General features: G+C 45.6%; 2 protein-coding genes across 3 annotated transcripts in view; one reads left to right on the forward strand and one right to left on the reverse strand.

Annotated features, from left to right (window-relative positions):
• The first annotated feature begins 10772 nt into the window (after positions 1-10772).
• On the forward strand, positions 10773-102469 carry PHF1 (PHD finger protein 1). The gene is made up of 15 exons (XM_082263535.1): positions 10773-11050; positions 58632-58822; positions 64849-64930; positions 65047-65142; positions 71890-71990; positions 72078-72226; positions 72409-72504; positions 75167-75235; positions 76533-76656; positions 84127-84194; positions 88129-88269; positions 92327-92441; positions 94035-94132; positions 98105-98182; positions 101814-102469. The coding sequence occupies exons 2-15, from the start codon at positions 58649-58651 to the stop codon at positions 102055-102057; spliced, it is 1635 nt and encodes a 544-aa protein (XP_082119661.1). The 5' UTR covers positions 10773-11050; positions 58632-58648; the 3' UTR covers positions 102058-102469.
• Positions 102470-133824: 31355 nt separating this feature from the next.
• Positions 133825-144179, reverse strand: part of CUTA (cutA divalent cation tolerance homolog) — a 55347-nt gene continuing 44992 nt past the window's right edge. The window contains exons 6-7 of one of the 2 annotated variants that reach the window (XM_082263805.1): positions 139288-139337; positions 133825-134039 (exon numbers count right to left, since the gene is read on the reverse strand). In XM_082263805.1, the coding sequence (XP_082119931.1) occupies positions 133940-134039; positions 139288-139337 (150 nt within the window). In that variant the 3' untranslated portion in view covers positions 133825-133939. The remainder of the gene's footprint in view (positions 134040-139287; positions 139338-144179) is intronic. The other variant, XM_082263806.1, reaches the window with a different exon arrangement.

Genomic DNA, 144179 nt, shown 5'->3' on the forward strand with positions numbered 1-144179 from the left:
CACTCTTTACATCTAGAGGAAAACAGATTTAGTCTCCAAATACGGAAAGGTTTCTTCACCGTAAGAGCTGTGAAAATGTGGAATACACTTCCTCCAGAGGTGGTTCTGGCCAGCTTTAAAAAAGGTCTGGATTCTTTCCTGGGTGTACATAATATAACTGGGTACTAAATTTTTTTTTTTTAGGTAAAGTTGATCCAGGGAATATCCGATTGCCTCTCAGGGGATCAGGAAGGATTTTTTTTCCCCTGCTGTAGCAAATTGGATCATGCTTTGCTGGCGTTTATTTTCGCCTTCCTCTGGATCAACAGCGGGTATAGGATTGTGTATATGGGATTGTATGGTGGGGTTTTTTTTTTTTTTATGGTTGAACCGGATGGACTTGTGTCTTTTTTCAACCTGACTAACTATGTAACAATAACCTGTTGCCAACCGCCCCATGTACATTTACTGCGGGGCGGCGGCTCCTCTGCGCAGAATCGCGTACCTGTACATGATTTGGCACTTCCGGGTCTGGGGTGCACACGCGCGCCACCCCTGACCCTCTCATGCTGTGATTGGACACAGCAGGAGCCAATCAGCAGGTCCGGCGGACTCGATGTCCGCCGGTACCCGACTATAATTCGGGAGGGAGGCAGAACATCGGTCTGCATTTGTAAACAAGGCAGATCGCCTGTCTGTCAGAAGGGAAGGTAGTGATCTTGTGTTTCTGCTAAGCAGGAACACAGATCTCTGCCTTCCAATAGTACAAGCACCTCCCCCACAGTTAGTAACACTCCCTAGGCACACATTTAACCCTTTGGTTGCCCCTGATGTTAACCTTTTCCCTGCCAATGTTATTAGTACAGTGACATATTTTTAGCACTGATCACTGTAGTGTCACTGGTCCCCAGAAAAGTGTGACTTATTGTCCGATTTGTCCACCGCAATATCCCAGTCCCCTATAAGTCGCTGATCCCCGCCATAGTTAGTAAAAAAAATAAATAAACAAACATTCCACAAATATATCCCATCATTTGTAAACAACTTTTGCCCAAACCAATATCAATATACACTTAGCCCCCATTCACACTTGGGCGACGCTACTTCGCACCGCGACCTCCGAGGTCGCGGTGCGAGCAGCGCGCCGCGACCTCGGAGCGGCCGCCACGGACTTCGTAACATTGAAGTCTATGGCGGTCGCCTCCTGGTCGCCCCAAAGAAGCTCCGGACCCTTTTTCTGAGTCGGAGCGACTTGTGTCGCTCCTATCAGAACGGGTCCGCAGCTTCCCTATGGGAGGCGACCTGCGGCGACCTGTGAGGCGACCAGGTCGCCTCACAGGTCGCCCCAGTGTGAATGGGGGCTTATTGGTATTTTTTTTTATCAAAAACATGTTGCAGAATAGATTTCGGCCTAAATCGATGAAGAAATTCGATCTTTTACATTTTTTTTATTCAGTATATTTTATAGCAGAAAGCAAAAAATGTTTTTTTTTTTTTTCAAAATTGTTGGTCTTTTTTGTTTATATGGCAAAAAATAAAAACCGCAGAGGTGATCGAATACCACCAAAAGAAACCTCTATTTGTGGGAAAAAAGGATTTCAATTTTATTTGGGTACAATTCTCAGTTAAAGTAGCGCACTGCCGTATTGCAAAAAAAATGGCCTGGTCATTAAGGGGGTAAATATTCCCGAGATGAAGTGTCCAACTTGCCCATACAAAGGCAGGAAGCCGCATTTATTCAAGGGACTAACACCAAGGGGGTTATAAAAAAGCTGTATAGCCAATGTATATTAGTTGTTTAACCGCTTTACCACCGGAGGATTTTGCTGTCTTACGTCTGGGCCACTTTTTGCGATTCGGCACTGTGCGAATTTAACTGACAATTGCGCGGTCGTGCGACGCCGTACCCAAACGAAATTTACGTCCTTTTTTTCCCACAAACAGAGCTTTCTTTTGGTGGTATTTGATCACCTGTGCAATTTTTACTTTTTGCGCTATAAACAAAAAAAGAGCGTAAATTTTGAAAAAATAACAATATTTTTCAAATTTTTTTATATGAAATTCCCCCCAAAAAATGTAAAAATCAAAATTTTTTACAATTTTTGGCCAATTTGTTTTCTGCTACCTATGTTTGGTAAAAAAATCACAATAAGCGTATTTTGATTGGTTTGCGCAAAAGTTATTGCGTTTACTAACTAAGGGAAAGATTTTTGTCATTTTTGGTGTTTTTTTTTTTTTAACGAGTAATGGCGGCGATCTGCGATTTTTTTTGCGGGACTGCGACATTGCGGCGGACAGATCGGACCCTTGACTGACATTTTTGACACTTTTGGGGGTACCAGTGACATTACTGCAGTAATCAGTGCTATATATATGCACTGTTACTGTAAAAATTACACTGGCATGGAAGGGGTTAACTTTATTGGAGAGGGAGGGGTTAATGTATGCCTGGTGCTTACTGACGTATGTGGGGGGAGGTGACTGAGTGACACAGGGACAGATAGCATGTTCAGCTATGCTGAACCCTGCAATCTGTCACTGTTTGTCACTTAGGAGATCCGCCCGCTCTGTTTACACAAGTGGGCGGATCTCCAAACTCGATTCCCCGACGATCGGGGAAGAGCGGCGGCGATCACCGCTGCTCCTCCCCTGGCCCGACTCCCGCTGTGACTACATCGCTGGACGGAATCGAGCCACTTTGCCGCAGTACAGTCCCAGTGACTGGTCAGCAAGTGGTTAAGATAAGACTGCAGAATACACAGAGGAAGCACTGGATTTCTGGCAGGTTTTTTTTTGCACTTAAAGTGGTAGTATACTCATTTTTGTGACTTTTACCTACAGGTAAGCCTATAATAAGGCTTACCTGTAGGTATAATTAATATTTCCTAAACTTGCACGGTTTAGAAGATATTTGCCCTGCATGCAGCCGCTGATGCTAGAGGCGCATGCGCTCTGAAGGTCCGGCACAGGAGTGACGTCATCGCGGCTCCGGCCACTCACAGCGCCAGAGCCGCCGAACCCGGAAGAGATGCCGAGGGAGCATGTCAGCTCCCACAGCCGTGTCAGGGCTTCGTTTTAAGGTATTTCATAATGAGCTAGTATGCGATGCGGTAACATTGCGCAAACAAAATCGCGGGTCGCATGATGCCCAAAAAGGGTACAAGAGCTTCTTTTGGGGGTTCTGTCTGCGATGTTACCGTGATTCGGCAGGCGGAAATCGCGGCAACAGCGTTTGGGATACCATTGCAAATCAACGGCAACGCACAGGCGTCCCGCGATTTGCAATGATTTCCGGATCGCGGGCAGAATCGCAGTGATTCTGCCTGCGGTCCGCTACGCTAACGTGTGAACGTAGCCTTAGGCACACTGGTTCCTGGAATTAGTCCAGGTCTTTTAATAGTAATAGTAATTTCTGGGTTGAATGATGCGGACCCTCAGACTGAGGACCTCTAGCTGCAGAAAACAATACTGCAGGGGTGAAAATGCTGGATTGAAGGTGAATATTGCAGCAAAAGCTTTTTTTTTTTTTCTTTTAATGAGCATTTATTTTTTAGCTTTTTTTCCTAAAAATGTTATACTAGTAAAAAAAAAAAAAGAAATATGTGGCACAGTTCCAGCAGACCAGCCACATCTCCTTTCAGACATAAAAACCGTGTAGTAGAACTGTACGAGAGCCCCCGAGCCTATCTGCTGAGCGGCTGTAATTTTCTTCTTGGCAGTTAGCGTGTGCAGCTGGCTGCCCTGCTTGATAAATCCCTCCGGCTGGCGGTGTCCTTATTTTTCTGAATGGCCATGATCTCCAGTTTGTTAGACTGCGAGCCAAAGTCCCAGCGTTGCCACCGGCTCACATTCCAGGCTATTCAGAGGATGCAAATACTGGAAAGCATACGGACTTAGCGGGGGAATGTCCACTGCATAATCTGGACGATTGTAATGCCTGCATCATTGACCATATTAGGTATAAAGCCTAATATGGTATTGTACCCGGTGATGTAAGCACCGCAGGCCGAAATCCCGCAACACTTGCCAGCTGGAGGCCAGGAACGGAGAGCTTCTGTTCCTTGACTAATTACTGTTACATTGACTTAAAGTGAAATTACAGGCAAAAAAAAAAAAAAATGACACGCGATTCGGTCTATCGATAGTATTAACCACTTGAGCTCTTGAAGGTTTTACCCCCTTTATGATCAGGATATGTTCTGCTATTCAGCACTGCGCTACTTTAACTGGCAATTGCGCAATCATGCAACACTGTCACCCAAATGACATTTTTATCATTTTTTTTCACACAAATAGAGCTTTCTTTTGGTGTTTTTTTTTTTATGTTTTTGTGATATAAATGAAAAAATACTAAAAATTTGGAAACAAAACAAAACAATGTTTTCTAATTTCTGTCATAACACATTAGAGCTGCACGATTAATCGTATGAAAATCGCTATCTCGATTCACCCCCCCTGACGATCTAAACCTGACATATTCTCCATTCTTTGCATAGCTGAGGGAGCAGAGAAAACAGCTGTGGAAAACTCCCAGTAACTATAAACAAAATGATTACATTGTATCTTTCCTCCTGCAAACGCCTATCAGCACGAGTCTCCCAGTAACTATAAGGCTCCGTTCACATCTAGGCGTTTTGGGGCGTTTTTGGGGAGTTTTTCTGCTCTAGGATCAGCTCTCAAAACGCCCAACAAGACAAATCCTATTCATTTCAATGGCCCCTGTTCACATCTGAGCGTTTTGACGCTGTATACAAAACGCCCAACGCTCAAAAAAGTACATGAGCTTCTTTTTGGGCAGATTACAGGCGTTTTCCATTGATCTCTATTCAATCTAAAAACGCCTGCACAAAAATCGCGGTAAAAATCGCGGTAAAAAACGCCGCAAAAATCGCTGTAAAATCGCGGTAAAAAACGCGCGAAAAACGCTACGCTCAGGTGTGAATGTAGCCTAAACAAAATGATTACATTGTACCTTTCCTCCCGCAAACGCCTATCAGCAAAGTCTCCCAGTAACTATAAACAAAATGATTACATTGTACCTTTTCCTTCCCTCTGCCAGGGAGAAAGGAAGTTTAACCTCTTAAAGACTAGACCTTTCTCTGACACTTGTTGCTTGCAAGTTAAAATCATTTTTTGTTGCTAGAAAAGTACTTAGAACCCCCAAACATTTTATATATTTTTTTAGCAGAGACCCTACAGAATAAAATGGCGATTGTTGTAATATTTTATGTCACACTGTATTTGCGCAGCAGTCTTTCAAACGCAATTAATAAACTTTAATGAATAAAAAAAAAAACGTAACAGTAAAGTTATCCCAATTTTTTTTTGTTACACAGAGAATCGTGATCTTTATTCCAAGCTAAAAAATCGTGATTCTCATTTTGGCCAGAATCGTGCAGCTCTATAACACATCCAATAAAAAAAATTCTTAAGGGCTCTTTCACACGGGCGCTCCGTATGTCCGTATATCATCCTATTTTTTTGCGGATGAAAAACGGATATAATGGATGTCAATGGGATTTCGGATGTTATCGCTGACATCCGATTTTTCGTCCTTTCAGTTCTGTTCCGTTTTTTGGAAGGGAACAGAACCCTATTTTTCTTCCGTTTAAAAAACGGAAAGGATGCAAAATCGGATGTCAGCCGTGTCATCCGCTGACATCCGCAATCCCCATAGACTAACATTAAGTCCGTATATCATCCGCAAACGGATGGGATGATATGCGGACATACAGAGCGGATGACACAAATGTCATTCCGTGTCCGTGAAAAAAAAATAAAAAAATAAGTGCCGCAGCGGAATAAAAAAATCGGAGCGGCTGTGTGAAAGAGCCCTTATAAATCTAGGTTAAAATGTATTCTGCTTCATGCCTGTTGTAAAAAAACAAAAAAAATCAAAAAAAAAATCAATCGCAATAATGCCCCATGCACACAGGGCGTCAGAAAAAACGAGCTGCAAAGCTATTTCTGACGCCAGGAAAAAGCGGCGTCAAAAACGCTCATTTAGCAGCATTTTGCATTGGCGTCAATGCGGGTTTAGGCGCGTCGGCGCTTAGCAGCGTTTTTAAATAAACACAACCCTCTTCTATTTGTGACCAATCGCATTTTTCACTTTTCACATTTAAAAAAAAAAAAAAAAAAAGAATAAAGAAAGAATTACTTATCCTTTAACCACTTAAGCCCCGGAAGATTTTACCCCCTTCCTGACCAGGGCCTATTTTGCGATTCGGCACTGCGTGACTTTAACGGACAATTGCGCGGTCGTGCGACGCTGTACCCAAACGAATTTGACGTCCTTTTTTTCCCCACAAACAGAGCTTTCTTTTGGTGGTGTTTGATCACCTGTGCGATTTTTTTGATCACGCGCTATAAACAAAAAAAGAGCGACAATTTTGCAAAAATAACAATATTTTTCACATTTTTTTATGTGAAGTTCCCAAAAAAAATGTAAAAATCACAATTTTTTAACATTTTAGGCCAATTTTTTTTTTTACCATATGTTTGGTAAAAAAAATTTGCAAAAAGCGTATTTTGATTGGTTTGCGCAAAAGTTATTGCGTTTACTAACAAAGGGAAAGATTTTTGTCATTTTTGTTGTTTTTTTTTAACGCGTAATGGCGGCGATCTGCGATTTTTTTGCGGGACTGCGACATTGCGGCGGAACAGATCGGGCCCTTGACTGACATTTTTGAAACTTTTGGGGGTACCAGTGACATTACTACAGTAATCAGTGCTATACATATGCACTGTTACTGTAAAAATCACACTGGCAGTGAAGGGGTTAACTTTATTGGAGAGGGAGGGGTTAAGTGTGTCCCTAGGGGCGTGATTCTAACTGTGATTGGCTGTGGCTACATGTGTAAGAACAGTGATCAACAGTCCTACATAGTAGAACCGTTTGATCACCATTTTTACACAGGGAAGAATGACAGGCGGCTTTGTTTACATTAGCCGCCTGCCTTTCTTCCAGTTTAACGGAAGATCGCGTGTGCCCGGCGGACATCGGGTCCGCCGGGCACACGCGCGGGGGGGGGGGGGTCTGTGACCGCGCTTTGCCTGTGAGGGGCTGATCGGCGATGTAAATAGTCGTGCGGCGGTCAGCAAGTGGTTAAAGCAAACCTGTCATCATCTTTTTTTTGTAAGTAGGGGACAAGGTCTCCAATATATAATCTTTCCATGCACCCCTAAGATTCTGTTTTTTTTTTTCTTTTTTTAACGAAGGGCTCAACTTTCCTAACATCTAAACAGATCCTTTCCCCTAGAATTAAGTCCCACCCCCCTGATGCCTGGATCGCTATCTCATGCATACTTGCCAACTGTCCCGTTTTTGCCGGGACAGTCCCGGCAAATAGAAGTCTGTCCCGGGTAATTTACATTGTCCTGTAATCGGGCTGCCCGTAAAAAAAAAAAAATAGTTGCAGGCCGACATCGTAACGGCGCATGAGCCGTTCAGACGCCTGCCGGGCTTGGGAAAGCTTGTACAAGCTTGGATGGGTGGGCGCATGCTCAGTTACGTAATGACGCCATTTTTAAATCACAGGCACTTGTTCTCAGCAGCGTCTAGCCGGCGCCGGCCGCCAAAGCAGAGCAGAGAAGGACCATCACCCCTGGAGAGTGAAGACACATTCACAGACATGAAGGTAGGATGAAAGCAACAATCTTATGTGCAAAAATATCTGGTCACATGACGTAAATAAAGTGTCAGATGTGCTCAGGTGTGACCATACAAATAATGTAATATGCAAATATAAATAAAGTGTAAATAAGTACAATAAAACCTAATTATAGCAGATAGTATAATATGACACATGTGACACTTTAGAATTGCAGGGAATTGTGATGAGAATGTTAAACTTTAGGCAGAAGTAGTGCAGCTGAATGGGAGAATTATTCCAACTCTGCTACTTTGGCCTTAAGTTTAAAATTCCCTTTTCAATTTCCTGTAATTCTCTCTTTATTGAGTAGACCCTATAATCTGATGATAAGTAGGCGGAGATTAATTATAGGGGAGTGGGCGGAACTTCAGGGAAGTGGGTGTGGTATGTAATTGATAGCTGTGGAAATTTTTTTTCAGATGTTGATAACTATGTCTCACATTAGTGAGCGTTCATTGGTCAACTTGACAATCACTCTATGACTACTTGTATTCTTACATCTCTTTGTAAGCACATGAGGTTTTTATTTGCTATACTATGTTAATAGAAACCCTGCCATGTTGGGCGGAGATATTATTATATCCAGCCACTGGCCACCAATGATTAGGTTGGGGGCGGGGTTATTATATACAGCCACTGACCACCAACGATTAGGTAGGAGCAGGGATATTATTATATCTAGCCACCGATTGGGTGGGGCGGGGTTATTATTATATCCAGCCACTGACCACCAATGATTGGGTGGGGGCGGGGTTATTATTATATCCAGCCACTGACCACCAATGATTGGGTGGGGGCGGGGTTGTTATTGAATTCAGCCACTGAACACCAATGATTGGGTGGGGGGCGGGGTTATTATATCCAGCCACTGACCACCAATGATTGGGTGGGGGCAGGGTTATTATTATATCCAGCCACTGACCACCAATGATTGGGTGGGGGCGGGGTTGTTATTGAATTCAGCCACTGACCACCAATGATTGGGTGGGGGGCGGGGTTATTATTATATCCAGCCACTGACCACCAATGATTGGGGGGGCGCAGGGTTATTATTATATCCAGCCACTGACCACCAATGATTGGGGGGGGGGCGGGGTTATTATTATATCCAGCCACAGACCACCAATGATTGGGGGGGGGCGGGGTTATCATTATATCCAGCCACTGACCACCAATGATTGGGGGGGGCGCAGGGTTATTATTATATCCAGCCACTGACCAACAATGATTGGGGGGGGGCAGGGTTATTATTATATCCAGCCACTGACCACCAATGATTGGGGGGGGGCGGGGTTATCATTATATCCAGCCACTGACCACCAATGATTGGGGGGGCGCAGGGTTATTATTATATCCAGCCACTGACCACCAATGATTGGGGGGGGGGGCGGGGTTATTATTATATCCAGCCACTGACCACCAATGATTGGGGTGGGGTTATTATATCCAGCACCTGACCACCAATGATTGGGTGGGGGGGCGGGGTTATTATTTCCATCCACTGACCACCAATGATTGGGTGGGGGGCGGGGTTATTATTTCCATCCACTGACCACCAATGATTGGGTGGGGGGCAGGGTTATTATTATATTCAGCCACTGATTGGGTGGGGGGTGGAGTTCCTAATATATCAAGAAACTGACCATCAATGATTGGGGGACGGGGTTATTATTATATCCAGCCACTGACCATCAATGATTGGGGGGGCGGGGTTATTATTATATCCAGCCACTGACCATCAATGATTGGGTGGGGGGCAAGGTTATTATTTCCATCCACTGACCACCAATGATTGGGTGGGGGGGAAGGGTTATTATTATATCCAGCCACTGACCACCAATGATTGGGGGTGGGGTTATTATATCCAGCCACTGATCACCAATGATTGGGTGGGGGGCGGGGTTATTATTTCCATCCACTGACCACCAATGATTGGGTGGGGGGCGGGGTTATTATTATTTCCAGACACTGACCACCAATGATTGGGTGGGGGTGGGGTTATTATATTCAACCACCGACCACCAATTATTGGGTGGGGGCGGGGTTATTATTATATTCAACCACTGACCACCAATGATTGGGGGGGCGAGGTTATTATTTCCAGCAAACTGACCACCAATGATTGGGGGGGTGGGGTTATTATATCCCACCACTGATTGGGTGGGGTTGGGGTTATTATTATTATATTCAGCCACTGACCACCAATGATTGGGTGGGGGGCAGGGTTATTATTATATTCAGCCACTGATTGGGTGGGGGTTGGAGTTCCTAATATAGCCAGCCACTGACCATCAATGATTGGGGGTGGGGTTATTATATCCAGCCACTGACCACCAATGATTGGGTGGGGGGGCGGGGTTATTATTTCCATCCACTGACCACCAATGATTGGGTGGGGGCGGGGTTATTATTATATCCAGCCACTGACCACTAATGATTGGGGGCGGGGTTATTATATCCAGCCACTGACCACCCATCAAGGAAGCTTATTTTCCTCCCACACTGTAAAGCCACACCCACTTTATTGACCACGCCAGGTGGGTCAATATGCTGAGCTCCGCCTCTTTACATACTCTTCAATTCTTCCAGCCCCTCCTCCCTCAGCTGACTCCGCCCCCTCCCTGCATAACATTGAATTTTATAAACATTACCAGAAATAATTAACATATATAAGGAGGGAGGGTGTTAAAAATTATTCAAATTTGATAGTTAAGCCCCGCCCTGAACAATCCTGTCATGTGACCTCACCCTGAGTACCAATAAAAATAACATCTCTTCAGATTCGATTGGTGATTGGAGGAAAACCCTTCATTTTTTTTTTATAAGTACCCTCCCCATATAAAGCCACACAAAAAAAAAGATCAGAGACCTACAGCAGGCTGAAATCTGATAGGCCAGGCCGATTTCCCGCCCAGATCCCCGGCGGTCCAGTCCGGTCAGCTCTTCTCCTCACACGCGGCCGGCGGCTGTCATTGGCTGGCGCACGCCAGGGGCTATTTTTTTTCCCGCTCCCCAAAAGCGCCGCTCGCTGCTGATTGGCCGCCACGCCGAGAGCCGCAAGCCACGCCCACCAGGGCTGACAGAAAAGAGAGGGAAGGTGAAGGAAGAAAGAAAAGGAGGAGGGGGGATGATAAAAGTGGGCAACCAACGGGAATCTGCCTTCTCTCCTCCATCGGGCGGGTTCCGATTGGCTGGCTCCGGGGGTGGGTGTGGTGACGTCGCCGGGGTCGTTGTTGCCTAGCTCCTCCTGCCTTTAGGCTGCTGCGTCACTCGGGCCGAGGTGCGGCCCGAGGAGAAGAAGGAGGAGGAGGACGCGCTGCTGCCCGGACCCCCCCGGGAGTGTAGGAGGGGGGGAGAGGAAGATAACCGAGGAAGAAGAAGGAGGAGCCGGGGGAGGAATCTGAGGGGACCCCGGGGTGAGGGAAGCTCCGTCTGAGAGGAACAGCAGAGGCCAATTACCAGGACAGGCAGGAGAGTGAGAGAGGCCGCCCGATACTAATCACCTCACACCGCCACCACCGGAGACAGAGAGGACATCTCTGCACCGACACTAGGGGGCAGCACCACCACCACCAATCATCACCTTCCATATACCCATCACTGACCGGGGGGATCCACTGGATCACACGAGGGGGGAGGAGGGGTCAGCTATAGATCACACAGGGGGGAGCTGTCATTCTTCATCTCACTGCAGGAGGAGATCCCAGGAACAGGGTAACTACAGGGCCACACTAAATAGATCCCACATTGGGATCTGCTCCATTCCTTCTTTTTATCAGATCTAATTCTTTACTATAATTGGGCAGGGATCATTTTATTTAAAAACAAAATCAGGAGGGATCCACGGGTTTACACAGCTGGTCAAGAAGGGGTTAATACAAATGGGATCTATAGGGTGAGATATCCCACGTCTAGATCTGGTTTATCAGATGAAAGTGGATCTCTCACAAGATCTAGAGGGGGGGAATTAGAGGTCAGGAGGGATCCACAGGATCACACAGATGGTCAAGAAGGGGTTAATACAAATAGGATCTATAGGGTGAGAGATCCCACGTCTAGATCTGGTTTATCAGATGAAAGTGGATCTCTCACAAGATCTAGAGGGGGAAAATTAGAGGTCAGGCAGGATCCACAGGATCACACAGCTGGTCAAGAAGGGTTAATACAATAAGGATCTATAGGGTGAGAGATCTCACAGCTAGATCTGGTACAATTTTATCAGATGAAAGTGGATCTCTCACAAGATCTAGAGAAAAAAAATATTTTTAGAGGTCAGGAGGGATCAACAGGATCACACAGCTGGTCAAGAAGGGGTTAATACAATAGGGATCTATAGGGTGAGAGATCCCACATCTAGATCTGGTACCGTTTATCAGATGAAAGCGGATCTCTCACAAGATCTAGAGGGGAAAAAATCCTTTTAGAGTTCAGGAGGGATTCTCAGGATCATGCAGCTGGTCAGGAGGGGGTTAATACAATAAGGATCTATAGATTTCATAGGGTGAGAGATCCTGTGTCCAGGCTTGGTACAATTCTTCATTTTATCAGATCTAATTATTTACTATAATTGGGCAGGGATCAGTTGTATAAAAATCAGTAGAGGTCAGGAGGGATCCGAAGGATCACACAGTTGGTCAGAAAGGGGTTAATACAAATAGGATCTTTAAGGTGAGAGATCCCACATCTAGATCTGGTACAATTTTATCAGATGAAAGTGGATCTCTCACAAGATCTAGAGAAAAAAAATATTTTTAGAGGTCAGGAGGGATCCACAGGATCACACAGCTGGTTAGGAAGGGGTTAATACAATAAGGAGCTATAGACTTCATAGGGTGAGAGATCCCACGTCTAGATCTGGTTTATCAGATTAAAGTGGATCTCTCACAAGATCTAGAGGGGAAAAATAATTTTAGAGGTCAGGAGAGATCCACAGGGTCAGAAAGGGGTTAATACAATAAGGACCTATAGGGTGAGAGATTTCACAGCTAGATCTGGTACAATTTATTAGATGAACGTGGATCTCTCACAACATCTAGAGGAAAACAATCCTTTTAGAGGTCAGGAGGGATCCACAGGATCGCACAGCTGGTTCAGGAAGGGGTTAATCCATTAAGGATCTATAGACTTCATAGGATGAGAGATCCCACGACTAGATCTGGTACAATTTATCTGATGAAAGTGGATCTCTCAAGATCTAGAGAAAAAACTTCCTTTTAGAGGTGGGGAGGGATCCATGGGATCACATAGCTGGTCAGGAAGGTGTTAATACTATAAGGATCTATAGACTTCATAGGGTAAGAGATCCCATGTCTAGATCTGGCACAATTTTATCAGATGAAAGTGGATCTCTAACAAGATCTGGAGAAAAAAATCCTTTTAGAGGTCAGGAGGGATCCACAGGATCACACAGCTGGTCAGGAGGGGTTAATACATTGAGAAGCAATAGATTTCATAGGGTGAGAGATCCTGTGTCTAGATCTGGTACAATTTCATCCTTTTATCAGATCTGATTATTTACTAGAACAGGGCAGGGATAGTTTATATAAAAAAAAAATAGAGGTCACGAGGAATCCACAGGATCACACAGCTGGTTAGGAGAGGGTTAATACATTAAGGATCAATTGACTTTATAGGGCGAGAGACCTGAATTCTAGATCTGGTACAATTTATCAGATGAAAGTGGATCTCACAAGACCTACAGAGATCTGATCATTTACTAACAGGTTAGGGGTTTTATATATTTAAAAAGAAAAAAGTATGTTTTCTTTCAGAGGTCAGGAGGGATCCACAGGATCACACAGCTGGTCAGGAGGGGTTAATACATTAAGGAGCATCATATTTCATAGGGTGAGAGATCCTGTGGCTAGATCTATTACAATTTATCAGATGAAAGTGGATCTATCACAAGATCCAGAGATCTGTTCATTTTATATATATATTTATTTAAAATATGTGTCTTCTAGATGTCACGAGGGATCCACAGGATCACAGCTGGTCAGGAGGGGGTTAATACATTGGGTAGCAACAGATTTCATAGGATGAGAGCTCCCACGTCTAGACATGTTATGATTTATCATGAAAGCGGATCTCTCACAAGATCTAGAGAGATCTACACATTTACTAACAGGGAAGGGATCATTTTATATTTTTTCTTCTATAATTCAGGAGGGATCCACCGGATCACCCAGCTGGTCAGGAAGGGGTTAATGCATTAAGAAGCAATACATTTCATAGGGTGAGAGATCCTGTGGCTAGATCTGGTCTGATTTTATCATGAAAGCGGATCCCTCACAAGATCTAGAGAGATCTGATCACTTACTAACAGGACAGGGGTCATTAATATTCTAGAGGTCAGGAGGGATCCATAGAATCACCCAGCTGGTCAGGAAGGGGTTAATAAAAGGATCAAAAGATTTCATAGGGGGAGAGATCCCGCATCTAGATCTTGTACTATTAGATGAAAGCGGATCTGTTACAAGATTAGGGGATTGTAAAAGGATCATTTTTATATTAAATCAGTTTTTACTATTACAGGTCAGATGGGATCCTCTGGATCACAGGAGGAGGGGGTCATCAATAGATCTCACAGGGTGACAGGTGTAATTCTTCATTTCTCTAGAGGAGTGGATCTCTATCTGGGATCACAGGTCAGTAAAAAGGTAACTACAGGACAGATGAGCAAACTAAATAGACCCCACATGTGGATCTGGTACAATCCTTCCTTTTATCAGATCTAATTATTTACTAGAACAGGTCAGGGATCATTTACATTTTTTTTAAAAAATAGGGGTCTGAATGGATCTACAGGATCACACAGCTAGTCAGGAATTGGTAATACTCTAAGGCTCAATAGATTTCATAAGGCGAGATATCCCATGTCTAAATCTGTTACGATTTATCAGATGAAAGTGGATCTATCACAAGATCACACCCTTTACTAACAGGACAGGGATCATTTATATTTAAAAACAAATCATTTTTGTTTCTTTTAGAGGTCAGGAGGGATCCACAGGATCACACAGCTGGTTAATGCATTAAGGAGCAATAGATTACATAGGGTGAGAGATCCTGCATCTAGATCTTGTACTATTTATCAGATGAAAGCAGATCTATCACACGATTAAGGGCACCGGTCAGGGATCATTTATATTCACAAATCCGTTTTTACTGCTAGAGGTCAGAAGGGATGCACTGGATCACGGGGGGGGGGGGGAGGAATCTTGTGTTTTTTATTTGATCAGATCTAATCATTTACTAGAACAGGGCAGGGATCAATTAATTATTCTAAAAAAAATATACATTTTATTACTAGGGGTCAGGAGGGATCCACAGGTTCACCCAGCTGGTCGGGACAGGTTTATTGCAGTAATAAATATTTAATAGGATGAGAGATCCCACATCTGGTACAATTCTTCATTTTACTGGATCTATCTGGGATCAAATGTCAGGTCAAGAGAAGGTTAACTAGAGGACAGATGAATAATTTGACAGAATAAAAAGCTCCCGCACCAGATCTGGTACAGTTTTACATTTTACCAGATAAAAGTGGATCTATGATATGATCATGACAGCTAATCACTTTCTATCAGGACAGGGATCCTTTATCTAAAAAAATATATTATTACTAGAGGTCAACAGGGATCATCAGGAGGTTAAAACAAGAGGGGAATAGTATTCAATATATTTCTTTGGAGATAGATCCCACATCCAGATCTGGTATAATTCTTTGATTTACTAGATCCAAGTGGATTTATCTGGGGTCAGAAGAGGGGGTTGACAAGAGGACAAAAAAAGGGGTAAAATCAACCCAATATTTAGATCTGGTATAACTTTCATTTTACTGGATAAGTGGATCTATCACAGATCAAATCCTTTAACAGGAAGGGGATCATTAGCTTAAAAAAAATACTAGAAGTCGGGAGGCGATTAATGAAACTGCAGATTAGGGATCAATCTAATTCCCGAGTGTGATAGATCCAGATGTGATACAATTCTCCATTTTGCTAGGTGCGAGTGGATCAGTCTTTGGGATCACGTGACCAACTGAGAGAAGCATAAATAGAAGATGAAGAAAAGGCAGATTACATGTAACAAAATAATACTTGAATATTAACAATGGGGGCATGGATAGAACTTTGGGGGATGTTCTGATTATACTGGACAGGATCACTTTGCTGACCAACAGGGGTTAATTAATGATTGATTTTTACTAGATGAGTGGATGTATGTGGGATCACAGAACAGATCATTATGGGGTTAACTAGAGAAAACCGATTCACAACCAAGAAAATTTAAATCTAACAATAATAATTTACTGACGGGTAACTTCGGAATTATATCTAAAAATAATCCATTGTGCTATTTACAGGAGGGCTGATGGATCTCTCTGGCCAAGAGGGGGTTAATTAATACAAGAGCAGATTGATGATCAATAGTGTGATCGAGCTTACATCCAGATCTGAAATAATGCTTCATTTCACTCGATGCAAGTGGATCTATCAGGGATAGTCAGGAGAGGGTTAACTAGATGTTAGATGATTAGGCAAATTCGATCTTGCAGATTAAAATTTAATAATTTGCCGTCAAATTTTAAAAATCTATCGAAGTTCTGTTCGATGACAGTGGATCTCTCTCTGGGGTCACAGGTTTTGAGGGGGTCAACTGGATAGATGGATGACTAGATACAATAAATAGATCCACATTCAGATCTGGTATAATTCTTCCTTTTTACTAGATAAGTGGATCTCTGGGATCACATGACAGTCAATGGGGGTTAACTAGAGGGCAGATGGAGAACTGGGCAGATTAAATAGATCTCACGTTTAGATCTGGTGCAAATCTTTATTTTATCAGATGAAAATGGATCAATTGCAAATCGAATAATTTTATTATAACGGGGCAGGGATCATTTACATATGCAAAAAAAAAAAAAATTGTTTTTATTACTGGAGTTCAGGAGGGATTCAGTGGATCACAGGAGGGGGGAGATCAATAGATTTCACAGACTGACCTATGTCATTCTTCATTTCATCAGAGGAGTGGATCACAGGACCGGTCAATAATGGGGTAGAGGACAGATTTATAACCGGGCAAAATCAATAGATCCCACATTTTTAAATCTGGTACAATTATTGATTTTATCAAATGAAGGTGGGTCAGATCCAATCATTTACTATAACAGGACAGGGATATATATATATAATACTAGAGGCCAGGAGGGATCCACAGGATCACACAGCTGGTTAGGTGGGAGTTAATACAATAAGACTCAATAGATTTCATAGGGTGAGAGATCCCATTTGAAGATCAGGTGTCATTCTTCATTTCACTAGATGAGTGGATCACAGGACAGGTCAATAATGGGTTAATTAGTGGACAGATGGATAACAGGGCAAATTAAATAGATCCTGCATTTAGATCTGCTACAATTCTTCATCTTAACAGATGAAAGTGGATCAGGTCTAATCATTTACTGTAACAAGGCAGGGATCATTTTATATTTAATAAAATTCAGTTTTTTTAGTAGCGGTCAGGAGGGATCCACAGGATCACATAGCTGGTCAGGAGGGAGTTAATATATAACAGGACAGGGATCATTTATTTATATATATATAATTGTTTTTATTACTAGAGGCCAGGAGGGATCCGCAGGATCACACAGCTGGTTAGGTGGGAGTTAATACAATAAGATTCAATAGATTTTGCAGGATGGGAGATCCCACATCAAGATCAGGTGTCCTTTTTCATTTCACTAGATGAGTGGATTTTTATCCGAGCTCCCAGGTCACTAAAAGGTTAATTAGAGGACAGATGGATAACGGCAAATTAAATAGATCCCGCATTTAGATCTGGTACAGTTCTTTATCTTTTTAGATGACCTTGGATCAGGTCTAATCAGTTACTATAACAGGGCAGGCATCATTTATAATACTAGCGGTTGGGAGGGATCCACCGGATCACACAGCTTGGAGGGAGGGGAGTTAATACATTTAGGCTCCTTTCACACAGCAGTCCGTCAAACGGATTCCGTTTTTCTCAGCGGGGGATCGAGCCGCCAATCCCCCGCTGAGCAGCAGGAGGACAGCTGTGTCTCTGCGCTATGTGCGGAGAAACAGCTGTCAGTTCCCCATGCATCTCTATGGGGGAAATCGAATGGGAACGGACCCACTGTCCGTTCTCATCCAATCCGATCCGCTGGACGGATGGAAAATAGGTTTTCCATCCGTCCAGATTTGACGGATCGGGTCGGATGTCAGCGGACATGTCTCCGCTGACATCCGATCCCCCATAGAGATGTATGAGGGGACCGTTCAGATCCACCAAAAAAACAGGCGAATCTGAACGGTCCGCCTGTGTGAAAGGGGCCTAATACTCAATAGATTTCGAAGGGTGGTAGATCCCACACCAAGATCAGGTGTCATTCTTCATTTTACTAGATGAGTTGATTTTTTCTGAGATCACAGGACAGGTCCGTAAACTAGAGGACAGATGGATAACCGGGCAAATTAAATAGATCCCGCATTTAGATCTGGTACAGTTTTTAATTTTATCAGATGACAGTGGATCAGGTCTAATTATTTACTAAAAGGTCAGGCATAATTACTAGAGATCAGGAGGGATCCCGGTTATTTATCTGTAGAACTCCCAGCTCTACAGATGAAAGACTGGTCAAATTAAATAGATCCCACATTTAGATCTGGTACAGTTCTTTATCTTATCTGATGACCTTGCATCAGGTCTGATCAGTTACTATAACAGGGCAGGCATCATTTATAATACTAGCGGTTGGGAGGGATCCACCGGATCACACAGCTTGCAGGGAGGGGAGTTAATACATTAATACTCAATAGATTTCGAAGGGTGGTAGATCCCACACCAAGATCAGGTGTCATTCTTCATTTTACTAGATGAGTGGATCTTTATCAGAGATCACAGGACAGGTCAGTAAACTAGAGGACAGATGGATAACCGGGCAAATTAAATAGATCCCGCATTTAGATCTGGTACAGTTTTTAATTTTATCAGATGACAGTGGATCAGGTCTAATTATTTACTAAAAGGTCAGGAATAATTACTAGAGATCAGGAGGGATCCCAGTTATTTATCTGTAGAACTCCCAGCTCTTCAGATGAATAACTGGGCAAATTAAATAGATCCCACATTTAGATCTGGTACTGATATGGTACTTTTTATCAGATGAAAGTGAATTTGATCTAATCATTTACTAGAACAGGGACAGAACCATTTATACTAAAAAAAAAAAAAATCAGTTTTTCTAACTAGAGGTCAGAAGGAATAAAAAGGATCACAGCTGGTCAGGAGGGGTTCAATATATTTTGGAATAATCGTATTTAAGAGTTTACTGACAGAACATAAATGGAACTTTGGAATTCTAGCTCAAAAGAATCTGTTGTGATACTTCGGAGGAGCTGATGGATCACTCCGCTGGCCAAGATATAGAGCCCACGTCCAGATCCGGTACAGTTCTTTATTTTACCATGTTGGGAACCACACAACAGGTCAGTAGGGGGTTAATTGGAGGATAGATAGAACCCACATTGAGATCTGGCATAAATCTTCAAAGTGGTTCTATCTGGGGTCACCTAGAAGGCCAAGATGAGATTAACGGAGGAAACCCTCCGATGAACAATGACAATGCGTGAAATCATTTACCATAAGGCTGCATTCACATGTCAGCTTATAATCGCGGGCAGAACCGCCGCGGTTCCGCCCGCGATTCGGAGATTTATTGCAAATTTATTATTTATTTGCAATAGCCCCCCAAACGCCGAGCGATGTTGCCGCGATTTACGCCCGCCGAATCGCGGCAACATCGCGCAAACAAAATCGCGGGACGCAATACGCTCCAAAAAAGTACAAGAGCTTCTTTGGAGCGTATTGCGTCCCGCGATTTTGTTTGCGCGATGTTGCCGCGATTCGGCGGGCGTAAATCGCGGCAACATCGCTCGGCTTTTTGGGGGCTATTGCAAATCAACGGGCAACGCTAGGCGTCCCGCGATTTGCAATAAATCTCCGAATCGCGGGCGGAACCGCAGCGGTTCTGCCCGTGATTATAAGCTGACATGTGAATGCAGCCTAAATGGCTGGAATAATTGGCTCACAATCTTTATCCTACTACTGTGGGATCTCTCTGGGATCAAACCGGTGTCTAGGAGAGGATTTAATAGCAGGCCTGATGTGATTAGATCGATCACCCAATGTAATCCTTCATTATTAACTTTTTGAGTATTAACGGGTTTAAAATGACTGGAATAAGTACCTCAGTTTTGGCAGTTAACCACTTAAGCCCCGGAAGATTTTACCCCCTTCCTAACCAGGGCCTATTTTGCGATTCGACACTGCGTGATTTTAACGGACAATTGCGGGGTCGTGCGACGCTTTACCTAAACGAATTTGACGTCCTTTTTTTTTCCCACAAACAGAGCTTTCTTTTGGTGGTATTTGATCACCTGTGCGATTTTGTTTTTTTTTGTTTGCAGTAGTGCGACATTGCGGCGGACAGATCGGACCCTTGACTGACATTTTTGGGGTTACCAGTGACATTTCTACAGTAATCAGTGCTATACATATGCACTGTTACTGTAAAATGACACTGGCGGTGAAGGGGTTAACTTTTTTTTGAGAGGGAGGGGTTATGTGTGTCCCTAGGGGCGTGATTCTAACTGTGATTGGCTGTGGCTTGAGGTGTAGGAACAGTGATCAGCGGTCCTACATAGTAGAACCGTATGATCACCATTCCTACACAGGGGAGAATGACAGGCGGCTTTGTTTACATTAGCCGCCTGCCTTTCTCCCTCTCCACCGACGATCGCGAGTGACCGGCGGACGATCGGGTCCACCAGGCACACGCGCAGGGGGGTCCGTGACCGTGCGGGAGCCGGAGCGCGCCCCCGGCGGCGCGCTCTCGCTCCCTAGAGCCCTCACAGGCTAGCGACGTAGACCTACGTCGCTCTGCCTGTGAGGGGCTGACTGCCGCAGTAAATATACTGTGAGCAGTCGGCAGGCGGTTAAAAGATCTCTCTGGGATCACATAGTCAGAGGAGACATAATTAGGAAGCCAATTAATTGTAAAAAGAGAAAAAAAAATGAAAGCCAATATTTAAATGTTGATCGGGGGGTTGTAAGCAACCGTGGTGTAACTGAATTACATTATTTTAAACTAATAGAGCTCAGGGGAATCCCTCCCGGATTCTGCTCCCTGCCAGGGGGGGGGCTAATGAAGGAGCAATCTAGTCGTTTGCAAAGGGAATTCTTTTTTTTTAATCATTTTTTTTACTTCACTTAGGACAGGGCTCCTCTCTAGGATCATTCCGGTGGACGGGTGAGGGTAAACCAGGGAACAGATAATGAAGGAATTAATATATTCTGGAATAGTAGTATTTAATAATTTACTAACAGGACGTGTTAAATGTACTGTTTAAATTAATTCAGACCTTTATTTAAAGTGTACTTTTTAAATTCAGATTTATTTGATAACTCTCTCGTCTCACTGGATGATCCAAGAGAGATCGTCTAGTAAACTAGAGAACAGACAAATCATTATACAAATTAAATCATGTATTTATTACTAGTTTAACTGGACATGTTATACAACTATGACATTACAGAGCAGCTCTAGCCCCCCCCTCAAAAAAAAAAGTCAGCAGCCACAAATACTGTAACTGCTGATTTTTAATATTAGGGCACTTACCTGTCCAGGCATCCAGCGGTGTCCTCACCCGAGCCGATTCTTTAATCGGCTATCAGGTGCTGGCACCGTCATTCTGGCTAAGGAAAACCAGCAGTGAAGCCTTGCAAAGCGCGCCACGATTTGTGAATGGGCCGCAGCCTTCTGGGACCTGAGATGTGTTCCAGAAGGAGGGGCGCCAACTTTCGGTTAAAAAACGGGTATCCGCTCCCCTCTCCTCCCCAAAATGTGCCAGGGGAGGGGAAGGCAGACACCTCCGCTGACACCCGCTGCCATCCGCATCCGATCCTGTGCTGAAATCTGGACGGATGGAAACCCTATTTTTCCATCCGTTCAGTAATCGGAGCGGATCTGATGAGAGCGGACAACTGGTCCGCTCTCATCTGATCCCCCATAGAGGGCAGCGGGTGCTGAGACACCTCCCTCTCCGCTCTGCAAGCGGAGACGGAGCTGTCATCCGCCCGGCTCAGCGGGGATCGCGGATCGATCCCCACTGAGCAACACGGATCCGCCTGCGGAGGCGGACCGTGTGAAAGAGCCCTGAGGCTACTTTGTAATAACTGCAGAAATACCAGTTAAGTGTAACGGGGTGCCTGCCACCACCTAGACTTATCTCTATTATTCACATCTGACCAGTTTATTGTGCTCCAGGAAGATAAGGTCAGAAGCTCAGAGGCTGCTCACTGTTATCTCGGTTCCGTCAAGAGCAGAGTCACTGGAACTGCTATGCATGCCCCTCTCATCCTTTTGCCCATTCAGAGAAGCCTTTGTATTATGTGAATTCATTCACAAAATACACAAAGACTTCTGTGAATGGGCAGCAGAGGGGAGGGGCGGACACAGCCAAAGTGTATCCTCTGGGAATGCATAAGTAATATAGAGATAAGTTCCGGAGGTGACCTGCAGCTAATTGGACAAAAAGCACATCTTTATCCTAAAAAGAAAGTTTAGATTTATGCCCTCCTCTTCTGTTTCTGGCACTTTTTTTGAGGGGAGAGCAGGTATCTGGTTTGACAGGAACGTGCTCCCACTACAGGTTGGATCGCCGATGCTGACTTTTAATTTTGTTTTCTAAATACAGGGCGAATAACTGCTTTAACTCAGTGTGCCTGCACTTTCTGAAAACTCGCTAAATTCCTGAAATTCAGCTTTTAAACCCCTGGCAGTTCATTTTTTGCTGTGTGTACACCAGTGGGCAAGTTTCCCTTTACTTCCTATCTCAAAGATGCAACAGGAATTGGGAGGAAATCTTCCAACGTGGAGTGGGAATTCTTCTCTTATTTGTCATCAGAACAGTTGTCCTAATTGGAAGAATTCCCTTTACGTCATGCTGGGGGGGAACAGCTCTAAAATGTTGGATTTCAGCGCTGATTACAGAAGTACAAACTGTAAATCTCCTCAATGGAGACACAGATTAAAAACTTGACAAAGGGTCCAACCCTTAGGCTCCTTTCACGCGGTCCGCCTCGGTCGGCGGATTGCGTGCTGCTCAGCGAGGGATCGATACACTGATCCCCACTGAGCAGGAAGGTGACACCTCCCTCTCCGCTCTGTGTGCGGAGAGGGAGGTGTCAGAGCCCGCTGCTCTCTATGGGGAATCGGATGAGAGCGGACCACCTGTCCGCTCTCATCCGATTCCCTGGACGGATGGAAAATAGGGTTTCCATCCGTCCGGATTTCACGGACCGGATCGGATGCGGATGGCAGCGGGTGTCAGCGGACATGTCTGTCTCCGCTGACATCCGCCGCTCCATAGGGATGCATGGGGGATCCAATTAGATCTTTTAGGCGGATCTGATCGGACCGTTCGTGTGAAAGGACCCCTACTTCATCCACCATGTTAAAAAAAAAAAAAGGTTTTGCCTGAAGATAAACTTTAACTAGGGGTCAGTGTATTAATTTTACAAGAGACTCGCCTTTTATATTAAATACTTTAATAATATTAAAACCAGAGGGCAAGAAGATCTTTACAGAATATAGATTTAAAAATTCATCGACTATATTTTAATGTGATTTTGGAATAATTACTAAAACGTTATAACGTTGCTACTTGATCACAGGGAGAGTAGGAAGAAATAAGTTATATTAACTCTTTATTTTATTTCTTGTGACTAAAGAAAGACAGGCATAGAAAATATCATTATTATTAGCATCAAAATTAAGTTGATGTATTTTAATTTTCGGGCATTTAAAAAAATAAATAGGCTGTACCTAAAATAAGATGACCTATCCCCAGGGATGTTTGGTAGATGTGACCATTTATAAGGGGTATGGGTGGAGAAAGGTGAGCGTGTATACAGGGGGTACGAGCGAGAAAGGTGATCGTGTATACAGGTGGTACGGCTGATCATGTAAAGGAGGTACGGATGGGAAACCCTGATTATGTAAAGGAGGTACAGGTGGGAAACACTGATCATGTAAAGGAGGTATGGGTGGGAAACACTGATCATGTAAAGGAGGTACGGGTGGGAAACACTGATCATGTAAAGGAGGTACGGGTGGGAAACACTGATCATGTAAAGGAGGTACGGGTGGGAAACACTGATCATGTAAAGGAGGTACGGGGTGGGAAACACTGATCATGTAAAGGGGGTACAGGTGGGAAACACTGATCATGTAAAGGAGGCACGGGTGGGAAACACTGATCATGTAAAGGGGGTACAGGTGGGAAACACTGATCATGTAAAGGAGGCACGGGTGGGAAACACTGATCATGTAAAGGAGGTATGGGTGGGAAACACTGATTATGTAAAGGAGGTACGGGTGGGAGACACTGATCATGTAAAGGAGGCACGGGTGGGAAACACTGATCATGTAAAGGGGGTACAGGTGGGAAACACTGATCATGTAAAGGAGGCACGGGTGGGAAACACTGATCATGTAAAGGAGGTATGGGTGGGAAACACTGATTATGTAAAGGAGGTACGGGTGGGAAACACTGATTATGTAAAGGAGGTACGGGTGGGAAACACTGATTATGTAAAGGAGGTACGGATGGGAAACACTGATTATGTAAAGGAGGTACAGGTGGGAAACACTGATCATGTAAAGGAGGTACAGGTGGGAAACACTGATCATGTAAAGGAGGTACGGATGGGAAACACTGATCATGTAAAGGAGGTACGGATGGGAAATACTGATCATGCAAAGGAGGTACAGGTGGGAAACACTGATCATGTATAAAGGGGTACGGGTGAAGAACACTGATCTGGAAGGTTATAGGGAGGTGTTTGGAACATGTGGTATTTTTTTATTGACCCAAATTGAATGACAGAAAAAAAAAATGAAAGTGGAATTTCACCGCTTAGCCCTAACTACTTCTAAACCCTCCCCCCCCCCCCAACTCCTATTCCTTCTAACCCGTGTAAGAAAGATGTATATACTTACCTATTTTCAGCCTCGGTTTACACTCCTACGACCCCAAAGTCACCCGACTTTGCATTGTGATTTGCTTGCGACTCCAATTTGGCTTTCATGCGACTTTGATGTTTTGTGACTTTGGCCAATTATCAAATTATAACAATACAGAGTGCGATGCATTGAACTTGCAAATCCCTCTGAAGTTGCAGACAAAGAAATGACTTCCTTGCGACTTATGATTTTAGCATTTCAGTCCTTGGCACTCGTATCGCAAGGAAGACGCAGAAATGTAATGCAGGAACAATTTTTGTTTTGACTTGTCATGTGACTTTGTCGCAACAAATCGCAGCAGTGTGAATCAGGGCTCAGGGCACTCTGCTCTGGTCACATGATCCCCTGTGTCAGCCAGCGCGGCTGCAGAGGAAGGAGCAGCGACAACGGATGGGTCATTGAAGCCTATGGGTGACATCACTGCTCCAAGCTTTACCAGCCATTGTCGGAACGCTCTCTCTTCTCCCCTGCAGCTGCCGCTGGCTGACAGCATCACATAACTGAAAATAGGCAAGTATATATGCATTTCTTTTTATACAGGTTAGTTCCAATGGGGGGGGGGAGTTGGAACATTTTTAAGAGTAGTCGGTTTATACTGAAATTCCACTTTAAAAGGAGAAAGTAGTCTGATAACTGACACAAGAAGTAAGATTACTAATACCATGGAGGAAAGTCTAAAATGGAGAAAATGTTTATGGCCTCTGCTGTTCCTCTCTCTGATTTCACTGTGTCTTGTATTGTGCTGGAATCCGTAACATTTTATTAACAATGTATTCATCATATTGTGTATCCTTCACCGTGTACTTCTGTCAGATGGTCCTGATCTAATATTAAAGGTGCAATCCTTATACTGGATTCATTTTGCATCTGTTTAATTTTGCATCTTGTGCTTGAATTTAGTCATTCACATCTCTGCATTGATCAGCTGGCATTGTGGCGTCACGTGTCTGTTCTTCTTTATTGTGCACCTTGTGGCATGTTCATAATCTCAATAAACTGTTCTGAATGGATGTGTGCTCTGCTTTGTTTCTTTCTTTTTATTTTTTCCATAAATATTGGATTGCACCTTTAATACTCCAGTTGTATTATTGCTTCGTATAATCTCATTATTCCCTTTTTTTTTTTTCCTCTTCAATTACTGAACGCACATTACATTCTTGTGCGCATTTTTGTTTAGATGCAGCTTTTTTTTTTTTTTTTAATATCATTTTGGTAACATGGAAATCCTAACTGGCTATGATTGGTGACCTATGATAGGGCTGGACTGGTCCCAGGAGCTACGCTGTAGGGCCAAAAGCATGTGGCCAGCTGACCATCACACCCATGGGCATAAGGAATATGTTACCCCAACATTTTATGTTTCTGATATGTGGCTGTTGTACCATGTACTTATATGAGAGAGTATTCTGTTCTTTGTCTTGCTTCCTACAGTTGTGCTCATAAGTTTACACACCCTGGCAGAATTTATGATTTCTTGGCCACTTTTCAGAGAATATGAATAACAAAAACTTTTTTTTCACTCATGGTTATGCCTCGTACACACGCAACAATTGCCGACCGATCGTCCGACTTTTGTCCAGAGTTGTGTTTTGTTGGTTGGAATATGCCTAGACTGCACACGAATTTTCTCGGCCAACAAAAATCTACTTCAGAAGTGATGTCATGTGCTGGTTTACTTTCTGTGTGTTTTTTCTTCTCTGAGCATGCCCAGTCTTGCTCATCAGATTTTTGTCTGCCGAAATCTGTACTGACTGACGGAAAATCGGCCGTTGTGTTGACGGCCAACAAAAATTTTATAGCCTGCACACCAGATTTTTTTTTCGGCCGAAAAGTCGGAGTCGATTGTTGGAAGAATCATACTAACAAGTCGAATATCGGACGTTGGCCGAAAATTCCCCGCCAATAATCGATGCGTGTGTACGAGGCATAAGTGTTTGGCTGAAGCCATTTATTACCCTGTTTCCCTGAAAATAGGACAGTGTCTAAATTTTTGCTTCCAAAGATGCGCTGGGTCTTATTTTCTTATTTTTCCATGAAGAAGAATACGGTACACATTTATTGTTGAACAAAAAAAGGAAATTGATTACCTGTATACGGTACGGTAGTAGTTGTCATCACAAACCAGCAAATTACATCATCCTTTGTCATTTTGATCCCCCCCCCTTCTGATCCTCCTGTGTCATTTTGACCCCCCCCTTCCCCTTCTGATCCACCTGTGTCATTTTGATTCCCCCCCCCTTCTGATCCTCCTGTGTCATTTTGATTCCCCCCCCTTCTGATCCTCCTGTGTCATTTTGATTCCCCCCCCCTTCTGATCCTCCTGTGTCATTTTGATTCCCCCCCCCCCTTCTGATCCTCCTGTGTCATTTTGATCCCCCCCCCTTCTGATCCTCCTGTGTCATTTTGATTCCCCCCCCCCTTCTGATCCTCCTGTGTCATTTTGATTCCCCCCCCCTTCTGATCCTCCTGTGTCATTTTGATTCCCACCCCCCCCCTTCTGATCCTCCTGTGTCATTTTGATTCCCACCCCCCCTTCTGATCCTCCTGTGTCATTTTGATTCCCCCCCCCCCTTCTGATCCTCCTGTGTCATTTTCATTCCCCCCCCCTTCTGATCCTCCTGTGTCATTTTTATTCCCCCCCCCCCTTCTGATCCTCCTGTGTCATTTTGATTCCCCCCCCCCCTTCGGATCCTCCTGTGTCATTTTCATTCCCCCCCCCCCTTCGGATCCTCCTGTGTCATTTTCATTCCCCCCCCCCCTTCGGATCCTCCTGTGTCATTTTGATTCCCCCCCCCCCTTCTGATCCTCCTGTGTCATTTTCATTCCCCCCCCCTTCTGATCCTCCTGTGTCATTTTTATTCCCCCCCCCCTTCTGATCCTCCTGTGTCATTTTGATTCCCCCCCCCCTTCGGATCCTCCTGTGTCATTTTGATTCCCCCCCCCCTTCGGATCCTCCTGTGTCATTTTCATTCCCCCCCCCCCTTCGGATCCTCCTGTGTCATTTTCATTCCCCCCCCCCCTTCTGATCCTCCTGTGTCATTTTAATTTCCCCCCCCCTTCTGATCCTCCTGTGTCATTTTCATTCCCCCCCCCCTTCTGATCCTCCCGTGTCATTTTCATTCCCCCCCCCCCCTTCTGATCCTCCTGTGTCATTTTGATTCCCCCCCCCTTCTGATCCTCCTGTGTCATTTTGATTCCCCCCCCCTTCTGATCCTCCTGTGTCATTTTGATTCCCCCCCCCCTTCTGATCCTCCTGTGTCATTTTGATTCCCCCCCCCTTCTGATCCTCCTGTGTCATTTTGATTCCCCCCCCCCTTCTGATCCTCCTGTGTCATTTTCATTCCCCCCCCTTCTGATCCTCCTGTGTCATTTTGATTCCCCCCCCCTTCTGATCCTCCTGTGTCATTTTGATTCCCCCCCCCTTCTGATCCTCCTGTGTCATTTTGATTTCCCCCCCCCCTTCTGATCCTCCTGTGTCATTTTGATTCCCCCCCCCTTCTGATCCTCCTGTGTCATTTTGATTCCCCCCCCCTTCTGATCCTCCTGTGTCATTTTGATTCCCCCCCCCCTTCTGATCCTCCTGTGTCATTTTGATTCCCCCCCCCCCCCTTCTGATCCTCCTGTGTCATTTTCATTCCCCCCCCCCTTCTGATCCTCCTGTGTCATTTTCATTCCCCCCCCCCTTCTGATCCTCCTGTGTCATTTTGATTCCCCCCCCCTTCTGATCCTCCTGTGTCATTTTGATTTCCCCCCCCCCTTCTGATCCTCCTGTGTCATTTTGATTCCCCCCCCCCTTCTGATCCTCCTGTGTCATTTTGATCCCCCCTTCTGATCCTCCTGTGTCATTTTGATTGCCCCCCCCCTTCTGATCCTCTTGTGTCATTTTGATTGCCCCCTCTGATCCTCCTGTGTCATTTTAAGTGATCCCACTCCCCCCACCCCTGTGCCAGTGAACACCTTCACTAGACATCCACCCCACCCCTTTATCAGACATTTCCCCCCTACCTCAGTCACCCCTGTGTGTCCACACAATTCGGACTCCTGCCCCGCGTGACTTACTGTCTAATTGTGAGTCAGACTCCGTCAGGACAGAGTGAGCAGCACTTTGTCTGCTCCGGCTGCGCTGCGGCCAACAGTGAGCTGCGCGGCGGCGCCCGCCGCTACGGTCCAGTGTTAAGGTAGCTTTGGGGGGCCTAATTATCAGGGAGGTCTTATTTTTGGGGGGATGCCTTCTATTTCAGCGAGAGGCAAAACTGTAAGTAGGTCTTATTTTCGGGGGATGTCTTACTTTCAGGGAAACAGGGTATCAATCAACTGCGTTTACTCTTTTTAAATCTGAATGACAACAGAAACTACCCAAATGCCCTGATCAAAAGTTTACATACCCCAGTTCTTAATACCGTGTATTGCCCCCTTTAACATCAATGACAGCTTGAAGTCTTTTGTGGTATTTGTGGATGAGGCTCTCTATCTTCTCAGATGGTAAAGCTGCCCGTTCTTCCTGGCAAAACGTCTCCAGTTCCTGTAAACTCTTGTTCTGTCTTGCATGAACGGCACGTTTGAGATCTCCCCAGAGTGGCTCAATGATATTGGAGGTCAGGAGACTGAGATGGCCACTCCAGAACCTTCACTTTTTTTCTGCTGTAGCCAATAACGGGTGGACTTGGCCTTGTGTTTAGGATCATTGTCATGTTGGAATGTCCAAGTAAGCTCCCGGGCTGATGAGTGCAAATGTTCCTTCAGTATTTTTTGATAACATACTTCATTCATCTCACCATCAATTCTGACCAAATTTCCTGTGCCTGTTGTAGCTCACACATCCCCAAAAAATCAGCAATCCACCTCCGTGTTTCACAGTAGGAATGGTGTACCTTTCATCATAGGCCTCTCCAAATGTAGCATTTATGGTTGTGGCCAAAAAGCTAAATTTTGGTCTCCTCACCCCAATTAACTTTGTGCCAGAAGGTTTGAGGCTTGTCTCTGTGTTGTTTGGCGTATTGTAAGTGGGATACTTTGTGACATTCTGGTGACTCGACAATGCAGCCCATCTTTCTTCAAGTGCCTCCTTATTGTGCATCTTGAAACAGCCCCACCACATGTTTTCAGAGAGTCGTGTATTTCACCTGAAGTTATTTGTGGGTTTTTCTTTGCATCCCAAACTACCGTATTTTCCGGCGTATAAGACGACTTGGCGTATAAGACGACCCCCCTAATTATCAAGATAAAACATAGGTTTTGGGCTATACTCGCCGTATAAGACTACCCCCCTTCCGAAGCAAGGCAACACCATTGAAAAACAGATTTCTCATAGATCTCCAAGGTACCCCATGTACTGTAATACATGTAATCTCTCATAATATCTCCAAGGTAACCCTAAGTATTACCAGTAGATGTAATCTCAAGACGCTGGCTGTGCAGGAATCCTGTACCGGTATACCGTATGTACCGTAGCTTCGGCTACATACAGTATTACCGCGCTGAGCCAATCACAGTGAGCGATGTATTCTATTATTGAATGCAAAGCATGATCGGATTGGCAGAGTCAAAGAGGCGAGCTGATGTTACTCCGCCAATCCGAGCAGGCTTTGCATTCAATAATAGAATACATCGCTCACTGTGATTGGCTCAGCGCGGTACACTGTATGAAGCCGAAGCTACGGAACATACGGTATACCGGTACAGGATTCCCACACAGCCAGTGTCTTGAGAGATTATATCTACCGGTAATACTTCTACTTAGGTTACCTTGGAGATATTATACTCGGCGTATAAGATGACCCCCCATTTTTGGGGGATTTTATTGAGGTTCAAAAGTAGCCTTATACGCCAGAAAATACAGTATTTTCCTGGCAGTTGAGGCTGAAATTTTAGTTGGTCTCCCTGACGGTGGTTTGGTTTCAACAGAACCCCTCATTTTCCACTTCTTGATTAGAGTTTGAACTCTGCTGATTGGCATTCTCAATTCCTTGGATATCTTTTTATATCCCTTTCCTGTTTTATACAGTTCAACTACCTTTTCCCGCAGATCCTTCGACAATTCTTTTGCTTTCCCCATGACTCAGAATCCAGAAACGTCAGTGCAGCACTGGATGAAAGATGCAAGGGTCTGTCAGGAGTCCAGAAACTCATTGACCTTTTATACACACACACTAATTACAAGCAAACAGATCACAGGTGAGGATGGTTACCTTTAATAGCCATTCAAACCCCTTTGTGTCAACTTGTGTGCATGTTATCAGGCCAAAATCACCAGGGTGTGTAAACTTTTGATCAGGGTCATTTGGGTAGTTTCTGTTGTCATGATTTAAAAAGAATAAACACAGTTGATTGATAATAAATGGCTTTAGCCAAACACTAACCATGAGCCCCCGTTCACATAGGGGCGATCCGACTTCGGCTGGCGACCTCCGAGGTCGCGGTGTGAGCAGCGCGCCGCGACCTCGGAGCGACCGACACAGACTTCATAACATTGAAGTCTATGGCGGTCGCCTCCTGGTCGCCCCAAAGAAGCTCTGGACCCTTTTTCTAAGTCGGAGCGACTTGTGTCACTCCTATTAGAACGGGTCCGCAGCTTCCCTATGGAAGGCGACCAGGTCGCCTCTATGTGAACGGGGGCTGAGTGAAAGACAAGTTTGTGTTTCATTCATATTCTCAGAAAAATGGCAAAGAAATAATAAATTCTGCCAGGGTGTGTAAACTTATGATCACAACTGTATGTGTGAAATCCCTGGTGTTCCTACCAGTCCCTCTGCATTCCTATTAAAACTGACCAAACTAGGCATGAGCTCACACCCTGGCCCGCTTTATAGCTGTGCAGCGCTCTCCTCCAATGATCAGACTTGTTCTGACACCCCCATCGCGCAGTCTCACTGAGAAGATCAGTGTAATGCTGTATCTCTTCCCCCAGCTCTCTGAGCTCCCTATGCAGCTGAGAACACAGGGTATGAGATCAGTTGTATAAAAAAAAAAAAAAAAAAGGGGGGAAAAAAGTATTTGTTTTTTTATAGGTATGCACAAAGTTTTGCCTTTCGTTTCTATTTTAACCCCTGAGAGCCGTCAAGAAAAGGCAAGTATGTACACATTTCTTACACAGGTTAGTTATGGAGGGTGGGGGGGGGGGACATTTTTAAAAGGGGTTAGGTATAGGCTGGAATTCCACTTTAGGTATCCTGTTCTCTTTGCATTGCTTCCTATGTGTGAAATCCCTGGTATTCCTGGCAGTCCCTCTGCTTTCCTATTAAAAACTGATCACAGACTTGTCCTGATACCCCCTCATTGCACAGTCTTTCACTGAGAAGATCCATATAATGCTGTATTTCCTCCCCCAGCTCTCTCTGCTCCTTATGCAGCTGAGAACAGAGGGTATGAGATCACTTCTAAAAAATAACTTTTTATAGGTATACACAAAGTTTTTTTTCCTTTTATTTCTATTTTAAACCCTGGGAGTTGGCACCTCTCGGCCCTTTAAGGGGTTTAGGATGCCGGGAGGGTCTATGATCATGTGGCTGCTGTGATTGGCTGTCACGGTGATCACATGTTCAGAAAGCTTTCCGTTAGCCGCTGGGGATGTGCGCTCCCAGCACAGCTGTATTTGCACTAATGCACACAAATATGCGGCAGCTCAACGCCAAGGCCCATCTACCGAGAGGCTGCATATTTGCGCGCAGCTGGCGCCAATAGGCTAAACTGAATGGGTTGTTTTACAAGGTGAGGGTTTACATATACTTTGGAGTTGGGCCTTAATCTGTGGCTATAAGAGCCTCCACTTTCCTTGGAAGGCTTTCCAAAAGATTTTGAAGTGTGCCCATGAGAATTTTTTGCTTATTCAGCCAAAGAACATTTGTGAGGTCAGGTAGAGACGAGAATACTTGACATTTGGGCTCCGTGCAAGCCCCTGGTTCATGCATCTGAACTCAAAAATTTTGGAGGGGTGTCCACATACTTAAACTACATGATCCTAATGCCCCTTAAAGTGGTAGTATGCTCTGTTACACCACTTGTACCTACAGGTAAGCCTATAATAGGGCTTACCAGTAGGTACTGGGAATATCTCCTACCATTTAGGAGATATTCAGAGTCCATGCAGCCGATTACATTACTGGTGCATTACAGTGCCGGACCTTAAGAACCTGTGCCGTAAATGGCGGCTCCCCCGTGCATGCGTAAGAGTGACGTCATTGCGCCTCTGGCCACTCATGTAGCCGGAGGCCGCAAATCCTGAAGGAAGACTGGGGGAAGATGTCAGCCGTCTAAGCAGTAACATCACAGCGCTGGAGGGCTTCCTTCTAAGGTAAGTTTCTCTTGTTAGGGAACTGACCTTATTTTTTTTTTTTTTTTTTAGCATACGCTAGATATTGGTGATACAGGATACATATTCTTCATCTGGGAGACAATATTACAAATTACACATGCACATTTCTGGTAACTGGAAACATCTCTCAAATGGTCTATTGCGCCATGTCAATTTCTGAAAGGATTTTTTTTAAATTCTATTTGATAATAGGTATGGAACCTTCACCTTTATGAAAGACCTTTTGTCCAAGGGATTATCTACATATGTCTTTCATATTTATGTAGCCTTATGCTAACCATACACGGCACAAAATTGAAATCATGGGTGGCCAACACCTCCCAGCAAAGTCATACCAAGTGAAAATTGTTGGCCGAACAGCAGTTGCTTCCTATGAGATGCTGGTACTGTTCAGATGTTCAGACAGCTGTGGGTGGTGCACAGTCAAGTTCCTGCACCCAAACTCACTCATCGATGTTCTTATGGACCTTGCTTTGTGCACTGGTCCAAATCATTGGGTGGAGGGGGGATTATGGTGTGGGGTTGTTTTTCAGGGGTTGGGCTTTGCCCCCTTAGTTCCAGTGAAGTGAACTCTTAAGGCGTCAGCATACAAGACATTTTGGACAATTTCATGCTCCCAACTTTGTGGGAACAGTTTGGGGATGGCCCCCTCCTTTTCCAACATGACTGCGCACCAGTGCACAAAGCAAGGTCCATAAAGACACGGATGAGCAAGCCAGGCCAACATCAGTGCCTGACCTCACAAATGCGCTTCTGCAAGAACGGTCAAGCATTCCCATAGTCACACTCCTAAATCTTGTGGTCAGCCTTCCCAGAAGTAGGGTTGCCACCTCATCCTTATAATCCAGGACACAATAATTACACGGGTTCTGAGGCTGATATAATGCACCAAGTGAGTTTAATTACCACCTTAATCAGCAACAGAATGTGTGTAAAGGGGCTTTAACCAGGATACACAGTAATTACACAGGTTCTGTGGCTTATTAATGTGGTAATTAAACTCGCTTGGTGCCTTATGTGCATTATATCAGCCTCAGAACCTGTGTAATTAATGTGTATCCTGGTTAAGGCCCCTTTCACACTTATGCGACCTAAAAGTCGCGTCATTTTGCTGCTGCTATTTTACCTTGATTTTAACTGGACTTGAAGCAATGCATGTCTATGGACCTCAAAATGCATTAAAATCGGCCCAAAGTAGTGCAGGGACTACTTTGAAGTCTGTACTCATGGGAAATCATGGAGTATGACTTGTCATGCTACTTTGCAGTCCCAAGTCGCACAAGTGTGAAAGGGGCCTTTAAATGGATGAGGTGACATCCCTACCCAGAAGAGTTGAAGCTGGTATAGCTGCGAAGGGTGGGCCAACTCAATACTGAACCCTACAGACTAAAGCTGGCCATACACCATATCATTTTATTTTAATGTTTTCCTTTAGATCTACTAAAACCATATAATATGAATTCAAACCTAAACACTTTCAATATGTATGCAATTAGGCAGACACTTTCACTACATAGTTGAAGGTAAATCTAAAGAAAATCAAACAACAAAAGTTGTATAGTGTGTATCCAGCTTAGGACTGGGATGCCATTAAAGTTCATGTGCGTGTAAAGGCAGGTGTCCCAATACTTTTGACAATATAGTGTATGTACGTATCTCTCTGTGTGCTGGGAGGCCTGCCCCCAGCACAGAGACCGGGCTCTCGCCAACGATCGGGACCTGGGATTGTCAGTTTCAGGTCACCTGATCGCTGTGATAGCATCTGATGATCAGTCACTGTGAGCTTGTCCCTGTGTTTACTTCCTCTTCTGAATGAAGAGAAAGATACATTGTATCTTCCTCTTCTTGCAGCAACTGAATTGTAAATGAACAAAGTGTTTAAGAAATAAAAAAATCAAAATGTGCCAGGGTTAGTGTTAGGGTTGGGATCAAAGATCGTGGTCGGGGTCAAAGGTTACAGTCCATATATTTTTAGGTAGAAATAAAATAAAAAAAATTGAATTGGTATCCCTGTCCGTTAGTGTCGGACAATTTTTTCTGGGCTGTTCTACGGGTACAAACAACAACTAACATACACATATCTGTATGTGATATCGCTGCAATCACCAGGAGCAGGGGAATTTATGGGTTGTTCTTTGGTGATAAATGATGGTAATAGAAAGAGGCCCATGACATCAGAAGGCATCTGACTGCAAGTATGAAAGGGTTTTGGGACTGGTCTAGCATCATGGAGGAGCCTATGGGAGTGGAGGATTGTATAACTACTCTTCCACGTCCCAAGCATTTGCCCTTGCAGTGCAGACACCGCCCCATCCTAATGGAGGGTATTTGCTTTTCCTTTAGTGCAGCTTTAAAGTGATGGTAAAGTCTCGTTTTCTCTTTCATTCATTCACCAACACAGCGCCTGATTCTTCTTAATCAGTGGGTTATACTGCTACAGGAGTAGGACACTAGGCAGGTAAAAGCTTTACTAGGCCTATGGGCAGTCCCAGGGGGTATACATCCACTCTCAGCTATAGGCACTCAGTTTTTTCTGCCTAGTCAGGAGTAAGGATCTACTTCCTTGCTGGGATCTTTGGTCCTGGCAATTTTTTATATTGTAAATGGATTTTTTTTCCTCTTTTATTATTTTGTTCCTGAGAGAACTACAATCAAGTGCCGGACTGGGCGATGAGCTGGATAATATAGATCCTTAGGGTCCCCCCAGTCCGGCCAGTGAGCGTGTGCAGACCGCAACTCTGTGCCACGACATAGCCCCACTGGATGGGGGCTGGCCTGCATGTTAAATGTCTCGCGAGGACGCATATGAACTGGCTTCGGCCTGAGTCGCAGCGTTTCCTTCTGGCCGACAGCACCCACATTACGATGGAGCGATATCCTGTCCAGAGTGGTGCCCAGGGTTTTAGGGTGGACGTGGGCCCCTTCCTGGGATGGTCGGACCCCCCGGTTCCCTTCCCCCCCCCCAGCCCCTCTAAAATTTCGGTCACTGTGGGTCTTTCGGAACATATGTGAGGGGGCCCCTATGAGGATGGCTGAAGCCACTGCCTCCTGTTGGGGCATCCGACTTCCTCTCTGCTGCGCCTGGGTGGTCGGCTCTGCTGGGGCTTGTGTCCTAGTGGCCGGGCGCCCTTAAAAATTTAGGCCGCGGGCTACTAAGCCACGTGGCCGAATCGGGCGCCGCCGTTGGGGGGGGTGGCCCCAGTGCATGTAGCTGATGCCCCCACTCTTCCTTTGAGAATCTGATTATCTGTGCTATTGTGGCTGGGCCCCACAAAAATTTAGGCCGCAGCTTGCAGTCTGCTGGGCGATATGGTCAGCATGGCACCTCTCTTGGACCAGGTGGCACTGTGGGGGTGCTTCATTTTTAACAGTCTTGCTGCCATTAATGTGTGAGGCATCTGCCTTGTTTTAGCGAGGGTAACCTGCCTGCGCGTCCGCATCACGGCAGGCGGCCCCCTTTTAAGGGGCTATGTCCTATTATGTCCTCTATGGGGAGCTCAGAGGGCGATCCCCTTATTTTTTTCGGGGTCCAATAGGTGGTCCATATGTGGACACTTGGCCGGCTTCACCTTTGCGGGATCCTCAGTCGGCGGCCTCCCCTGATAGGTATGTTTTCGGGGTGAGCTCAGTATATAGCGACACTACTGGGTCTGTGTGTACTGGATCTGTGTGCACGCACCCTGTGTGCTCAGATAGTGAGGAGGATTCCTCTGCTCCTCTAGCCGCGCTTAAATAGGCGCTGGTGGATGCACTGTTTGTGTCGGTGCATGAAACTTTAAAAATGGAGGTTGCGGCTGATGCCACGTCGGAGGCACCAGCAGGCCCTCCAAAACCGCGAGGGTGTTCCTCTTTCCACTTACCTTGACAACATTGTCACAAACAGTGGGGTTGTCCAAAATGCAGTGGTTGCTAGGCATTTTTTGCTTGCGGTATCCTTATGAGAATTGACTGCGTAAAAGGTGGACGGTTCCACCTGTAGTGGACTCGCCGGTTCCAGGTCAATATGAGTTACCCTTATCTTGGTTGAGGAATCTTCTACCTTTACAGGTCCAGCTAATAAGAGGGCGAATGCTCTGGCCCACCATATGTGTGCTGTGGCTGGTTCGGCAATTAGGCCGGTAATTACTATTGTCCTGGTTTTGCAAACTCTGACCGAGTGGGCTAACCTTTTACGCCGGGACCTGGAGGAAGAATAGCTTCCCCCTGTCTTTGCGGAGCTGGCAGGCCGGTTGGTCCAGGGGCTACAGTTTGTCTCTGATGCCTCTTTGGATGCGGCTCCTTTGGTTTCTGGGATATCTGTATCAGCAGTGGTCCTTCTGCGTATTGTCTGGCTGAAATGCTGGTCTGCGGACTAGACTTCTAAGAAGGCCTTATCTGATCTCCCTCTTGTAGAGGGTCGCCTGTTTGAAGCTTCCTTGGATGACATTGTTAAGGGTCTCACGGAAGGGAAGAGTACTCTTATTCCACAGGCTACCAAGGGCAAGGAGCTCCGTCGTAGAAGTGGGCCATTCTCCTCGGTTCCTAAGTGGCCTCTTAGTTTCTCAGGATCTCAAGACAAGGGATCAAAAGTCAGGGCCTTTACCAGAGGTTCCAAGAGGACCTGGTCTGGCAAGCCACGAGCGGGCTCTTCCAGACCTGCGGACAAGGCTGCTTCTGCATGAAGGGGTGCCCTCACCCGTATCTGGGGTGGGGGGGATGTCTTCGCTGGTTTCCAGATCCATGGACCTCCCTGGTGCAGGACAAGTGGATCCACAAAGTTATTCAGTCAGGCTACGAGATCGAGTTCGGTCTTGTCCTCCGGAAAGGTTTTTTCCCTTCCAACCTGCATTTGTCCCCAGATCACTTATGGGGTCTCTTTGGGGCAGTGCAAGACTTGTTATTTCAAGGGGTGATTTTTCCGGTTCCGACTTCTGAACATTTTCAAGGGTTTTTTACTCAAACCTTTTTACAGTCCCCAGGAAGGAAGGCAAGGTATGTCCAATTCTGGACCTCAAGGCGCTAAGCTGCTTTGTGCGAATACAGAAGTTCCGCATGGAGTCCATTCACATGGTAGTGGCGTCTCTACATTAAGGGGGATTTCTTCTCGCTTCTTTGGACATCAAGGACGCCTACCTGCACATTCTAATATGTGCTGGTCTCCAGCGCTTCCTCCATTTTGCCGTGGACGAGGAGCATTATCAGTTTGTGGCGTTGATCTTTGATCTCACCTCCGCCGTGTGTTTACAGGAGTGTTGGCCCCGGTGCTGTCATTTTTTGAGTCAGCGGGGGATCGCGGTACTAGGGTACCTGGATGATCTTCATCTGCGAGCGGAGTCTCTGACTGCTCTGATGGACTACTGGAGATTGCTCTGCGAACTCTGAGGGAGTTCGGTGGGATCCTGAACATTTAGGAGTCTGCTTGGGTTCTGTGCACAAAAAATGGCCTATCTGGGTCTGACTCTGGACTTGGCCTCAGCCAGAGTGTTTCTTCCTCAGGATAAACTCCAGACATTGCAGAAGGTAATTCAGCTTCCGAGCTTGCATGCGCGTGCTTGGCCTGATGGTGTCCACCCTCGAGGTGGTCTGTTTGCACAGTTCCAACACAAGATCTCTGTTAAACTGGTCAAGGATCCACGGTCTCTAGAGGTGGCTTCGCTCTCTGGCACTTCGCCAGGGAAAATCCTTCTCCTCCTGTACTGGATGGTTGTCTCCATGGATGCCAGCCTGTCCGAGTGGGGAGGTGTCCTCAGCACAGACGTGCTCAGGGGGTCTGGACTCTTGGAGAGCCCGGACTGCCAATTAGTGTAATGGAACTCTGAGTGATCAGGCTTTGTCTGGCTCATTGGACAATCGTCTTCAGTGGTGTCTGGTACAAATTAATTCCGATGTGATCGTGGCCGTGTTCTATGTCAATCACCAAGGGGGTACAAGAAGTGTCCTGGCGGCTCGGTAAGTAGCCGGCATTCTGCGGTGGGCTGACTGATTAGTTCCGCCCTCTCAAACTTCTGCCACGACTCCTGTGCAAGATTAAGGCAGAAGCGGTTCCGGTCATTCTAGTGGCTCCAGACTGGTCTTGCCGGTCTTGGTATGCTGTTCTTGTATGGCTGGTCGCCGATGCCCCTTGGGGACTTCCTCTCAGGGAGGATCTACAATCTTCCATCCTGCTTTACAGTTGCTGGCTTTAACAGCTTGGCTGTTGAACGCCAGGTGCTGAAGGGTGGAGGTTTGTTTGAATCAGTGATTCCTACGCTGTTTAAAGCTTGGAAATCTGCCTCTAGGAAGATCTACCATTGTACGTGGAAGACATACATTGCATGGTGTGAGTCTCTTGGGATTCATCCTCGTTCCTTCTTGGTGGAACCTTCTTTCAATGGGTGGTTGAAGAAAAACTGACCTTGAGTACCATCAAGGACCAGGAATCGAGTTTTGGCAGTCTTTTTCCAACTACCTTTGGCCACACACTGATGCGTACCTTTTCTTCAGGGTGTCCGACATTTGGTTCCTTCAGTGCAGGCTCCGTTGCAGCCCTGGAATGTGGTGCTTTCAGCTCTACTGAAGCTTCTCTTTAAAAATATTCAGGAGGATTCCCTGCTTACGTTGTCCCAGAAGGTGGCCTTCTTGGTGGCTATCACCTCTGCATGCAGGGTGTCGGAACTGGCGGCGTCATCTTGTCGTTCACCTTATGGTGCTTCACAAGGATAAGGTGGTGCTTTGCCTTTGTCCGTCATTCCTTCCTAAGCTGGTCTCTGACTGTCATTTGAATGAAGACATTGTGTTGCCTTCCCTTTGTCCCAGGCCTAAACATCTGAAGGCAGTTGCTTTGCATATCTTGGATGTAGTCCGGGCAATTAGGGTGTACCTGGCAGCTACGAAGTCTTTAAGGAAGTCAGACTCTCTATGACGGACCTAACAAAGGGTTGTCCGCTTCTTCTGCGACCATTTCCAGATGGATCAGACAGACAGTGGTTCAGGCCTATTGCATCAGGGGTCAGGTTCCTCCTTTCCCTGTTTGGGCACACTCTCCTTGGCTTTCTGTCTTCAAGCGTCAATGACGCAGGTTTTGCAAGGCGGCAACCTAGTCGTTGGTGCACACTTTTACAAAGTTTTTTGTAAAGTGGTTGTGTTGGCATCCTAGGATGCTTCTTTCGGCCACAAGGTTTTGCTGGCTGCTGTTTAGGGGACCTGGTCCCCTTTAGGGTGTATAGTTTTTCAGGTGAGCTCCAGTTGTTTATGGTTGAGCTCTATGTTACCTGGTTGGCTATGGTTAGGCTTGGGAACCCCTGATGTTTAACACTGCTTTTGGACATCCCAATGGTTAAGAAGAATCAGGAGCTGTGTCCGTCAATGAACGAAAGAGAAAATAGGATTTTTGACTTGCCGTAAAATCCATTTCTCTGATGTTCATTGATGGACACAGCACCCACCCCTCTATGGAGTTGGCTTTCTTCTGACACTGCTTGTAACAAAACTGAGTGCCTATAGTTTAGAATGGGTGTATACTCCCTGGGACTACCCATAGACGTAGTCAAGCTTTTTCCTGCCTATTGTCCTACTACTGTAGGGGACAGTATATCCCAATGGTTAAGAAGAATCAGGAGCTGTGTCCGTCAATGAACATCAGAGAAATCACATTTTTTTTCTAATAAAGTAACAAACACGTTATACTTACCTCTTCTGTGTAGTGGGTTTGCGCAGAGAAGCCCTGTTCCTCCTCTTCTCAGGACCCTGGCTGGAGCTCCTGGCCCCTCCCTCTTGTTGAGTGTCCCCACAGCAAGCAGCTTGTTACGGGGGTACCCGAGCCGAGCTGCAGCTCCGTGTGTCCATTCAGACACGGAGCTGCTGTTCGGGCCTGCCCAACCCCCCTGATTGGCTGAGTTTGATTGACTCCTGCTGCTGCATCTCAACCTGCTGCATACAGAAGTCTTTTTATCCTATTGTATAGAATGCATTTAGATATAAAACCTTCTGACTTTACAACCCCTTTAAGCCATGACTGCAGTGTAGTAAGGCACTGGTGGGACTGATGTTTTCAGTCAAAGTAAATGAAGACCTTTTTTTCTTTTTTTTTTGCAAAATAAAGAGTTTATTAGAATCCTTATATTATACAATGCAGAGAAAACAGAAAAGTCACGACCATACAATTAAATATATAATGTGACACATAGCCATTAAGCAGGTTGGGTCACACTGGTTAAGGTCAAGCAGAATAACACTGTATTTTAGATCTAGTTTGCAGAAGTGTGGAGGAAGGACTCAGACTCTCAGTATCGGTGAGGAACTGAAAGTCACTTAGTGATTCAAAGGTTATAGACATGTCAGAGGAGAACGGGAAAGAGAAGATCCAAGGGTATTATACAGAAGGTAGGACCCTTTGGGACTTTTTGTGCAGCCCTTTTGGCCCCTGCAGACACTAATCTGTGTTTCCCTATTGCTTTGTTATAGCATTGATTTTCAACAGTCTCTTGTAATGTGTCTCCAATCTATGACTATCTCCTAAAGTCTCCTTTGCAGTCTCTGACCAATTCTTGTATCATGTCCACAGTCTCTGACCTTCTCTTGTATCATGTCTGCAGTCTCTGACCATCTCTTGCATCATGTCCGCAGTCTGTGACCAACTCTTGTATCATGTCCGCAGTCTGTGACCAACTCTTGTATCATGTCTGCAGTCTCTGACCATCTCTTGTATCATGTCTGCAGTCTCTGACCAATTCTTGTATCATGTCTTCAGTCTCTGACCATCTCTTTTATCATGTCTGAAGTATCTAACCATCTCTTGTATCATGTCCGCAGTCTCTGGCCTTCTCTTGTATCATGTCTGCAGTCTCTGACCGTCTCTTGTATCATGGCCGCAGTCTGTGACCAACTCTTGTATCATGTCCACAGTCTCTGACCTTCTCTTGTATCATGTCTGCAAACTCTAACTATCTCTTGTATCATGTCCACAGTCTCTGACCTTCTTTTATATCCTGTCTGCAGTCTCAGACCATCTCTTGTATCATGTCCACAGTCTCTGACCATCTCATGTATCATGTCCTCATTCTCTGACAATCTCTTGTATCATGTCTACAGTCTCTGACCAACTCTTTAGCATATCTGCAGTCTCTGACCATTTCTTGTATTCATGTCTGCAGTCTCTAACCATTTCTTGCATCATGCCCATAGTCTTTGGCTGTTACCTCTTGCACCCCCAACATCATGAAAGTTGACCACCACTGAGGTAGGAAGTAAGGGAAGACAGAGAAGTTAAGGCAGGAAGGAGGAGAAACCCAGCTTGGGAAACCACAGCATTACCCAAATGTAGATGTAATTAAGTGAACAATAATTCTTTAATTCAAGCAGTGCCCAAGGAAACTACCCAGACATTCCATGTAGCCACCACGTTGGCTGAGTATCTGTCATGAGGAGATTCAGTGAGTGCCTACATGTGTTGTATATGTGTAAACTCCCAAATCCACTCTGATATAGTCCAAGCTTGTTTAGATTTCCAGTGGTAAGGCATTACAGTCCTTGCTTCCTATATAATCAGCCAAGGAAGTCCCATTTTGGCTTCAGAAACAGACACTGGGATTAGTGAGAGAAATGCAATTTCAGGAGGCAGATATCAGAGAAGTCCACATTGTCCTAAACTAGAATGTTGTGCAACATGCTTATTACAGCAAGCAGAATTATTTTTTGTGGCCTTTCAAAACCCTTGGCTGATAAAATCTTCAAAGCATAGGTGTAATTTGGGAAGTCACATTTGGAAGCAGGTCCAATGCAGGTTTTGCTTTTTTTTTTTTTGCCTTTCAAGCCCCTCGGTTGCTTCGAGCTTCCTTCACCTGCTTTCCTGTAATTTATAGAGAAGAAGAGCAACTCAATGCAAAAAATGCTTAAAGCGGAACTTTACCCATAACATTTTGATAATGTTTTGTAACCACTTCCAGCCCAAGCCAATTCTGGCATTTCTCTCCTACATGTAATAATCATAATTATTTTGCTAGAAAAGTAATCATGATCGCCAAACGTTATATAAATTTCCTTTTTAGCAGAAACCCTAGAGAATACAATTGTGGGCGTTGCAATTTTTTATGTCACAGTGTATTTGCGCAGCAATTTTTCCAAAAATGTTTTGAAAAAAATACACTTTAATGAATTTTAATGCAAAAAACACAATATATAACCCATTTTTTTGGGTAAAATATAAAGGATGATGTTACGTTGAGTAAATAGATACTAAACATGTCATGCTTTGGAATTGTGCCAAACTAGAGTACTTAAAATTCTCAATAAGTGGTGCTTTAACATTTTTTACAGGCTACCAGTTTAGAGTTACCGAGGAAGTCTAGCACTAGAAATATTTCTCCCGCTTTAATGATCGTGGCGATACTTCACATGTGTGGTTTGAACGCCGTTTACATATGCGGGCGCAACCTACGTATGGGTTTGTTTCTGCTTGCAAGAACGAGGTGGATGGGGACGCTTTAAAAAAAAATATATATTTTTACACTTTCCCTTTAATTTTTTTTTTTATAATACTTTTATTCCTTTTACAAGGAATGTAAACATACTGAAATATCTTGAAATAAAAATAAGGTTTGATAGATCCTCCTTATTGAGAGATCTGAGGTCTATAAGACCCCACATCTCTGCTGGAAAGCATGAGATAAAAAAAAAAACTGATCCCAGGCTTTCCAGCAAAACAAAATGGCAGTGTTTACATCTGCCAGACTGAAGTGATGTCATATGATGGCCTCCCAGGATCATAGAGATGGCCAGGGACCATCTGGTCTACGGCCAGCTCTATGGTAAACCACCGCCGGATTGGATCTCCGACTCCCTGATTGCACAGGAGTGCCGGACAGGCGCCAATTTCCCCTCCCACTGCCTGTAACAGCAATCCAATAGCTAATCAGTTGCTAGGTTGGCTTTTACAACCCAGGAAATCGCGTCTGAAAAAAAAAGATATCTTGATGATGCCTGTAGCTGCAACCATCATCCGAATATCTTCACTTCAAGTCCAGGACGTCATATGGCGTCCACCTGAGGGAAAGTGGTTAACAAAAGTACATACATTTCACATTAATAATTATGCTACTAACAGTGTGTGCTGTAAATGTCCACCAGCATTGCTCCTGTTTCTTCTTGTTGGAGGCCGCCATTTTGTTGAAGCCCACAGCAGTCACTTCCCTGATGCAAACTCTCCCCCTCTCCTTGGTCTCAAAAACTGTATAATTTCCTACAGTTAAAATATGTACATTTCTAGCCTTGATTGTATGTCTGGGCTCAAATAGAGAGGAAGGCTGACAGAAGCTTTACAGTTCTAAAGTTTACAGGCTGTTGAGGAAAGGGGAGAATATCAGGGAGATAAGCTAAGACATTGTCCTTGTAAGCCTAAAGCATGGTACACACTATTAATTTTTTTCTTGGTTGAACGAAAGAAAAATTGTCAGCTCCGGTCGGAGCCTCTGTACTCACTATGCAAAGTAGATACAGAAATCTGCCCCGGTGAGCTACATAGTTACATAGTTAGGTTGAAAAAAGATACAAGTCCATCTGGCTCAACCAATAAAAAACAAAACAAAAAAAAACAGTAATGAAAACCCAACCATACAATCCCATATACACAATCCTATACCCGAGGAAGGCGAAAAAACCCCAGTAAAGCATGATCCAATTTGCTACAGCAGGGTAAAAAATTCCTTCCTGATCATAAGAGCTATTGTGTTCTTACAGGGGGACAGCCACCCGCCAGAACATTCCAATTCTGTAATTGGCTGAGAGCGCTGATCGGGAGTCGGTTGGCTGCTGGTTTTCCGACAGAAGCCGGCCAAGCGGCTTATACTTTAACCCTATGGTCGCCCCTGATGTTAAACTCTTCCCAGCCAGTGTCATTAGTACAGTGACAGTGCATATTTTTAGCTGATCACTATATTATGGCGCTTTTCCACTGCATGGTGCGGCTCGGTTTAGCGCTTTTCCACTGCATGGTACCGCATGGTACGTATATAACTTTTTGGTACAGCAGCGCTTTTCCACTACATGGTACGGCGTTGGTACGGCTCGCTTAAACAGTACCACCTTGGTTGGGGTTCCAAGTGGGCCGTACCGATACCATATCCCACAATCCTTTGCATGCAGCCTTGATTGTTTGTCACTACTAGCCAGTGATTGGTCAGAGAATTGTTGTAATCCCACCCACTTACTACTTTAGTGGAAAAGCAAACCTGAGCTGAGTAGAGCCTATACAGTGCTGAAAGGTGCTGACTCGTACCGCGCAGTGGAAAAGCAAACTGAGCCAAGCTTGGCCAAGCAGTGCCGAGTGGAGCCGAGCTGGTCCTCGCAGTGGAAAAGTGCCATTAGTGTCACTGGCGGTTCCAGGCAAAGTGTCAGTGTCAGAATGTCTGCCGCAATATTGCAGTCCTGCTATAAGCTATAAGATCGCCGCCTTTACTATAATAAAAAAATAAAAAGTCTATAAATACTGTATATCCCATAGTTTGTTGACGCTGTAACGTTCGCTGTAACCAAATCAATATACGCGTATTGGGATTTTTTTTACCAAAAACAGCAGAATACATTTTGGCCTAACGTCTTGAAGAAATTTGACTTTTTAAGAAATTTTTTGTGGCAAATTAACAAATAAATTAAAAATATTGTTTTCTTTTTTTTTTTTTTCAAAATTTTTTTTTTTCTTGTTTATAGCGTAAAAAATAAAACCCGCAGAAGTGATCAAATACCACAAAAAGCTCTATTTGTGACAAAAAAAATGACAATTTTTTTTTGGGTACAGTGTGGCACAACTGCGCAATTGTCAGTTAAAGTAACGTAGTGCAGTACTGCAAAAAATAGGCCTGGTCATGAAGAAGGGTACAGTGCCTTGCGAAAGTATTCGGCCCCCTTGAACTTTGCGACCTTTTGCCACATTTCAGGTTTCAAACATAAAGATATAAAACTGTAATTTTTGTGAAGAATCAACAACAAGTGGGACACAATCATGAAGTGGAACGAAATTTATTGGATATTTCAAACTTTGTTAACAAATAAAAAACTGAAAAATTGGGCGTGCAAAATTATTCAGCCCCTTTACTTTCAGTGCAGCAAACTCTCTCCAGAAGTTCAGTGAGGATCTCTGAATGATCCAATGTTGACCTAAATGACTAATGATGATAAATAGAATCCACCTGTGTGTAATCAAGTCTCCATATAAATGCACCTGCACTGTGATAGTCTCAGAGGTCCGTTTAAAGCGTAGAGAGCATCATGAAGAACAAGGAACACACCAGGCAGGTCCGAGATACTGTTGTGGAGAAGTTTAAAGCCGGATTTGGATACAAAAAGATTTCCCAAGCTTTAAACATCCCAAGGAGCACTGTGCAAGCGATAATATTGAAATGGAAGGAGTATCAGACCACTGCAAATCTACGAAGACCTGGCCGTCCCTCTAAACTTTCAGCTCATACAAGGAGAAGACTGATCTGAGATGCAGCCAAGAGGCCCATGATCACTCTGGATGAACTGCAGAGATCTACAGCTGAGGTAGGAGACTCTGTCCATAGGCCAACAAACAGTCCTATACTGCACAAATCTGGCCTTTATGGAAGAGTGGCAAGAAGAAAGCCATTTCTTAAAGATATACATAAAAAGTGTCGTTTAAAGTTTGCCACAAGCCACCTGGGAGACACACCAAACATGTGGAAGAAGGTGCTCTGCTCAGATGAAACCAAAATCAAACTTTTTGGCAACAATGCAAAACGTTATGTTTGGCGTTAAAGCAACACAGCTCATCACCCTGAACACACCATCCCCACTGTCAAACATGGTGGTGGCAGCATCATGGTTTGGGCCTGCTTTTCTTCAGCAGGGACAGAGAAGATGGTTAAAATTGATGGGAAGATGGATGGAGCCAAATGCAGGACCTTTCTGGAAGAAAACCTGATGGAGCCTGCAAAAGACCTGAGACTGGAAAGGAGATTTGTCTTCCAACAAGACAATGATCCAAAACATAAAGCAAAATCTACAATGGAATGGTTCACAAATAAACATATCCAGGTGTTAGAATGGCTAAGTCAAAGTCCAGACCTGAATCCAATCGAGAATCTGTGGAAAGAACTGAAAACTGCTGTTCACAAACGCTCTCCATCCAACCTCACTGAGCTCGAGCTGTTTTGCAAGGAGGAATGGGCAAAAATTTCAGTCTCTCGATGTGCAAAACTGATAGAGGCATACCCCAAGCGACTTACAGCTGTAATTGCAGCAAAAGGTGGTGCTACAAAGTATTAACTTAAAGCGGAGTTCCGGGCACAGGAGTCATTTTTTACTAAACATACCCCCGGGACAGTCAGGGCTAGCACATTCCACAATGGCTAGCCTCTGATCTGTCCCGGTTCGCACTTACCTTTTAGAAGAAATACTTACTTATAAAATTTCTTCCACAGCGTTTCCATCTCTCTTGTGGGCAGATGAAGCCGGCGCGGTCCTCTTCTGTGTCTTCTTCCGCGTCTTCTTGTCCCAGAATGCGCCTGCACCGGCCCCTCTCGTCACTTCCGGTGCGGCGCCGCATTCCTCCACAGCTTCTGGGCATGCCCAGAAGCTGTTTAGCAGGGGAATGCGGCGTCGCCCGGAAATGACGAGCGGGGCCGGTGCCGTCGCATTGATTCCTGGGAGCTGTGACGTTCAGCTCCCAGGAATCATAGCGAGACAGGAAGTGACGGGGTGAGCCGCGGCTCCGAGGGAGGAAGTACTCTGAGGTGAGTATCTTCGATCTTCAATTGCAAGGTAAGTAAACAAAAAAAAATAAAAATAACTATCCAATTCCTTTTCAGGTAAGGCATACCTAGCGGAGGGGCACAAAAAAAAAATATCGTTTTTGTGCCCGGAACTCCGCTTTAAGGGGGCTGAATAATTTTGCACGCCCAATTTTTCAGTTTTTTATTTGTTAAAAAAGTTTGAAATATCCAATCAATTTTGTTCCACTTCATGATTGTGTCCCACTTGTTGTTGATTCTTCACAAAAAATTACAGTTTTATATCTTTATGTTTGAAACCTGAAATGTGGCAAAAGGTCGAAAAGTTCAAGGGGGGCAGAATACTTTCGCAAGGCACTGTACAGTAACTCTTCCAGAGGCCGTGGTTAGGTTCCTCTTTCCACATACACCTCAAATCAATAATAATTGCCCAGAGAGTGCCAAACTTGCAACACAATTTACTTAAAGCCAGTCTGGACTGATCCCAGGAACCAGTGTGCATAAATAATAAAAAATGAAGTATAGTCATTCAACACGATCTGCCAGCATACTTGTCACGTTGATGGATCTATTTTACACTTGTCACATGCGGTTGATGGATCTGTTTTCTTTCTGTGCAAAATGAAACCGCGATCGGTAATTAAAAAGATCCGGGTCTAAAAGCTCCCAATTGACATCGACCGCAGTAACTACAAGGCCCCTGTGGTTCCGGTGAACTGATTATCTCGTTTTTATAATCCAGTAAATGGCTGTGCCGCGCCGGCTATTTTTAGTAACAAGAAATTAAGAGATCAATTTTCTCGTAACGCTGATCGCTTTTTTTGTAATTAATTGTTTTCAACGAGTGCGCTACACAAGGGATTTTTAATCACTGTGCAGTACAAAGATTTACTTCACTTGCTCAATAGAGCGTGATTAAAAACTCTCCAGGACAATCAATTCTACACCTTACTATTCGCTGGCGCTTTGGATCGAAAGTAAAGCTGCAGTCAGATCGCTTATAATTATGTTTTAAGGATATGTTAATAGGGGACATTTAACTACTTGACCTCTAGAAGATTTACCCCCCTTCATGGCTATTTTGTGCGATACGGCACTGCGTTCCTTTATCTGACAATTGCGTTTTTGTGCAACACTGTACTCAATTAAAATTGATGTCCTTTTTTCCCACAAATAGAGCTTTCTTTTGGTGGTATTTTATCACCTCTGTGTTTTTTATTTTTTGCGCTAAAAATAAAAATGGTCAACAGTGTTAAAAAAACAAAACAATATTTTTTAGTTTCTGCTATAAAACATCCAATAAAAATTTTTAAAGATCGAATTTCTTTATCAGTTTAGACCAATATGTATTCTGCTACATATTTTTGGTAAAAAAAAAATCCCAATACGCGTATTCTCATAGGTTGAACTGGATGGACTGATGTATTTTTTCAACCTCACTAACTATGTAACTATGTAACGTATATTGATTGGTTTGTGCTAAAGTTATAGCGCCTACAAACTCAACGACTTATAGCAGAACTCCAATATTGCGGCGGACTTACACTAACAGACATTTTTTACACTTTTCGGACCAATGCTGCATCTGTCTCCCACCGGCCGTAAAGGCCCGTACACACGATGCGAAGATCGGAAGTAAAATTTCGTCCGACGAACGATCTGCCGATTTTCGGATTGTTAGTATGGTGCTTTCGACAGCCGATTACAAATTTTTGGAAGACAAAAACTGGATGTGCAGACTATAAAATTTTTATCGTAGGTCAACACAACGTCTGATTTTTGTTTAATTAGTACAGTTTTCGTCCAAAAAAAAATCGTAAGAGCAAGACTAGGCATGCTCAGAGAGGAAAGAACACATACAAAACAATCCAACACATGACATCACTTCTGAAGTTGAATTCTGTCGTACGCGTCATAACCTTTTCACTTTCGATATGAGACTAGCATGCAACAAAAAGAGGACGAAAGATCGTTTGATAATCTGAATGTGTGTACGAGGCTTAAGACTGAGAACTGAGTGATCAAACACTGTTGATCGCTCAAAGACCACTGATCGCTCAGTATTCACTCAGTATTCCCAATGAGCAGAGAGCTGGTGACTGTCATTCACCGGCTCTCTGCTCTGCCCTTTCCATGCTCACTGGAGCTCTGGGCTGTGGAGGGGGCGGGAGGAGCTGGCTCAGGCTCTCAGTGGTTTGCTGAAAAGCTAAGCCAACTGCCGATCCAGGGATCTGAGTGGATTTTGACCATAAGGTCGTAATCGCCCACAGCACCACACACGCGATCGGCGTAGGGCTACGTCGGTTCGCGCAGGAGAGGCTGCCTGCCGCAGTAAATGTGCTGCGGGCGGTTTTAATGTGGTTAATAACTACATTTTAGTATAGGCCATGCTTTGCGAGCCGTGCTTTTGTTTTTCATAACGCCACTACGCATTTCTGGGCAAACCAATCAGGTTCTCGGTTTTCTGCGTTTCCAATGCATCTGCTGTGATGCTATGGAATCCATATACACTGTTACAGCCGAAGGGGCTTGCAGTGGGGGGTTGGGGGGGGGGGTTGGCAGTTTCTGGGGAGCTGGTAGGAGCAGCTACGCTGTCCCATCATTCTGCTTGAAATCACATTTAACTTCAGAGTGTTGTGAGAGCGGTAGGAAGCCGCGGCACATCAGGAGGTTGACAACCCCTGGCTTAGATCCAGCGTCAGGGTAATCAATCTGCTGCTGGTGAAACTAAACCAATGACACAGATGAGGGGTTTCTGGCTGACATCTTGTAGCACCTGCTTATAGGCAGCACTTCTGCTTTGAAAGGTTCAAAGCATCTGGCAGGTTCACATTAACAAAATTCTTAAAGTGGAAAAATCACTACCAGGTATGTTTTGTAGAGGAAACTGTATTCCCTATCTAGAATAAAAGATTATTTTTTGCACTGTGGATCATTTCATCCTCAAAGTTCACAGCAGAAGCACTGACACTATTCAATAAACCCATTCAGCAGCTCAGCTCCCCCCCCCCCCCAGAACCCCTTCTTTGTATTTACATTGAAGATCGGAAGGCTCCAAAGTCACAGCTGGTTGGGGGAGCTGAGCTGAAGTCTGGAAAACAATTACATTTGCTCAGTTAGTTCCATTACATGTTGTTCTGTCCTCGCTACATGTTTCCCTGCGATTAACTCGACATGCAGCTAAACCCTTATATTCTGCAATAAACCAGACTGAATGTAATCTTGAAGATTTATCAACCTTTTTAAGGCTCCTTTCACACTATCCGTCCGTCGGACGGATTCCGTTTTTCTCAGCGGGGGATCAAGCCGCCGATCCCCCGCTGAGCAGCAGGAGGACAGCTGTGTCTCCGCGCTGTGTGCGGAGACACAGCTGTCAGTTCCCCATGCATCTCTATGGGGGAAATCGGATGGGAACGGACCGTCGGTCCGTTCTCATCTGATCCCGTCCGATCCGATCCGCTGGACGGATGGAAAATAGGGTTTCCATCCGTCCAGATTTGACGGATCGGATCGGATGTCAGCGGACATGTCTCCGCTGACATCTGATCCCCCATAGAGATGCATGGGGCGTCCGTTCAGATCCGCCAAAAAAACGGACAGGCGGATCTGAACGGTCCACCTGTGTGAAAGGGGCCTTAGTTTTACTGCTACAGGGCCGCACCTCTGCGGCGGATCACGTATATACACTATATTGTCAAAGTATTGGGACACCTGCCTTTACACACACACATGAACTTTAATGGCATTCCAGTCTTATGCTGGCCATATACTATACGAAAAATCCGTCATTTGGACCGTTCTTTCATTTTTCGATCAGTTAATGGGCACGAATCGGAAATCGGTTGTGAGGTTTTTGAGCTGAAAAAAAAAAAGAAAAGTTTGGAAATTTCCTGCCGAACGACCGATAAATTGAAAGGTTAATGTGTTTCTCATCCAAACTATTTGCACCAGATATATGTGAAAAAACAATTTATTTATGTCCTTTGAAGGATTTATCGGTCATTACACGATAGCACGATCATTTGTTCTCACGGCCGAGTGTTTCGTTTTTCAAAAAAAGAGTTTGAACGATTTTTCAGGCAGTGTATGGCCTGCATTAGTCCGTAGGGTTAAATATTGAGTTGGCCCACCCTTCCCTTCTGACAACCGGGGACCTGCGGGAGCTGACTCTCACATCCACTTCTGAGGCCTTCTGCGGCTGGCCGCCATTTTCTCAGGGCCTATATTAATATTTATTGCTATGTTGCCAAACCTCGGTTGGATTGCCTTTGTACATCTCAGTTGTAAGGATTTAAAGAAGCCTGTGTCCTGTATTGTACGATCAGGAAAATAGCAGTGTTTCTGAAAGGTCCCCATACCGACTCCATGATACTCCATTGTCCAGTGATCCCCCATAGCTCCTTCCTCTGTTGTAGTTGCCCCGCAATACCTAGTCTCATCTGATGTCAGAAAAAAACAAAAAAGGGATACAAGGGGGCACCAGCTAAGTGCAGCATAACCAAATACTTTTTTTAATAAAAAGCCAAGTGCAGACTCACATAAAGCGATCATTCCACACATGTGAGGTATCGTCGTGAACGTCAGATCCTAGGCATTAATTCTAGCACTAGACCTCCACTGTATACATATCCAATAAAAAAATTTTAAAAATCCAATTTTTTCGTAAATGTAAGCCAATATGTGTTCTGCTGCATGTTTTTGGTAAACAAAATCACAATAATCGTATTTATTGGTTTGCACAAAGGTTATAGCGTCTACAAACGATGGGATTTTTTTAAATTTTTATTTTGTTACTAGTAATGGCGGTGATCAGCGACATATAGCGGGACTGCGATATTGCGGTGGACATTCTGACACTAACTGACACTTTTTACACGTTTTGGGGACCAGTGACACTAATACAATGATCAGTGCTAAAAATACGCACTGTCACTGTACTAATGACACTGGCTGGGAAAGGGTTAACATCAAAGGGCTATGAAAGGGTTAACTGTGTGCCTAGCCAGTGTTTTACTATACTGTGGGGGGTGCCTTTACTAGGGGAAGAGTTGGAATTTATTCCCTGCTTTGCAGAGACACAAATTCCTTCCCTCCTGTCAGAATGGTGATCTGCCTTGTTTACATAGGCAGATTGCAGTTCTGGCTCTCTGCCTAACGAGCGGTGGGTGCCAGAGGACATCAGGTCCAGTGCACCCACTGATCAGCTTCCGCTGTGTGTAACCACAGCGGAAGCAAGCTGCTGGCAGCGTACATGTGCCCCCCCTACCAGAAGTGTTGGATCATGTATATATACGTGTTCTGGAGCACAGGTGCCGGCCTTAGCAGTGAAACCGATATGGGGTGGACCTGAAGCGGGTAATTAAAAAAAATAATGAACTTTGTAAATGTGTGTAATCTGCCAACTGTACAAACTAGTAGCTATTCCTGCTGGCAAACAGGGCGCAACTTCACTGGAAGTTCATTTGTGCTTCTGGTATTTATGTAGTGGTCACGGAGTCACGTTTTTTATTGCTTTGAAAAATCTAGTCAATGACCATGGTAAAATAGTTGTCAACAAGCAGTAGCTCTTGGCTAGTCCAGATTTTCTTCTGGTTACCAGCAGTCAAAACCTGAATTCTTTTCTTTTTCCATGACTGATGACTAGAAACATTATGGGAAACCCTAAAGACTTTATTCACACCTGTGCGACTTGTCATGCAATTTTGGACATCAGAGTTGCAGACAAGTCGTACCCCGTGTTTTCCAATGGTAACCATTCATATAGGCAAAACTTAAACGTTTCAGAAACTTCAAAGTAGTTCATGCACTACTTTGGTCCAACTTTCATGCAACTTAAGACCATAAACTTTAATGTTAACCCTCAGAAGTTGCATGAAAGTCGTACCCGAATGTTATACAATGCAACTTCTGTGCAACAGTTTTCCATTATCACTCGTCTAAGCCAAATTTGTATTCAAGTTGCACCCATACAAAGTTGCATCAAAGTTGCACTCCAAAGTCAGTGCAACTTTGGAGTTGTACAAGTGTGAATAAAGCCTAAAAGATAAGTTCACCTTTTTGTTTTTCTAAAATCCAGTTCCCCTATGTACCAATATACCATTAACCACTTAAGCCCCGGAAGATTTGACCCCCATTCCGACCAGGGGGTATTTTGCGATTCAGCACTGCGTGACTTTAACGGACAATTGCGCGGTCGTGCGACGCTGTACCTAAACAAATTTGGCGTCCTTTTTTTCCCACAAACAGAGCTTTCTTTTGGTGGTATTTGATCACCTGTGCGATTTTTTGATCACGCGCTATAAACAAAAAAAGAGCGTCAATTTTGCAAAAATAGCAATATTTTTCACATTTTTTTATATGAAATTCCCCGAAAAAAAATGTAAAAATCAAAATTTTTTAACATTTTCGGCCAATTTGTTTTATGCTACATATGTTTGGTAAAAAAAATCGCAAAAAGCGTATTTTGATTGGTTTGCGAAAGATTTTTGTCATTTTTGTTGTTTTTTTTTTTAACGCGTAATGGCGGCGATCTGCGATTTTTTTTGCGGTACTGCGACATTGGGGCGGACAGATCGGACCCTTGACTGACATTTGTGACACTTTTGGGGTTACCAGTGACATTTCTACAGTAATCAGTGCTATACATATGCACTGTTACTGTAAAAATACACTGGTAGTGAAGGGGTTAACTTTATTTGGGAGGGAGGGGCTGTGTGTGTCCCTAGGGGCGTGCTTTCTACTGTGATTGGCTGTGGCTTGAGCTGTAAGGACACTGATCAACGGATCTACATACTAGATCCGTGTGATCAGTGTCTTTACAGCGAGGAGAATGACAGGTGGCTTGTTTACACAAGCTGCCTGACATTCTCCCTCTCCCCCCGCATCGGGTCCGCTGGTCACATGCGCGGGGGGGTCCGTGACCACGCGGGAGCGCTCCTCCGGGGGCGCGCGCTCGCTCCCTAGACCCTCACAAGCTAGTGACGTAGCCCTACGTCACTTTGCCTGTGAGGGGCTGACTGCCGACGTAGATCGGCGTTAGGCAGTCGGCAAGTGGTTAATGTACCTTGGTTATAGAAAAATAAAAGCTTTCTTTGTTTCTTCGAACAAGGCCTTACCTTAACCCCTGCTGTGTTCATATGAAACTTCCTAGTATGTAGATTTGGGACATGAAAGCCAGTAAGACACAGGAAGCAGTGTACCAGCTGATCTCATTAGCACACACACCCTGCACCCATCAACTTAGTTTGCGCGGCATCCTCTGCATCCCTCACGCGTGCATTTGCCTTGCTTGACGGTGTAAGCTGCCACAGCTTCTATGTTTGCACAGTATCACCAGTGTCCTTCCAGACGGGCCCAGGCCATATGCTAAACTCTCTAGGGCCGCATGCGAGCCAAGGGTTGGACACCCCTAAAATAGTATAAGGGCTTGCCTGATCAGATTCAGAGTGATTGCATAGATATGTGTGTCCTCCAACTCAATAGTTTTGGTAAATCTAAAGTAACTTGTCAGAGATTGTCCAAGGTAAGGCCTTGTTCTCAAAATCAAAGAAAGCTTTTATTCTTCAGCAAACAGAGTGTGAATGAATCGATAGGTGGGTCCTCCTATTCCAAAGCTTTGGTGAATCTAAAGTAAATTGTACAGAGATTGTCAGAGTTTATCGGAGATTATCAGTTTGTACAGTGTATGGCAGCCGTTAAACACCTAAAATAAATAGTCGCGCTTTCAGTGCCATTCATTGTTAATGGCACTAATAGGATATATTGCTGCGCTAACTGAAATTCAAAACACATATGTAATAACATCAAAATGTATAGATAATAAAATCATTAGGAAAGCAGCCACACAGAATCTGGAATTATAACAGATCTAGGATAAATGTAAAAGACAATGTAGCGCTAATCCTCAGAAAACAACTCAGAAAGACTGAGCATGTAAAGTCCATAAAAAGTCCCAATTAATCAGATGAATAATACTGCAGGTCCGTGATACCACCACCAAACACCCAGTTCACACTTTCCCTTACCAGATGGAGGTGATCCCCATGACAGAGATCCCAAATGCCAAAAGATTCTGTAAAGACCCAGGATGGTTTTCCTCCTATCCTGCAATCTCCAGGCAAGTAATCAAAGGTGGGTATGGAATAAAAAACAGGGCAGCATCATAGCGAAGACCATTATGTTTATTCACATCAAAAAAAGGGGGATTAAAAACACTTACAAGAGCAGGATAAAATCGAGCATGTCAATCAAAAGATGAATCGATCCAGCATATTCCGCTAGTACCGCACCAAACCACCGAAAAGATGGCCGCCACGTCTCCTCCGTGTGGGCGAGCGTGACCGCAAGCACCGCCCGACGTACGTTTCGTCGTAACAGACGTCTTCTAGGGGCCCCTAAAAAACGCACTGTAGAAAACATGCAAACTGCAACATGCCAAAAACGTTGGCTGGATTTAGGGCAGCCCATTGAAATCAATCATGTAATAGGAAAAATGAGCCACAAAATGTACGTACCACTACGTTAGGTGTAAATGGGGCCTGAAAGTGATATTGGTTTGTTTACCCAAGAGCAATGAGGCTCCATTCACATCTGTGTGTTTCTTAACATAAAATGCACTCTTTTCTGCGCTTGCGTTACCATTAAATGTTAATTGCGCCCCCAAACATGCGTATCCGGCGTGCTGTGCATTTTGTCACATGACAAACGTGCTGCAAATGCACCGAACAGCAAGGTAAATAAATGCACCATTCTCCAATCAATAAAGAGTTCTGGAGCTTTTTTAGCTGTCATGCGTACGTGAGTCCATTCAAGTAGATTGGCCGCCCTGTGCGTTATGAGTGTAAAAGTTTTTATAAAACGCCCCCCAAAAAAATACATACGGAGATGTAAATGGGGCCTGACAGCTGAGTTTCTCTGTCCACTCCCTCCTATTTACATGTATACTGTAAAGGTAGCCATACACTATTCAATCTGATTGTACAATTTCCTTTAGATTTACCAAAACTATCTATCCATTCACTCTGTATCCAATCAGGCAGTCCCTTGCACTACATCAGGGGTGTGCAACCCACGGCCCGTGGGCCGCATGCTTCCCAGTGAGTTTAGGGCCCACCTGGAGGGATGCTGGAGATGCCATGCAAACATGGCTGTGGCAGCCTAAATTGACAAGCCAGGCAAATGCACACGGGGAGGGATGCCATGCAAACCTAGATGACGGGTGCAGGGTGTGTGCTAATGAGGTAAGCTGGTGAATTATTTTCTGTGTCTTACTGGTTCTCATGTCCCAAATCTACATACCAGAAGGCCATGACTTTTTCTATGGAACACAGCAAGGTCTAGGTAAGGCCTTGTTCTATCAAACAAAGAAAACTTTTATTTTTCTGCAACAAAGGTACAATCATGGTATATTGATACATAGGGGAACTGGATTTTAGGGGGAAAAAAAGGTGAACTTCGCCTTTAAGATAAGTTGTGGGTCTTGGCACAATTGCTTCAAAATTCTCGTATACACACAGTATCCAAGTGTCTACAGTTCCTGTGGCAACCAGAACAGCTGGAAAGTCTACTGTGAACTTCAATTATGAGAATAAGGAGAAAGTTTGGAGTTTAAGGCCTGGTTCACACCTATGCAGTTTGCTTTTGATCTGTTTTCGCGGTGCATTTTTTGCACACACGTTTGCTGATGCGTTTTGTATTTTGTATGCTTTTTTTTTTTTTGGCCAATTTGTTGTTGGGCAGATCGAAAAACGCAATTTGTGGCAAAAACACAACCAAAAAGCACCGTTTTGCATTTAAAAAAGTACATGACCCTTTCCAAAAACATGGCGGCTAAATAAAGCATAGAAGTCCTATAAGAAACCATGTCAAATGGACTGTAATGCATAGTTACATAGTTACATAGTAGTTGAGGTTGAATAAAGACAATAGTCCATCCAGTTCAACCTGTGTAGGTGTGTGTGGCTGTAATCATCTCACATAGCCCTGAATGTTCTGATCATTGAGATGTACGTCTAAGAGTCTTTTGAAAGCAACCATACTTCCCGCAGAAACCACCTCTTGTGGTAGAGAATTCCACAATCTTGTAGCCCTAACAGCAAAGAACCCCCTGCGTTGCCTGAGGTTAAAACGCTTCTCCTCTAATCGCATTGTATGCCCTCGAGTCCTCATGCAATTCTTTCGACTGAATAGCTTTTTTTCTATGCTGAGATCACCATTGAGGTATTTATAAATTGCTATCATGTCCCCTCTCAGGTGTCTCTTTTCCAGGGAGAATAAATCAAGCGATTGCATACGCTCCTCATAATTAAGGTCCTCCAATCCCCTAATTAGTTTAGTTGCCCTTCTCTTTTTAGTGCGTTTCTGCAAAAGCACTAAAAAACGCAAAAGTGTGAACCAGGCCATAGTGATACTCTTAATCAGCTAATTTAAAAACAAGTGTGTAGTCAGTCCTGCATGCTTTTTCCTTGTCATTGATTCACTAGGTGAAGCCAAGATCAAGATGGTAGCCACTATGCCTCCATCTTTTATGAACAAGACAGTATTGCCAGATCCCATTTATCTTTACAGGTTCACTTTAAAAGGTGATGCTTCATCTAGGTTCTCATTTTTTTGGTTCCTGTGATTTATAGTCTTTTGGCCTTGGCCTAATCTTTATTCAGTGCAGGAAGCCATGATATGTAAACCCAATTTGACTTTTAAATACCATTCTGAGATGTCCTAAAATGGGTTCTAGTTGGCTGATATGGGTTTTTGGCCTCTACAAATTTTGAGCTGCCTCATCAATCAAGCCAGAAAAGTGTATCATTATTCATGTTCTTCCAGACATCTCTTCTCTTGTTTATTTCCTCAATGCTTTGTTTCCACAGGTTCTTTTTAAAATGTGATGGAGGGAAGGGAGACCCCGACCCGACCCAGCCGTACCAGTCCCGCCAGCCCCAGGGTCACCCCTGCTCTGGTGAAACGCCCCCGCTTTCAAACACTGGCTCGCTTCTGGGAGGGTCAAGACGTTTTGGCCCGGTGGACGGACGGACTGCTGTACCTGGGCATTATAAAGAAAGTAAGGATTGTTTTATATCCCTTCCATGGGATTCTGTTTGAAAATTCCTTCCTATATTGCTTTCATATGTCATATACAGTGTACCCTATTGTGCCATTACATCACACTTTTATTTCAAGGCTGAGCTCCAAGCAGATAAAAAAGACACAATAGGATGCAGCTCTGTAATAATAAATACATCATTAAAGTGATTGTAAATGTGTTTTTTTTTTTTTTTAAATTAAAATAACGCACATGTACCTACTCTGTGGAATGGTTTTGCACAGAACAGCCAAGATCCTCCTCTTCTTGTGTACCCCGTCAGCACTCCTTGCTCCTCCCTCATAGCTAGCCACTTGCTATGCGGCACTCGTGTGTGCTTGCTCCCAAGCCCCGCTCTGTGAATCCATTGACACACAGAGGGTGGCTTAGCTCCCCCTGCTCCCTCCTCACTGGCTGTGTTTGACAGCAGCAGGAGCCAATGGCTCCCTCTGCTGTGTCTGAGCCAATGAGGAGGGATAGAGAGCCTCTACTCCAGTGCACATCGCTGGATCAAGATTGAGCTCAGGTAACTGGGGGGTAGGGAGCTGATGCAGAGAATGCATTAAGGTAAAAAAAAAACCTTCTGTGTTTAGAACCACTTATATATTGTTAATAATTGGGGTAATGGCAGATATGTAGAAAATATATACAAAGTATATTCTCTGCGCCAAGTATAGGGTAGCCAATAAATGAAAGAGACAATATATAAAATGGGTGAGAATAGCTAAAATAAGCAGCTGCTGTAAAAATGAATGAATAAGATGCCAAAAAATGGTCTTTAAAAAGGCCAAATACAGCGCTTGCTATTGCAAAACAACTAGAATTCCTATAAATTACCGATAAAAATTATCCTGTGCTTATAAAGTGCCAATGTGTCTCCATAAATAGAAGCGTATTAAATAGTATAAAATAAGTGTAATTGAATATCAAAGGACAATAAAATGACAAAGATTAATATTCTGGTGGAATCACGGCTAACTTCCGGCTTGCGTTCCAACTAGGGTAGCGTGATGACGTTATGCGGTCCAAACTGACGCGTTTCGTCACTTCCGGTGACGTCTTCAGAGTTTGAAAGATAACACATATCTTTCCCAGAGGGCACCATCCCTAAAGGGACAATTGTCTATCTTCTGTCAACGTGATCATCAGGTGCAAAGAGAGAGATAAATGATGGACTTTAACATGCCTTCAAGGAAATACCAAAAATCAGTTAAAAATAGAAACATCTTATTACAAGTTTAAAAACATCATAAAAGATAAAGAGGATGTATTCATGCCAATTTCTCATCAAAAAATGTAAGACATGTCACATTACAGCTTAAAGTGGTTGTAAACTGCTAGGTGCCTTTTTTTCCCCTGATCTGTAAGGTAAAGCCATAATCTGCTACTATACTTCGCATAGTAGCACATTATGTGACACTTACCTGAAAATGAAGCCTTCCAGTGATGAGCTGTCATCGCTGGAGGCCACTTCCATCTTCATCCGTCTTCCTTCCGGATCCGCAGACTCCGGCTGTGTCACTGGCCGGAGCCGCCATGACATCACTCCCATGCATGTGCGGGGGAGCTGCTGTTTATGGCACAAGATTCTGAAGGAAGGGCCCCGGGTGGCCGTTCCTTCAGAGCGCATGAGCTGATGATGTCATTGGCTGTATATACGGTGCACATTTAGGAGATATTTACAGTACCTATAGGTAAGCTTTATTTTATTATAGGCTTACCTATACAGTAGGTACAAGTCAAAGACTAAAGTTTACAACCACTTTAAGGGTATTTTCACACTAGCACTTTTGGTGCGCACCCGGGTTCGATTGACGTCAGAATTCGGTTCTTTTTGATGATGTGAATGTTGTCTTTGAACTTGGGTGCGCACCTGCGAACCATACCCGAGTCCACTTGGTCTGGGGTACGGTTCATGTGAACTCCAGAACGGTTCGCTTCTGATGAGAACGCAACCGTACCAAAGCAAGCAATTCTATCCATTTTGGCACCTTCTCGTTTACAGTGGTTGCCAAGCAACATGAGTACGTGCCGGCTGCAGCTTGATGACACAAGTGTACCGCGGTTCGGATACAAAAATCAAATGTGAACACAGTCCATCGGGGGCAGGGGGAGGGGGGGAGCAATCGAACTCGGGTTCGGACCAGGCAATCGCACCAAGTGGGAAAACACCCTAAAGGTGTTAAAGCTTCACATCTTAAAGTCATAGATAGGTGTCATGGATCTACGCAATTCACCAGAGATATGGCTTCATCAGGGTCCAGTGACCTTTCATGTGACTGTACAATGTTAAAAAACAAGTGATTCTCACACCTTCATGTATGCCTTGCAACCGTAGACATTTAAGAGTCCTTAATGTTTCCAAATTTACAATTATTTCTATCAAGAACACCCCATGCAAAAACAGAATAACATCTATGCTCAGCACAAAGAAGACATCAGTCTTCAATCCAAAATAATCAAACAATTGCCTAAATGGGTAAAGGGTCCTACCACCATGAAGAATCCTACTTTCCACAGAGGGGAAATGGCGTGTCTGTGAAAAGTAGGAATCTTTGTAAGATGTGAAGCTTCATATAAGATGTGAAGCTATAGCACCTTTAAAGAGGAAGTAAACCCTCCTCTGTAACTTGTACCTATAGGTAAGCCTATGATAAGACTTACCTATAGGTACTGTAAATATCTCCTAAACATGTACCATTTAGGAGATATTTACCTTACATACAGCCAGTGACGTCACTCGCGCATGCGCTCTGAAGGAACGGCCGCTCGTGCCGTTCCTTCAGAGCCCCGTGCCGTGACCGTTGGCGTGCGTGGGAGTGACGTCACCGCGGCTCCGGCCAATCAGATGGCAGGATGCCGCAATCCCGGAAGACGGGCGACTGGACATGTCGCCCGTCATACAGGTAAGCGGACGGCACGGCGGGGGTACGTTCTAAGGTAAGTATTTCATAATGAGCTAGTATGCAATGCATACTAGCTCATTATGTGTTTCTCTTGCAGGTTGCAAAAAGAAGAAAAACATTTTTTTTGGGGTTTGGCATGAATACATTTTCTTTATTCTTTATGATGTTTTTAAACTCATAATAAAGTGTTTCTGTTTTTCATTGATTTCGTGGTATTTCCTGGAAGGCACAGTTTATGTCCCACTTTAAAGAGGAAGTTTTAAACTCTTCCTGTTTTTTTTTTTTCCTCCCTGCAAAGTAAATGCATAATGTTCCACCGCTAAAGAGGAAGCGACATTAGTGGTTTTAGGATATCCAGGCGATGTTTAGACCACTTAGCCTACAGCCCTTGGTATTCCAAGGCAGTCTCCCATCCAGGTACTAACCAGGCTTGACCCTGCTTAGCTGCCGAGATCAGATGAGATCAGGCGCGTTCAAGGTGATCTGGCCGTAGGCCTGGATATCCTGAAACCACTGACGTCACTTCCCCTTTAGCTTTGGAACGCAGGCCGGCCGCTGCCACGCTACTAGGTGTAATAGAAGTGAGGAAATACATCTCGTTGTATGGGCTACAACATTCCAACTTTGGCGATCCTTTCCTGTGTCAGGAGGGCACTTTTTATGTAAGCACCCACCTTTATTGTTCTACTTTTTTACTCACTAATTAAACGGGATTACACTATTTGGCTTCCTGTTTCCCATTCATATCATATATACTTATTAAAGGCTTACCTATAGGTAAAAGTTCTCAAGGTGGGTTTACAACCACTTTAAATACATGCTTTTAAAATCTAGCTGTGTAAGTTCCTGAATTTGACTTGGTATCAGCCTTTTAGAGTCTCCTGTACAGCAGAGCTCAGACTTGGACAGGAAGGGCTAGTGTTCTGTTGATTAGTGCAGATCTTTGGATACTGCCTCTGAGGATGTGCGCATGCGCAGTACATAACATCACTCTAGCTGATCTACCGATTTACCGATCAGCTGGCGTGACGTCAGCACTTTGCATGTGCAGGTCGTTGGAGGCATTATCCAGAGATCTGCACTTATTGACAGAACACTGGAGGCAGAGAACACTGGAGGCAGTCCAGTATGTCCTGCATGGCGGCACCTCCGGCAGCCTTCCTCTCATGTACCCCGCTCGGTCACACTCCGGCTTCGGACTCAGCGGCTAAGAGGAGGATTAGGTCAGGGCTGCCAGTCATGTGCTGCCCCTAGGATCGGTAAGGGAGGCTCAGCAGGTGACTCAGTAAGGAGTCACACCTGCCGGTGTTACGTGCCAGTGTTCTGTTGATTACTGCATTTGCTGATCGTCGGCATTATCCGACGATCTGGTATATAGTGTACAGAGGAGAAATGGGGCTTTCCCGGTGCTAGACTACCTCACTCAGTATCAAGAAAATTTCATAAAATTATAAAATGATTGCTTTATTAATGTAAAAAAAGAGATTAAAATTCAATACACAGCATGAATAATTCATATATCATAATACAAAAGTACTCTGTAATAGTTAAAAAGAGTAACCCTTCCTCAAACCCCAAGCTCAACCTCTCCCATAGATACACTATGATAGCAGTGCTCATGTACATGTCAGAGGGCAGAGCTAAATTCCAACGCGTTTCGCCTGTGTGGCTTCTTCAAGGGTATTGAGTGAAGAGGGCTCACAATAGCAAATCACTACAAAGGAAAAATAAAACATACTAATACCAAATTAGATTAATTTTAATTAAATTTCTACTCTAATCCAATGCTGTTTATTCACATCTTATTTATCATATACTTTGTGTGTATCATGGAGTTATTACTTACAGACAATTATGATTTCAGAGGGGGTAGCAGGTATTTGCCTAGTCCCGAGCTAATGATCTACCAAGACAGCCGTGGATACCAATTGTACACAAAAAAGCGAAGAAGAGCAGGACAGGGTGTGGTAACGTCCAGCACAAAGGGAGAGAGGGGAAGGGCTGTACACTATATACAATTTATTGGGTTGTTGGCGCGTGACATGATTGGTTAGGACGACTTTATACCATCATCCGATGATCTGCGCATGCGCAGTGTTGACGTCACACCAGCTGATCGGCAGAGTGACTGCACAGATTGTCTGAGGCATTATCTGACAATCTGCACTATTCACCAGAACACCAGCACTAGCAGCCAGTAAAGCTGTGCAGCATTGTTCATGTGCTAGCATGGGACCTGCTGATAGGAGAAGAGATCAAAGAGATCACCAGTCTGCTGCTGCTCCTTCACTGTACAGTCACAGCTCGGGAGACCCGTAAGTCTTACCTAACTGCAGCAGAGAAAAATCAGATCTCCTGCCCTGCTAGACAGGACTATGCTGTGTGGCAAACAGTGGCAGCTGGTGTTCTCCATGGGCCGGGGGGGGGGTCAGAAGGACCGGACCAAACCATACCCCCCCACTGCGTCTCCTCCAATGGCATGGCTTCTCCTTTCGGCCAATCGGGAAATGGGTCTCAGGACCTGCTTCCTGATTGGCCAGGAGGAAGATCCGTGTGACAATAGCAAATATTTATTCGCTATTGTCACACAACTGGGTGGGCTCAAAGCGCAGTGCTCTGCGCCCCAAGCCCGCCCTTTTTTGAAAACCCCATTGAACTCCATGCTCCCGGCACCCTGCATGTAGATTAGGGGGCCGGACCCATGGATAGGGGAGGCGGCGCCCCTGCTGCCCCAATGGACGGGCCGCCACTGGTGGCAGAGCTGTGTAAATCTCACAACTGAATACAAAAAAATACAGATCCTTTGACTGATTTAACAGTTTCCTTGTATGTATTTCATCTGTGTATTTATCTGTTTGCCTGGAGTTCAGCTGTAAGCCCTGATATTAGAACTCATGTATAAAAGTGTAAAATGTCGGCAATGCGTTACAAAAACCAAATAGATTCAGATTTGCAGTTTAGAATGACGGTTGTCGGGTAAACTGGGGAATACTGTCACCACTTTGCTTGGCAATCTGCATTCTGAGGCTCTTCGCCTCCTCCGGGTTTTATCTTCTCACTCACATCTCATAAACTCTTCTCTGTGTCGCTCACTTACAGGTGGATAGTGCACAAGAGACGTGTCTGGTCCGCTTTGAAGATAACTCCCAGTTCTCAGTGCTGTGGAAGGACATCTTTCCTCGTAAGATCTCATATTCTGCTTTGATGACTGTAACTGTCGTAATTAATAATTCATGGTGGAATTCCTGCAGCCACGCATGGCGGGTTCATGAATTATCCTCTCTTCTTATTCCATAGCTGCCGTCCCGGGGAAGGAGCAGCTGTGCTGTGTGTGTAACTCACAGTCGTGTACCTCTGACAATAAACTTGTGCATTGTGGGAAGTGCAAGCACGGTGAGTACAAAACTAGATGATTACCATCTTTCGTCTCCGTTACATTGTGTTGGCTGTTATAAGCTTTGATTGCTTTCAGGCATTTCATTCATCAAGTCTCTAACCACTTCGTGGGCAGACCAAATTTAGTAGCACCAGTATACATTAAAGTGGAAATCAAATTTAAAAAAATACCAAATACACTATGTCAAAAGTATTGGGACACTTGCCTTTACACGCACATAAACTTTAATGACACCCCAGTCTTAGTCAGTAGGGTTCAATATTGAGTTGGCCCACCCTTTGCAGCTATAACAGCTTCAGCTGTCCACAAGGTTTAGGAGTGTGTCTATGGGAATGTTTGATCATTCTTCCAGAAGCGCATTTGTGAGGTCAGGCACTGGTGTTGGAAGAGAAGGCCTGGCTCACAGTCTCCACTCTAATTCATCCCAAAGGTGTTCTATCGGGTTGAGGTCAGGACTCTGTGCAGGCCAGTCAAGTTCCTCCACCCCATACTCGCTCATTTGTTTCTTTATGGACTTTGCTTTGTGCCCCATCATTGGTGTCAGTGGGAGGAAGAGCGTCCCATTGTTAGTATCAGTGGGAGGAATAGTGCCCCATCATTGGTGTCAGTGGGAGGAATAGTGCCTCATTATTGGTGTCAGTGGGAGAAATAGTGCCCCAGCATTTGTGTCAGTGGGAGGAATAGTGCCCCATCATTGGCATCAATGGGAGAAATAGTACCCCATTGTTGATGTTAGTAGCAGGAATATTGGCCCATTGTTGGTGTTTAGGAAGAATAGTGTCTTGTATCAGTGAAAGGAAAAGTGCCCCAAGGGCCGGATAAAGGCAAGCAAAGGGCCGCAGTTTGGAGACCACTAGATGATGACATTCCAAAATGATTCTTCTATCAAGCTTCCTTCTGTACCATAACCAGTACAGCACCTCATGCACTTCATGCAGCTTCCAGATCGATTGAATCCTCCTGGGGGGACCGTACTTGGACTCTGCCAGGGGGAAGATGCGGGCTGGCCTGTAATGTTGCCTTCATGAACTGGATCCTGCTGTGAGAGTTCTCTTTACACATTGTGCAATGCATGGTGTTAAACACAGTGTGATTTACAGGTCCAGGGCCATGGTCTGCCTGGTGCAGAACCATTTTCTTGAAGACCCATGTGAGGGTATGCCCATCATGGAGGGCATCCTGGCAATCCTGTTTGCTGGATGGTGGCGAGTACAGGGTGAAAGCCCTTTAAACTTCAGCCCAGACTGCCCCTCATTTGTTAGAACCGGTTAGTCACTGAACCAAAAGTTAAGTTACATTTGGTGCCATTTTTACCCACCATCTTGCTTGTTGGGGCGCCACTGTGCACACCAGGCTCTACCATGCCTGCTCACCCTGCTCAGCCTGAGCACGTACTGCACCACCTCATTATTGTTGGGCTTACTGCGACTGCACATCCTGCCTGTTCCTCTTTGCAGGAAGCAATTTGGGTCTGGCAACAACTCCTCTCTTTCTCTACTGTGGGCACATTATAGTGGCTATTGCCACACTAACTGGGTTACAGAAGTCTACAAGTGCTTGGCACTGAGGCATTCATTCTGCACTGCTGTGTCCCCACTGGTGACAATATTCAAAAGCATGACAGATGTTAAGTACAAAGAAAATGGGTCAGATGGACATGCTATCTCAGCTTTTAGCATCATTGGGGGTGGTATTTATCTATACAGGGCCCTAGTACTCTCCCCTGTGATAGTTGCCCCAATCCGACTCCCTGTCTTTCTCTGGCCATTGGATTGCACTTCTACCAGACCAGTACAAACCTTTTTAAAAGACATGGTCCTCCAAACCAGCCAAAATTAGGTCAAAGCCTCTTCCCGGTGATGGTTTGTGTCCCTACCATTTGGTCTGGCTTCCACAACCCCAGTGTTCACCAAGATATCGGCATCTGTATTAGCCTTACTAAGCTCCCAGGGTATTCCTATTGTGGACCATCTGGACAAGCTTCTATTGAGGTAACCATTGGCACAAATTCTGACCAACAACGTGATGCAGACAGTCCAGGCTTTAAGGTTCAGTTGGATGATGAGCCTTTAGAAATCAGCGCTGGATCACTTAGAGTGTCTTGGTCTCATCCTTCTTAAGAGCATTATAGACCCCCGGGCAATGCAGTGCACTGGGGCCCTGCCTACACAATCACCCACTAGAATAAAAATGCAAATGATCGATAAGGCAATATTTATTGGTACAGCAGTGCCAGGCTAATGACAGCTTCCAAGTTCGGAGGCTGGGTCAGGTGAACACACACACGGATGGGAGTCAGACTTGACTGTCCTGTGTGTGCCTGTTCCCGTGGAGGTGGACAGGCATTCCTGCAGTTGTGGGCTCCCCCTCCACGGCCCAGGTGGCCTGACAGCAGCGCATGGCCGACAGGCGCTTGCCACCTGCTAAGTTCGGCTGTGAGATTCACACGGGAATCAAGACTAATGCTTGGCTAGGATTGGGTCGCTGGGCAGGTGGGGCCCCCGGGCAACTTCCCAGTGTGCCCATTCGGTAAAATGGCCCTGATCCTAGATACTGCTTAAGCCAGAGTCTTGCTTCCCCAAGAAAAAAAAAGTCAAACTCTATTGTCCAGGACCCCTACAACACAATGCTATTCCTCCTCCTTCCCCCCTCCTCCTTTACATTTGGCACATTTTTTTTGGGGGGGGGGGGTTGGGAGTGGGTATCTGGTAAAATTCCGGTTAGATCTCCACAGCTATTTTAGCGGAAGTTCGGTCCCCTCCTTCCCCTGCAGCCTTCTGGATCACAGGTCCCAGAAGACTGCAAGACCAATCAGAAAGCGTAGCACGCCTCGTGCAAGCGTAGTTGAAAGCCAGCTGTGAAGCCGCAAGGCTTCACTGACCGGTTTCCCTTAGTGAAGATGCTGGCGCCTGCACCCAAAGCCGATTGAACGATCAGCTTAGGTGAAGACATCGCTGGATCCAGGGACAGGTAAGTGTCCTTATATTAAAAAACAGCAGCTACATTATTTGTAGTTGCTGACCTTTCATTTTTTGGGTAGAGACTGGAGCTCCTCTTAAAGTTTTAACTCTAATTTTTGGCTCTAAGTACCATCAAGGGGCAAATCTCAGCTCCTGCAATGTTATTCCAAGACCACTAGTCTCAAATTCATTGATTAAGACTTTTGTACAGGGTTTCTCTCATTTAGCTCCTCCTGTACAATAACCGACACTTGTCAGTTTAAAATCTGGTTCTGTCAGCTCCAGTTAATCCAAAGGTAATTGTGTTTCACTTTCAATAGTGTGAATGTGGTTTCTGCTGTGAAGCTTTTCCTCTCAGTCACTGCTTACATTAGAAAAACAAAATCTCTTTCGTTCATTGATGGGCACAGCTCCACAATCTTCTTGACCATTCAGCTATGCTGCCCCCTACAGGAGTAGGACACCAGGCAGGAAAAAACTTTACCACCCCTATGGGGCAGTCCCAGGGGGTATACTCCTACTTCCTGTTATAGGCATTTGGTTTTTTCTGCCTAGTCAGGAGTAAGGACCTAGTTCCTTGCTGGGATCCCTGGTCCAAGCATATTTTCCTTTTTCAAATGGAATTTTTTTCCTCTTTGATTATTTTCTGTTCCTGTGAGAACTACAATTTACTGCTGGACTGGGCGTCAAACTGGACATTATAGAGCCTTATGGTCTCCCAGTCCAGCCAGCAAACACGCGCAGGCCTCAGCTCCACGCTTGGTTGGCTGCGACATAGCCTCCTTCCCACAAAAATCACAGGGTCCCCTGTGGACCACCCCCAATTCACCCACACCAGCCCCCCTTTTTTTCTCCCCCTAGGGGTGACCATACCTGAAAACTCAGTTTGGGGGTGTTGAGTGGGCGATGGGGGCCTCGGGGGTGCCACTGGCTTTTTGCGGGGGGGAGGGGGTGGTCCTGGAGGGGGCCCCTCCTTACTGTTCATGCGTTCCTGGGGGTCCCAGGAACCGCCATTTTTTTGTGGATGCCTGCTGTATATATATCAGTGGCCATTTTTCTGTAGTACGGCGGCCATTTTGTAGTAGTTTCCAATTGAATAGAGCGGTGGCCATGTTTCTGGAGCCTTATGAGTGGGAATTTCGGCGGTGGGCCTCTAGTGTTAACTCCTGGATTTCTTCTTTCTCTCTGATCGCCGCACGGCGTGCAGCATTGGTGCTCTGCTTTGTACCTGACCGGTGGTGCTGATTCTCTGAGGGGGCAAAATGGCTCTCCCTCTCCCTGCTATAGCAGCAGCTGGGTGTGCTGGACCCTGTGGTGCCACAAGCGTGGCGGTGGGGGTCACTTAGCAGTGTTTTCTTCTTTTGCTATTGTGGTTCATGGAGTCCCTGGAGCATATTTTACCACTTAATCCTCTCTCAGAGTCTACGGGGCCCACTGGGTTCCAGTCTGCCTTGTCTGCAATGATGGTGTTCCTGAAGTCACTAGTGTCCAAAGTAGATATGGTCCTGCATAACAGGACAGGTAAAAAGCGGCCCCCGTCTTCACCTGCATCCTCTGTTTCTTCAGATTCTGAGGTTGATTTGGCCGCCGCGGACGCGAGTCACCCTACTGGGTCTGTGTCCACGCACCCTGAGTGCTCCGATAGCGAGGATGATTCCTCTTCCACTACAGCCGCGTGTGAAAAGGCACTAATGGATGCACTGATTGTGTCAATGCGGGAAACTTTAAAACTGCTGCTTCCTCGGAGACACAGGTACATTTTGGTTCCTGCAGATCCTCAAAGGCGACAAAGGTCTTCCAATTTCCTGCCTGTTTTGACAAAATTGTCGCGAGTCAGTGGGGTTCCCCTAAACGCACTGTTTGGGTGCCTAAGCATTTCGCTAGGAGGTATCCCTTTGATGAGTCCCTGTTAAAAAACTTGACAGTCCCTCCTGTGGTGGACACTAAGGTTTCCAGGTTGAACAAAGCCACCCTTCTCCCGGTGGAGGACTTTCCGGCTTTTAAAGACCCTTTTGACAGGAGAGCCGAGACTTTGGTTTGACACATGTTCACCATGGCCGGTTCGATCCTTAGACTGCTGTTTACCATAACTTTGGTATCCCAGACCTTAACAGAGTGGGCAAAGCTTTTGCGCCAGAATCTGGAAGGGGAACAGATCCCACCTAACCTTGTGGAGCTGGCGGACCAGCTGGTCCAGGGGTTACAGTTTATCTGTGATGCTTCTCTGGATGTGGCCCCCTTAGTCTCCAGGGTGTCTGTGATAGCGGTGGTCCTTTGGCGCATGATATGGCTAAAATATTGGTCCGTGGACCAAGCTTCCATGAAGGTCCTGTCTGATCTCCCCTTTGTAGGGGATGGCCTGTTCGGATCTTCCAAGGATGAGATCATCAAGGGTCTTACGGGGGAAAGAGTACTGTTCTCCCGCAGGCTACCAGGAGCAGAGTCTTGTCTCAAACGTGGCCCTTTCTTTTTGGTTCATAAGCAGCCTTTTCATTCCTCAGGATCTCAGGACAAAGGATCGAAATCCATTTGAACCCCCTCAGTAGGTTCCAAGAGGCCCTGGTTTGATAAGCCAAGAATGGGTCCCTCCAGACCTGCAGACAAATCCTCTTCTGCCTGAAGGGGCGCCCTCACCCGTATCTAGGGTGGGGTGACGTCTTCGCTTCTTTCCGTGGACTTCCTTGATTCAAGACAGGTGGGTCCACGAACTGATTCGGTCCGGCTATAAGATCGAGTCACGTGAGCGCCGAGAGGCACTCTGAAAGCAAGGTATAGACGGCATTTTTAAAAAAAAAATCACACACACAGGGGCACACAAGATTAGGAGACAGAGCGGATAGTATAAAAATGTAGATATTATTTCAGCAGCAGGAGTGGAGGGATGGGCACTTTCACTAGCTGATAGGGAGGGGAGGGGGGAGTAGGATAGAGGAGAGCAGACAGGAGACCTTGCAATGACGGAGGCACGTAAACTGACCATGGTATCAGGGCTCAGCAGCCATGATATACCGTGGTCAGTTTATGGGGGGAAGTGTAGAAACTGGCAGAATCAGCCAAGATTTTTAGGTTAAACAAAGGGCCAAATTACACTGCACAAGAACTGTACTCTATAACATGCTGTATAACATGCTTTAATGGGACAGGATCCATTTTTGTTTTATGGGTACTAAAGAAAGGAAAGACACTGCTCCAGGTGTATAGTGTGTGGTGATTGTCAGGAGATAGGTTATCCAGTAGAGTGCTGGCCCCGGCCCGCCTCCGTGGGAACACTTGTAGGAAAAGAATTAGCCGCACATCCAGGGATTCCAATAGGTTTCAAATACCTTTATTTCCAAAAGTTGCAAATGATGACACCAAAGACACCAGCATGAAGTCTCGTAGACGCGTTTCACACATACATCTTGTGCTTAATCATTACTAATTTTATTACTGATTACTCATTACTGTTTTATGGGTAACAAACGATTTAATGCGAATCCTGTGTCATTTTCTCCTACATTTTCACAGTGGCAGGGCATCGCACTGTCACAGCGGTCTTATAGTTAGGCTCCTAGCTGTCAAATGAGGAATGTAGCTTAAGATCCCTATGGTGTGTTCTAGGTTACTTTAAGTGAAAGCCACTTGTTAAAATAATCAGTAGATCCAGAGCAACATCACTTGAATCTTGATAAAATGGAGCCTGTCCCCACTTGTTGAATTTTGGGATGGTTGGCAATTTGGAGAAAGTGCTGTGGGCATTTCATTGTACTTTATTTAATATGATCTTTGCTTTGTGTTTTACAGCTTATCACCAGGAATGCCATGTTCCCAGTGTCCCCAGCGATACAGATAGTCCCGGCAGTTCCTGGATGTGCAGACAATGTGTCTTTGCTGTGGCTACCAAGGTATATCTATTCTCTCCCATCATTGTATATCCTATGGTCATTCTATTGGACTAACCCTTTTTCCTTTTTTTTCTCCCTTCATCTTAGAGAGGTGGCGCTCTCAAAAAGGGCCCCTATGCCCGCTCAATGCTACACATGAAACTGTCGTTGCCCTATCAGTTGAAGTCTTTAGAGTGGGACCCACTTCATTTAACAAATAAACAGCAGTGTTACTGCTACTGCGGGGGGCCTGGAGAGTAAGTATGGCGTAAGTAACAAAGGGACGGGAGGTGGTGGCCAAAGGGATGGGAGGGCAGGTGGAACGGGTGGGTCCCAGAGTGTAAGTATGAATGCTGAACATAAGGACCTTATTGGGATGTGTTATGCATAGATGCTTGTTCTTGTGTACTTATATACACACAGATCTCTGTTTCCACAGATGGAACATGAAGATGCTTCAGTGTTGTCGCTGCCTTCAGTGGTTTCATGAGGCTTGTACACAGTGTCTGAGCAAACCCCTTTTGTACGGAGACAGGTTGGTGTTTATTGGTGTAAGCAATGTTGGGCATTGGAGCTACATGTGGACACAGATGGATCTGTATTCAGTGCTGCGAACCAGCACTAACATGTCATAGTTGTATATTATTGGTACACACTTCATTCCACTTCCTGGAGGACCCCCGGAAAAGCAAGACTTTCCACCTCTTGGAGGACCCCCGAAAAAGCAAGACTTTATACCTCAGCCAATTCTTAGAATAGTACAAACAGCCACTGCCCCCACCAGAGCCGAGCAGCAGCTTCCTGTGTTAATTCAAAAAAGAAGCCCTGGCTAGGTCCCACCCCTTCTCTCTCCTCATTGGCTCACTGGCTTGGATTGACAGCAGTCGGAGCCAATGGCGCTCCGCTGCTGTCTCAGGAAAAAAAGAAGAGGGGAGTCCTGGGCAGCCAAATCTCTCCTGCAACATTGTTGAATAGAGATGGGGCTCAGGTATTAGGGGGGGGGGGGCTGCTGCACACAGAAGGTTTTTTATCCTAATGCATAGAATGCGTTAAGATAAAAAACCTTCTGCCTTTACACTCACCTTAAGCAGACTCTCCCAAAATGGCAGCTAGAGCTTTTGCAGCTTTTTCCTTTATGTGCACAATGATGAGACAAAGAAAAATCTGCTTCAAGTCTAACCTTCATTTCATAGCCTGGCTGTAGCTGGATGGCAGTAAGACAGCCACATGGCACAGGTTACACAGAGATAGGGATATCCATCATGGTCTTTCCCTAGAGCAGCGTTCTTCAAACTATGGCCCTCCAGTTGTTCAGCAACTACAATTCCCATCATGCCTAGTCATGTCTGTGAATGTCAAGAGTTTTCCAATGCCTCATGGGATGTGTAGTTGCGCAACAGCTGGAGGGCCGTAGTTTGAGGATCCCTGCCCTAGAGGCTGAGTCCTGGGAGTCTCTTCCCTACCCTTGTCATACTTTCCTTGTTTACTGTGATGGCTGCAAACTTTATAGTGAATGGATTGCAGGATATACTACAGATGTATGCAAAGTGCAGTAGCCCCAACAGTAACCAGTCATAAATGTATTTCAGGTAAAAAAAAAATGCTTGTTATGTGTTAAGCAGGGTATACATGTTCAGTTTTTTTTTTACTCAACCAGCATTGGTGTGTGATTCAGGGACCTCTCCTGCTGTTCTATTGTATTGTACCCCCCAATGCAGAATACACTGATCAGCGCTTCCAGCCATTGGGAAAAATTGCTGATCCAATGCTGGCTTCCAGCATGACCGAATTCAGTTGAACATACAGCCCAAACATCGCCCAGTTCCTGTTGCATGCACTTTACTATTACCATGACCAAGATGTTAGTGACTTTTCATCTTTGCAGTTCTCTTGTGCTGGTATTTTCAGAATTCAGATTCAGAATACTGTATTAATCACAACAGTGAAATTAATCATTCTCAAAACTAAGACAAAATAAAAATCACAATAACAAAAAAATAAAAAAAGTCACAGACAAAACAAATATGAAGTCGCCGCTCTGTGTTGTTGGCTAGCTAGGGGGCAGTGTGGTGCACGATTTTTTTTTTTTGTTTTAAACAAACTTTATGTGAAGTGTACAAAACGTACACTTCATACACTGCAATGTCAGGCCGCGTGCGGCGCTGCCTGACATTGCAGTACAATTCGGGCCGGTGCGCTCCGATAAACATTTTTTATAAAAAATCATTTTTAAAAATTGTACAAAATAGTTTTTAAAAACTGTAAAAAATAGTTTTAAAAAGCATAGTTGCCAACATTTATAAAAACATTTCCAGGGACACTTTGCAGCACAGCTATCAATTACCACACCCACTTCCCTGAAGCTCCGCCCACTCTGCATAATTAATCTCGCCTACTTATTAGATTATAGAGTCTACTCAATATAGAGAGAATTACAGGAAATTAAAAAGGGAATTTCAAACTTAAGGCCACAGTAGCAGAGTTTGAATAATTCTCCCATTCAGCTGCACTACTCTCTAGTAACATTTATGGGCAGCCCGATTAACAGGCGCTTCCAGGGACAATATAAATTACCCGGGACAGGCTCCTATTTGCAGGGACTGTCCCAGGAAAAAAGGGACAGTTGGCAAGTATGAAAAAGGGGCTCATCCACATGGGTTCTCTGGCCTATACAGCTGTTTGTTTGTGGGGCAGGAGCCATCTCTTACTCTATGAGGATGCAGCAGATGTATGAACAAAGCCACAGGTCTTAGCTTGATAGGTGTGCAGGTGTGGGTGAGTGGCTCCCGAAAGCACACTGTCAATGTCAGGAGGCCATACACCTGCACCCCACATCTGTCAAATGAGGACCTGAGGCTGTGTTCGTACAGCTGCTTCATCCCCATAGCATGACATAGGCCACAGCACCCATTTGAATGAGCCCCAGAGAGCTAATTTACACACAGAGCCTTTTATTAACTCAATACAGTTTTATCTTTTACATTTAGAAGGAATTTTGTAAGTTATAATATGTTTGTTTCCGCTAATAATGATTTGTATTCTTTGTGAAAATATTGTTTTGATATCTTCGGGGGGTATAGGAAGGGTGAAAGTGATCAATATAGGAAATAGGCATGGGTTTTTGGGCCTATACCTTGTTTTTAGTTGCACTGTGTCTGAAAAGCTGAATGTAAAATGGCAATTCTGTTTTATGTCAGGTTTTACATTTTTGAGTGCTCAGTCTGTACGCGAGGTCCAGAAAACGCCTGGAGACTTCCCCTGGCATGGTAAGTGATCTACGGTACTACCTGCATGTAAGGCTTTTTTTACCATAATGATATTTAAAGTGCAGGCATACTTATCCAGCTACTCTGCAGTGCTCCAGGGCTTCTGGCTGTGTGAGAGCACTTGACCTCCCCCCGTGTGACAGGTGACAGTGCTTGGGCCTGAGCTGCCAATCCCGCTGTCTAAGATGAGGGAACGTAGCTGGGAAAGTTTACCTGCCTGAATGTTCAAAGTGATAGAGTTTCTTTAAAACCAATATGACCCTTAAAGCAAAACTCCAAGAAAGCAACTAAATACACAATTGAAATACATTTGTAATTCTGCTCAGCCAGTCTTGTGATCCAGGCATCCCTACCAGACAGTATAGCCAGTACATTGACCTTGTTTTTTGTTTTTCAGCAGTTAAAGTTTAACTCCATGTTCTCTGATGAAAACGTTCCCCTTTGGGTTATCAGAGTACATTGCAAGGATTTTAACAAACTTACCTTTTTCTGTTGGGAAGAAAAAGCTTCATGTTTCACCATGTTTTTGCCAGACAGATTCCTGAATGGCAGGTTGTGTTCATTATAACCACCTGGTGCATTTATGCCTCATTTCCACTGAGCGGTACGGTTCGGTACTGTACGCAATTTTTGCCGTTTCCATTGTCAAAAGTTGTGAGTGGTTCCCTAATTCCGAACCGTACTGTACCACTTTTTTGGGACCCTTTCGTTGGGGTACCAAGCACATTAGTACCATACCAACAGGGTGGAGCTACACTGTTGAGGTACTGTTGAGCTTAGGTACTGTTGACGGTGGAAACGCAAGCCTGATCAAGGTGTACCGTTCCGAACAGTACTGAACTTTACCAAATCGTACCGCTCAGTGGAAACGAGGCATTAAAGTGGAACTTTACTCAGAAAATTAGGTCCTGCTAGATCACTTCAAACTGGCCCCTTTTGCACAGCCTTGTGGACAGCCTTCCCAGAAGAGTTGAAGCTGTTATAGCTGCAAAGGTTGGGACAACTCAATATTGAACCCTACAGACTAAGACTGGGGTGCCATTAAAGTTCATGTGCGTGTAAAGGCAGGTGTCCCAATACTTTTGACAATATAGTGTATGTGTTATGGTGGTAGGGAGAGGTTAACTAGCTGTACACTGAATACGAAGAAAAATTTATCTGTGACCTTTCACTTTATAACTGAAGTTTAATTTAAAATAGTACATCAACATTACAAATCCTATATAGTCTTATAATAGTATAATAAATACTGTAAATTTTTCTAACAATCGTACTTTTTTTAATGCGTAATTTTCAGGGTGGACGTTTCACACCTCGTCCTATATCACCTCAGTATTTGTTGTAAGAAGAAATATTTTGATTTTGAGCGCGAGATCCTGTCCTTTGTAAACGAAAACTGGGAAAGTCTGTTATTAGGAGATGTAAGTAGATCTATCGGTAACATATTCATGATGCTGTGTTGACCCCTTACCCCCTCTTTGAGTAAAGAGGTATTAAACCCAAAACCAAAAATGTAATATATTGCAGCTTACCAATCAATAGATGTGGCGGCTACATTTGTTTTCTTTTTTTTGGGCTTTTCCCCCTCTGTTTTCACCTGGAGATCTAACCTGTAACACACCGCCTGTATTAGAGCGCCCCCTCACTCTGGATGAAGGAGCACAGGAGGCACAGCAGACAACATTGTCAGTCTGGGGGAAGGGTAGTGTGAAAAGTATTAGAAGATTTCAATACTATAACAAATTAAAGACAAGCTCAAGCTGAAACTTTATAATCAGTTACAGCTGTAACGGATCAACCGGCACCCCTAATTGGTACCTGCGTCCACGGATGCTCCTAGTGCTTCCTGAGGGCTCCAAGCCCTCCACCAGACACCATAACCACCTCAGACCCCACGAACCGCCGCAGCTTGGTTGGGGTCTCGTCGTCTCCCACCCTCCCTGGATCTACGACAAGGCTCCAGGTTCCAGTGGGTGAACCTCTCTTTCCCCAGAGGGTGCAGCAAGAACAAGCTCTTACACAAGCTCTTACAAGAGCTTAGTGATTATCCAAGGGAGTATGAAGAGCATAGCAATCCCTTGTAGCAGCTTCCTCCAATGAGGGACAGGACTCTAGATTGAGGGTGAAGTATAACTCAAACTTTAATGGTATAGCTGCTCTTTTATACAGTTTTCCCCCCCACAAGGTTACCGCCCAGGTGGACCTTGTTGGGAACAGGACATGACATTCACAATCCAATAGAAACAGAGTTTTAAACTCAGACATTCCCATACAGTGTACACAATCCCTCCCCTCTGGCTGATTACAGTATCATATGCAGATGAAAGTGTATACAGGAACAGAATTAACCTAAACTTATTAGCTAGCCATCTGGACAGAACAATGGGAGGTCATTAACATTTAACAATGGGACAGGTACAATCCACATTCCATTTCAATACACAAACAATAGGGAAGCCTGTCTGGCATGGAAGGACATGGAAATGGAATGCACACATTATTTAGGAGTCAGACTTAATGGCAATGGTCCATAACAGTCTAAGTCTCCCAGTGTAAAGTGGGAATAAATCTTTATATTTCTATATAAAGATATTGCTGACAAACATTACTGTCCCATCTGAAGCAATTCAAACCAGTAATTATCTGTCTTTCACTCCCAGTGACGGTGAACACCGTCACAACAGCAAACTGTTTTTCTCTATCGTTCATCGACAGACGCAGCTCCATCTATTCAGAGACCATAGGGTTATGCTCCTCCTATCAGGAATAGGCACTAGGCAGGAAAAAAGTTTAACCACGCCTATGGGGCTGTCCCTGCAGGCATAAGCCCACACACTCTGCTATCATCAAACAGTTTGTTTCTCCCTAGTTTTAGGAATATAGGAATAAGACCTAGCTCCCTGCTGGGACTTTGGTCTAAGCTTTTAATAGGGAAATTTGTTAGTTGGTATTTTTTATTTGTTTCACAAGTTAATTACTGAAGGACCAAGATCCAGAGGAACTACAAGCAACAGCTGGCTGTGGTTTCGCACTGGATTATTTAGATCCTTAAGGTCTCCCAGCCTGGCCAGCGAGCGTGAGCAGGTTATGGTCCAGAACTAGGCCTCGTCACGACAGTGCCCCGACGGATGGGGACGAGCCTGCGAGTGGACCGTCTCGCTGGGACACGACGACCTGGAATCCCCTGAGTCATATCTTCCCCCTGGCTGACAGCACCCCCATCCTGGGTGGGAGGTGATCTGTTTCAGAGTAGCGCCCACCTGGTATGGTGGTATGATGAGTAGATTGTCCCCCCAAAACCGCTTGTGGTCTCGGGGTGGACGTTGGCCCCCTTCCTGGTATAGTCGGACCCAAGGGGCTCCCGCAGTTCCCCTCGCCTCTTGGAGGACTGGGCCTGTATACCCCTCAGCACTCCCTTACCCCTAGCAGGTTTTTACCTTGGGGGACAGTAATATTGCGACCCTTGTGGCGCTTATTTGGTGGGGGTGGCTTGTCCTGCAGGGGTCCCTGTTTAGGGACCTTCCGATTCCTACTGTTCTGGGACCCCTTTTGGGGGTCCTGGAGAACGCATGGCATGCCTTGGGGACCGCCATTTTGCTGTGGATCATGTATGTTTCTGTTCCCATTGTATTGCATGGGCAGCCATTTTCTATAGTTCCCCATTATGAATGCATTGAGCAGCCATTTTCCTGAGGTCCACAAGCTGGACAGGCGTGCGGCATGGCTTTTTAATTGTAGAGGCAGAGTTTCTTTTTCCTCTTCCTGTGCAGTCAGTGTCACTTTTGTTTTGCATAGAACATTCTGGCAGTCTCCTGAGCAGTCTGGTAACGTTTTTCTGGGGTTCCCTGTAGTTTTTTCCTTATCCACTCTGCTATTAGCTTTATTAGTCAGGGATTGAGGGTCTGCTGTAATAGCGGTGGGCTCGCCTTTTGGCGGTTCTTAAAGGGACACTTCTAATTTTAAATCAGTGTAACATGGAGTCACAGGATAAAATTTCACCTGCAGACCCCCTGGGACCTTCTGGGTCACAGTCCCAGCCTAAAATCGCAGTCGTTTTGCAAAATCTGATGTCTAAGGTAGATTTTGTAATTTCAAGTGTTGCATATCAATGATGCATATCTACACATCCCTATTTAAGCTGGTCGCCAGCGGTTTCTTCGCTTTGCAGTGACAGAGGAGCATCATTAATTTGTAGCATTACCCTTTGGTCTCGCCTCAGCTCCCAGGGTGTTTACCAAGGTACTAGCACCATTGTTGGCTTTGCTGCACCAACGGGGGATTGCGGTACTGGGGTACCTAGACGATCTCCTGTTGAGAGCGGACTCCTATTCAGCCTTGATGCGCGACTTGACAATCACTGTCACAAGCCTGCAGGAGTTCGGTTGGAACAACAATTTCTAGAAATCCGCTCTGATACCTTCCCTGAGAATGGATTATCTGGGCCTGACTCTGGATTCAGCTTTGGTAAGGTTTTTTCTTCCCCCGGACAAGCTTCAGAAATTGCAGGGGGTGATTTGGTTGCTTTTGGCAAACAATCTGTCTTCACTGCGGACTTGCATGCGAGCCTTGGGTCTGATGGTATCAACCTTCGAGGCAGTTCTGTTTGCTCAGTTTCATACCAGACCTTTGCAAAGGGAGATTCTTGTCAAATGGAACAAGGATCCGATTTTTGATTCGGTTCAGCCACAACACAAAGTCTGCTACATTGTGGTGGATTCAGTCTCTAGCATTATGCCGGGGCAAGTCCTTTCTCCCATTGTTTTGGACAGTGGTAACCACGGACACCAGCCTGTTAGGCTGGGGCGGGGTGATGGGGAAGCTCTGTGCCCAGGGTTCCTGGACAGTGGAAGAGTCGAAACTACCGTTAAACTCAGAGCAATAAAGCTTTGTCTGAGCCATTGGATGACTCGTCTGCAAGATTGTCCGGTTCGGATTCAGTCAGACAATGCCATGGCTATGGCTTACATCAATCAACAGGGGGGCACCAAGAGTGTCTTGGAGGCCAAAAGAGGTGGCAGAGATTCTGGCCTGGGCAGGAAAGGTTTGTTCCAGCCCTCTCTGCTGTGCACATTCCAGGTGTGGAGAACTGGCATGCGGATTACCTGAGTCGTCGGGTGTTGGATCAAGGGGAGTGGTCCCTACACCCGGAGGTGTTTCATCTCTTTCAGTGTTCAGTGGGGGACAACTGAAGTCGATCTGTTTGCTTCTCGCCTCACCAAGAAGGTTTATAGGTTTGTAGCCAGGTCTCGGGATCCTCTGGCGGACGCCACAGAGGCTCTGGTGGCTCCTTGGGGTCGGTACAGACTGATTTATGCCTTCCCTCCATTGAAACTTCTGCAGAGGCTTCTCCGTAGGATAGAGGTGGAAGGCATTCCGGTCATTCTGGTGGCTCCAGACTGACCTCGCTGGTCTTGGTACGCAGGCCTGGTAAGGTTGGTCGCCAAAGCTCCTTGGAGACTTCCTCTTAGGGAAGATCTGCTGTCTCAAGGCCCGATCTTCCATTCTGCTTTACAGTCGCTGGCTTTAATGGTATGGCTGTTGAAAGCCAGGTGTTCAGAGATAGAGGTCTTTCTGACTCTGTGATTCCTATGCTTTTGAAGGCTAGGAAGTCGACTTCCAGGAAGATTTATCATCGTACGTGGAAATCGTACATTTCATGGTGTGAATCACTGAAGGTGCACCCTCGCTTGTTTTCGATCGCTAGGGTTTTGGCCTTCCTAGAGAAAGGATTTGAACAGCGGTTGGCTTTGGGCACTATCAAAGGCCAAGTGTCGGCTTTGGCTATATATTTCCAACGCCCATTAGCTAAGCATGCCTTGATTCGTACCTTCATACAGGGAGTGCACCATATGGCACCTCTGAGACAGTCCCCTCTACCACCTTAGGATCTCATTTTGGTGTTGTCTGTTCTTCAAAAGCCTCCTTTTGAGAACATTCGGGAGATTACTCTGCTTTTGTTGTCTCAGAAGGTTGCCTTCTTGATGGCTATCACTTCTTCTCGCAGAGTATCTGAATTGGCGGCGTTATCATGCCGCTCACCTTATCTGGTGGTACACAGAGGTAAAGTGGTACTTCGACCTAATCAGTCGTTTCTTCCTAAGGTGGTTTCTGATTTTCATCTGAATGAAGACATCGTGCTGCCTTCACTCTGTCCTAAGCCCAAACATTCTAAGGATGTTGCGTTGTACTCTTTGGATGTGGTTCGGGCAATGAAGGTTTACCTGGAGGCCACTGAGTCTTTTACAAAGTCAGATGCTCTTTTTGTCCTTCCCGAAGGACCTCATAAAGGATTGGCTGCATCTGCTGTGACCATATCCAGATGGATGAGGCAGACGGTAGTTCAGGCTTATTCACTGAAGGGTCAGGTTCCTCCTTTCCTAGTGAAGGCACATTCTACTAGAGCGCTAAGTGCTTCTTGGGCTTTTCGCCATCAGGCGTCAGTGCTGCATTTTGCAAGGCGGGAATTTGGTAGTTTGTGCATACGTTCACAAAATTCTACAAAGTAGATGTGTTGGCATCTTCGGATACTTCCTTTGGCCACAAGGTTTTGCAGGCTGCTGTTTAAAGAGAATCTTTTTTTGTTTCTCTTTGAGGGTGTATGTTTTTTAAAGGTGAACTCCAGTTGTTCCTGGTTGAGCTCCATGTTACCTGGTTGGCTGAGTTTAGCCTTTGGGGAATTATGGCTTCTGTGCGTTGCCTTCCCACCCCTCATGAATATACTGCTTTGGGACATCCCAATGGTCTCTGAATAGATGGAGCTGCGTCTGTCGATGAACGATAGAGAAAACTGGATTTTTGTAAGATTTTACCCTAAAATCCTTTTCTCAGAAGTTCATCGACAGAAGCAGCACCCGCCCCTCTACTTCTAAATTAATGTTTTTTTTTTTGTATTCTAAACAACTAAACTGATTGCTGATAGCAGAATGTGTGGGGTTATGCCTGCAGGGACAGCCCCATAGGCGTGGTTAAACTTTTTTCCTGCCTAGTGCCTATTCCTGATTGGAGGAGCATAACCCAATGGTCTCTGAAGAGATGGAACTGCGTCTTTCGAGGAACTTGAGAGAAAAGGATTTTACGGTAAGTTCTTACAAAAATCCTGTTTTTTTCTTTTGGGATAAAGGTTTTGCATGAATAAATAAAAACTGATCAGTTTAATCACCCCTGCCAGTGTTAAGTGGTTTGTCTCATCCATGTAAACCTATACATTCTACTGGAGAGCTTGAACTTTTGAAAAACAACTGACTAGATGGCTGGATCAATAGATGAAAAAAGAAGAAAGAGAATAAAAAAGAAAACGAATTCAGCCATCACATCTAAGAATTGGTAAGCTGCAAAATAATAAATGTATGCTTTTGGGTTTAATACCGCTTTAAAGGTACTCTTTGAATAAAAAAGGAAAATATGTTGGCGCTTTTGCTCTCATGTGTGTAAGATAATATAAGGTGTAATCCTATGGAACATTTTTTTCCAGTTTGGATCCTGCATGTTCTGTCCCTGCTGGGGAGATTTACCCTTGTCACCAGGACAGAAAGCGACAGGACATGCCAAATTTTACAGCTGTCCCTAGAACAAGAAGCAAGGGGAAATGTTCCAATGAGATGCCTGTTTTAGTGACAGTCCCTACTACACTCATCGGCCACTTTATTAGGTACACCTGTTCCATTGCTTGGTAACACAAATTGCTAAAAAGCCAATCACATGGCATCAACTCAGTGCATTAAGGCATCTGGATGTGGTGAAGACATCTTGCTAAGGTTCAAAACAAGCATCAGAATGGGGAAGAAAGGGGATTTAACTGACTTTGAACGTGGCATGGTTGTTGGTGCCAGACGGGCTGGTCTGAATATTCCAAAAACTAATGATCTACTGGGATTTTCACACACAACCACCTCTCAGGTTTACAGAGAATGGTCCGAAAAAGAGAAAATTTCCAGTGAGCGGCAGTTGTGTGGAGGAAAATGCCTTGTTGACGTCAGAGGAGAATGGACAGATGATAGAAAGGCAACAGTGACTCAAATAATCACTCGTTACAACCAAGGTATGCAGAATACCATCTCTGAATGCACAACACATCAAACTTTGAAGCAGATGGACTACAGCAGCAGAAGACCACACCGGGTGCCACTCTTGTCAGCTAAGAACAGGAAACTGAGGCTACAATTCGCACAGGATCACCAACATTGGACAACAGAAGATTGGAAAAACATTGCCTGGTCTGATGAGTCTCCATTACAGCTGCGACATTCATGGTAGGGTCAGAATTTGGTGTAAACAACATGAAAGCATGGATCCATCCTCCCTTGTATCAACGGTTCAGGCTGGTGGTGGGGGTGTAAAGGTGTGGGGGATATTTTCCTGGCACACTATGGGCCCCTTAGTACCAGTTGAACATCCTTTAATTGCCACGGCCTACCTGAGTATTGTTGCTGACCATGTCCATCCCTTTATGACTACAGTGTCCCCATCTTCTGATGGCTCCTTCCAGCAGGATAATGCACCATGTCACAAAGCTCCAATCATCTCACCACTGGTTTCTTCACCATGACAATGAGGTCACTGTACTCCAATGGCCTCCACACTCACCACATCTCAATCCAGGAGATTTGCATCATGGATGTGCAGCCAACAAATCTGTGTGATGTTATCATGTCACTATGGACCAAAATCTCTGAGGAATGTTTCTAACACCTTGTTGAATCTATTCCATGAAGAATGAAGGCAGTTCTGAAGGCAAAAGGGGGTCCAACCCGATACTAGCAAGGTGCACCTAATAACGTGGCCAGTGAGTGTATATCCAGTGTCCTTCACAGGCCTGTTGATGTGAAAGAGAATTTGATGTGTGCTGGTTACTGAGAAATAAACACAAATCTGTAACACAATTCCTTTCTCAGCTCACAGATACTCCTCGAACAGAACGGTACTCTAATCTGCTTCATGCTCTGACAGCTCAGAAAGACAGGTAAGAGCTAGACAAGATATTTTCTATCAAATAAATCCCTGCTTATTTATTTACCACATTTATATAGTCCTCATATATTGATAAGTCACATATAGAATACATAGAACCAATCACACCAGACTGCACCAAAAGAGCTTGCACTCTGATATTCCCACCACAACCACACAAGTGCTGTAACATTTTGGAGTGGAATCATTTCTGTCTGCTAGCATGTTTTTGGATTGTGAAAAGTAACCATCTTTTCTGGAGACTCACATATACTCAATGCAGACAGTTTTATTGTATCCATTGCATTCCTTACAGCCTCACCCATAGTTCATGTAGGGCACGTATGTCATACACAAGGCCCACAGGCCAAATGCGGCCCCCCAGGCCTTGTCATGTGCCCCTTACACCCAGTTTTGCAGCCGGAAATCCATTCTTCCACCTCTGGCTCTCCTACTCCCTGCTGCCACTTGTAAATACAGAAGCCTTCTGTGTTTACAAGGGACAGCTTTGCCCTCAGCAGCTCCCAAATCTAACAGTTTCTTGGACGCACTCATGGTAGGGCACAGCGGGGACAGATCCCCAGAATCTACGAGAAAGCACGCTCTCCCTGCAAATACGCAGGTAGTAGAGCAGCCTACACAAGGGTTACAAACTCGGTGCACCCCTAAACCCTGCACTCCATAAACAGCACACCCCTGAACGCTGCACTCTGTACATGACGCACCCCTGGACCCTGTACTCTGTACGTAACACCGTCCTGAACCCTCCACTCTGTACATAGCACACTCCTGAACCTTGTACTCTGTACATAGCATAGTCCTGAACTCTGCACATAATGCACTCCTGAACCTTGCACTCTGTACATAGCGCACCTCAGAGACAACCGGCCCTTTGAGGGCAACCATACTGCTGATGTGGCCCACGATGAAATTGAGTTTGACACCCCTGTTGTAGGATATTATAATGAATTGGTGGATGGCGCCACCATACAAACATAGGCAAATAGGGATCTATCGTCCCCAGCATACTTTGGTACAGTGATAATCTTGTTCTTTATTCACATAGATCATTAAACAATTGTCACAGGCTGATGTTTCGGGCCTCTCAGGACCCCCTTTTTAAATGCACTATACCAAGGTTTTCTGCTGAAGATCCTTATTTTCAATGCAGATAGCATCTATAATTATATTTAGGGTCCTAGCGGGTGATTTTTAAACCAGAACCCTGCTGCCGCTTTGGAGACGGCTTTTATCTACATTGGCACCGGCACAACATCTCAGCATGTCAGATTTATTTGCAGATCCAAGAATGAGGAACCACACGCTTTTCTGCCAAGTTGCAGAACATATTATTGCAAAGCACATTGAAGCCTTCACAATAGTTTCCCTGAGGTTGTTTGGCCTTTTTAAAGTAGAACTGTGGCCAGGCAATAGACATTTACCTTTTTTACATATTCTTAACAAGCAGAAAAGGAGCTCTGAAAAACCTCTCTCAGCAGTAACTCAGCAGCTTGGCTCACCCTGCCTCCTCCCCCCAGCAGTAACTCAGCTGCTTGGCTCACACTGCTTCCTTCTCCCAGCAGTAACTGTACTGTCTGCCCTCAGGTTGTAAAGTGCTGCTCAAACTGCTGGCGCTATATAAACCCAGCAGTAACTCAGGAGCAAAGGTCCCCTTCCTAATAGTTTTTTAGCAGCACAGCTACCCCTTCTTGCTCTCCCAGCAGTGCCTCAGCAGCTGGGCTCACTTGAATAACTCAGCAGCTTGGCTCACCCTACCTCCTCCTCCCAGCAGTACCTCAGTTGCTTGGCTCACCCTGTTTCCTCCTCCCCCCAGTAACTCAGCTGTTTGTCTCACCCTGCTTCCTCCTCTAAGCAGTAACTCAGCAGCTTGACTCATCCTTCTTCCTCCTCCCAGCAGTACCTCTGCTGCAGGGGAATGCAGGGGAAGGGGGAAGAGAGCCGGAGCATTGTATGTAAAAGGCAGCAGGGTGATGCAGGGGGAAGGGGGCTGAGAGCCGGAGCATTGCATGTATAAGGCAGCAGGGTGATGCAGGGGGAAGGGGGCAGAGAGCTGGAGCATTGTATGTATAAGGCAGCAGGGTGATGCAGGAGAAGGGGGAAGAGAGACGGAGCATTGTATGTATAAGGCAGCAGGGTGATGCAGGGGGAAGGGGGCAGAGAGCCGGAGCATTGTATGTAAAAGGCAGCAGGGTGATGCAGGGGAAGGGGGAAGAGAGCCGGAGCATTGTATGTAAAAGGCAGCAGGGTGATGCAGGGGGAAGGGGGCAGAGAGCCGGTTCATTGTATGTATAAGGCAGCAGGGTGATGCAGGGGAAGGGGGAAGAGAGCCGGAGCATTGTATGTAAAAGGCAGCAGGGGGAAGGGGGCAGGGTTGCCGGAGCATTGCATGTATAAGGCAGCAGGGTGATGCAGGGGAAGGGGGAAGAGAGCCGGAGCATTGTACGTATAAGGCAGCAGGATGATGCAGGGGGAAGAGAGCCGGAGCATTGTATGTAAAAGGCAGCAGGGTGATGCAGGGGGAAGGGGGCAGAGAGCCGGAGCATTGTATGTGAAAGGCAGCAGGGTGATGCAGGGGAAGGGGGAAGAGAGCCGGAGCATTGCATGTAAAAGGCAGCAGGGTGATGCAGGGGGAAGGGGGCTGAGAGCCGGAGCATTGCATGTATAAGGCAGCAGGGTGATGCAGGGGGAAGGGGGCAGAGAGCCGGAGCATTGTATGTATAAGGCAGCAGGATGATGCAGGGGGAAGAGAGCCGGAGCATTGTATGTAAAAGGCAGCAGGGTGATGCAGGGGGAGGGGGGCAGAGAGCCGGAGTATTGTATGTAAAAGGCAGCAGGGTGATGCAGGGGAAGGGGGAAGAGAGCCGGAGCATTGTATGTAAAAGGCAGCAGGGTGATGCAGGGGGAAGGGGGCAGAGAGCCGGTTCATTGTATGTATAAGGCAGCAGGGTGATGCAGGGGAAGGGGGAAGAGAGCCGGAGCATTGTATGTAAAAGGCAGCAGGGTGATGCAGGAGAAGGGGGAAGAGAGACGGAACATTGTATGTATAAGGCAGCAGGGTGATGCAGGGGGAAGGGGGCAGAGAGCCGGAGCATTATATGTATAAGGCAGCAGGATGATGCAGGGGGAAGGGGGCAGAAAACAGGAGCATTGTATGTATAAGGCAGCAGGGTGATGCAGGGGGAAGGGGACAGAGAGCCGGAGCATTGTATGTATAAGGCAGCAGGATGATGCAGGGGGGAGGGGGCAGAGAGCCGGAGCATTGTATGTATAAGGCAGTAGGGGGATGCAAGGGGAAGGGGGCAGAGAGCCGGAGCATTGTATGTATAAGGCAGCAGGGTGATGCAGGGGATGGGGGCAGAGAGCTGGAGCATTGTATGTAAAAGGCATGAAAAATTAATGTTAGTGGTCCGCGGGAATCAAAATTGTGAGTTTAGTGGGCCGTGAGGTCCAAAAGGATGGCAACCACTGATCTACAGCACTTTATTAAAGGGAAAAAGATACAAATTATACTTACAAAACCAATAAGAGTGATAGTGTATCATGAAATCCAGAAGCCAGCCCTCAAACCTCATAGGTTCAAACGGATGATGTTACCGGCCGACGTGTTTCGGGGGACAAACCCCCTTCCTCAGAGCAAGAGTTTTGCTCTGAGAAAGGGGGCTTGTCCCCTGAAACATGAAAGCTGGTCAAGTTTCAAGTTTGTTCCTTTCCAGGTCGGGATTTTTGACTCACCTCCTTAAATCCTTTTCTTGGAGTAAATTACAGGACACATTACATTACAGGTCCCTCCTATTGGTTCCTTATGATTCACTCCTTATTGCTTGCTACAAAACTGAGGTTTGCTGGGAGAAAGAGGGGCTATGCTATAAGTGTCATGTCTATTTGCTTATGTGTGAATTATGTTGGATTATTTATCTTGTTTTCAGATTTATTTCCGGGAAGGAGATCAAGAAAAAAAAGTGTCTATTTGGGCTGCAGAGCCGTGTCCCCCCTCCCGCCCCACAGAGTACAGTGACTGAGCTGAGGCTACAGGACACAGACGTAAGGAGCCCCACTCCTTGTGTAAGGTGAGGGACCCTGACTGACTCTCCGTGTTAATATTCACATCGGCTATCTCTCAGGGTTTTTCAGTAAGGGTGTGCAAAGAGCAAACAAACTCATAGCAACCTTTTAGCAGCTTTTAGCTTACCGCAGTCAGACCAGTAAAAAATTTAAAAGTAACGTAGGCCAAAACTTTTTTCTTTCTGAACAGAGGATGGAAGGGTTAGAACCTCTCTCGGGTATTTATTGGAAGACAAGTGAGGGGCAGTCTGGAATTGGACCACATAGCTAAAAAATAAACTGACAGGGGTTCTCACTTTCCCCACTTTTACTAACAAAGGGTGTTTCCATAACTGTCTGTATCCCTTTCAGAGATTTCCTCTCACTTCCTCTCTTGGTGACAATGTTGAAGATCAACTCCAGGAAACCATTTATAATTTCTTTTAGTTCTGAAGAGTGTGGAAAGATTTGGAATTCCTATCAGGTGTTTATTGCTTTCAATGTTCCCATTTTGGTGCGATTGTCATTTTGGCAGGGTGTCACCAGGACAGGAAGTGAGGGGGAACCTTCCCAATGGAATCCCAGGCAGCAGTAAAACTTAAAGAACAATAGTAATAACCCCTGTGCAAAATAAAGGTGTAATAAAAATCAACAATTATATAATTATGTGCAAATAAACTTGAAGGAGAAGTACAGCCAAAACTCGTTTGGCTGTACTTCTCCTGTGGATCACAGGAGTGCAGTTTGTTATGCACTCCTGTAACCGTTTTCAGCAAACAGCGGGCTTAAGCCTTCTGTCGGCTGATGTCACAGAGTTGGTCCAAATTAGAGCAAGAATAAAGTTGGGATCCGCCCACAACCCTGGAGCGCCACCCGGCTGAGCCTCTCAGTGAACCGCTGGGAGCCTGAGCCAGCTATCCCAGCTCCATCCTCAGCCCAGCGTCTCCAGTGAGCTTGGGGTGGGGGGGGGGGGTGAGGGCAGAGCAGAGAGCTCTGAGAACCTGCACAATCAGTGGACTTTGATCACGCAGTTCTCAGTGTTGGGGGGGGGGGCAGAGCAGAGAGCTGGTGACTGACAGTCACTAGCTGTCTGCTCCCGGAGCTCTGAGAACCGAGTGATCTCTGAGAACCGAGTGATCAGCGGACTTTGATCACGCGGTACTCAGTGTTGGGGGGGGGGGCAAGGGCAGAGCAGAGAGCTGGTGACTGACAGTCACCAGCTGTCTGCTCACGGAGCTCTGAGAACCGAGCGATCAGCAGACTTTGATCACCTGGTTCTCAGTATTGGTGGGGGGGGGGGGGGGGGGTTGGGGGCGAGGACAGAGCAGAGAGCTGGTGACTGACACCAGCTCTGTGCTCACGAAACTTTTTTTCTTTTTTTCTTTTTTTTTTAAAGCCCGTAGCGTGTGCAACACACTCAAAAGACTCCACCCGGTGCATAAAAAAGTGCACACACACAAAGTGAGAACACAAAAAAGCACAGGGTGTGCGACAACGTATGGTCTTCCCTCCGAAGAGGTAGGACCCGAAACCTCAATCCCCCGGGGCTCAAGACTCCTGACAGGGACATAAGGTACTCATGGTCTGTCTGGCCGAAACCAGACCGACCCCGTTCTTCAGGGGGACTGCCGAAACAGCCCCCACCGAGTACTAAGTAGGGCTCCCCCGAAGGGAGACCCCATGGGAGAGGGCGAACTAAGCCAAAAGGCCATATCCACCCCCTCCCAAGACTTAAGGCTGGGCCCGAGGACCCACACACTCCAGTCTGTGCAAATAAAGAAAAAAGGTGACAGTGCAGGTGACGGACTAAAAGAAAAAGACAGACAAAACAAAAAAGTGGGGAAAGGGTAGTGGGGAAAGTGCTTTGGTGCCATGTGGAGAACCAAGGCAGGCCTTCCAGCCGGAATAAAAAATTCCTCTGGTGCAAGCCAAAAGGCCTGTCCCAAGAGGCAGGTGCGAAAAAGGTGTGCATAGTGCAGTGACCAAGGTGCCGAAAAAACTCACAGCGAGCTGCCCCTCACCAGTGAGAAATTAAGGCACCCCTGGGCTGCCACCCCAGGGGCACTTACACTACGGGCTTTTTCAATCTCAGCCCCCGGCCAGACCGAGTGTAGCCTATCCCCACCAGCAGACATCAGAACCTGGACAGCTTAGAGAGAGCTTGCCTACAACTGGGGACAGGCCCGTCAGCAAGCCAGATCAAAACCCAGGAGAGAAAGCCCTCCCCTCGCCATCCTGTTCCTCAGCCCATTACATCCAGGAGCAGTTCCACCGGGCTCACCCTCCAGACCGGCTTTCCTGCTCCCTTCAAACTGGTTAGGACAGTTCAACCCATTCGAATCAGAAGGCGTCAGGCCCCACATGCTTTCCCAGATGACCTACTCCCCATACCTCAATACTTAGAGCGCTCCGGGTTTCGGTCATACTGGTACTAGCTAAGGCCCATACCAACTGATAAGAACAGATACTACACTTGTATAAACAAAGGACTATCTCTATAAGTTTGGAGTAATTTGGAAAGCACCACGTCCCTATTGAATATTTAGAAAATATACTACACTTGATCTTAGCCAAAAGGGCGAGAAGAGATAACTCTGAGAACCGAGCGATCAGCGGACTTAGATCACGTGGTTTTTAGTGTTGGGGGGGGGGCAGGGCAGTGCAGAGAGCACCAGCTCTCTGCTCATGGAGCTCTGGGAACCGAGCGATCAGCAGACTTAGATCACGCGGTTCTCAGTGTTAGAGCCAGCGGGGGACAGATGCAGCATCGGATCGATTCTGCATCCACCTAGGTAAGTATGATTTTTAAAAAAAAAAAGGAAAGCCGAACTTCTCTTTTAAAATAAACAGAGTTGCATATCTTCAAGCTTCAGAAAAAGCAATGTTTGTTACTTTATGTTATCCTGTATGTACCTCATTCACAAGGGGAAGATGTAAAGGAATCTCTCATAGTGTAGCATATTCAATTTTTAAGAAACAATTAAAATGCACTTACATCATTAAGAAGTATAACAGGCATGTAAATAGATAAAAAATGCCGGTTTGTGTTCCACCAACCGGAAGTGACGTGTCTCAATGAAGTCCCTCCCAGCGAGTATCATCAGCAACGTCTGACGTCATCAGGGGTCACATCCCCTGATGGCATTAGACGTTGCTGACAAAATGCGTTGGGCGGGACTTTCCGTGACACGTCACTTCCAGTTTGGAACGCAAACCAGCGTTTTTGATCTATTTACATGCATGTTATACTTCTTAATGGTGTAAATGCATTTTAATTGTTTCTTAATAAAAATGTAATATGCTACACTATGAGAGATTCCTTTACATCTTCTTCTTGTGAATGAGGCACATACAGGATTTCTTAAAGGCACAGGAGCACTTTAGAAGAGATGATTTTTATCTAGTCAGGCAGAAGCTTAGGACTCCATTGGTGGACCGAGTATTTATTACATACACTATATTGTCAAAAGTATTGGGACACCTGCCTTTACACACACATGAACTTTACTTAACTTAACTCTTAGTCTGTTGGGTTCAATATTGAGTTGGCCACCCTTTGCAGCTATAACAGCTTCAGCTCTTCTGGGAAGGCTGTCCACAAGGTTTAGGAGTGTGTGTATGGGAATGTTTGACCATTCTTCCAGAAGCGCATTTGTTAGGTCAGGCACTGATGTTGAACGAGAAGGCCTGGCTTTCATTCTCCGCTCTAATTCATCCCAAAGATGTTCTGTCGGGTTGAGGTCAGGACTTCTTTTTCAAGACACAATATTTATTACTTTTCACTTCAAGCTGTTTTGATTCATAACAAGCACTTTATTGGGACTTTTTTGAACGTAACTCTTGTTGTATTTTGTCTAATTTAAAGGAAAAGTGAAAACTTAATGGAGGTTCTAACCCTTAAATACCCCATCCAAAAGGAAAGAAAGATTTTGGCAGGAGATATACTTTACTTGTGACGGGTTGGTATGGGTGACAGCAGATTGCTCTTTGCCTTACTGACTAAGCCTGTCTGTATATATAACATGCTTGCCTCGCCTGTCTCCCTTCCCCTTCTCAGCGAGCGGATATAAAGATCTCTTGCAGTTCCCTTTCAGGGAGGATGGGGGTCCTGAAACGCCCCCCACACAGAACAAAGACGCCAAGCATAGCGCAAAGGACGCGGAAGGAGAAGCAGAAGCTGCAGAGAGCTGTTACCCAGGTAATGCTATGTGGAATGTCAATGTTCATTCTCTATTCTCTTCCAGATTTTGCTAGGAATGTCCTATAAGACTTGTCCTGGATTTTACTGGCTGCTGAAGTACAGCACAAGTTTACATTGAGAGGTGCTCTGTCCATAGAGTTCAGTTAATCCTCATTTGTAGAGTTATAGGAAATTCCCACGATTCTTTGTAGCCTACACAAGTAGTGCCTTCACGATTCTAGGTTGTGCAACCTCCCACTTCCATAATTACATCCTTCTTTCACCACCTTTCTTTCTGGTTTTGTAAAGAATGGGGATGGGGAAGGACTTCTGTCAAGTTTTTATTGTTGTCTCTGACCCTTATATCTCACTTTCTGTAACAGTGACCACACTGGGGGTGAGGACAGATCTCTCCAATACAAAACCCAGACCATTCTCAACCAGCATTTTTCCAGATGTTGCTAGGGGATCCTTTGAGTTGTGGTTGATTGACCTCCCATATGATGATACCTGCAGGGCTGTGGATAAGGGGCATCACCTCTTCTCCTGTAGAGGGTCCAGGCAGTGGTGTGGATCGTATTTAGGCAGGGAGGGTGATCGGTGAGGCGGGAGGTTGATGTGGCAATTACTGGAAGCGATCCCCTGTATGGCACTCTCGTCAGCAGCTGAAAGCTGGCATCTTCTCTCTCTCCTGTCGGCTTTCAGCTGCTGCAGAGAGAGCCATCAGGTCCGGTAATTGCTCCCCTATCCCCTGGCGCACTGATTACCCTCCCTGTTTATCATATGTTTCCCCTTTATCCCAGGCCCCTGTACCCCCGCAGTGCTGCTGGCTTCCCTCCTCTCCTTCCTGCAGGTAGCTGCAAGCTTACAATAGGATCCTTTAGGATGGAGAGTGGGGGAAGGGTCCAGTAAATAGTTCATACTTACCTGCCCCTTCCTTTCCTGAATGAACACAATGAGTGATCGGTACCGATCACTCACTGTGTTCATTCATAACTAAAGCATAATAAACTATGTCTATTAGATGTGGGGGGGGGGGGGGGCTGTCAGGTTGGCTGTATGGAGCCCTGTGGTTTCTAATAGCAGCCCTGGTAGCGCCACTTGACTGAGCCAGTGGCAAGACACCAATGATCTTTTAAGCAGCCTGTAAAGGTAGCAATCTGACCACTAGAGGGAGCATTTTTCTCTGACCAGCAATGTAGGGTGCATACTACCCACTGAACCGTGACGAATACATTTTAGCAAGGGTCCCCTGAGACCTAAAAAGTATTTAAAAGATTTCTCTGGGTTTCAAAGGTTGAGAAAAGCAGGTCTAACCTCCACTCTATACAGAACTAAAAGAATTTAAAAAATGTCTTAACTGTTAGGGATTAAACTTCTGACTTTTAGGATATTTCATAAAAAAGTATTAACTGGCACTTGCATGAAATAAAAAGAGATTCTGACACCCTCGGACAAGGAATATTATGACAAACTCATAAGCCTCAATACAGCAGGGCTTGACTGTCCAACTAAACACTAATCATAGTAGGCCCTGAAGACCACTTGGAACTGGCTGCATCACTTTACTGGTCTCATTCATCTTCATTTAGTTGTCTGCCTTTGTTGCAGGATGCGATACAAAATCCAATCAGTCCTAACCAAGAATATGTGGGATACCGCGGCAGCACCTACAACTTCAGACGCACTGGCGCGCGCTGCCTGCAGAGGTGAGAGATACAAATGTGTTTTTTTAAGTTGCAGTTTGGCTCTAATCTTCTTCGTCCAGAAGGGCGAGCCAGAAAAACTGGTGCAGATATGAAGCACAGGTACCTAGAGGTGCACATACCTGCCCAAAACCTTCCTTTCACAGCCAAGTTTTAGGCCTCTCTGCTGGGCAAAGCTTTGGCACTGCCTTCTCCATCCTGTTTTGTCTACTGTGAATTCCTGTTGACCAGTGGGACTGCCCATGGGCCAATATGAATACATGGAGGTAGGGACTCAGTAGAGACCTCCGAAACTGTGCAGATGTTTTTAAACTTCGCCTGCCATAAAGACCAGTTTGGGCTACAGACTGTGCCTGACTAGTTAAAATGGTTACCGATGGGTATTAGGTGTTTGGCAGTGGCAGTTTATTTGAATGGTACATGAGTGAAGGAGATGTATGAAGAGAGGCAAATATAGTCCACCCCCAGTGTCCAATCAGGGCCCAAGGGCAATCTGTAGAACTTGTGAAATATACAAGTCAATGCGCAGTGCTCCTGGGACACCAGACTCTCAACAGTGCAAACCTATTACCAGAAATATTTTATCTCTGTAATAATTAGGAGATCAAATGGTCTTTACCAGTGAGTTGAATCCCTCCGGATCCACTGGTACAATCTGTCCCCTGAAGATGTCCTATTGTTGACGAAACGTGCAAGCTTGGGCTTGTTGTGTTGTGACGTCATCACACCTGTCGGTGTACAATGGCGGAGAGCTTTATGCTTTTTGTGCTGAGATGTGTGGGAGTGGCATAGTTTATTGGACTGGTACAAGAGTGGAGGAGACGTATTTAGAGAGGTGCTGCAGATACGGAGGGATTCAGTTCATTGGTTTGTACACTGGGAGTGGACTATACAGTATATAGATAGTTACAACTTAAATAGTTGTTTACAATTTCATATGCTGTTTATGATTAGGAATAGAGATTTATAGAATGACTATAGAAATTGGGTTATGTTTTGTTAAATTCACTTTTATTATTATGTTTAAAAGAGATTGCGCACCTTTTTGAGTACAATTTACTGTACCTCAATAGAAACATTAAAGTAATAATCCAAACATATGCTGGCATGCGATTTTACATTGCGTTGTGCTGCAATGCATTTTTAATATACAGTGCATCTTGAAAGTATTCCCAACGCTTCACCTTTTTCTACATTTGGTTACGTTACAGCCTTATTCCAAAATTGATTGCATTCATTATTGTACTCAAAATTCTACAAACAATACCCCACAATGACAACATGAAAGAAGTTTTTTTTTAAGACCCCATTCACACTAGCGCGACTTGTCAAGCGACTTGGTCCCTGACAAGTCGCGGTGGGTCGCCTGCCATTGATTAGCACAGGACCCGTTCTAATAGGAGCGACACAAGTCGCTCCGACTTAGAAAAAGGGTCCTTTACTACTTTGGGGCGACCTGGAGGCGACCTGCATTGACTTCAATTATATGAAGTCCGTGCATGTCGCGCCAATGTCGCGGTGCACGCTGTGCACCGCGACTGCACAGGTCGCCCCAGCAAGTCGTGTCGCCCCTGTGTGAATGGGCTTTTAATCTTTGCAAATGTATTAAAAATAAAAAAAAATTAAAACATGTACATAAGTATTTACAGCCTTTGCCATGACCCTCAAAATTGAGCTTAGGTGCATCCTGTTCCCACTGATCATCTCTGAGATGTTTCTACAACTGATTGGGGTCCACCTGTGGTAAATTCAGTTGATTGGACATGATTTGCAAAGGCACACACCTGTTTATATAAGGTCCCACAGTTAACAGTGCATGTCAGAGCACAAACCAAGCCATGAAGTCCAAGGAATTGTCTGTAGACCTCCCAGATAGGATTGTATCGAGGCACGGATCTGGGGAAGGGTACAGAAAAAGGTCTGCAGTTTTTCTGTACCCTTCCCCAATGAACACAGTGGCCTCCATATTTCATCAATAGAAAAAGTTTGTAACCACCAGGACTCTTTCTAGAGTGGGCCACCCGGCCACACTGAGCAATCAGGAGAAAAGGGCCTTAGGCTGGCCATACATGATACAATTTTCTTTCAGTTTTCTGTCAGATTTTCTTAAAATTTACCTTCAAGTATGTAGTACGAAGGCCTGCCTAATTGGATACAAATGAATGTGTTGTTTAGCTTTGAACTCACATTATGTGGTTTGTGGTAGATCTGACATAAAATTGTACAACAAAAGTTGAACATGTATGGCCAGCCTTAGTCAGGGAGGAGACCAAGGACCCGATAGTCACTCTGACAGAGCTCTAGCGTTTCTCTGTGGAGAGAGGAGAACCTTCCAGGAGAACAACCATCACTGCAGCAGTCCACCTATCACGCCTGTATGGGAGAGTGGCCAGTTGGAAGCCACTCCTCAGTAAAAGGCACATGACCGCCCACCTGAAGTTTGCTGAAGGACTCTCAGACCATGAGAAACAAAGATTGAACTCTTTGGCCTGAATGGCAAATGTCATGTCTGGAGGAAACCAGGCACCGCTCATCACCTGGCCAATACCATCCCTACAGTGAAGCATGGTGGTGGCAACATCATGCTGTAGGGATGTTTTTCAGCAGCAGGAACTGGGAGACTAGTCAGAATCGAGGGAAAGATGAATGCAGCAATGTACAGAGACAGCCTTGATGAAAACCTGCTCCAAAGTGCTCTGGACCTCAGACTGGGGTGAATGTTCATCTTCCAACAGAACAATGACCCTAAGCACACAGCCAAGATAACAAAGGAGTGCCTACGGAAAAACAAATCTGTGAATGTCCTTGAGTGGCCCAGCCAGAGACCAGACTTGAAACCCAATTGAACATCTCTGGAGAGATCTGAAAATTGCTGTGCACTGACACTCCCCATCCAACCTGATGGAGCTTGAAAGTTCCTGCGAAGAAGAATGGGAGAAACTGCCCATAAATAGGTGTGCCAAGCTTGTAGCATCATACTCAAAAAGACTTCAGGCTGTAATTGGTGCCAAAGGAGCTCCAACAAAGTATTGAGCAAAGGCTGGGAATACTCTTGTACATGGGATTGTTTTCATTTTTTATTTTTAATATGTTTGCAACGATTTCAAACAAACTTCTTTCGCGTTGTCATTGTGGGGTATTGTATAATTTTGAGGAAAATAGTGAATTTGTTCCATTTTGGAATAAGGCTGTAACATAACAAATTGTGGAAAAAGTGAAGCGCTGTGAATATTTTCTGGATGCACTGTGATCTTTTAAAGAGGAAGTAAACCCTCCTCTGTAACTTGTACCTATAGGTGATCCTATGATAAGGCTTACCTATAGGTACTGTAAATATCTCCTAATCATGTACCGTTTAGGAGATATTTACCTTACATGCAGCCAGTGACGTCACTGGTGCATGCGCTCTGAAGGAACGGCCGCTGGTGCCGTTCCTTCAGAGTCCCGTGCCGTGACTGTCGGCTCTCGCATGCGTGCGCGGGAGCGACGTCACCGCGGCTCCGGCCAATCAGATGGCCGGATGCCGCGATCCCGGAAGACGGGCGACTGGACATGTCGCCCGTCATAGAGGTGAGCGGACGGCACGGCGGGGGCTCGTTCTAAGGTATTTCATAATGAGCTAGTATGCTATGCATACTAGCTCATTATGTGTTTCTCTTTCAGCTTGTAAAAAAAAAATAAAAAAATGTAACTGAGTTTACAACCTCTTTAAAGGCTTTTTCCCTTTTTTCCTTCTTCTGTGCTTTTACCATGCACTGCTGTGTGTTGCAACAAGCTGAACAAAAATGCAACCTATTTTTTTAGTGCACACCGGCAGCACATTGGTTTGAATTGACTCCATAGAAAACAAGGCTATTTGCTTTTCCTTGCATTGGGTAACGCAGCCCGAACCTTCTAATAATGTTTTATTTTTGTGTACATTTTACTGCTTGTCAATGCCATGTCCACCTCATAATGACTTCATTTCTGTTTTAGCCATCCGATTCGGATGTTCGCCTCTTTTCACCCCTCTGCCAACACCTCTGGACCTGTAGCCGCTTCTCTGCAGTCTAGGTAAAGATATACACAGACTACAAGATGACTGCATGCTGTAAGCAATAGCAAGAACTTTCATGTCAGGATCATCAGCTATTATTGTAATAAAAGCTGCAATTTTAAAAGCATTGAAAATGACTTTAGGACATTGAAGCCCCACTCTGGACAGCAGAAAAAGATGACCCTTGGATGGGCCTCTTACCCCGCACTGCAGAAGGCTTGTTAAATATATACGAAAAGTGGAAAAAGGTCTTATACTTACCTTATTCATTGCTCAGGAAAGGCTTCCAATGCACTGTGCAACCAGTCTCCTAAAGCCTCTTGTCTTTGGAGCTCAGGCCAGTGGTCTCGTTGTGACATCATTGCATTCATGGAAGGACCAATAGTCCTGCATTGTACACTATATTGGTAAAAGTATTGGGACGCCTACCATTACACACACATGAACTTTAATGGCATCCCAGTCTTAGTCCGTAGGGTTCAATATTGAGTTGGCCCACCCTTTGCAGCTATAACAGCTTCAACTCTTCTGGGAAGGCTGTCCACAAAGTTTAGGAGTGTGTCTATGGGAATGTTTGACCATTCTTCCAGAAGTGCATTTGTGAGGTCAGGCATTGATGTTGAATGAGCAGGCCTGGCTCACAGTCTCGGCTATAATTCATCCCAAAGGTGTTCTGTCGGGTTAAGGTTAGGACTCTGTGCAGGCCAGTCAAGTTCCTCCACCCCAAACTCACTCATCCATGTCTTTATGGACCTTGTTTTGTGCACTGGTGCTCAGTTATGTTTGAACAGGAAGGGGTCATCCCCAAACTCTTCCCACAAAGTTGGGAGCATGAAATTGTCCAAAATGTCTTGGTATGCTGATGCCTTAAGAGTTCTCTTCACTGGAACTAAGGGGCCAAGCCCAACCCCTGAAAAACAACCCCACACCATAATCCCCCCTCCACCAAGGACCAGTGCACAAAGCAATATCCATAAAGACATGGATGAGCGAGTTTTGGGTGGAGGAACGTGACCGGCTTGCACAATGTCCTGACCTCAACCCAACAGAACACTTTTGGGATGAATTATAGCCGAGACTGTGAGCCAGGCCTTCTCATGCAACATCAGTGCCTGACCTGAACTGGACTCTGTGCAGGCCAGTCTAGTTTCTCCACCCCAAACTTGCTCATCCATGTCTTTATGAAGGCTTGAAGAATGGTCAAACATTCCCATAGACACACTCCTAAAACTTGTGGACAGCCTTCCCAGAAGAGTTGAAGCTGTTATAGCTGCAAAGGGTGGGCCAACTCAATATTGAACCCTATGGACTAAGACTGGGATGCCATTAAAGTTCATGTCCGTGTAAAGGCAGGTTTCCCAATACTTTTGGCAAAATAGTATATGTCAGGCTGGCAAGGGCCCGCCTACAACCTGGCGCATCAGAGAGAAGAGGTGAGCCTTGGATGTCTGCCTGAGCAAGGAATAAGGTTATTTTTACAGCGTTTTCCTTAAAGTGATTGTAAAGGATCAAAAAAAAATTTTTAAATAACATACATGTCATAATTACCAGCTCAGTGTATGAGTTTTGCACGGAGCAGCCCTGATCCTCCTCTTCTCGGGTCCCTTTGCCGCTTCTGGCTCAGACCACCCCCCACTCCTCCCTTGGAGTGCCCCATAACAAGCCGCTTGCTGTGGCGGCACTCATGCAGGCCCACTCCCAAGCCAGCTCTGTGCGTCCATTGACACACAGAGTGTGGCTTGGCCCTGCCCCCCATGCCCTCCTCACTGGCTATAATTAACAGCGCTGGGGCTTTTTTGCGCTCTAAACAAAAAAAGGCTGAGAATTTGGAAGGAAAAAAAAACCAATATTTTTTTATTTTCTGCTATCAAAACATACATGCATACATACATCAATAAAAAAGTTAAAAAACTCAAATTTCTTCATAAATTTAGGCCAACGTGTAATCTGCTACATGTTTTTGTTAAAAAAAATATCCCAATAGGCGTATATTGATGCAAAAATTATAGCGTCTACAAACTATGGGATATATTCTGGAATTTTTATTTATTTTTTGTTATACTAGTAATGGCGGCGATCAGTGTCTTATAGCGGGACTGCGATATTGCGGCGGACAATCTGACACTTTGTGGGAACCAATGACACTAATACAGTGATTAGTGCTAAAGATACATACCGTCACTGTACTAATGACATTGGCTGGGAAGGGGTTAAACATCTAGGGCGATCAAAGGGTTAAATGTGTGCCTAACCAGTGTTTTTGTGTACTGTGGGATGTTCTTTTACTAAGGGAAGTGATGCTTTTTTTTCCCCTGCTTTACGGGTACAGAAAATCCATCACTCCCCCTCTGTCAGAACAGAGCTCTGCCTTGTTTACATAGGCAGATCCCTGTTCAGAGTCTCTGCCTGACGATCAGCGGGTGCCGGAGGACATCCAGTGTCCGTCACCTGCAGATTGGCTTCTGCTGTAAATAAATTCAGCAGAAGCAGTCTGCCTGCGGCGCACGCCCCTTAGGCAGAAGTAAAGAATCACATATATACTGGATATACACTGAACAAAATTATAAACGCAACACTTTTGTTTTTGCCCCCATTTTTCATGAGCTGAACTCAAAGATCTAAGACTAAAATCTGTGTTAGTGATCACTTCTTCTTTGCTGAGATAATCCATCCACCTCACAGGTGTGGCATATCAAGATGCTGATTAGACAGCATGATTATTGCACAGGTGTGCCTTAGGCTGGCCACAATAAAAGGCCACTCTAAAATGTGCAGTTTTATCACACGGCACAATGCCACAGATGTCGCAAGTTTTGAGCGAGCGTGCAATTGGCATGCTGACTGCAGGAATGCCTACCAGAGCTGTTGCCCGTGAATTGAATGTTCATTTCTCTACCATAAGCCATATCCAAAGGGATAACCGAGAATTTGGCAGTACATCCAACCGGCCTCACAACCGTAGACCACGTGTAACCACACCAGCCCAGGACCTCCACATCCAGCATCTTCACCTCCAAGATCGTATGAGACCGGCCACCTGGACAGCTGCTGCAACAATTGGTTTGCATAACCAAAGAATTTCTGTACAAACTGTCAGAAACCGTCTCAGGGAAGCTCATCTGCATGCTCGTGGTCCTCATGGGGGTCTCGACCTGACTGCAGTTTGTCTTCGTAACCGACTTGAGAGGACAAATGCTCACATTCAATGGCGTCTGGTGCTTTGGAGAGGTGTTCTCTTCACGGATGATTCCCGGTTTTCTCAGATCTTTGAGTTCAGCTCATGAAAAATGGGGGCAAAAACAAGTGTTGCGTTTATAATTTTGTTCAGTATATATGTGATTCTGCGCAGGAGGGCCGTCTGTAACAGTTTATCTGCTATGGGTGGTCCGGAAGTGGTTGATATGTTAAAGTTTTTATGAGATTTTAGTAATTGGGCTTACAAATACTTTGCACACCAGGAATAATAAAGCAAGCAGCACAGAATGAGCAATATCTTATTGTGTTCTGCCTTGGGGTTCCTGTCTCTTCATTACAAATGACTTCTTTCCTACAGGAGCAGGGGGTTGAGAAATGCCATGTTTCATGCTGTGCCTGGTTATATGAACCCTTATAGCTGCGTTATCTCACTCCTGTGTTATTTGTGTTTAGCGAGGCATCTGCTGCTGTCTCAGAAGGTTCCACTCTGCTGTCTGAAGTTTTGGACTCATCAGCCCCGGTCGCCTCTCCGGACAAGCCCTCATCCTCTCCTCCTCGGCGCTCATCCTCTTCCTCTTCGGAAGGTTGCGATTGGTCAGAAACTGTGGAGCAGGGAATGCGTGTGCTGGCCAAGCGGGTCACCCCACAAGGGAATACTCAGTATCTGGTGGAGTATGAGGAAGGCGGCATCTTCTGATCTCACACGCTCTGCCCCTGTGCGCTACACTTCGTGGGTCCCACTTCTTGGCTGACTGTAAATACAGCTCTGCAAGGCTGATTTTGAACTCTCTGTACACGCGTGTACATAGCAGTGCTTGTGCTTCTCGTCCCGTCATGTGTTTATACGGTGTCAGCTCACGGAGGCTGTGTTACTTTACTGCGGGACGATTTGATGAAGGAAATCCGATTTGTTTTCTTTTCTCCTCTTTTGCTTTGTTGTATCACATCCTTTAGTAGGTGGGATGGAAGGTATGATGTCCTGTCTGTTCTAAGCTCTGGCTTAAGATGGTGTCCGTGTGTTGAACAGTTGTGCAGGTTCTTGTCTGTTAGCATCTCCAAGGAAACACATTCATGTCTGTCAAGGATTATTAAAAAAAAGTTGGACCTGGTCTCAATCTCTTCTGCTTATTTTTAAAAGGCGTTTTTTTATGTAAAATGGTAAATTCACCTATCATAACTTCTGCATTCCTCTCCGGCACATAATTCTCGCAGCCAAACCCTCCACATTAGTCTCCGGCACAAACTTCCCGAAACCGAACCCTCCACAGTTGTCTCCTGCACATCCTTCTGAAACCGTGCACATCCTTCTGAAACCGAACCCTCCACACTTGTCTCCTGCACATCCTTCCGAAACCGAACCTTCCACACTCGTCTCCAGGACATACTTCCCGAAACCGAACCCTCCACACTCGTCTGCGGCACATACTTCCGGAAACCGAACCCTCCACACTCGTCTCCTGCACATACTTCCCGAAACCGAACCCTCCACACTCGTCTCCTGCACATACTTCCCGAAACCGAACCCTCCACACTCGTCTCCTGCACATCCTTCCGAAACCGAACCCTCCACACTTGTCTCCTGCAGATCCTTCCGAAACCGAACCCTCCACACTCGTCTCCGGCACATACTTCCCGAAACCGAACCCTCCACAGTTGTCTCCTGCACATCCTTCCGAAACCGAACCCTCCACACTCGTCTCCAGGACATACTTCCCGAAAACCAAACCCTCCACACTCGTCTCCTGCTCCTGCACATACTTCCCGAAACCGAACCTTCCACACTCGTCTCTGACACATACTTCCCGAAACCGAACCCTCCACACTCGTCTGCGGCACATACTTCCCGAAACCGAACCCTCCACACTCGTCTGCGGCACATACTTCCAGAAACCGAACCCTCCACACTCGTCTCCTGCACATACTTCCCGAAACCGAACCCTCAACACTCGTCTCCTGCACATACTTCCCGAAACCGAACCCTCCACACTCGTCTCCTGCACATACTTCCCGAAACCGAACCCTTCACACTCATCTCTGGCGCATACTTCCGGAAACCGAACCCTCCCCACTCGTCTCCTGCTCATACTTCCCGAAACCGAACCCTCCACACTCGTCTCCGGCACATACTTCCCGAAACCGAACCCTCCACACTCGTTTCCTGCACATCCTTCCCAAAACTGAACCCTCCACACTCGTTTCCTGCACATCCTTCCCGAAACCGAACCCTCCACACTCGTCTCCTGCACATACTTCCCCAAACCGAACCCTCCAAACTCGTCTCCTGCACATACTTCCCAAAACCGAACCCTCCACACTCGTCTCCTGCTCATACTTCCCGAAACCGAACCCTCTACACTCGTCTCCTGCTCATACTTCCCGAAACCGAACCCTCCACACTCGTTTCCTGCACATCCTTCCCGAAACTGAACCCTCCACACTCGTTTCCTGCACATCCTTCCCAAAACCGAACCCTCCACACTCGTCTGCGGCACATACTTCCGGAAACCGAACCCTCCACACTCGTCTCCTGCACATACTTCCCGAAACCGAACCCTCCACACTCGTCTCCTGCACATACTTCCCGAAACCGAACCCTCCACACTCGTCTCCTGCACATACTTCCCCAAACCGAACCCTCCACACTCGTCTCCTGCACATACTTCCCAAAACCAAACCCTCCACACTCGTCTCCTGCTCATACTTCCCGAAACCGAACCCTCTACACTCGTCTCCTGCTCATACTTCCCGAAACCGAACCCTCCACACTCGTCTCCGGCACATACTTCCCGAAACCGAACCCTCCACACTCGTTTCCTGCACATCCTTCCCGAAACTGAACCCTCCACACTCGTTTCCTGCACATCCTTCCCAAAACCGAACCCTCCACACTCGTCTCCTGCACATACTTCCCGAAACCGAACCCTCCACACTTGTCTGCGGCACATACTTCCCGAAACCAAACCCTCCACACTCGTCTCCTGCAAATACTTCCAACTGTCATAACTTCTGCATTCATCTCCTGCACATACTTACTGCTGCCAAACCCTCCACTCTTGTCTGCGGCACATACTTCCCGAAACCAAACCCTCCACACTCGTCTCCTGCAAATACTTCCAACTGTCATAACTTCTGCAATCCTCTCCTGCACATACTTCCCGTTGCGGAACCCTCCACACTAGTCTCCTGCAAATACTTACTACCGTCATTAACCCCTTTCCACTGACTGCCTCCAAGCCCTTTAAGGGTTCTAGAAGCCAGGAGGAGGAGCCGACCTTTCGGGGGTCATGTCATCGCTAGCACGTATTGGGAGCTTTCCGGTAACCACCGGCTACCTTGCTGGGTGCGCGCTCTCAGCACAGTAAGTGGTTTACACAGGGTCGCATATATGCGGCTGCTCGGCATGAAGGCCCACACGCCGAGAAGCCGTATATGTGCGTGTGACTGGCGTGAAGAGGTTAACTGCACTTATCATCTTACCCTCTGCATCACACTCTTGCATATCCCTCTATCTTACTGCCCCAACTCCTTTCCTGCACATGCTACCCACTGTCATACTCTAGGCCAGGGATTCCCAAACTACGGCCCTGCAGTTGCTCAGGAACTACAATTCCCATCATGCCTAGTCATGGCTGTGAATGTCAGAGTTTTACAATGCCTCATGGGATGTGTAGTTCTGTAACAGCTGCAGGGCCGTAGTTTGGGAATCCCTGCTCTAGACACTTCTTTCCTGCACATACTTACTAGCATTTCCTCTGCACTCCTGCACATGCTTTGCAGACTTCCCATTGTCGTATGCCTAGTGCATATTAGGAGAGAATCAGATGAAAAATACCACTTTCGGAGCGATGGTCCAATAATCTGATTGTTAGTACACAGCTTTTGAGAGCCGATCAAGACAGTTCATGCAAAAATATTTGAAGGCACAAGCACAAACATTTTTCTTGTATGATAACAAAACAAACGATTTTTGTTTAATCGGTACAGTTATCGCAGGAAATTGTAGTCTGTTTTTTGAGAATTTTCAGAACTTTAGTAACCTATTCATTTTTCAATATGAAATTAGCATGCAAAAAAAAAAGGATGATCATTTGTCCGATATTCTCATTGTGTGTACCAGGCTTTACTATTCCAACACATTTCCTGCACATACTACTCATTGTCATACTTCCCACCTTCATATCCTCAAAACTCCTAGCCTGCACATACTTCCTAACATCTTTCTCTCTGAACTCCTTTCCTACATGTTCTGCCCAGCGTCATAACCCTCCGCACTTTTTTTCGCACATACTGCCCACTGTCATACTCTGCACTCCTCACCTGAACATAATCCCAGTTGTCATACCCTCTGCACTCTTCTCCTGCACAAACTTCCCACCATTATGTCCTTTTCACCCCTTTCCCCTGCACATACATCCACTGTATTACTCTATGAACTCTTCTCCTGCGTGTACTGCCCACCCTCATATCCTCTGCACTCCTTTCCTGCACATAGTGCCCACCGTCAGTCTCTCTAAACTCTTTTCTTACATATACCGCCCACTGTCACACACTTCTCACATCCTGCACATACTTCCCACCATAATATCCTCTGAACTTCTCTCTTGCACATAGGTTCCACCGTCATACTCACTGAACTCCTTTTCTGCTCATACTTCCCACCGTCGTGCTCACTGAACTCCTTTTCTGCACATACTTCCCACCGTCGTGCTCACTGAACTCCTTTACTGCACATACTTCCCACCGTCATACTGAACTCCTTTCCTGCACATACTTCCCACCGTCATAGCTCTGCACTCCACTTCTGCACATGAACTCACAGAGATGTTTGCATATGGCTTTCGCTTATTATACACTTATCACTTGTGGGAGACACGACTCATTTATGAATACGTGGTGGATACACATAGAGCTGTCTGTCCCTTCATACTGCAGTCCCACTTCAGACAACACTGACACCTCTCTCGCTCAGAGCCCAGATGTGTGTCATCAGCTGACACATTTCAAGGGACACTCACCCTTCATCAAAACCGTATTTGCTATGCCAGTGTGCTCTGGGCATTTTCTTTATTTGTATAGCTGATTGGCCTCATCAAGACCAAGAGCAGTAAAGCAGAACATTACAGGGACCATAGACTGCACAGTTTTAACAGAGGACTGATATGGAGTGAAACTGGATGCCAGTAATGGGCATCCTTCATTCTGCATGACTGTTGCTTTTGTTTGTTAAGTACTGCCCACCATCACAACTTTCTCACTCCTTCCATGCACATACTGCCCGATATCATACCCTCCTCACTCCTCCCATGGACATACTGCCCAAAATCATACCCTCTGCACTCCTCCCATGCACATACTGCTCGACATCATACCCTCTGCACTTCTCCCTTGCACATACTGCCCACCATCATACCCTCCTCCCTTGCACATACTGCCCACCATCATACCCTCTGCACTCCTCCCATGCACATACTGCCCACCATCATACCTTCTGCACTCCTCCCATGCACATACTGCCTGACATCATACCCTCTGCACTCCTCCCATGCACATACTGCCCACCAGCATAACCTCCTCCCATGTACATACTGTCCACCATCATACCCTCTGCACTCCCATGCACATACTGCCCACCATCATACCCTCCTCACTCCTATCCTTTTATATACTTCCCGCTGCCATATTGTCTGCACTCCTTTCCAACACATACTGCTTGCTGTCATAACCTCTACACTCTCCTGTGCATACGTGCTCACTGTCATGTCCTCAGCATTCTTCCCTTGCACATACTGCCCATTGTCATACCCTCCGCACTCATCTACTGCACATACCACCTGACATAATACCCTCCACGCTCCTCATGCACATATTGCCGATTGTAGTATCTGTCACACTCCTCTCTTGCACATACTTTCCACTATCATACAATCTGCAATACTCCCTTGGAAATACAGCCTACTGTCATACCCTCCACACTCAACCTGCCAGGAAAAAAACTTGTGTGAACTCGGGACAGATCCCGCACTGCTTTGTGGGAGGAAAAAAAGTCATTTGAATGCTCCTGCATACCTGGCAGTACTGTGTACTTTGCCTCCCTCTGGCAGGCAGAGCGGTAGGGGGAGAAAACTGGCATAAGTAGTGTGTGTACGTGTTCAGAAGGCGGTTGGCTGACCCCTGCTGCTTTGTCCTAAATGGGCAAATAACAGATTTATTTAAGTTGTTGTAAATGTTTTATGAGGAAGGTTGCACAGTTACATTGGCCTTTTTATTTAGCTTTACGTATTGCCTAGAATTGGCTCTTCAGCCTGAGAAATACAGCAGAGAGGACGAGATGTTAAAAAGAATGTAAACTACAGAGCTGTCATGTAATCAGGATGATGTTAGATAATATGTAAGTATCTCTTTTACACCATCGTTTAGTCATTTTTGATTTTGGTTTACTGCTTTATGATACAAAGTTCATTTTTAACATCACCAAAAGATTTATTTTCCTTTTCAATGTGATTAAAACTGGATACACACTATCCAACTTTTGTTGGTAGATTTCCTTCAGATTTACCTTTTCTATGTAGTGCAAGGGCCTGCCAGATTGCATACAAATTGAAAGTGTTTAGGTTTGACCTCATATTATATGGTTTTGGTAAGTCTAAAGGAAAAAGTCTTCAGAAAATCTTATAGTGTGTATGGCCCATTAGTCATGAGTATTGCCTTAAGGCTCCCTAGGGCTGATCTTTTCCCCATTGCTGACATACCATGTCTGGTTCTGCACTGTGTCTGTGTGTAGGCCACCATCGTGGTAGAGATATCTTTTTCAGTAAGAAAAAGAAAACCTAAGGTACATAAGGTGCACCAGCCTAGTGCATTACACATTATTATTAAAAGAATATTAACTACCTGGCACCAGTGCTATAGCCGAAATACGGCTACAGCGTGGACCTAAATTGCCGGTTGGGTGTACATTGACGTCCTCCCGTGCACGAGCGCCTCCATGAGACTCGCCTGATCACAGATGGGAGTAAGGGGGCGGTCCTGTCCCCTTACCACGTGATCAGCTGTCAGCCAATGACAGCTGATCGTGTGAAGTAAACAGCAGCGGCGGTCAGCTGTTTTTTTTTGACAGTGTGAGGAGAAAAAAAAAAAACGATCACCGGCTGATGTCAGAGGGACATTGGTCCCAAAGAGGAGAGGGCAAATTGTGCCCACCAGTGTCACACCAGTGCCCACCCACAAATAGAGATGTGTTGCTGACCTTTCTTTGCAATGATTAAGCACACTTGCTAGTGTGTGAAACGCATCTACCTGTTTGCCACATTGGGATGTTGGGTTAATAAACCAGAATTTTGATGATACCTGGAGTGCAGACATTTCTTCTATATTGATTGTCTGCGGAGGCGAGCGAGCCGAGGCGTGCACCTGTACATCATCAGGCTTCTTGATTCACCTGGAGCAGTGAGTCTTCCTTGTCTTTGTAGTGCCCACCAGTGCCATCTGCCAGTGCCCACCAGCGCCACCTACCAGTGCCACCTATCAGTGCCAATCAGTGACCCATCATGAGTCACCTACCAGTGCCTATCATTGCCCATCAGTGCCACCTGTTAGTGCCCATGAGTGCTGCCTATTAGTGCCCTTCAGCGCCACCTATCAGTGCCGCCTTATCAGTGCCCATCAGTGTCGCCTGTCAGTGCCGCCTCATCAGCGCACTTCAATGGAGAAAAATTACCCGTTTGCAAAAGTTTATAACAAACTATAAAAACTGTTTTTTTTCCCCCAAAATTTTCTGTCTGTTTTTGTTTGTTCAGCAAAAAATAAAAACCGCAGTAGTGAATAAATACCACCAAAAGAAAGCTCTGTTTAAAAAAAATAACAATTTCATTTGGGTACAGTGTTGCATGACCGCGCAATTGTCATTCAAAGTGCGACAGCGCTGAAAGCTGAAAATTGGCCTGGGCAGCAGGGGGGTTTAAGTGCCCAGTAGGCAAGTGGTTAATACACAGTGCATCCGGAAAGTATTCACAGCACTTCAGTTTTTCCACATTTTGTTATGTTACAGCCTTATTCTAAAATGGAATAAAATCATTATTTTCTTCAAAATTCCACAAACAATACCCCATAATGCAGGGCTCGACAAATGCCAGACGCCAGGCTGCAGTTGCGACTAAAAATTGGCTCCTGGCGCCTAAGCTTTTGTCAGCCTATTCACTTGTTAGCACCAGGCACAAGTAATTCCTAAAGCCACTATAACTCAGCCTATTGCATGCCAGCACCATTATCTCTCCGCCCACAGGCCAAAAGCGCAGAATTTCTGCTTCTCTTACACCTGTTTATTGCAGGTCTCGTCCCCTTTTTTTCTCTGGACAGGCTCTGTCTGACCTCAGTTCCAGGTGCAGCTTGCAAGGCTGTAAAGTTCTGAAGCCAAACTTCCAGCTCCTCACTTTGGCAAGTGGAGACAGAAAGGGGGGTTCCGGGAAGACCGCAGTGGAAGAGAGCGGAGAAGGGTGGCCAGCATCTGCCGGTATAATGACTTGTCTCCTTTATAGAGTGTAGTAGTCTCCTTTATAGAGTGTAGTAGAGGCGCACAGACACACATGGGTAGCCATTCAGTGTGGGGCTCCTGTGCGAGATGAGGATAGCCCAGCCCCCAGTGTATGCGGTGCAGGGAGCTCCTTCCTTCAGGCTCTGCCTTGTACTACATGTATTCAGGGCCGAGCCCTCTGCTCATCTCTCCCATACTCTGCTGGGGCCAATTCACACCATGGAACTACAGAGGTCTTGGCGGACAGTGTACAGTCTAGTGCTCAGGGGCCCCAGCTGCCTCCGTCTCCCCCCCCCCCCCTTAAAACTGTACTGACAGAATATGATGTAGGTAGGTCTAGGTGGGAAGGCTGGGACTGGTGTGTACAGGATCATCCCCTCAACCCCCATGATGAGCGCGGGGATCATGGGAACCCCCATGGTGAGCGCTGGGATCAGCAGAACCCCCGTGGTGAGTGCTGGGATCAGCAGAACCCCTATGGTGACTGCAGTAATCAACGGACCCTCCATGATGAGACGGGATCAGCACGACCCCTATGGTGAGTGCAGGGATCAGCGGAACCCCCATGATGAGGCGGAGTCCCCCCTGGATCAGGAGAGGCCCCTGTGGTGACCGTAGGGATCACCCCCTATGAGAGGGCTCAACAAAAAAGCTGGCTCCTAACCTTTTTAGATGGCTCCTAGATTCAAAGCAAATTTGTCAAACCCTGCCATAATGACAACGTGAAAGAAGTTTGTTTGAAATCTGCAAATTTATCAAAAATAAAAAAAATCCCATGTACATAAGTATTCACAGCCTTTGCTTAATACTTTGTTGACCCTTTGGTACCAATTACAGCCCCAAGTCTTTTTGAGTATGACGCTACAAGCTTGGCACTCCTATTACTTGGCAGTTTCTCCCATTCTTCTTTGCAGGACCTTTCAAGCTCCAGCAGCCATTTTGTATCTCTCTCTAGATATGTTCAATCGGATTAAAGTCTGGGCTCCGGCTGGGCCACCCAAGGACATTCACAGAGTTGTCCTGTAGCCATTCCTTTGTTATCTTGGCTGTGTGCTTAGGGTTGTTGTCCTTTTGAAAGATAAACCTTTTCCCCAGTCTGAGGTCCAGAGCGCTCTGGAGCAGGTTTTTATCATAGATGTCTCTATACATTGCTGCATTCATCTTTCCCTTGCTACTGACTAGTTTCCCAGTTCTTGCCACTGAAAAACACCCCCACAGCATGATGCTGCCACCACCATGCTTCACTGTAGGGATGGTATTGGCCAGGCGATGAGCTGTGCCTGGTTTCCTCCAGACATGACACTTGTCATTCAGGCCAAAGAGTTCAATCTTAGTTTCATCAGACCAGAGAATTTTGTTTCTCATGGTCTGAGAGTCCTTCAGTTGCCCTTTGGAAAACTCCAGGTGGGCTGTCATGTGCCTTTTACTGAAGAGTGGCTTCCGTCTGGCCACTCTACTATACAGGCCTGATTGGTGGAGTGCTGCAGAGATGGTTGTTCTTCTGGAAGGTTCTCCTCTCTCCACAGAGAAACAATGGAGCTCTGTCAGAGTGACCATCAGGTTCTTGGTCACTTCCTTGACTAAGGCCCTTCTCCCTCGATCGCTGTTTGGCTTGGCTGCCTGCTCTAGGAAGAGTCCTGGTGGTTCCAAACTTCTGCCATTTACTGATGATGGAGGCCACTGTGCTCATTGGGACCTTCAATGCTGCAGACATTTTTCTGTACCCCCCAGATCTGTGCCTTGATACAATCCTGTCCTGGAGGTCTACAGGAAATTGCTTGGACTTCATGGCTTGGTTTGTGCTCTGACATGCACTGTTAACTGTGAGACCTTATAGAGACAGGTGTGTGCCTTTCCAAATCATGTCAAACCAACTGAATTTACCACAGGTGGACTCCAATCAGTTGTAGAAACATCTCAAGAATGATCAGTGGAAACAGGATGCAGCTGAGCTTAATTTTGAGTGTCATGGCAAAGGCTGTTAACACCTATGTACATGGGATTTTTTTATCTTTTAATACATTTTCAAAGATTTCAAACAAACTTCTTTCACATTGTCATTATGGCGTATTGAATGTAGAATTTTGAGGAAAATAATAAATTTAATCCATTGTGGAATAAGGCTGTAATATAACAAAATGTGAAAAAAGTGAACTGCTGTAAACACTTTCCGGATGCACTAAACAATAACATCAATCGGGCATTACAAAGTCCAGAAGGTGCTTCAACCACCCTTGCACATTGCGTTGGACAAATCTGACACCAAGTGACACTTTTTGGGGACCAGTGACACCAATAAAGTGATCAGTGCTAAAAAAAAAAAAAATGCAGTTAACCACTTTACCACCGGAGGATTTTGCTGTCTTACGTCCAGGCCACTTTTTGCGATTCGGCACTGTGCGACTTTAACTGACAATTGCGCGGTCATGCAACGCCGTACCCAAACAAAATTGACATCCTTTTTTTTCCCACAAACAGAGCTTTCTTTTGTTGGTATTTGATCACCTCTGCGCTTTTTATTTTTTGCGATATTAACCACTTAAGCCCCGGAAGAATTTACCCCCTTCCTGACCAGGGCCTATTTTGCGATTCGGCACTGTGTGAATTTAACGGACTTAGCGTTTAGCATTCTTTTTTTCCCCACAAACAGAGCTTTCTTTTGGTGGTATTTGATCACCTGTGCGATTTTTTGATCATGCGCTATAAACAAAAAAAGAGCGACAATTTGGAAAAAATAATATTTTTCACATTTTTTTATATGAAATTCCCCAAAATATAATGCAAAAATCAAAATTTTTTTAACATTTTAGGCCAATTTGTTTTCTGCTACATATTTTTGGTAAAAAAAATTGCAATAAGCGTATTTTGATTGGTTTGCACAAAAGTTATCGCAGCTACTAACTACGGGAAATTTATGTAATTTTTATTGTTTTTTTTTTTTAACTAGTAATGGCGGCGATCTGCGTTTTTTTTTTTTTGCAGGACTGCGACATTGCGGCGGACAGATTGGACCCTTGACTGACATTTTTGACACTTTTGGGGGTACCAGTGACATTACTACAGTAATCAGTGCTATAAATATGCATTGTTACTGTAAAAATTACACTGGCAGGGAAGGGGTTAACTTTTATTGGTGATCAAGGGGTTAATGTATGCCTGGTGCTTACTAACGTGTGTGGGGGGAGGGGACTGAGTGACACAGGCACAGGTCGCAGGTTCAGCTATGCTGAATCCTGTAATCTGTCCCTACCTGTCACTTAGGAGATCCACCCGCTTTGTTTACAAAAGCGGGCGGATCTCCACACTCGATCCCTGACGATCGGGGAAGAGCGGCGTTGATCACCGCCTCTCTTCCCCTGGCCCAACTTCCGCTGTGACTGAAAACAGCGGGAGGGAGCCTCCGGCGCACGCGCGCCGCCCACAAGGAAAGGAGTCCAGCGACGTAGGTCTACGTCGCTGGACGATATCAAGCCACTTTGCCGCAGTGCGGTCAACGTGACTGGTCCTCAAGTGGTTAATGTATAAATGACACTGGCAAAGAAGGGGTTAACACTAGGGGTGATCAAGAGGTTAAGTGTGCTCCTAGGGAGTGCTTTCTAACTGTGGGGGACTGGATGCACTAGACTAGAGCATGGGTGTCCAACCTTTTGGCTTCTCTGGGCCACATTGAGTGTAGAGAAATTTTCTCGGGCCGCATATAAAATATATACTTTAGTTAAGGTATACAAGTAAAAAAAACGCTGCCGCGCCCTACCTGCGCTACTGGGCCCCCCCTCCACCAGCACTAATTTAACACAATTAGTGTATGATCCCCTCCGAGGCAGCCTCTGCCTACAGTTAGTTGGAAGCCGCTGGGGCCGTGCCCCCGACTCGACTTCCTTCCTCCCCAGCAAAAAGAAAAAAATTGTCAGGGGGCAGTGGGCCGCATTGCCTGCAATTCTGGGCCGCATGCGGCCCCCGGGCCGCAGGTTGGACATGCCTGCACTAGAGGAAAAGCGAGATCTCTGTTTTAGCTTAGCTGAAACACAAGTTCTTTTTTTTCTTCCCTGATGGAACAGCAGTCTGCCTTGTTTACGTTGTTTGTCATTCCGCCGAACGATAGGCGCCGGACCCGCCGATTGGCTCCCGCTGTGTCCAATCACGGCGGGAGCGCGCCCCCGAACACCAATGCACAAAATTACAGACATGCACGTGATTTTGCGCAGCCGAGCCGCCCTGCCACAGTATATATGCTGCAGGCGGTCCGGATGTAGTTAATATTCTCTTTTATTAATAAAGAATTGTAAAGGTAATGCCCTGAGCTGGTGCGCCTTCTGTTCCTTGTCTTTTTTTTTTTACTCAAAACGGTAATTTTATTGTAAAAAATAAAATACAAAGTGAGGTATACATAGGAAACAAAGGGTATCAACCATGGTTATGTAAGTGGGCTTCCAAATACAAAGCATACATAGAACAACATAACTATCATAGGCAGCTGGTGAACGGTACAGAGAAGAAGATAAGGGGGTGGGGAGATTGGGGGGCAAAAAAAAATAAGGGCATCTCGCAGAGGAGAAAAACCAGGATTACAATATCTAGCACTGCATGGGCAATGCAATTTTGTTATGCGGACCCCCACTATACACAAGTCTCCGGAGCCTGGAGCCATCTGTCCCAGATTTTATCAAATTTGGAGGGACAACCTCTATGTTTATAAATAAGCCTATGATACAGTAACATGGCGTTGATTTCTCCCAACCAAGAGGTGAGACTTGGAGGAGTAGGGCGCAACCACCTCTTGGCAATAAGCTTTCTGGCTATAAACAGCATTTCACATAGAAATAGCTTGGTAAAATTGTCTAGATATACATCTGTAAGTATCCCTAGGATACATATTTTGGGGGGTCTAGCGTTAGCGGGAGCCCATGTGGTGTTGTAAGAATTGGATGATATGCTGCCAATAGTCATGAATCTGCCGACATTGCCAGATTAAATTAAAAAAGGTACCCTGGTCCGTCTTGCACATAGGACAAAGAGGGTCTTTATCCCTCTTGTACTTGAGTAGCGTAAGTGGTGTAAGATAAGAGCAGTGAAGGATATAAAGCTGTGTCAGACAACCAGATGGCTTCGGGGACACTGTCTTACAAGCATCCAGCGCATCACCCAATTCCTCATCCTCAAGAGCCGCAATGTCTGATTCCCAACGTGTTTTAAGTGCATATGCCGCCACTGTGGAAGAAGGTAGGTGTAACAGATTGTAGAATGTTGAGATCAACCCTTTAGGGTCAGTGCTCTTGAGTATCACCAACACCAAAACAGATTCAACCCGTGGGACACCCAAGGCAAACTGCGATTGAAAGGCGTGGTGTACCTGTAGGTACCTGAAGAGCATGTGACTGGGCAACATGTAGTCATCTCTCAGCTTTGCAAAGAGCTTAAGCTCCCCATTTTTCAGCAGATGTGGAAGGTAATAGACACCCCTAGTGCTCCACAGGTTCGAATCCGGGATTGAGCTAAACTCAGGAAGCGAGGTATTATGCCAAAGGGGTGTAAATTTGTGAAACCGGGGGAGAGGTCAAGCCTGTCAGACACCACATCCCAAATGTGCCGGTAATGATACAAAAGAGATTTGGAGGGGGGGTCAGAAACAAAGTCCTGCTCCGTAGAGGAAAGCAGTCGAGCCGCCTCGGAACCAGTCTTCAGTTCCTTATGTTTTTATGTTTTCTTTCTGGGTTCCCCCAGCCTGTTATGAGGGGCAGCATAACCTGTGCAGAAGTCGGATCAGCTGAAGATCCCAGTACAGTACACTTCTCTGAAGCGCAGGAAATCTTATTTCCTTTCTTTGTTTTCTCATGTCAGAGCCACTACAATTTTGACTAGTAAGGAGATTTTCAGGAAGCAGCAGAAGAGGTGGAGGAACCATAAAGGCATGGAGTGAATTTAGCAGGAGCAGGGGGTTCCTTGCATTTCAGGCCCTCAGGTACAACTTTCTCTACAGCGAGAACAGTGAGTGGCACAGTAGTGACATCAGCAAATTTGACCCCAAATCTGATGAAACTAGCAATCAGAAGCAGCAGTGCCTTAGATGAGCTCACCCTGCAAATATACAGCAGCAAGGCTACAAAACAGGAGTGCCTGCCATGAGCAGCCACATCAGGGGCGCACTATTTTTCAGGTGGTATTTAAAGCAAAAAGGTAGACATTTTTTTAGGGCATGTCCCAAGCAAAGAGAACACTTTAATAGGTTATAAAAAAAACAGTATTCAAATGTCCATTTACATTCAGAATAAGCGGATTATTCTTCATTTTGAGATAACGGACAAAACCTCTTCCTTTATGTTCCCGGGCCAACTGTGCATGTACAACCCATGGTGTATAGCTGTATTGTACAGAAACAGCCTGAAATTAGAGCTGATTATCACAAACTGCATACAGCGGTTAAGTCTTATTGGCCACCAGCGGGGTGCCTGGAGATCAATTCCTTCTATAGAGCAGGAATTGGGGAGCAACAAAAAAGTATAACTGGACAGGTTATGAGGAGGTGGGTTAAAAGGAACCAAAAAGCCACAAATAAACCAGGCAGGCTCTATTGTGCAAGGCTTTCTGGTTGCTTTTAACTCACCTCATCACAACTAGGGTTGAGCGGACACCTAGATGTCCGTGTTCGACGGGTTCGGCCGAACTTTAAAAAAAAGTCCGGGTCCGTGTCCCGGACTTTTACCGAACTTTTCCCGGACACCGAACCCCATTGAAGTCAATGGGGACCCGAACTTTAAGGCACTAAAATGGCTCTAAAACACCAAAGGAAAGGGCTAGAGTGCTGCAAATGGCAGCAAAACGTAATTAAGAGCATGGCAAGTGCTCTGCAAACAAATGTGGATAGGGAAATAACTTAAAACAACAAAAAAAAACAGAAAAATAAAACAATGTTCTTCTTCATCTCTGAAGGACGAGGCCCATATGGAGTAGGAGGGAGGTTGAGGTGGTGGTGGATGTGGCGGTGACATAGGCGTGCGCACAGGGTGTGCTGGGTGTGCCTGGGCACACCCTAATCACCTAGGGCACATAGCATTGCCAGTGAGGAGATGGGAAAGATCTCCCTGGGACCTGCTCTGCTCTATTTCTCCTTGCCTACAGGTACATGGCCCCGATACATTACTCTCCCTGCTGGCAAACACATGCATGTGTATTTCAACTTTGGGGTGCACACCTTAATGCAATAGGCTGCGCACACCTATGGGCGGTGTAGGTGGAAGCGGCGGTGGAGGAGGACCAGGGCCGGATTAACAGCATCATGGGCTTGGTGCTGAGGATTTTGAAGGGCCTTAGGGCCGTGCCTTGCCATGCACCCAGAGGAGGAAGGGTGCAGCCATGCATGCCTAATTCAACATGGGATGCTGTCTCTGAAGCCCATAAACACATCCATGCATCGCCAACTGTCCCTCCTTGTCCGGCCTTCACGCTGTGTGGGGAGGTTCTGAGGGTGCTGCCTGGGGAAGCGAGCATAGAAGCCAGACTTCTGTGTTTACAAGTGACAGAAGAGCGGTAACAGTGAATATGGCCAACCCGGGGCCTATATAAAAGGTAGGGGCCTGGAGCTGCAGCTCCAATAGCCCCTACATTAATCTGGCCCTGAGGAGGAGGACGAGGTAGCCAACACTGCTTCTTTTCACAAATTTTAAATGAGGGTACACCCCAAAAGAGTGAGAAAGAGCAAAAATGGAACAATGGGTGGGTAAGGTCGGTATCCATTGCTATTCTGCATAAGGTACGGAAAAGTCCCGTGGGATCCATGCCTGGTTCATTTTAATGAACGTGAGCTTGTCCACATTGTCTCTGGACAGGCGGCTGCGCTTGTCTGTTATAACGCCCCCAGCCGTGCTAAATACCCGTTCAGATAATACACTGGCTGCAGGGCACGCCAGCACCTCCAAGGCGTAAAGGGCAAGCTCAGGCCATGTGCCCAATTTGGAGACCCAGAAGTTGAAGGGGGCAGACCCGTCATTCACTACATGTAGGCGTGTGCACACATACTGCTCCACCATGTTGGTAAAATGCTGCCTCCTGCTAAGACGTTCCATCTGAGCTGCTGGTGCTGCATTTTGTTGTGGCGTGCTGACAAAGCTTTTCCACATTTCGGCCATGCTAACCCTGCCTTCTGAGGTGCTGGCGGTGCCCTGGTTGCGTTGGCGACCTCCTCCTCCTCTGCCTTGTGCTTCCACTGTGGCCCCGCTGTCAGATGGGAATGCCAGCAGCATGGCGTCTACCAGCGTGCGCTTGTACTCGCGCATCTTGCGATCGCGCTCCAGTGAGTGAATTAAGGACGGTACGTTGTCCTTGTAACGGGGATCCAGCAGCGTGGCCACCCAGTAATCAGCACAAGTTAGAATGTGGGCAACTCGGCGGTCGTTGTGGAGACACTGCAGCATGTAATCGCTCATGTGTGCCAGGCTGCCCAGAGGCAACGAAAGGCTGTCCTCTGTGGGAGGTGTATGGTCCGTGTCCTCTGTATCCCCCCAGCAACGCACCAGTGATGGCCATGAGCTGGCCTGGGTGCCACCCTGCTGTGAACATGGTTCCATCTCCTCCTCCAGCTCCTCCTCCTCCTCATCCTCCTCATCCTCCAGAACTGTGCCCCTGCTGGACAATTGCGTCCCTGGCGTTTGCGTGTGCAGGAACCCACCCTCGGAGCCCCTTGCGAATGACTGCCCTGAAAGCCTTGGAAATGTTACCTCTTCATCCTCCTCCTCCTCCTCATCCTGTGCCACATCCTCTTCCATCATCGCCCGAATTGTTTTTTCAAGGAGGCATAGAAGTGGGATAGTTAAGCTGAGAACGGCGTCATTGCCACTGGCCATGTTGGTGGAGTACTCAAAACAGCGCAACAAGGCACACAGGTCTCGCATGGAGGCCCAGTTATTGGTGGTGAAGTGGTGCTGTTCCGCAGAGCGACTCACGCGTGCGTGCTGCAGCTGAAACTCCACTATGGCCTGCTGCTGCTCGCACAGTCTTTCCAGCATGTGCAAGGTGGAGTTCCACCTTGTGGGCACGTCACATATGAGGCGGTGAGCGGGAAGGCCGAAGTTACGCTGCAGCGCTGCCAGGCGAGCAGCAGCAGGGTGAGAACGCCGAAAGTGCGCACAAACGGCCCGCACTTTCTGCAGCAGCTCTGACATATCGGGGTAGTTTTTAAGGAACCTCTGCACCACCAAATTCAGCACATGCGCCAGGCAAGGGATGTGCGTCAAACCGGCTAGGCCCAGAGCTGCTATGAGATTTCGCCCGTTATCGCACACCACCAGGCCGGGCTTGAGGCTCGCTGGCAGCAACCACTCATTTGTCTGCTGTTCCATGCTCCTCCACAACTCCTGCGCGGTGTGTGGTTTGTCCCCCAAACAGGCAAGTTGTAAAACTGCCTGCTGTCGTTTACCCCTGGCCGTGCTGAAGTTGGTGGTGAAGGTGTTACGCTGTCCGGATGAGGAGGCGGTAGAGGATGAGGAAGCGGAGTAGGAGGAGTTAGGAACAGGAGGCAAACTGAAGCGCCCTGCAATCCTCGGTGGTGGAAGGACATGCGCCAAATTGCTATCCGCCTCAGGCCCATCCGCCACTGCATTTACCCAGTGTGCCGTTAGGGAGATATAACGCCCCTGACCGTGCTTACTGGTCCATGTATCCGTAGTTAGGTGGACCTTGGCACAGATGGCGTTGCGCAGTGCACACCTGATTTTTTCCCCCACTTGGTTGTGCAGGGAAGGGATGGCTTGCCTGGAAAAGTAGTGGCGGCTGGGCACGACGTACTGTGGGACAGCCACCGACATAAGGTTTTTAAAACTGTGCGTCTCCACCAGACGGAATGACAGCATTTCAAAGGCCAATAATTTTGAAATGCTGGCATTCAGGGCCAGGGATCGCGGGTGGGTAGGGGGGTACTTCCTCTTCCTCTCAAGTGTTTGGGAGATGGAAAGCTGAACGCTTCCACGGGACATTGTGGAGATGGTTGTTGGTGACCCAGGTGGTGGTGTTGCTGACAGATCGTCTGTTTGCGGGGTGGCAGGTGCCGGTATCACTACAGATGTGGCTGGAGCGGCCGAGACTGCAGCAGAAGAGGAAGCAGGATGAGCCAGAGACGTTTCTTGGTTTTGAAGGTGTGTACTCCACTGCAGCTCGTGCTTTGCACTTAGATGCCTGATCATGCAGGTTGTGCTCAGGTTGAGAAGGTTCATGCCTCGCTTCAAGCTCTGATTGCACAGGGTGCAAACCACTCGTGTCCTGTCATCAGCACATTTTCTAAAGAACTTCCACGCTAGAGAACTCCTTTGAGCTGACTTTGGTGCGCTCGTTCCCTTGCTGCGTTGGGCAGTAGCGGGCGTAGTGTCTAGGGCACGGCCGCTCCGCTTCTGCACCCTGCTCCCTCTTCTGCTGTGCTGGTGGCTCTGTGCGACCACCGCCTCTTCCTCCAAACTACTCAGTTCACCTGCATGACGTTCATTCCATGTGGGGTCGAGGACCTCATCGTCCTCCACATCATCTTCCACCCAGTCTTCACCCCTGCCCTCCTTGTCGGTCTCCACAATGCTGAACGCCGCAGCAGTTGGCACCTGCGTTTCGTCATCATCGGAGACGTGCTGCGATGATCCTTGCATGTACTCATCTTGAGAAATAAGTGGTTGGGCATCGCTGCACTCAATCTCTTCCACTTCTGGGGCAGGGCTAGGTGGATGGCCCTGGGAAACCCTGCTGACAGAGTCCTCAAAAAGAATAAGAGACTGCTGTATGGCTTGGGGCTCAGACTGCTGGCCTGATTTGCAAGGGGGTGAGGTGAAAGACGGTTGGACATTGGCTGCAGGTGCCAACTCTGACCTTTCTGCAGTAGACTGGGTGGGAGACAATGTGAAGGAACTGGAGGCACTGTCAGCAGCAAACCAATCTACTATCGCCTCAACTTGTTCTGGCCTCATCACTTCTAGGGGCGTTTGATGCCCTACCAAATACTGATGCAGGTTCTGTCGCCTACTCACACTTGAGGAAGGTGTTTCACTTGTGCGTGTAGCTGGCACAGATCGACCATGTCCTCTCCTTGCAACAGGAGCTCTACCAGCAGCACCACGACCCAGGCCACGGCCCTTATTTGACGGTCTCCTCATATTTCTGTAATTTAAGATCTTGCCCTAGAAAGGTTTTTATTGAATAGCGGAATAGAAAATATGATCCAAAAAAAGTGTATGTATATCACACGTACACAACCACACTAGGCCCCAATTACTATTGTTTGTACCCCTAAAAGGCTAGATGAGAAGTAGGGGGGGTATGGAACAGGCAGCACCCTCAAACCTTCAGAAGTATGAGATGAACCCCAACAACTTGGAAAGGTGGATCTCTCTCACACGTACCGACACAGACTATCCCGCAATTCAATTGATCCTCAAAGGTTTTTATTGAATAGCGGAATAGGAAATATGATCAAAAAAAGTGTATGTATCTCGCACGTACACAACCACACTAGGCCCCAATTACTATTGTTTGTACCCCTAAAAGGCTAGATGAGGAGTAGGGGGGGTATGGAACAGGCAGCACCCTCAAACCTTCAGAAGTATGAGATGAACCCCAACAACTTGGAAAGGTGGATCTCTCTCACACGTACCGACACAGACTATCCCGCAATTCAATTGATCCTCAAAGGTTTTTATTGAATAGCGGAATAGGAAATATGATCAAAAAAAGTGTATGTATCTCGCACGTACACAATCACACTAGGCCCCAATTACTATTGTTTGTACCCCTAAAAGGCTAGATGAGGAGTAGGGGGGGTATGGAACAGGCAGCACCCTCAAACCTTCAGAAGTATGAGATGAACCCCAACAACTTGGAAAGGTGGATCTCTCTCACACGTACCAACACAGACTATCCCCCAATTTAACTGATCCCCAAAGGTTTTTGATTAAATAGCGGAATAGAAAATATGATCCCAAAAAAGTGTATGTATATCACACGTACACAACCACACTAGGCCCCAATTACTATTGTTTGTACCCCTAAAAGGCTAGGAGTAGGGGGAGTATGGAACAGGCAGCACCCTCAAACCTTCAGAAGTATGAGATGAACCCCAACAACTTGGAAAGGTGGATCTCTCTCACACGTACCAACACAGACTATCCCCCAATTTAACTGATCCCCAAAGGTTTTTGATTAAATAGCGGAATAGAAAATATGATCCCAAAAAAGTGTATGTATATCACACGTACACAACCACACTAGGCCCCAATTACTATTGTTTGTACCCCTAAAAGGCTAGGAGTAGGGGGAGTATGGAACAGGCAGCACCCTCAAACCTTCAGAAGTATGAGATGAACCTCAACAACTTGGAAAGGTGGATCTCTCTCACACGTACCAACACAGACTATCCCCCAATTTAACTGATCCCCAAAGGTTTTTGATTAAATAGCGGAATAGAAAATATGATCCCAAAAAAGTGTATGTATATCACACGTACACAACCACACTAGGCCCCAATTACTATTGTTTGTACCCCTAAAAGGCTAGGAGTAGGGGGAGTATGGAACAGGCAGCACCCTCAAACCTTCAGAAGTATGAGATGAACCCCAACAACTTGGAAAGGTGGATCTCTCTCACACGTACCAACACAGACTATCCCCCAATTTAACTGATCCCCAAAGGTTTTTGATTAAATAGCGGAATAGAAAATATGATCCCAAAAAAGTGTATGTATATCACACGTACACAACCACACTAGGCCCCAATTACTATTGTTTGTACCCCTAAAAGGCTAGGAGTAGGGGGAGTATGGAACAGGCAGCACCCTCAAACCTTCAGAAGTATGAGATGAACCCCAACAACTTGGAAAGGTGGATCTCTCTCACACGTACCAACACAGACTATCCCCCAATTTAACTGATCCCCAAAGGTTTTTGATTAAATAGCGGAATAGAAAATATGATCCCAAAAAAGTGTATGTATATCACACGTACACAACCACACTAGGCCCCAATTACTATTGTTTGTACCCCTAAAAGGCTAGGAGTAGGGGGAGTATGGAACAGGCAGCACCCTCAAACCTTCAGAAGTATGAGATGAACCCCAACAACTTGGAAAGGTGGATCTCTCTCACACGTACCAACACAGACTATCCCCCAATTTAACTGATCCCCAAAGGTTTTTGATTAAATAGCGGAATAGAAAATATGATCCCAAAAAAGTGTATGTATATCACACGTACACAACCACACTAGGCCCCAATTACTATTGTTTGTACCCCTAAAAGGCTAGGAGTAGGGGGAGTATGGAACAGGCAGCACCCTCAAACCTTCAGAAGTATGAGATGAACCTCAACAACTTGGAAAGGTGGATCTCTCTCACACGTACCAACACAGACTATCCCCCAATTTAACTGATCCCCAAAGGTTTTTGATTAAATAGCGGAATAGAAAATATGATCCCAAAAAAGTGTATGTATATCACACGTACACAACCACACTAGGCCCCAATTACTATTGTTTGTACCCCTAAAAGGCTAGGAGTAGGGGGAGTATGGAACAGGCAGCACCCTCAAACCTTCAGAAGTATGAGATGAACCCCAACAACTTGGAAAGGTGGATCTCTCTCACACGTACCAACACAGACTATCCCCCAATTTAACTGATCCCCAAAGGTTTTTGATTAAATAGCGGAATAGAAAATATGATCCCAAAAAAGTGTATGTATATCACACGTACACAACCACACTAGGCCCCAATTACTATTGTTTGTACCCCTAAAAGGCTAGGAGTAGGGGGAGTATGGAACAGGCAGCACCCTCAAACCTTCAGAAGTATGAGATGAACCCCAACAACTTGGAAAGGTGGATCTCTCTCACACGTACCAACACAGACTATCCCCCAATTTAACTGATCCCCAAAGGTTTTTGATTAAATAGCGGAATAGAAAATATGATCCCAAAAAAGTGTATGTATATCACACGTACACAACCACACTAGGCCCCAATTACTATTGTTTGTACCCCTAAAAGGCTAGGAGTAGGGGGAGTATGGAACAGGCAGCACCCTCAAACCTTCAGAAGTATGAGATGAACCCCAACAACTTGGAAAGGTGGATCTCTCTCACACGTACCAACACAGACTATCCCCCAATTTAACTGATCCCCAAAGGTTTTTGATTAAATAGCGGAATAGAAAATATGATCCCAAAAAAGTGTATGTATATCACACGTACACAACCACACTAGGCCCCAATTACTATTGTTTGTACCCCTAAAAGGCTAGGAGTAGGGGGAGTATGGAACAGGCAGCACCCTCAAACCTTCAGAAGTATGAGATGAACCCCAACAACTTGGAAAGGTGGATCTCTCTCACACGTACCAACACAGACTATCCCCCAATTTAACTGATCCCCAAAGGTTTTTGATTAAATAGCGGAATAGAAAATATGATCCCAAAAAAGTGTATGTATATCACACGTACACAACCACACTAGGCCCCAATTACTATTGTTTGTACCCCTAAAAGGCTAGGAGTAGGGGGAGTATGGAACAGGCAGCACCCTCAAACCTTCAGAAGTATGAGATGAACCTCAACAACTTGGAAAGGTGGATCTCTCTCACACGTACCAACACAGACTATCCCCCAATTTAACTGATCCCCAAAGGTTTTTGATTAAATAGCGGAATAGAAAATATGATCCCAAAAAAGTGTATGTATATCACACGTACACAACCACACTAGGCCCCAATTACTATTGTTTGTACCCCTAAAAGGCTAGGAGTAGGGGGAGTATGGAACAGGCAGCACCCTCAAACCTTCAGAAGTATGAGATGAACCCCAACAACTTGGAAAGGTGGATCTCTCTCACACGTACCAACACAGACTATCCCCCAATTTAACTGATCCCCAAAGGTTTTTGATTAAATAGCGGAATAGAAAATATGATCCCAAAAAAGTGTATGTATATCGCACGTACACAACCACACTAGGCCCCAATTACTATTGTTTGTACCCCTAAAAGGCTAGGAGTAGGGGGAGTATGGAACAGGCAGCACCCTCAAACCTTCAGAAGTATGAGATGAACCCCAACAACTTGGAAAGGTGGATCTCTCTCACACGTACCAACACAGACTATCCCCCAATTTAACTGATCCCCAAAGGTTTTTGATTAAATAGCGGAATAGAAAATATGATCCCAAAAAAGTGTATGTATATCACACGTACACAACCACACTAGGCCCCAATTACTATTGTTTGTACCCCTAAAAGGCTAGGAGTAGGGGGAGTATGGAACAGGCAGCACCCTCAAACCTTCAGAAGTATGAGATGAACCCCAACAACTTGGAAAGGTGGATCTCTCTCACACGTACCAACACAGACTATCCCCCAATTTAACTGATCCCCAAAGGTTTTTGATTAAATAGCGGAATAGAAAATATGATCCCAAAAAAGTGTATGTATATCACACGTACACAACCACACTAGGCCCCAATTACTATTGTTTGTACCCCTAAAAGGCTAGGAGTAGGGGGAGTATGGAACAGGCAGCACCCTCAAACCTTCAGAAGTATGAGATGAACCTCAACAACTTGGAAAGGTGGATCTCTCTCACACGTACCAACACAGACTATCCCCCAATTTAACTGATCCCCAAAGGTTTTTGATTAAATAGCGGAATAGAAAATATGATCCCAAAAAAGTGTATGTATATCACACGTACACAACCACACTAGGCCCCAATTACTATTGTTTGTACCCCTAAAAGGCTAGGAGTAGGGGGAGTATGGAACAGGCAGCACCCTCAAACCTTCAGAAGTATGAGATGAACCCCAACAACTTGGAAAGGTGGATCTCTCTCACACGTACCAACACAGACTATCCCCCAATTTAACTGATCCCCAAAGGTTTTTGATTAAATAGCGGAATAGAAAATATGATCCCAAAAAAGTGTATGTATATCACACGTACACAACCACACTAGGCCCCAATTACTATTGTTTGTACCCCTAAAAGGCTAGGAGTAGGGGGAGTATGGAACAGGCAGCACCCTCAAACCTTCAGAAGTATGAGATGAACCTCAACAACTTGGAAAGGTGGATCTCTCTCACACGTACCAACACAGACTATCCCCCAATTTAACTGATCCCCAAAGGTTTTTGATTAAATAGCGGAATAGAAAATATGATCCCAAAAAAGTGTATGTATATCACACGTACACAACCACACTAGGCCCCAATTACTATTGTTTGTACCCCTAAAAGGCTAGGAGTAGGGGGAGTATGGAACAGGCAGCACCCTCAAACCTTCAGAAGTATGAGATGAACCCCAACAACTTGGAAAGGTGGATCTCTCTCACACGTACCAACACAGACTATCCCCCAATTTAACTGATCCCCAAAGGTTTTTGATTAAATAGCGGAATAGAAAATATGATCCCAAAAAAGTGTATGTATATCACACGTACACAACCACACTAGGCCCCAATTACTATTGTTTGTACCCCTAAAAGGCTAGGAGTAGGGGGAGTATGGAACAGGCAGCACCCTCAAACCTTCAGAAGTATGAGATGAACCCCAACAACTTGGAAAGGTGGATCTCTCTCACACGTACCAACACAGACTATCCCCCAATTTAACTGATCCCCAAAGGTTTTTGATTAAATAGCGGAATAGAAAATATGATCCCAAAAAAGTGTATGTATATCACACGTACACAACCACACTAGGCCCCAATTACTATTGTTTGTACCCCTAAAAGGCTAGGAGTAGGGGGAGTATGGAACAGGCAGCACCCTCAAACCTTCAGAAGTATGAGATGAACCCCAACAACTTGGAAAGGTGGATCTCTCTCACACGTACCAACACAGACTATCCCCCAATTTAACTGATCCCCAAAGGTTTTTGATTAAATAGCGGAATAGAAAATATGATCCCAAAAAAGTGTATGTATATCACACGTACACAACCACACTAGGCCCCAATTACTATTGTTTGTACCCCTAAAAGGCTAGATGAGGAGTAGGGGGAGTATGGAACAGGCAGCACCCTCAAACCTTCAGTATGAGATTGTGTTCACTGTACCCCACAAAGATTGAGTTCACTGCACCCCACAATGATTGTGTTCACTGCACCCCACAAAGATTGTGTTCACTGCACCTCACAAAGATTGTGTTCACTGTACCCCCCAAAGATTGTGTTCACTGCACCCCACAAAGATTCTGTTCACTGTACCCCACAAAGATTGTGTTCACTGCACCCCAAAAAGATTGTGTTCACTGCACCCCAAAAAGGATGTTGTTCACTGCACCCCAAAAAGGATGTTGTTCACTCCACCCCAAAAAGATTGTGTTCACTGCACCCCACAAAGATTGTGTTCACTGCACCCCAAAAAGATTGTGTTCACTGCACCCCAAAAATGATTTTGTTCACTGCACCCCAAAAAGGATTTTGTTCACTGCACCCCAAAAAGGATGTTGTTCACTCCACCCCAAAAAGATTGTGTTCACTGCACCCCAAAAAGATTGTGTTCACTGCACCCCACAAAGGATTTTGTTCACTGCACCCCAAAAAGATTGTGTTCACTGCACCCCAAAAAGGATGTTGTTCACTGCACCCCAAAAAGGATTTTGTTCACTGCACCCCAAAAAGATTGTGTTCACTGCACCCCACAAAGGATTTTGTTCACTGCACCCCACAAAGATTGTGTTCACTGCACACCAAAAAGGATTGTGTTCACTGCACCCCAAAAAGATTTTGTTCACTGCACCCCAAAAAGATTGTGTTCACTGCAGCCCAAAAAGATTGTGTTCACTGCAGCCCAAAAAGATTGTGTTCACTGCAGCCCAAAAAGATTGTGTTCACTGCAGCCCAAAAAGATTGTGTTCACTGCAGCTCACACACAGAAAAATGGATGTGGATCACTGACACCTGCCTATCTCCAATCCCACACCACACAGCAATATCGATTGTAGTTTGTAGAACACAGTTTCCCTAAAATTCAGCAGACTCTGTCCCTAACAGGATTGAGAAGAGATCGTAGATCAGGATTGAGTGCAGACCCCACCCCCCACACAGCAATATCGATTGTAGAAGACACTGACCCTATATAATTCAGCAGACTCTATCCCTAAAATGCCTACAACTCGCCCTGCCTAAACACTCCGACCTGTCCCTCAATTCTATCCGGACACAAATGGTTTTTTCCTGCCTATCTTTCCCTAATCAGCAGCCAGCACGTTGATGTGTGCTCTGTCCCTGAATCTAAGCAGCATAATGACGCCGCTGCGGCTGCCTCGAACTTATAAAGACTTGGTCACATGCTTCAGACGGCCAATCACAGCTACTGAGACATTTGCAGGCATGGCTGGGATGGCTTAAGGCACACCAGTTAAACGATTGTTGATTGGCTGTTGAAAGCCCGCCATGAAAAGAGCGCCAAAGCATGCAAAACCCGGAAATAAAACGACCGAACACGGATTTTTACCCGAACATACAGTAAAGTGTCCGTGTCCGTGTTCGGGTACAAAAAATCCAATTATTCGGTACGAACACGAATAATACAGTCCGTGTTCGCTCAACACTAATCACAACCTGTTGGGTTATACTTTTTATATAACATAGCATTAGGTTCATCTATCCTGATAAGTAGAAGTGAACCTAAACTAGAAAAAAAAAAGCCAACAAAAAATCCCTTACCTATCTCCCCACCCCGCTTTAGGTAACAGTGGTCCAATGCTTTCTGGACAGCATCATCAGTGGGGGTGGATGGGAAGTGGTATCTGTGTGAGGCAGAGGCAATGATTGGCTATTTGGCAGTGACAATCTCTCAGTGACGTTCCCATGCACAGATCTCACACTTGGCTACAACTGTACCCTGAAAGTTGAAGAAGCTTCCCTTTGCAGTGAGCCCCCACAGTGGATGGACCCTCTGCACAGTGCTATACACCCTTTCCAGCAAACTATGTAGTGAAAAATAGGGATATTTAATTTATATATATATATATATATATATATATATATATATATTGCAATACATGTTTAAGCTGGCCAACTATGTCAAAGTAATCCCTCTGATGGCCAGTCCTACTCTGCAACTACAAATGCTACGGTGGACACCATGCCAACCTGGGGCACAGAGACACAGACACAAAGGTGGAGAAGAGCTATTAGGTTCAGGTCTGGTCACTGACCTGCATTGCAGCAGAAACAAGACATACCTGTGCTCAAAGCCCAATAGCTAGTACATGTACATAATCTATTAGGTGCTAAAGGGGTGTGACCACACGTTAACGCTACAAATTCTGGATGAGCACACTGCTATACACCCTCCTGTTTCTCCCACAGTGCAAAGGTTAAAGTGGTTGTAAACCTCAGACAATAAACATGAACAAATACTTTAGTGTGTACTTGTCTCAATCCAAAGCACTAAGTGTAATTTCTGTCTACTGCTTCATTCCTCTGCTATCTGTATTAGCCACTTCTGACAAGTTTTCCTGACACCAAGAGGTAAAAAGGTGACAGGGGAGAGGACCTCTAGCACACAGCCTGTGATTGACAGCCTCAGTCCTGTTCCTGTGTGAAGGGGGGTGTGTGTGTCCCTTCCCTGCAATCAGCTCTTAGAGCTCTCCTCACTGAGCTCTAAAGTGTGTGATTTCAGCTCTTCTTCCCCTGCTTTCCGACAGCTCCGATAAGCTTTATAAATTATGGACTTTGAATGGCTGTAAAGAAGAGAAGACTGCAGGTAAACAGGTACAACTTACAAGGGATGATATTTTTTATCTCTGTTTATTACTGGAGGCCACTCATTTCACTGGGTATATGTAAGGATTTATAACCACTTTAAATACTCGTTTAGGGGTGCAGGAAAAAGCTGTATTACCTACATTTTCCTTGGCTCCAGCACTGTCCTCAACTCTGGGCAGTCCCTCTGCATCATCATGCACACTGCAGGGCCGTTAATCCTAAATTGAACCGAAGGAGGTGAGCCTGTGACCGTGGCCCAAAGCTCCTTAGATATGACACAGGGGTTGATTTACTAAAACTGGAAAATGCGAAATGCGGTGCAGCTCTGCTTGGAAACCAATTGTCAATTCGAACACGCTGAGGTTAGAAGCTGATTGGCTACCATGCAGAGCTGCACCAGATTTTGCACTCTCCAGTTTCATTAAATCGACCCCTGAGGGGAACAGGTCACATGGGTTAAGGTAATAAGGTAAGTAGCACAAATTATTGGGCACGAAAAGAGCATTAAACCTTACCAGTCTTTGGGGGGGTTACCTATGAATTTGGGTCCACTTTTAATACTCTTGTTAAAGTGTGTTAACAGAGAAGTTTAGGTTTCGTTTTCTAAGCAATCATACTTGCCTATCTGTCCCCCGCCGGGTCTAAGGCTGAGAACTGAGCGATCAAACGCCGCTGATCCATCAGTTCTCAGAGCTCAGTGAACAGAGAGTTAAAGTCTTTCAAAGGTTTATCCCCCTTTTATTCTCACATCCACGCTGCTGTATTTCTGGTTCGGCTACAGGAACGCAATCGTTTTTTCCTACTGCATATACTTAGTAGTGCTGCACAATGGTTGTGCCTTCCTGCTGCCCAACTCCTGGTCAGATTTACCTGACTCCAACACACTCTACGTGGCTGAGATTTTATTCCATAGTCAAGTCATTGCTACGCACACTCCCTGACATGCAGATACCTACTGGAGGGGGAATCCACACACCTGTATATGTAATGCAGAAATACAACGAACAGCATCTAAATCAGCAAAGAGGAAATTCGTCTGCCTCCTCCCCTCCTCCTCCTGTAAGTTTGGGAAGAGGAGAGGTCAGATCACCACAGCAATGCAAGCAAAGTTCGCCCCCCACCTTCCCGCACAGCATTCTGGGACACGTTACAGAACCCAGAAAGCTGCAGGACCATTCACAAAGTGCAGCATGGCTGGCGCATGTGCAGTGGGAAGCCGGCTGTGAATCTGCAAGCGGTCACAGACGGCTTCCCAAAGTAAAAATGCCAATGCCTAGACCCAAAGTCGGCTGAAGAGTCTGCTCCAGTGAGGACCACACTGGATCTTTGAACAGGTAAATGTCCTACAAAAGTGAGTACACCCCTCACATTTTTGTAAATATTTTATTATATCTTTTCATGTGGTAACACTGAAGAAATGACACTTTGCTACAATGTAAAGTAGTGAGTGTACAGCTTGTATAACAGTGTAAATTTGCTGTCCCCTCAAAATAACAACACACAGCCATTAATGTCTAAACCGCTGGCAACAAAAGTGAGTACACCCCTAAGTGAAAATGTCCAAATTGGGCCCAATTAGCCATTTTCCCTCCCCGGTGTCATGTGACTCGTTAGTGTTACAAGGTCTCAGGTGTGAATGGGGAGCAGGTGTGTTATATTTGGTGTTATCGCTCTCACTCATACTGGTCACTGGAAGTTCAACATGGCACCTCATGGCAAAGAACTCTCTGGGGATCTGAAAAAAATAATTGTTGCTCTACATAAAGATGGCCTAGGCTATAAGAAGATTGACAAGACCCTGAAACTGAGCTGTAGCACGGTGGCCAAGACCATACAGCGGTTTAACAGGACAGGTTCCACTGAGAACAGGCCTCACCATGGTCGACCAAAGAAGTTGAATGCACGTGCTCAGCGTAATATCCAGAGGTTGTCTTTGGGAAATAGAGGTATGAGTGCTGCCAGCATTGCTGCAGAGGTTGAAGGGGTGGGAGGTCAGCCTGTCAGTGCTCAGACCATACGTCACACACTGCATCAAATTGGTCTGCATGGCTGTTGTCCCAGAAGAAAGCATCTTCTAAAGATGATGCACAAGAAAAGCCTGCAAACAAACAGTTTAAAGACAAGCAGACTAAGGACATGGATTACTGGAACCATGTCCTGTGGTCTGATTAGACTAAGATAAACTTATTTGGTTCAGATGGTGTCAAGTGTGTGTGGCGGCAACCAGGTGAGAAGTACAAAGAAAAGTGTTTCTTGCCTACATTCAAGCATGGTGGTGGGAGTGTCATGGTCTGGGGCTGCATGAGTGCTGCCGGGACTGGGGAGCTACAGTTCATTGAGGGAACCATGAATGCCAACATGTACTGTGACATACTGAAGCAGAGCATGATCCCCTCTCTTTGGAGACTGGGCCAAAGGGCAGTATTCCAACATGATAACGACCCAAACACACCTCCAAGACGACCACTGCCTTGCTAAAGGTAATGGACTGGCCAAGCAAGTCTCCAGACCTAAACGCTATTGAGCATCTGTGGGGCATCCTCAAACGGAAGGCGGAGGAGCGCAAGGTCTCTAACATCCACCAGCTCTGTGATGTCGTCATGGAGGAGTGGAAGAGGACTCCAGTGGCAACCTGTGAAGCTCTGGTGATCTCCATGCCCAAGAGGGTTAAGGCAGTGCTGGAAAATAATGGTGGCCACACCATTGACACTATTTGCCCAATTTGGTCATTTTGACTTAGCGGTGTACTCACTTTTGTTGCCAGGGTTTAGACATTATTGGCTGTGTGTTGAGTTATTTTGAGGGGACAGCACATTTACACTGTTATACAAGCTGTACACTCACTACTTTACATTGTAGCAAAGTGTCATTTCTTCAGTGTTATCACATGAAAAGATATAATAAAATATTTACACAAATGTGAGGGGTGTACTCACTTTTGTGAGATACTGTATAAGAATATATCTGTAGGCTGTAGGAGCGCATCACACCAAAACTGTGGAAGAGGAACTGCTCCATCTAGTGGCAAACAAACTAGAGAGCAATATGATAAATTCTATTGTTCATTTGTTTAGTCATGTCCTAATCTTCGCAACCTCATTGACCATAGTGCAGCAGGCTTTTCTGTCCTCCACTGCCTCCCAGAGCTTGCTTAACTTCATGTTCTTTGTTTCGATGATGCTATCTATCCATCTTGTTTTCTGTCATCCTCTTCTTCTTTTTCCATACATGGTTCCCAGCATCAGGGTCTTTTCCAATGAGTCCTCTCTTCGCATTAAGTGGCCAAAGTTTTCTAGTTTCAGCTTCAGGATCTGTCCTTCCAGTGAATATTCAGGGTTGATTTCCTTCAGGATTGACTGGTTTGATCTTCTACCGTCCAAGGGACTTTCAAGAGTCTTCTCCAACACCATAGTTCAAAAGCATCAATTCTTGGCCATTCAGCCTTCCTTATGGTTAATATTTTTACAGCCTAGGTTACTACTGGGAATACCATAGCTTTGACTATACGGTACTTTGTCGGTAGGGTGATGTCTCTGCTTTTTATAATGTTGTCTAGGTTTGCTATTGCTTTCCTCCCAGGAAGCAAGCGTCTCTTAATTCCATGGCTACAGTCACCCTCTGCCGAGATCTTGGAGCCTAGGAAGATAAAATCTGTCACTGTTTCCATTTCTTCTCCTTCTATTAGCCAAGGAGTGATGGGACCAGTTGCCATGATCTTAGTTTCCTAACGTTTAATTTCAGGCCAGCTTTTGCAAATTCTACCCACAGGACAATCATCTGCATTATACAAGTATATTTCTTTCAGCAGTTAATTTTACTAATACTGTATGCTATCAATATTTTTTTTTCACAGTCAAACCAATCAATGGACAAGTTCCTTTCAAAAAGTAAAAAGAAAAAAAGAAATCAGGAGTAGCTGTAATGGTAAACACATTTTTAATGCAATTCTGACATCATTCCTTAAAGGGTCAGTCCAACCAAAATCTGATATTTTTATTTATGGCAGATGCTGGAGAGTTAAACTTCCTGACATTTTATTAAAATCTCTGTTAGTGAGATCTGTGTTCCTGGGTCTGCTTACCTGCTGTGCCCATTACAAGAGGCTCCTACCATTCCTGCTGGATTTTATATTATAGTGAATGTAACAGAAGGAGCTGAAACTCATAAAACTTCAAGAAAAAAAGCCAGGAACTATGGCAGAAAGAACTGACGCATTCAAGACACTGGAAAGCCAAGGGTTTGAGTTAGCCCACAACGTTCCACCTCTAGCTATCACTTTTGGGTGGACTGGCCCTTTCTGGATCATCACACAGTGATGGTGGAGATATCAAAGTCTCATTTTGGCACAGTATCCTGAACCCATGAGAGGTACGGAGGGTTCCCCTGGTCTATGGGGACGCTGATCACCTCACACACTTCGTATGGATGGACAGACCTGCAAGGAAACAAAATGGCTGTGTTATAAAAAATATATATAAACTGAACCCCAAATGAAGTAAAAGGAGAAATGTTTAAAAAAAAAAAAAAAGAAAAAAAAAAAGCCTTCTTAACCACTTGAAGACCAGGCTTTTATGGCACATTCCGTTTACAAATATAGCCACTTTAAGACCGGAAGGATTTGCCCCCTTCCTGACCAGGCCCTATTTTGCAATTCGGCACTGCGTTATTATAACTGACAATTGTGCGGTCGTGCGATGCTGTACCCAAACAAAATTTTCGTCCTTTTTTTCTCACAAACAGAGCTTTCTTTTGGTGGTATTTGATCACCTGTGCGATTTTTATTTTTTGCGCTATAAACACAAAATAGCGACAATTTTGAAAAAATATATATATTTTTCACTTTCTGCTATATGACATTCCCCCCAAAAAAAAATGTAAAAATCTAAATTTTTTAACATTTTAGGCCAATTTATTTTCTGCTACATATTTTTGGTAAAAATAAATTGCAATAAGCGTATTTTGATTGGTTTGCGCAAAAGTTATTGCGTTTACTAACTACAGGAAAGATTTGTCATTTTTATTGTTTTTTTTTTTTTTTTTTTTTACTAGTAATGGCGGCGATCTGAGATTTTTTGTGGGACTGTGACATTGCGGCAGACAGATCGGACACCTAACTGACATTTTTTACACTTTTGGGGGTACCAGTGACATTACTACAGTAATCAGTGCTAAAAATATGCACTGTTACTGTAATAATGCCATTGGAAGGGGTTAACCCTGTGGGTGATCAAGGGGTTAAATGTGAGTCTAGGGGAGTGATTCTAACTGCGGGTGGTGTGGCTTCTGAAATGACCATATATCGCAGGATCACCTGATCTCTATGATCATCCCAGGGAAAAGAATGGTTGGCTGTGTTTACAACAGCTGACTGTCGTCCTCTCTCAGTGGGGAACGATCGCGGGTGTCAGGCGGCAATCGGAGCCGTCTGACACAGGCTTTGGCTTCCCTGCTGATGACGCCGGTGGCGCGCGCTAGCCCCCTAGACTCCCAAGAGCGAGCGCCGTACATGTACGGCGATTTGCCCATGAGCGGCTGCCTGCCGCAGTACATCTGCGGCGGGCGGTCGTAAAGTGATTAAATCAGTATTTTTTGCTATGAAATTACTTAAAAACCCCAAACAAAAAAACATTTTATTTTTTTTAGCAGACACCCTAGGGAATAAAATGGCAATCGTAGCAATTTCTATTTGTCATGGAATTTGCGCATCAGTTTTGCAAATGCAATTTTTGGGGAAAAAATACACTTTAATAAATTAAAAAAAAAAAAAAAAACAGTATATACCCCAATTTTTCTGTAGAATGTGAAAGATGATGTTACGCCTAATAAACAGATACCTAACACGTCATGTTTTAAAATTGCACACACTCATGGAATGGAGACAAACTACGGTACATAAAAATCTCCATAGGTAATGCTCTAACCCTTCCTCTGCCAGGCTCTGAGCTCCACTCATAAACTTAGCTGGCTGGACCATTTTGGCTATTTTTCCATTTCTTTTTTATTTTTCCCTTATAGCTTTCAGAGTTTGTTAAAGACCCCCCCAAACCATATATTTTCTGAAAGTACATGACCAGTAGAATACAAATAAGGTGCTACTGATATTTAGGGCACAATGATATTTGTGCAAATGTTTATCAAAACAATATTTTCGCTAAAAATACAGTAAAATCATTATTAGCAGATGAAAACAGCACATTTTACAAAATTCCTACCAAATATAAAAGCTAACCTGTGTTTGGTTAATAAATAACCAATATTTGTAAATTTCAGATTGTGCCTTGTTGCAAAATGGTGAAAATTCACATACGCAAAAATGTAAATATCCAAATTTCTGTAAAAATCTAGAAGTTTTCATTTTTCACTTACAGCTTTCAGAGTTTGTTAAAGACCCCCCAAACCATATATTTTCTGAAAGCACATGACCTGTAGAATAAAAAGAAGGTGCTAACTGATTTTAACGTCCTGCGATATTTGTGCAAATGTTTATCAAAACAATATATTCGCAAAAAATTCTCTAAATACATTATTAGCAGATACAAACACACCAAATTTTACAAAATTCCTGCAAAATTCCAACTAAATATAAAAACCTAACCTGTATGTGAGTTAATAAAAACAAATATTTGAAAATTTTAAATTGCGCCTTTTTGAGAAGTAGTGAAAATCGGACGTACGCAAAAATGTGGAGATTTTCCTTTTTCACTTAAAAGCTTTCAGAGTTTGTAAAAGACCCCCCAAACCATATATTTTTTGAAAGCACATGGCCAGTAGAATAAAAACTGTTGGCCAATTCTTTTTAAACATATATTTGTCATTATTAATGTTTTTCAATAAACGATATGTATTTTATATCATGTCTTGTCTATATTAAATTCTAACATATATGGAAGTGCCTATAAAGTCCCACAACAAGGGGAATTTTCTCTATACCTATTGTATCCGGGATGTGGCACTCTTAGGAAGTATTCAACACGAGCACAATCTCTTTATATTCTCCCAGGGGAAAAACTTCAGACTTTGCAGAGCGAGATCAGGTTGCTGATGGACACCGATCTCTCCTCTCTGCGGACTTGTATGAGGTCTCTGGGGCTGATGGTGTCGACCTTCGAGGCGGTCCTGTTTGCTCAATTTCACACAAGACCTCTACAAAAAAAGATTCTTGTTAAGTGGAAAAGGATCCGCAGTCCTTAGCCAGAATGATATGTCTAAGCCGTTTCACAAGGACGGAGCTCTGGTGGTGGCTATTGTCACCCGCTCTGAGCCAGGGCAGGTCTTTGTTACCACTGTTGTGAACAGTGGTCATCATGGATGCCAGCCTGTCGGGCTGGGGTGGAGTGCTGGACAATCTCTGTGCCCAGGGAAGTTGGTCAACGGTGGAATCCTCTTTACCGATAAATGTCCTGTACCTCAGGGCGATTAAGCTCTGCCTGCTCCATTGGATGTCTCGGCTGCACGATTTTCTGGTTCGGGTACAATCCGACAATGCCACGGCTGGGGCTTACATCAATCATCAAAAGGGCACCAAGAGTGTCCGGGCAGCCAGGGAGGTGGCCGAGATTCTGCCTTGGGCCGAGGAACATGTTCCGGCTCTCTCCGCAGTTCACATTCCCGGTGTGGAGAATTGGCAGGTGGATTACCTCAGTCATCAGGTTCTGGATCAGGGGGAATGGTCCCTGCATCAGGAGGTTTTTCATCTCCTGTGTGCCCAATGGGGAACTTCGGAGGTGGATCGGTTTGCATCTCATCTAAACAAAAAGGTATAGAGATTTGTGGCCAGGGCTCGAAACCCTCTGGCCGACGCCACAGACGCATCGGTGGTGCCCTGGAGCCAATATCGGCTGATTTATGCCTTTCCTCCGATACAGCTGTTGTCGAGGTTCCTCCGCCGGTTGGCGGTGGAAAAGGTGCCGGTGATTTTGGTAGCCACAGACTGGCCTCGCCGGTCTTGGTACGCAGACCTGGTAAAGATGGTCGTCGAGCCTCCTTGGCGGCTGCCTCTAAGAGAGGATCTGCTGTCTCAAGGGCCGATCTTCCATTCTGCTTTACGGTTGCTGGCTTTAACGAAATGGCTGTTGAAGGCCAGGTGTTGGGAGACAGAGGTCTCTCTGATTCTGTGATTCCTACCCTGTTGAGGGCTAGAAAGGGGACTTCTAGGAAGATTTATTATTGTACTTGGAAGATGTATATTGCCTGGTGTGAATCACAAAAATTGCATCCTCGCTCGTTTTCGGTGGCATGGGTCTTGGCTTTCCTTCAGAAAGAAGTTGAGCAACGTTTGACTTTAGGCACGATGATTAAAAGACAAGTGTCGGCCTTAGCCATTTACTTCCTAATTCCTTGATCCGCACCTTTATTCAAGGGGTGCGTCATCTGGCTCCTCCAAGAAGATCCCCTTTGCCTCCGTGAGATCGGACTTTGGTTTTGTCTGTTCTTCAACCGCCTTCTTTTGAAAATATTAGGGACATATCTCTGTCTTTGTTGTCTCAGAAGGTCGCCTTTCTGGTGGCTATCACTTATGCCCACAGAGTGTCTGAGTTGGAGGTGCTTTCCTGTCGTTCGCCTTATTTGGTTGTTCATAGAGATAAGGTTGTTCTCTGACCTAATCAATCTTTCCTTCCTAAGGTGGTGTCTGCTTTCCACCTCAACTAAGATATTGTTTTACCTTTGATCTGTCCTAAGCATCCCAAGGAATTTGCCTTTCATTCTCTAAATGTGGTTTGGGCGATCAGGGTTTACCTTTCAGCCACAGAGCCTTTTAGGACATCCGATTCTCTGTTTGTCCTTACTGAGGAAACTCGTAAGGGTTCGGCTGCATCTGCTGCGATCATATCCAAATGGATCAGGCAGACAGTTATTCAGGCCTATTCATTGAAGGGTCAGGTTCCTCCTTTCACTGTGAGGGCGCATTCTACTAGAGCGCTGAGTGCCTCTTGGGCTTTTCGCCATCAGGCATCTGTTACTCAAGTGTGTAAAGTGGGGACTTGGTCGTCCGTACATACTTTTACAAAATTCTACAAAGTAGATTTACTGCCATCCTCGGGTGCCTCCTTTGGCCGCAAGGTTTTGCAGGCTGCTGTTTAAAAGAGACTTGTCTTTTTTTCTCTTTACGGGGTTGAATTTTTGTTTTGGGGGTAAGCTCCTGTTGGTATGGGTTGAGCTTTTTGTTACCCAAGTTGGCTACGTTTTTAGCCTTGGAAATACGTTAACAGTTTTGGTTGCGTTCTTCCCACCTCTCATGCCTATACTGCATTGGGACATCCCAATAGTGAAGAAGCACAAGAGCTGCGTCTGTCAATGGACGATAGAGAAAACTGGATTTTTGTAAGAACTTACCGTAAAATCCTTTTCTCTGAAGTCCACTGACAGCCGCAGCATCCGCCCCTCTATTTTGGGGATGGTTGTGTCTTCTTTTCACTGCTTGCTACGAAACTGATATGAGAGCACAGTGTGCCTGGGGTTATGTCGTGAGGGACAGCCCCTATAGGCATGTCCAGTGAAAACTTTTCATTGCCTAGTCTACTCCTGTAGATGGCGCATAACCCAATAGTGAAGAAGCATAAGAGCTGCGTCTGTCAATGGACTCCAGAGAAAAGGATTTTACGGTAAGTTCTTACAAAAATCCATTTTTTTTTTTGGGAACCCATACTAACAACCCCCTAGTAAGTGCAATAATGTCTTCTCACCTGACATATTCCGTTAGAGCTGGAACTTTGGATGACCTGGTCTTAATCATCTGCAAGGAGACAGGGACAGAAAGGTGAGAATGAGGTACCAGGAAAGTCAATATTGAGCTCATGAAGGTGACAACGATGTGCTGCTGGAAAGAGGAAGCTTATTAATGTGGACAGAGAACATAACAGGTTGTATTTCACAATCCTACAGCTATAACAATTCTGGTGACACCAATAACCTTACTAAATGCAAGAAATACCCGTACGCCTGTTTAAAGTTCAGTTCCAGGCACCATCAGTTTCACAGATAGCGTCCTTCATAGATGCTTACCTCTGCCATTATACCCTTATTCCAGCCTTCTCTTTACTCTTGCGCAGTTCTATCGACTCCTCTATTGGACTGAAATGGCTTACTCCGATTTCACTGCACACTGTGAGCTTCTCACAATATGCATTAGAAGCTGGAGCAAGTCAGATAGAGTCCACTTCATTTCCTCCTCAGCCTGATTATCACTAGTCCGCTTGCTATGGGGGCGCTCAGCAGGGAGGAGGGGCCAGGACCCCCCGGCGGGGCGCCACCTGGAAGAAGAGGATTGCACAGAGCAGGCAAGTGAACCATGCAGGGCTGAAACTAGGTGGTTTCAGCCCTGCTTGGATCGGGCTGGACTGACGCAGCCGAGCTGCATATACAGAGAGCCCAGGTCACACACCACGGCTGCTCTGTGAGCCCGCACTGCCGCTGATCACAGGGGAGCCAGGACTCGGAACCTCGGGATTCAGTCTGCTACCTTGAAGTCAGACCTGGACAGGAAGGGCAGCATTTTCTAGAACCGACCGGCTGCATTTTCCTCCTGCAGTTGCTGAAAGCCAGATTCAGCAGCTGCTGGAGGAAAAATACAGTCAATGGTGATCGGTTCTAGTAAATTCCGCCCCCTCTGCACCTCCTCTACTCTCTTTGTGTTGCCTGGGTTCCCACTATCATTTAACCCCCCCCCTCCTCCCATAACACGCTACTGACTCCCACCTCTCACCTCCCCGCCTGCCGCTGGGATGTGTCAGGATGTAGACTCGTGGGGAAGGGGGCCAGTAAATGTGTCATTTAACAGCCCTTTCCTTTTCTGAATGAACATAGTGAGTGATCGGTACTGATCACTCTCTCTGTTCACTAATAACTGACACATAGAAAACTGTGTTTACTATGGTTCAGTTTGTGAATGAAAGGGAAGCTGCTCCGCACAGAGCACTTCCCATGCATTAATTGCCTAGTGCAGCTGAGGCTGTAGAGAAAGGAATTGAATAATCGTTGTCCTCAATTCCTTTCTCTGTCTCAAAAGTGAGACATTAGGGGTCTGTTTAGCCCCCTAAAATTTCAATAAAGCCCTAACTGGCTCCAAAACAAATTGTAAAAAAAAAACAAAATACTGTAAAAAATAATAAAACAAAACAAACTAGTGACACCATACACTGCTTCAATGACTGACACCATCCACTTATCTACTGACACCAACCTCTCCCCTAATGACCCCTTTTTCACTACTGACACCGTCCACTGCCCTACTGCCACTGTCCGCCAACTGCCCACTGCTCTACTGACACTGTCCACACACTATCCACTGCTCTACTGACACTGTCTACACACTATCCACTGCCCTACTGACACTGTCCACACACTATCCACTGCCTTACTGACACTGTCCACACACTATCCACTGCCCTACTGACACTGTCCACACACTATCCACTGCCCTACTGACACTGTCCACACACTATCCACTGCCCTACTGACACTGTCCACACACTATCCACTGCCCTACTGACACTGTCCACACACTATCCACTGCCCTACTGACACTGTCCACACACTATCCACTGCCCTACTGACACTGTCCACACACTATCTCCTGCTCTACTGACACTGTCTACACACTATCCACTGCTCTACTGACACTGTCCACACACTAAACACTGCCCTACTGACACTGTCCACACACACTATCCACTGCCCTACTGACACTGTCCACACACTATCCACTGCCCTACTGACACTGTCCACACACTATCCACTGCTCTACTAACACTGTCCACACACTATCCACTGCCCTACTGACACTGTCCACACACTATTTACTGCTCTACTGACACTGTCCACACACTATCCACTGCCCTACTGACACTGTCCACTGCCCTACTGACACTCTCCACACACTATCCACTGCCCTACTGACACTGTCCACACACTATCCACTGTCCTACTGACACTGTCCACACATTGTCCACTGCCCTACTGACACTGTCCACACACTATCCACTGCCCTACTGACACTGTCCACACACTATCCACTGCTCTACTGAGCGATACAGTCAACTTCTCTTGTCGTAGGGGAAACCTGGCTCTCCATGTATCCACCAGACCCACACTCTCAATCAGACGAGCGAATCTAGTGGAAGTAGGGGACCCATCCACATGGGGACTCGACTGCATCCTGTCTAGGGTCGGGTTCATCACGTTATTGAAGTCCCCGAGCCAGACCGCAGGGGTACCTGGGTATTGAGCCATATATGACAGCCCCTCCGTAACCACAGACATTGCAAACGGTGGGGGCACGTAAAAAGCCAAAATCAACCAGGGTTCGCCAAATATTAACACATACAGGAAAATATACCGCCCCTGTGAGTCAACCCGAGATCCCTGAAGCTGGAAATTGACATGTTTGGAGACTAGCACCGCCACCCCCCGTGAGTGGGAGGTGTGGGCAGAGTGATAAACCCAGCCTATCCAGGGGCGTTTGAGCGATAGGTGTAGACGGCCCTCTAGATGGGTTTCCACCAAAAACAGAATATCTGGTCTATGCTTTTTTAGAGTAGTGAAGGCCGCCGAGCGCTTAACCCTATCACGCAGGCCCCTGACGTTCCAGGTCAGCAATTTGATGGCAGCCATAAACTGAAATTCTGTAAAGGTATCTGAGCGTGTACAGGGATCTCGGGGAAAACCCCGTCACGTGGTGACCCGGAGCGCGAGCACGGTAGCAAAGGTGACCACCAGGGGGAGACGCTCCATGCCGCACCCGGGCCTCCACTGAGGGAGTAGGTGAAAACAGACATTTTAAGTGGGTAATAAGCATGCACAGTCCAATAAACAGCAGCAATAAAAAACAAATCAAAAAGGTACCCCACCCCGCCCTGCACTCACCCCAACTTGTGCGGGCATAGTGTCCCAAACAACTCAAAAACAAGGCCCCCGTTATAGCCAGCCAAAAATCAGGGGGAAGGAAGTCCACATGAACAGTATCCAAGCGTGCCCCCCATGTCAGCACATTGTGCAGGTCAGCGCTTGCATTCAAACGCAGGATGAGGGGGAGGATAAGGGAGGCCAGCAAAAACACGTTGAAAATAAAGGGGGGGACTGGCAAAACAGGGGCCGCGCACCTGGCCCCAGCAGGTGCCGGGGGCGAAACAACGCTGGTCAGCTTGCCGCAGACCACTCTCGGGGCTCGAGGCATGGTAACACGTAGCCGGGCTCCCATGCTCCGCCAACTACCTCTGAAAAGGGCCCTCATAGCCAGATGAGGCGAAAGTCCACAGTTCAGCAGCAGGTGGCCAGTGCATATAGACAAGGCTGTTCCATCACAGCCAGGGAAAAGAAACCGGCATCAGGATAAAAGAAAGGGGGAAGCAGCCACGGTCTGGGCCGTACTCACAGTCATGATGAAAGGGTGACAGGGAAAAGGTTCAGGAAGAGGTAACAAGCTCTGAAGAGAGAGTGGTCTCCGGGTCAGTCACGGGTCTCGAGGTGTTCCAACCACGCTATGGCCGCTTCCGGATCCTCGAAAAAGTGTACCCGATCTTCTCCCTCAACCCGGAGCCGGGCTGGGTACAACATGGCATACTTGTAGTTTTAAATCCGAAGTCTGCGTTTAGCCTCCATGAAGTTCTTCCTCTTCCTTTGGACTTCAGCCGAGTAGTCCGGGAATATTGCCACCCTGCCGTTGCCAATAGGGATATTCCCCTTCTCTCTTGCCAGGCGGAGTATCGTGTCCCGGTCTCTATAGTTTAGAAACTTGGCGATAAATGTTCGGGGGGGTGCTCCCTGAGGTGGCGGGCGGCCCGACAGGCGGTGGGCCCTCTCCACCACGAACGTGGGGGGGAGAATGACTCCCGGCCGTATGTCTGTATCAGGAGGTTTTCCAAGTAGGTGGAGGGGTCTCTGCCCTCCAAGCCCTCAGGGAGACCTATGAATCTCAGGTTGCATCGCCTCAGACGGTTCTCCATATCGTCTTGTTTGGACAGGATCTGAGAGACCTGGTCTAGACTTGCAGGCGGGCAGTGGAGTGCTGCAGTGGGGGCAGGGAATCCTCCAGCCCCCCGATCCGGTGCTCAGTTTCCGCAACCCTCTCCCGCAGCTGTTTCATGTCCTGGCGGATGAGAGCTATGTCCACCTTGACCTCATCGATTTTGGAGGTCAGGGTGGCCTGGCATGCTGAAATCGCCTCAAGGACAGTCGCCGTGTCCGCTCCTCCTGCCGATCCCGCGGTCGCGTCCGGTCCGGCGCCATCTTGGATTTGGGCCGCTCCGGTCTGCCTGCGGAATTTGTCCAATTTGACCGCTGTTTCGGTGGGCTTCTTCGGCGGCGACATGACCTGCAGGGAGCCGGGCGTGCACCGGAGGGATCGGCGACTCGTGGCGGGCTGTGAGGGTGCAGGATCAGTGCGAAAGGATGTTCAGTTGACGGAGCTCCAGCTACTCACGTCTCACCGCATGCTGCGCCAGGCCACGCCGACACAGTCAACTTCTAAGGTAGGCCAAGTTCATATTTTTACAGTGACATTGGTTCTAGTAGTCTTAGTATATTTTATGGGTAGAAGAATACTTTTGCTTTATATAACCATGCTCCTTTAAGCCCATTC

Source organism: Pelophylax lessonae (assembly GCF_965119305.1).
Source record: "Pelophylax lessonae genome assembly, chromosome: 7".
Lineage (NCBI taxonomy): Eukaryota > Metazoa > Chordata > Amphibia > Anura > Ranidae > Pelophylax > Pelophylax lessonae.

Bases quoted from the DNA above. Each gene is read 5' to 3' on its own strand.
- PHF1 (XM_082263535.1), top strand. From the start codon at position 58,649: ATGGAGGGAAGGGAGACCCCGACCCGACCCAGCCGTACCAGTCCCGCC. The intron at 75,236-76,532 runs GTAAGTGATCTA...CGTAATTTTCAG, and splicing joins TGGAGACTTCCCCTGGCATG to GGTGGACGTTTCACACCTCG. The intron at 94,133-98,104 runs GTGAGAGATACA...TTTCTGTTTTAG, and splicing joins GGCGCGCGCTGCCTGCAGAG to CCATCCGATTCGGATGTTCG.